Below are 144,179 nucleotides of genomic sequence, written 5' to 3'. Positions count from 1 at the left end.
CAGTGCTTTTCAAGTTTACTTAGACATCCAGAGCACTTTAGCCCTCAGTGGCAAGGTTTCCAGGAACTCAAGTTCTGGGATTGGCGATTCCCCTTTAGCTAGGGCTGATTTAAGTGCCCCCTCTGTGTGTGTATATGGGAGGGAGGGGGCATCAGCTGAGTTTGGTCTGGTTTTTCTTTCTGCTCTAACAGGAAAGCATTGAGTTCAACACCTTACAATTGCTGTGCCCTCCCTCCCCCAGCATACAAAAATGCTCTTTGCACCATGCTGCTGCTCCTGGAGGATGGGGGAGGGGTGACATCTGTGATTCAAGACTTTTTTCTACCTCTTTGGTGCATCTTTCAGTGATATAAACTTATGAGGGCTCACCTGATTTTTGTTTCTATTGAAGGTGGTTTGTGTCTGAGTGTGTGTGTGTGTGTGTGTGTGCGCGCGTGCATGTGGTAGATAGTTGTTAAATTGGTGTCCTTGCAGGGCAGGATGATTGGTGAAGCCTTCTATTCTACCATCTTGCTTCACCTTCTTCCCCAATCCTTTCTTAAAGACTCCATCGCTCAGTGCTGCCACATTGGGGATTAAGTTTCAGCATGAGTGTTAGAAGGGACAAAGATTCAAACCATAGCAATGAGTAAGGAGATTGAATCAGTAATAAAATGTGTTGCATCAAAGAAAATCCCAGGACCTGATGGCTTTACCATGGAATTCTACCAAACATTTGTTTTATTATTTAGTTATTTATTTAACTTTTATTTTAGGTTCTGGGGTACATGTGCAGATTTGTCATATAGGTAAGTTTCGTGTCATGGGAGTTTGGTGTAGAGATTGTTTCATTAACCAGGTATTGAACCTAATATCTGATAGGTAGTTTTGCAGTCTTCATCCTCCTCCCACCCTCCACCCTCAAGTAGGCTCCAGTGTCTGTTGTTCCCTTCTTTGTGTTCATAAGTACTCTATGTTTAGCTCTCACTTATAAGTGAGAACATAGGGTATTTGATTTTCTGTTCTTGCACTGGTTCGCTTAAGATAATGGCCCCCAGCTCCATCCATGTTGCTGCAAAGGAGATGATTTCATTATTCCATGGTGTACCTGTACCACGTGTTCCTTACCCAGTCTACCATTGATGGGCATTTATGTTGATTCCATGCCTGTGTTATCGTGAATAGTGCTGCAGTGAACATACATGTGCATGTGGCTTTATGGTAGAGTAATTTATATTCCTTTGGACAAATACTCAGCAATGGGATTGCTTGGTCAAATGGTAATTCTGTTTTAGGTTCTTTGAGAGATAACTACACTGCTTTCCACGATGGTTGAACTAATTTACATTCCCACCAGCAGTGCATAAGTGTTTCTTTTCTCCTCAACCTCGCTGGCATCTGTTATTTTTTGACTTTTTAATAATAGCCATTCTGACTGGTGTGAGATGGTATCTCGTTGTGGTTTTGATTTACATTCTATAACAATTAGTGGTGTTAGGCATTTTTTCATATGTTTGTTGGTTGCATATGTGCCTTCTTTTGTGAAGTATCTGTTCGTGCCTTTGCCTACTTTTTAATGGGGTTGTTTTTTGCTTGTTAATTTTTTTAAGTCTTTATAGATTCTGGATATTTGACCTTTGTCAAATGCATAGTTTGCAAATATTTTCCGCCATTCTGTAGGGTGTGTGTTTACTCTATTGATAGATTCTTTTTGCTGTGCAGAAGCTATTTAGTTTAATTGGTTCCCATTTATTACCTTTTCTTTGTGTTGCAATTGCTTTTGGTGTCTTTATCATGAAATCTTTGCCAAAGTCTATGTCCAGAATGATATTTCCTCGGTTATCTTCCAGGGTTTTTTATAGTTTTAGGTTTTATACTTAACTCTTTAATCCATCTTGAGTTGATTTTTTTTTTTTAAATATGGTGTAAGGAAAGGGCCCAGTTTCAATCTTCTGCATATGGCTAGTCAGTCATACCAGCACCATTTATTGAATAGGGAGTCTTTTCCCCATTGCTTGTTTTTGTAAACTTTGCCAAAGATCAGATGGTTGTAGGTGTGCAGCTTTATTTCTGGGCTCTATATTCTGTGCCATTGGTCTATGTGTCCTGTTTTTGTACCAGTACCCTATTGTTTTGCTTACTGTAGCCTTGTAGTACAGTTTGAATTCGGGTAATGTGATGCATCCAGCTTTGCTCTTTTTGCTTAGGATTGCCCTTGCTATTCAGGTTCTTTTTTCACATGAATTTCAAAGTAGTTTTCCACATGAATTTCAAAATAGTTTTTTTCTAATTCTATGAAGAATGTCAATGGTAGTTCGATAGGAATAACATTGAATCTGCAAATTGCTTTGGGCAGTTTGGCCGTTTTGACAATATTGATTTTTCCTGTCCATGAGCATGAAATGTTTTTCCTTTGTTTGTGTCATCTCTGATTTCTTTGAGCAGTGTTTTGTCATTCTCATTGCAGAGATCTTTGACCTCCCTGGCTAGCTGTATTCTTAGATGTTTTATTCTTTTTGTGGCTATTGTGAATGAGATTGCACTCTTGATTTGGCTCTCAGTTGGATGTTGTTGGTATATAGGAATGCTACTGATTTTTGTGCATTGATTTTATATCCTGAAACTTTGCTGAAGTTGTATATCATATCATGGAGTTTTGGGCAATGACTGGAATTTTCTAGGTATAGAATAATATTGTCTGCAAACAGGATACTTTGACCTCCTCTCTTTCTATTTAGATGCTTTTTTTTTTTTCTTTCTCTAGCTTGTTTGCTCTGGCTAGCACTTCCAGTACTATGTTGAACAGAAGTGAGAGAGGACATCCTAGCCTTGTTCTAGATTTCAAGGGGAATGCTTCCTTCCATCTTTTGCCCATTCAGTATAATGTTGGCTGTGGCATTGTCATAAATGGCTCTTATTATTTTGAAGTATGTTCCTTAAGTGCCTTGTTCATTGAGAGTTTTTAACATGAAAGGGTGTTGAACTGTATTGAAAACCTTTTTTGTATCTATTGAGACAATCATGTGGTTTTTGTTTTTGGTTCTCTTTATGTGGTGAATCACATTTATTGATTTGCATATACTGAACCAAGCTTGCATCCCAGGGATGAAGTCTACTTGTTTATGGCAGATAAGGTTTTTGATATGCTGCTGGATTCAGTTTGCCAGTATTTTTTGAGGATTTTTGCATCTATGTTTATCAAAGATATTGCCCTGAAGTTTTCTTATTTTGTTGTGTTTCTCAAAGGTTCTGGGGTCCTGCATGTGTATTGCAGTTTTGATGATGTGGTGTCAGGCAGCTTAGGGATTTTACCCTCAGGTTTGTATCATGTCAGGATCTCTTACGGGCTTTGTACTTCTAAGATCAGATTAAGAATGTGATACTTTTGGTTGGTGGAGTGGTAGAGAGGATTGGCATAGAACAATTTAGGGTAGCAATGTCAGTAAGATGAAAGATTTGGATACAGATTAGGTATGAGAAATTGAGTTCAAGTTGAACATTTATAGGATGAATCAAGGGGCTATTTGGAGATTGGGTAGTGAATTGTGATACAAAGAGGATGGGACCTTTGCGTTGGAGTAATGGTAGAAACAATAAACAATGATGAGATGGAAGTGAGAATTATATTTATAAAATTAGGCTGGGGCAGTGGTTTGGGATAGGCTGTGTTAAGAATTGTATTTGTGGGTGAATGTATCCAGCAGTGAAATTGGGTGAAACTGAGAATTGGAGTAGAGGGCATTTGTGGATGAGTTGGTTTTTGGGTTGAAGCTGGGTGTTGGTGGATGGCTTGACCAGTGTTGTGTTTGTCTTGGGATTGTGGCTTGGGTGGGCATAACATGGAGGTAGAACTGGGACTGGCATTTGGTTTTGTCAGATGTTTGGTGCAAAAAGAACGAATGTTGGGTTGTTATGAGCAGAATTTGGGTTAGTCTGGGATGAGGGCTGGCTAGAGTTTAATGAAACACCTGAATTGCACCACAGCAAGGGTCTTATGGAATGGCAACTAATTAGCCTTGAATAAAATATATCTAGTGTCCTTTCACATTCTTCAAAAACCCCCTTGAGTGTGATTTTCATTGACCATAAATAGCCCTAAATGTAGGAGAAGGCAGTGCAGGTAAATGAAATTGGGGGGCTAGAATGTTTCCAGATGCATACCTTCAAACCATGGCAGTTCCAGTAAACACACACACACACACACACACACAAAAGAAACAAGAAACACAGGAGGAACATTAACCAGACATATGGGCAACCAACCAAAGTTATTTCTCCTTTCTTGGGAATGAGTTCAGTTATGATGTCTAGCCTTTTCCCTTCTTCCTCCCCTTGCTTCTACTCCTACTGCTCTGCCATCCCTTCCTTTCACTCTCCTCTCTTTTTCTCTTATACTCCATCCTCCAAACTCCTTTTCCTTTGACCTTTTTTCTTGAGGTATCCTTGTTCTCATATTCAGTAAAACATGGGAATAGTAATCATCATATTGTAAAATGAATTTACAATAAAATGAAGACAGAACTTTATGTTTCAAGGGTTATAAAAAGTTCTCCTTCCTCAATGATTTTTAAAATGTGTCCAGCTGGAATAATTCAGGGCCAGGAACTATTTTGAACAACCTCTTCTAACAAGAAAGTCACTCATTCTTTTCTTTTACCATCTCAAGCATACACATATGAGATTTATCTACTTATATTTTCATATAAATCTCTGTATCCCTGTTGTTAAGCTGAGTGTTTTATTTACTTTATTTGTAAATGTCTATTAAATAAATTAATGTATAAACGATTTATGACTAAATAAACATAGTATGCCATAAGTGATATAATTGAGACAGAAAGACATTTGAAGTTTAGGAGAACACATTTTGGGGTTCCCAGTTGGCAGAAGATAAATGTGTCAGGTATACTTAGGTATATTTTTAAGAGCTCTGGATGGAACTATTAAAAAAGTACATACATAAGTTCTTGATGGTTCTTGATGGTGGTTGTAGGTGTTACTTGATTTATGATGTTAAGCTGTGGACGATATTGTGAGGGAAGACAGTCTGGGCAATATATAAATGTGAGAGTTAGAAGGTCATGATTGGGAATAGTTGAGGAATTAACATCAAGCGGGGGCTTATGATAGTGGTGAGGGGGAAACTCATGCAAGACACCATTCCCTGGGCCGCTATCCAGTCCTACTGAATTTCTAGAGAAGATTTAGTGTGAGAATTTAAAATAACTTCCTCAAATTATTTTATGTTCTTGCCTCTAAAACTTCCTTCTCTATACACACTTGATATCTGATGCCCATATCTGAAACGGGTCTAAGTCCATTTCTGAAATAGAAAAGCTAGTTTCAGAGAGTTGAGACACAAAATCATTGTTAAGTTGAGACACATCACATTGCTGGGATGTGAAAGCAGGTGTCCTCTGTCTTCTGGTCTGAAGAGGGAGGGATTTCAAAGGTGACATTAATTTGATGTGGGAGATAACAATGCACAGTGATTCAGGACAATATGAAGTCATGGAAGCTGTTCAAGAGAGAGGAGTAGCAAAGGTCTTTGACGAAACTTTTGGGTGCCACTATAGGAGGCTTCCTCCTGAGGCTGTCTTGGGCTACTCCACATGTGGAGAGACTGAAGAAAATGCATTATTTCTCCCTTATTCTTATATATGTTCCTACTTCTCTCTCTGGTGACTAAAAACAGGAAGTGTTCCATCTGGTGTATTTGGGAAAGAGGAAAATTCTCCAGATCTGGTGTTATCCAGAAAAACGTGGATGCCACCCTGGGGAAACCCCCTGCAGATATTCTCATCCTCCTGTTAGTAGGATGATGCCAGGAGAGACATCATGATGAAGGTTTTGAGGTAAAAAAGGATTGAGGTAAAAAAGACAGTGATACTATGATGCTGGAGCATGGATGAATCAGTGCCAGTTTCATCCCCCTTCTTCTGGTTGACCAGCAAGATGTCTGATGTAGCAACAGTTGAGTGCTTTCTCTGGAGTTCTGTGGTAGTTTGAATGTACCACAGCATGCAAATGTCATTTACTTCACTTCTTTCCTTTTCTATCTTCCTACTTCATCCATGCTTAAAGGAGAAAGGATGGACATTCCTTATAAAGAAAATCACAATCAAGAGCGTTGCAGTTTACAGGTTCTTTGGACTCATTTTTATTAGTGTGGTTGGCATTGGAGACCTCTGTGTTCCTAGCCTGGTACAGAGTATGTAATGATAAACTGGTGTGGAATGAGGGGATGGATGGAATGTAGCAGCATAAGCTGAATTACAGGCTAGAGAGTGTAGATTTTATATTGAAGGCACTGGGAACATCTTGTGCCCATTATTCAAGGAAATACCAGCCTCTCCAAGAAATTGTATTAGACAGGGAAGCAATGTGACAGGCAGGAAAGAATATGTGTTATGAGTCATGTATGTTGACTTTATATCCTGCAACTTGGTTGAATTTGTTTCTTAGTTCTAGCATTTATTTTAGTGTGGAATCTTTAGGATTTTATACAAATAAGATCATGTTGCCTGTAAGACATGGAACCAACCCAAATGCCCATCAGTGATAGACTAAAGAAAATGTGGTACATATAAACAATGGAATACTATTCAGCCATAAAAAGGAATGAGATCATGTCCTTTGCAGGGACATGGATGAAGCTAGAAGCCATCATCCTCAGCAAACTAACACAGAAACAGAAAACCAAACACTGCATGTTCTCACTTATAAGTGGGAGCTGAACAATGAGAACACACGGACACAGGGAGGGAAAAAACACACACTGGGGCCTGTTGGAGGGGGAAAAAAGGAGGAAAGCATCAGTACAAATAGCTAATGCATGCCAGGCTGAAAACCTAGGTGACTGGTTGGTAGGTGCAGCAAACTACCATGACACATGTATACATACCTATGTAAGAGACCTGCACGTTCTGTACATGTACATGTATCCCGGAACTTAAAGTAAAAAAAGAAAAATGAAAAAGATCATGTTGCCTGTGAATAGAGATAATGCTACTTCTTCCTTTCCAGTTTGGATGCCTTCTATTTATTTTTCTTGCTGAACTGCTGTGGTCAGGACTTCTATGTTGGAATAGAACATAGTAGACTAGAAGTGGTGAAAGAGAACATACTTACCTTGTTCCTCATCTTAGAGAAAAAGCTTTCATCATTGAGTATGATATTATCTGTGGAACTTTTATATATTATCTTTGTTATGTTGAGGCAAATTCCTTTCATTCCTAGCTTTTTGGATGCTTTTATCATAGAAGGGTGTTGAATTTTCAAATGGCTTATCTGCAATTCAGATAATCTCATGTTTTCCCCCCATAATTCTATTTCCCCTTAATGTGGCATATTACATTGATTGATTTTCAAATGTTGAACCATTCTTGTATTTAAGGGAAAAAAATCCCATTTGATCATGATGTGTAATCATTTTAAATTGCTCTTTAATTCTGTTTGCCAGTTTTTAAAATGGATTTTTGCATCAATATATGTCAGTGATACTGGTTTGTAGTTTTATTTTCTTGTAGCGTCTGTGTCTGTGTCTGGCTTCGGTATAAGTGCAATGCTGGCCTTGTAAAATAAGTTTGGAAGTACTTCCTCCTCTTCAGCTTCTCAGAAGAGTTTGAAGAGGATTAATATTAATTCTTTAAATGTTTGGTAGAACTCACCAGTGAAGTAATTTGATCCTAGACTTTTGTTGTTGTTGGTAGGTTTTTGATTACTGATTCAATCTCTTTACTTATTAAAGGCCCGTTCAGATTTTCTATTTCTTCCTAAATCAGTCTTGGCAGGTTAGGGGTTTCTAGGAATTTATCAATTTTATTTAGGTTATCCAATTTGTTGGCATACAATTGTTCATATAGTATTTTCTTATAATCCTTTTCACTTCTGTAAAAGTAGTCATAATGTCCCCTTATTCATTTCTAATTTCAGTTATTTGAGCATTCTTGTTTTTTTCTTTTTTAGTCTAGATATGATTTTTTTATTTTATTGAACTTCTTTATACACTTTTTAAAAACGTTCATTTTAGTTTCAGGGGTACTTGTGCAGGCTTGTTATATAGGTAAACTGTCACAGGGGTGTGTCGTACACATTATTTAGTCACCCAGGTACTAAGCCCAGTTATTTTTTCTCCTTCTTTCCCTCCTCCTGCCCTCCACCCTCAGATAGGCCCCAGTGTTTGTTGTTCCTTTCTTTGTGCCTGTGTGTTCTCATCATTTAGCTCCCACTTGTAAATGAGAACATGCAGTATTTGGTTTTCTGTTCCTGCATTAGTTTGCTAAGAATAATGGCCTCCAGCACCATGTTCGTGCAAAGGACATGATATAATTATTCTTTATGGCTGCATAATATTCACATTTTCTTTATCCAGTCTACCATTGATGGGCAGTTAGGGTGATTCCACAGCTTTGCCATTGTGAATAGTTCTGCAATAAGCATACATGTTCCTGTGTCTTTATGACAGAATGATTTATATCCCTTTGGGTATGTACCCAGTAGTGGGATTGCTGGGTTGAAAGGTAGTTACATTTTTAGCTCTTTGAGAAATAACCACACCACTTTCCACAATGGTTGAACTAGTTTACACTCCTGCCAACAGTATATAACTGTTCTATTTTCTCCACACATCTGTTATGCTTTGACTTTTTAGTAACAGCCATTCTGACTGGTGTGAGATAGTATCTCATTGTGGTTTTCATGTACATTTCTCTAATGATTAGTGATATTGAGCTTCTTTTCCATGTGCTTATTGGTGACATGTATGTCTTCTTTTGAAAAGTGCTGTTCATATCCTTTGCCCACTTTTTAATGGGGTAGTTTTTTCTTGAAAACTTGTTTACATTCCTTATAGATGTTGGATATTAGATTTGTGTCAGCTGCATAGTTTGCAAAATTTTTCTTCTATTCTGTAGGTACATTAATCTGTTCTCACATTGCTATAAATAAATAACTGAGACTGGGTACTTTAAAAGAAAAGAAGTTAAATTCGCTCATGGTTCCGTAAGCTGTACAAGAAGCATTGAGGTTTCTCTTTCTGGGGAGGCCTCAGGAAGTTTCAATCATGGTGGAAGGCAAAGTGGGAGCAAGGCATCTCACATGATGGGAGCAGGAGCAAGAGAGAGAGCAAGGGGGGAAAGGTGCCACACACTTTTAAACAACCAGAGCTCGTGAGAACAGCAAGGGGATGGTGCAAAACCATCTTGAAGGATCCACCCCCATGATCCAATCATCTCCTATCAGGCACCACCTCCAACATTAGAGATTAAAATTGAACATGAGATTTAGGTGTGGACACAGATCCAAACCATGTCAGTAAGTTGTCTGTTTACTCTGTTGATAGTTTCTTTTGCTGTGCAGAAGCTCTTTAGTTTAATTAGATCCATTTGTCAATTTTTGCTTTTGTTGCAATTGCTTTTGGCATCTTCTTCATGAAATCTTTGTCAGTTCTTATGTACAGAATGGTATTGCCTATGTTGTTTTTCAGGATTTTTATAGTTTGTGGTTTTATATTTAACTCTGTGATCCATCTTGAGTTGATTTTTGCATATGGTATAAGGAAAGGGTCCAGTTTCAATCTTCTGCATATGGCTAGCTAATTATCTTAGTACCACTTATTGAATAGGAAGTCCTTTCCCCATTGCTTGTTTTTGTCAACTTTGTTGAAGATCAGATGGTTGTAGGTGTGTGGCCTTATTTCTGGCCTCTCTGTTCTGTTCCATTGGTCTATTGGTCTGTGTATCTGTTTTTGTAGTAGTACCATGATGTTTTGGTCACTGTAGCCCTGTGGAATAATTGAATTTGAGTAGCATGATGCTTCTTGCTTTGTTCTTTTTGCTTTGGCTATTGGGGCTCTTTTTGTTCCACATGAGTTTTAAAATAGTATGTTTTTCTAATTCTGTGAAGAATGTCATTGGTAGCTTGATAGGAATAGCATTGAATCTGTAAATTGCTTTGGGCAAGAATGGCCATTTTAATGATATTGATTTTTCCTATCTATGAGCATGAAATGTTTTCCATTTATTTGTGTCCTCTCTGGTTTCTTTGAGCAGCAGTGTTTTGTAATTCTCATTGTAGAGATCTTTCACCTCCATGGTTAGCTGTATTCCCAGGTATTTTATTCTTTTTGTGGCAATTGTAAATGGAATTGTGTTCCTGATGTGGCTTTCCACCTGGCTGTTGTTAGTATATTGGAATGTTAGTGATTTTTGTATGTTGATTTTGTAGCTTGAAACTCGGCTGAGTTGTATATCAGCTTAAGGATCTTTTGGGCTGAGACTATGGGGTTTTCTAGATACAGAATCTCGTTATCTGCAAACAGGAATCGTTTGACTTCTTCTCTTCCTATTTGGATGCCCTTTATTTTTTTCTCTTGTTCGATTCTTCTGGACATGCCTTCCAGTATATGTTGAATAAGAGTGGTGACAGAGAGCATACTTGTCTTTTCGTTTTGCAAGGGAAATGCTTCCAGCTTTTGCATTCAGTGTGATGTTGGCTGTAGGTTTGTCATAGATAGCTCTTATTTTGAGGTGTGTTCCTCTGTACCTATTTTTTTGAGATTTTTAAATGAAGGGATGTTGAATTTTATTGAAAGCCTTTTCTGCTTTGATCATCATCACCTATTGAGATGATCATGTGGTTTTTGTTTTTGGTTCTGTTTATGTGATGAATCACGTTTATTAATTTGCATGTGTTGAACCAAGCTTGCGTTCCAAGGATAAAGCTTACTTGACTATGGTGGGTAAGGTTTTTGATGTGCTGCTGGATTTGGCTTACCAGTATTTTGTTGAGGATTGTTTGCATCAGTGTTCATCAAGGATATTGGCCTGAAGTTTTATTTTTTATTGTATCTCTGCCAGGTTTTAGTATCAGGATGATGCTGGCCTCATAGAATAAGTTGAAGAGGAGTCCCTTCTTCTCAATTTTTTTGGAATAGTTTCAGTTGGAATGGTACCAGCTCTTCTTTGTATACCTGGTAGAATTCTGTTGTGACTCTGTCTAATCCTGGGCTTTTTTTTTTTTTTGGTTGGAAAGCTATTTACTACTGATTCAATTTCAGAGCTCATTATTGGTCTTCTCAGGGATTCAATTTTTTCCTGGTTTAATCTTGGGAGGGTGTATGTGTTCGGGAATTTATCCATTTCTTCTAGATTTTCAAACTAGACTTTCTAGTCTGTGTGTATAAACATGTCCATAGTAGTCTCTGACAGTTATTTGTATTTCTGTGGGGTCAGTGGTAATATCTTCTTTGTTGTTTCTAATTTGTGTTTATTTGGATCTTCTCTCTTCTTTATTAGTCTAGATAATGGTCTATCTTATGAATTTTTTCAAAAAACCAACTCCTGGGTTCATTTATATTTTGGATTTTTTTTTTTTTTTTTTAATGTGTTTTCGATCATGGCCAGGCTGGGGCCCTGGGAGAGGCCAGCAGACTGAGAGGTGCTTAGGTCAAACTGGTCGCATGTCATGGGCAAGAATGCCCTACAGTGTTTAGGTCCAAAAGTTCCCCTAGGGTTAAAGTCTCATATGGGATCAAGTTGAGCCTAGGAGGGTAGGTCTCCCTTGTCATGTTCCATTACAGATACTCCTGCACCAAGCCCCCTGGGCTCCACACCAGCTGGAGTTCTGCCTCTACCACTTCTCTAAGCAGCTCTCCTTGCCAACAGAAGTGTCTGTGGTGGTTGAGGGATCTCCTGCTGGGATTCCAGAGGCCTCCTTGCCTGTTTAACTCACCCCTTCCACAGGAGTTGCTGGGGGCCAGGAACAAGTTCAGATGTTCAGTACCCGGTGCAGGGTTCTCAGCTCCCTTTCCATTCAGCCTAGCATCGGCATCTTTCCTCTGTCTGCTTTAATGCCTTCCCCTTGAAGAGCTGCTAGGAGTGCACCAGTCTTCCTGATGTCCTGGTCCCTTGGTGGGAGATATTCCTCCTGGCTGCATCCAGTTGGCCATCTTGTAGCAGGAGTCTTAAACTTTTTGAAACGCCAACTCTTTGTTTCATTGCTCTTATCTGCCATTTTTCTGCTTTCCATGCTTATCTTTATCCTAATATTTATTATTTTCTTCCTTCCATTAGCCTTGGGTTTAGTTTGTTTATTTTTAATCTTTAAGGTATAAAGTTAGGTTATTGATTTGAGATCTTTCATTTTTCTTAATGTAAAACTTTATACCACAAGTTTGCCTCTTAGTATTGCTTTCATGAATCATATAAATTTTGGTGTGCTGTGTTTTCATTTTAATTTGTCTCAAGATATTTTCCAATTTTCTTTGTAGTTTCTTCTTTGACTATTGGTTGCTTATGAATGTGTTTTTGGGACTGACATCAACAAGATGGTAAAACAGAACATTCTAGTGCTCATCCCACTGTGGAAGCATCAATTTGAACAACTATTCACATACAAAAATACCTTAAAAGGAGCCAAGGAAACCAGGTGAGAGACTACAGCACCTGAGTGCAGCCCATAAATAAGAAAATACACACTGAAGAAAGTAAGAAGAATCATTTTACATTACCCACCTCATCCCTCTCCCAATCCTAGGCAGAACACCTAGAAGAGATGTATCTTCTACTTGGGGGAAGGAGAAGAAAGTAAGCACCAGCCTTTGCCTTGAACCCCAACATCAGGCCCTGTTGGGAGAACCCGCCCCCAATATTTCAACGTCGGTTCTATTTTCCATAAGTGTCGGCCAGCTGAGAAATAAAGAGAGACAGTACAAAGGGAGGAATTTTACAGCTGGGCCACCAGGGGTGACATCACATATTGGTAGCACTGTGATGTCCACCTGAGTCTCAGACCAGTAAATTTTTATTAAGGGTTTCAGAATGGGAGGGGGTGTAAGAACAGGGAGTAGGTACAAAGATCACATGCTTCAAAGAGCAAAAAGCAGAACTACTAATAAGGGTCTAACAAAGATCACTTGCTTCTGAGGGAACAGGACAAAGGGAAAAAGCAGAACCACTGATAAGGGTCTATGTTCAGCAGTACGCATATTTTCCTGATAAACGTCTTAAACAACAGAAAACAGGGTTCAAGAACAGAGAACTGGTCTGACCACAAATTTACCAGGGCAGAGTTTTTCCCCACCCTAGTAAGCCTGAGGGTTCTGCAGGAGACCAGGGTGTATCTCAGTCCTTATCTCAACTGCACAAGACAGACATTCCACATTCCCAGAGCGGCCATTTATAGACCTCCCCCCAGGAATGCATTCCTTTCCCAGGGTATTAATATTAATATTCCTTGCTAGGAAAAGAAGTCAGCGATATCTCTCCTACTTGCACGTCTGTTTATAGGCTCTCTGCAATAAGAAAAATATGGCTCTTTTTGCCCAACCCCGCAGGCTGTCAGACCTTATGGTTGTCTTCCCTTGTTCCATAAAAATCGCTGTTATTCTGTTCTTTTTCAAGGTGCACTGATTTCATATTGTTCAAACACACATGTTTTACAATCAATTTGTACAGTTAACACAATTATCACAGTGGTCCTCAGGTGACGTACATCCTCAGCTTATGAAGATAACAGAATTAAGAGATTAAAGTAAAGACAGGCATAAGAAATTATAAAAGTATTATTTGGGAACTGATAAATGTCCATATTAAAATGAAATCTTCACAATTTATGTTCCTCTGCCATGGCTCCAGCTGGTCCCTCTGTTCGGGGTCCCTGACTTCCCGCAACAAGGCCCACCTCAATAAAACCCAGTGCAGGGCAGGCCCCTACAGACCCTGACTCCTGGCTGGTACCTACGGACTAAGCCTCCAGTTTTTTCCCAGCACCACATGGAATCCCACAGCCCCTCCAGACTTGGTCTCCAGGCCCTCCCACTACTAGGCTGACCCCAGCAGTGCAAGGTCTAGGCCAACCCCAGTGTTGGGCTAACTTAATGACCCTGAGCATCAGGCCTGCCTCAGTGACTGGCCAGCTCCCACAGACTCAAGCTCCAGGTTGGTGCTTGCAGCCCCAGACTCCAAGACTGCCCAGTGGACTTGGTCACCCCAGTACCAGGATGACCCCGGCAGACCAGACTCTGTACTTCCCATAGCACTGGGCTGGCCCCCACTACCCCAGGCTTCATAATTGCCCCAGCACCGGCTGGCCCCAGCAGCCCTACTGATCAGATCGGTCCCTGTGGATACAGGCTCTAGGCCTAGCCAGTGACTGGTCAGCTCCTGCAGCCCCCGACTCCAGGATTGTCCCAGGTTTCAGACCAACCCTGAACAAGATTGGCCCACACACTCCCAGGCTTTGGGCCCATGCTGGTGCTGGACTGGCAACCCTGGCCTCAGGCACCACGCCAGCAAACATGGACAATATCCTCAGGCCTGCCAAGTGACAGCCCTGTCTCTGTGGCCCCACACATACTCCTAACTAGCCCCTGTGGTCCACACTCCAGCAGACCCAAGGTCTAGTTCTGGTCTGTCCCAGTAGACCTCAGTAGCAGGCTGGCCTCTATGGACTGAGGATGCAAGTCCACCCCTGTAGATCTAGTAACCAGACTCTACCTTAGTTTGTGCTGCTAAGATAAAATACTACAGACTGGGTAATTTGTGTACAAAAGAAATTTATTTATCATGGTCTGGAGGCTGGGAAATTCAAGATCGAGGCATTGGCTAATTTGGGGTCTAGAGAGGGCTGCTGTCTGCTTTCAAGATGATCTCTCAGTGCTGTGTCCTCTGCAGGGGAGAAATACTGTACCTTCAAATGCCAGAAGAAACCAAAGAGCAATAGAGAATTATCTTCAGTCACAAACCCCTTTATAAGGTTGCTAATCCCATTCATGAGGGCTCCACCCTCATGACTTAATAATCTCTCAATGGTGGCACCCCTTAATCCTGTAGCATTGGGTATTAAGTTTTAACATAAATCTTGGAGGGGACAACATCATTGAAACCACAGCAGGCAAACCAACATGAACTCAGGCCCTAGGCCCATCCCAGTGGACCCATGTGACTGGCTCATCACAGAAACTGGCTGGTTCCTGCAGACCCAGGCTCAAGGCCCACCCCAGTGCTAGATCAACCCCTTAGGACCTAGGCTTCTGGCCAACCCTATGGATACAGACTCCAGTCTCAGCTTTGGGGACCCCGGTTCCAGGCCCACCTCCATGAACCCAATCAACAAGTCTATCCCAGTGGATCCAGGCTCCAGGCCCAACCCTGTGGGTCCACGTGCCAGGCCCTTTGATATGCTGACCCAAACACCAACCCACCTTGCCTGAGGACTTCAATGCAAGCCCATTCATGGACCATTCCAGACACTATGACCAGAATGTCTTGTATACAGACATTAATGTAAGGAACATCAAGAAACATGAAAAACCAAGGGGATATACATAATGCCACCAAAAAAACACAGTAATCTTCCAGTAGCTGACCCCAAATAAAGAGATATACAAAATGCCTCACAAAGACTTTATAATTATTTATAAATTATTGTTTTAGGGAAGCTCAGTGAATATCAAGAAAACATAGAGAAATATTTGGGTGGTATCAGAAAACCAATAAATGATCCAAATTAGAAATTTAACAGAGAAATTGAAATTATTTTAAAAATCAAATAGAAATTCTGGAGCTTAAAAGTATAATGTATGTAATGAACAAATGCAACAGAGAGCATCAACAGCAAAATTGATTAAAGAGAAAAAAGAATTTGTGGAGTCAAAAACAGATTATATCAAAATATATAGGCAGAGGACAAAAATGAAAAAAAGAATAAAAAAGGAACGAAGAAAGCTAATGGGATTTATGGGACAACATTAAAGGAGCAAATATTCAAGCTAAAGAATATAAATAAGGAGAAAGAGTCAAAGGGGTAATATTTTTATTTAAAGAAATAGTAGAACATTGCAGAAAAAGAAAACTACAGGTCAATATTTCTTATGAACATTGATGCAAACATCCTCAACAAAATACTAGCAATATGAATTCAGCAGCACATTAAAAGTATTATTTACCATGACCAAATGAGATTTTTTTTCCAAGAATGCAACAATGGTTTAATATGTGCGAATCAAGAAGTGTGATATGCCACATTAAAAGTGTACAGGACACAAACCATAAGATCATCTTAATAGAGGCAGAGACAGCATTTGATAAAATTAATCATCCTTTCATGATTAAAAACTGTCAACAAACTAGGTATAGAAGGAATGTACCTCAACACAATAAAGGCCTTATATGATAAACCACAGCTTACATCATACTCAATGGTGAAAAGTTGAATACTTTTCCTCTAAGATCGAGAACAAAACAAGAATGCCCATTCTTGCCACTTCTATCCACTATAGTCCTGAAAGTCCTAGCTAGAGCAATTAGGCTAGAAAAGGAAATAAGAAGTATCCAAAGCAGAAAGAAAGAAGTAAAATGGTCACTGTTTGCATATGATATGATCTTACATACAGAAAACTCTAAAAGCTATGCACAAAAATTAGAAGTAATAAACAAATTTATTAAAGTGACAGGATACAAAATCAACATACACAAATTCGTAGTGTTTCTACACCTTAACAACAAACTTTGCAGAAAAAAAAGAAAACTAGTGGGTACCAAAATAAAATTCTTAATAAGTTTAATCAAGGAAGTGAAAGATTTGTATACTGAAAACTACAAAACATTGATAAAATAAATTGAAGAAGACACAAATAAAAGATACCTGTGTTTATGAATTGGAAGATTTAATATTGTTAAAATGTTTATACTATCCAAAGTGATCTACAGATTCAATGCAATCCCTATCAAAATTCCAGTGATGTTTTTCACAGAAATAGAAAAAACAATTTAAATATTTGTATGGAGCCACAAGAGACCCTGAATAGCCAAAGCAGACTTGAGCAAAAGATCAAAGCCAGAGGCATCTACCGCCAGACTTCAAAACACATTACAAAGCTATAATAATCATAATAGCATGATACTGGCATAAAATAGACACATAGAACAATAGGACAGACTTAAGAGCCCAGAAAGAAACTTACACATTTAAGGTTAATTGTTTTTTGATAAAGATACAAAGAGCACACAATGAGTAAAGGTAGTCTGTTATTGGGAGAAGTGGACACGCACATACAGAAGAATGAAATTAGATGCTCATCTCACACCACATTCAAAATCAACTCAAAATGGATTAAAAACTTAAACGTGAGACCTGAAACTAAAACAATCAGAAGAAAACAGGGGAAAAACTTCATGACCTTGGTGAGTAAATGATTTTTTGATATGACTTCAAAGTACAAGTAACAAAAGCGAAAATAGACAAATGGGATTATGTAAAACTAAAAAGTTTCTACACTTTTTTTCCCCGCTGTCTAAAGGAGATACTATTTAATTATATAAAAGGCAGGTAATAAAATACATTTCTCTCTTTCTAATCAGGCAGTGAGGCATAAACTGTTGGGGCAATTGTTTTATTTTTTAAATTTTTTTAGATGTAAGAAAGAACTTTATTTCCATATGGCGCTTCGGGTGGGGTCTGATGGGGGCTACAGTCAGATGCTTCCCGGTCCCCACCCCTATAGCTGCCGGGATGTACAGTAAGTGGGTCTTTCAGGGGGACAGCCAGGAGTGGGAGGAGCCCTGGGTCCCCTCTTTTAGGAAGACCTCGTGAGTTCCCTCACTAAGCCCATCCTGGACGGCCTGCAGGTGGTGTGGCTTCTCACTGAGCCAGCGGCCGCCCTCCAGGACATTGTGGTGGGACCTCCGCCGTGGCAGCGTCATGATCCAGAAGGCCACCCGGGGATGGAGCTCCGTGTGGAAGCTGTCCATGGCCTTCCGGATGAACACCAGGGCCTCCTTCTCCTCCATCCTGGGTACCTTCCAGTTACTTTGGAAGCTCCCCTCCGCCGGCTGGATGGATGCCACCACCTTCTCGGAGATTAGCACCTCTCCCGTCTTGTTGTCGGTCACCTTGTCAATCTGGAGGTGGCTGGAGAGGGTGTTGTTTCCCAGCTGGTGCTCCTGGTTCTCCTCTTGGTAGTAGTTCCTAGGGAGGCCCCGGAAATCCATGGGGGCAGAGAAGAAGCTGTCTATGCCCTGAAGCAGGTCATCTTTCAGGAAAAGTCGGCTGAAGCCTTGGAGTAGGCTCTGGAGGCCTGTAAGACCCAAGGAGCTCTCTTGGGCATCAGCGTCGTGGATAGAGGCTGCAGTGGAGGGAGTCACCAGGGCAGAGAGGAGCAGCAGCAGGACCAGCGGATGCCGTATTGTGGGGGCAGGGGAGGAAGTTTCTCCCATCTCACACCCTTTCTGGGCTCCGCCCTTATGCTAGATCACAGCCCGGTCACCGCACTCCAGGACTTCCGGCCGCCCACAGACTATTTGGCCCAATCTCAGCTCACTGGAACCTCCGCCACCCAGGTTCAAGCAATTCTCCTGCCTCAGAATCCCTAGGAGCTGGGATTACAGGTGTGCACCACCACACCTAGCTAATTTTTGTATTTTTAGTAGAAACGGGTTTTCACCATGTTGGCCAGGCTGGTCTTGAACTCCTGACCTCAAGTGATCCACCTGCCTCAGCCTCCCAAAGTGCTGGGATTACAGGCATGAGCCACTCTGCCTGGTGCAATCTGCTGTTATTCTAATGAGGATTTTCTTATATGTGACTTGACACTTTTCCTATGTTTAGAATTCTCTCTTTGATTTTAACTTTTGACAGTTTGACTATAATCTGCCTCAGAGAGGACATTTATGGATTGACTGTGTTTAGGGATAGTTGAGTTTCCTGTATCTGAATGTCTGTATCTCTGGCAAGAATTGGGAAGTTTTCAGTTAATATTTCATTAAATAATTTTTCTTTGACTTTTTCATCCTTCTGGAACTCTAAAATTTTGAATTTTTTTTTTTTTTTTTTTTTTTTTTTGCTTTGGTATCTTATACATCTTCATTCTTTTTTCTTTTCTTCCTTTTTTTTCGTCTGACTGGGTTACTTCAAAAGCTCAGTTTTCAAGTTCAGAAATTTTCTTCTGCTTAATCTAGTTTATCTTAGAAGCTCTCCATTGTAGTTTTGCTTTTATTCACTGTGTTATTCAGTTCCAGGATTTCTGTTTGCTTCTTTTTTTTATGATATGCATCTCTTTGTTGAATTTCTCATTCAGATACTGAGTCGTTTTCTTGATTTGTAATGTTTATCTGTGTTCTCTTGTATCTCTGTGTTTCCTTACAATCATTATTTTGAATTACTTTCCAGGCATTTCATAGATTTCTTTTTATGGGGGGTCTGTTACTGGAGAATTATTTCATTCCTTTGGAGGTGTTGTATTTCTTTGCTTTTTCATGTTTCTTGTGTCCTTACATTGATATCTGTACATATGGTGTAACTGACATTTCTTTCAATTTTATGGAGTAGCTTTAGTAAGGAAAAACGTTTCCCCGTAGAAGTATCTATAATGTAAGTTGGGTAGGGTGCTTTGGCTTTGATTTTGGGTGGACACTGTAGTGTGGTCTCTATATGATTACTTTGGCTGTCATTAACATTAGAGATATATGTGAGCACCTTGGCATCTTAGGGAGTAGTTATTTGTGGAAGCTGTGGCGAGGCTTTGGCAGTTTCATATATTCCAAGTGGGCTGGTTCATAGGTTCCTAGGTTGAATGTGCAGGCACTGGTGGTGATGGTTATGTGCTTCATGTGGGGTGGTCTTTGGGCCCCAGGTTGGATGCACAGGCACCAGCAGTGGCAATGTAATGCCCTGAGTGGGATGGTCCTTGGTCACTCAAGCAGAGCGTAAATGCTGGCTGGGCAGTTCCTCCTTGGGCCCCCAGGTGGGCACACAAGTGCTGGCAATATCTGTAGTTGGGTGAGTGGACTGGTTTCGTTTCCTGAGTGGGGTAGCTGGGAGCTGGTGGTTTCTTCAGTGGGTTGGGCAGATCAGTCTCTGGGCCCTTGGGTGGTATGTATGGTGTTTCATGGCCCCACTGCTGGAGGGGAGTGAGGTTACTGTTGGTGGCAGCAGGTCCAGGAAGGTTGCTCTCAGGCTCTGGGAAGCTCACACTTTGGTTCTCTATGTCCTTGAGCCAGTATACCTGTCGTGTTCGACCATGTGTTCCCTGGGGTGTGGGATGTTGTGTGGTCTCAGATGCTGGCAGTGTGGTTGTGCCACTGGGCCTAGCCAGCACTATGAAGCTGCAGCCCTTTGAGTGGGTGCTGGGGGATATTGGTGGGGTCTCAGTGTTGTGGAGATGCAGTAGCTATTGGTCTCCATGGCAGGATATAGTCTGTTGTTGTATTTGCTCTCCAAATGGCACCATACTATAGCAGCCTGTGTTCCAGGGGTGGGCCCCTGCGCAAATTCTCTCCCTGGAACAAATGCAGTCATGTGGATTCCAGGCAGCTTTCCAGACTAGGCTTAGGACATGTGAGTGTCTCGGAGCTTTTCTGCAGTTAGAACTTCAGGCATTTCTGGTGGGAGGGTGGACTAATATGGATCTTTCAGTTACCTCTTTCCCCACAATGGGGAGTTCCTCCTGACTCTGAGTTGATTCACCTGGCTGCCTTGATTCTTTCTCTATGCTGCTATCTTGAGCTTTTGTGCCTCAGAGTCCCTGTTGCTTCCCTGCTGGATTCCAGCATTCTCTTCTAGACACTTTATTTGATATGCGATTATCTATTAGGTTGGTTCATAAGTAATTGCAGTTTTCCATCATTACTTTTAATGCCTCAAACCACATTTACTTTTGCACCAACCTAATACTGTTTAGTCCTTCTCTGTAAAGGTGGTAAGTTCTGGATGCTTTTAGTCAGCCAGCATTATCTATATTTACCAGTGGGTTTTGTACTTTCAAATGTTATAGTCTTACTAAGTAGCATCCTTTTATTTCATTGGAAAGAATTCCTTTTAGCCTTTCTTGTAAGGCAAGCCTTGTGCTGATAAACTCCCTCAGCTTTTCTGTGTGTAGGAAAGCTTTATTTTTCCTTCATTGGTGGAGTGCAGATTTCCTGCATAAAGTATTCTTGGCTGGCAGTTTTTTTTCTTCAATACTTTGAATATATCATTGCATTCTGGTCTGCAAGGTTTTTACTGAGAAATCTGTTGCTAGCCTTATTGGAACTCCATTACAAGTTTTTTGCGTATTTTCTCTTGCTGCTTTCAAGATGCTCCCTTTGTCTTTGATTTTTGACTGTTGAATATATGTCTTCATATGGTCTTTTTGAATTTAATCTGATTCAAAACCTTTAACCTTCTTGTATCTGTATATTTATATCTGTTTCCAGATTTGGGAAGTTTTTTACTCTTATTTCTTTAAATAATCTTTCTGCTCCTTTGGCTCTCTCTTCTTCTTCAGAAACTTATAATTTGAATATTTGTTCTTTTGGTGCTGTCCCATAAATCCTGTAATGTTTTTTCTTTCTTTTTATTTATTTTTTCTCATTTGATTGTATGTTTTCGATTTCACAGATTCTTTCTTCTGTTTGATCAATTTTGCTGTTGATGCTTTTTATTGTATTTTTTATTTTATTCATTGTGTATTTCAGCTCTATAATTTAAAACAATTTCAATTTCTATTAAATTTCTCATTTTGTCATTTATTGTTTTCCTGATTTTACTGAATTGCTTTTCTGTATTTTCTTGAAGTCTGCTGAGCTGCTTTATTTATTTATTTATTTATTTATTTATTTATTATTATTATTATTATTTTTGAGGCAGAGTCTCATTTTATCACCCAAGCTGGAGTGCAGTGGTACGATCTCAGCTCACTGTAAACTCCACCTTCCAGGTTCAAGTGATTCTCCTGCCTCAGCCTCCTGAGTAGCTGGGACTACAGGTGCCTGCCACCATGCCCAGCTGATTTTTGTATTTTTAGTACAGACAGGGCTTCACCATGTTGGCTAGGCTGGTCTTGAGCTCCTGACCTCAGGTGATACACCCACCTTGGCCTCCCAAAGTGCTGGGATTACAGGCGTGAGCTACTGTGCCCAGCCTGCTGACCTTCTTTAAAACAATTATTTTGATTTCTTTGTCACACAGTTTGTATATTTCCATTTCTTTGGGGGACCAGATACTAGGAAATTATTGTATTCTTTGTTATTGTTATGTTTCCTTGGTTTTTAAATGTTTCTTGTTTTCTTATGTTAATGTCATCATATTTGATGGAGCAATCACCTTTTTCAGACTTTACAGTTTAATTCTGGTGTGGAAAGACCTGCCCTTATGGAGGGAGGGGGGTGCAAGGGTGCTTTCTGAGTGAAGGGTAACCGTTCTGGTATCACTGAAGGTACAGTGGTATAGTTTCTGTGAAGCTCTGTCAACTGATGCTGGTGTTGATTAAAACTGCAGGAATCCTCAGTGATGAATACTGTGGATGCCAGCAGTGGCAGTGAGGATTGCTGGGGTCTCTGGTGGTGTTGGCTGCTAAGGTCTTCTGGATCTCTTTTTCTCCCACTAGGGAAATTGTGGCTGCATGAATCCCTCTTGACACTGAGTCTGTCTTGTGGCTTGCTTGTAGTGGTGGTGGCACTGGTGTTTGATGAGTGGCACCCATGGAGTGGCCATGGAGCTGAGGCCTGCAGCACAGGTATGTATGGAGAGACTATGGCTCTGGGATCTGGAGTGGTAATGACACTGGCACCCAAGACACAGGCACCCCAACTGCCTCATTAGTAACAGAATGTGAAGTATGATACTTATGAAGCAGTCAGGGGACCAAGAAGGAGAGCATAGGCAGGGTTACAGGGGCTCTGGGCTTGCAGTGGAGCTAGCTCTCTATGGCAGTTGAACTGGTGTCTGGAGAGACCTTAGCTTCAGGGCCTGGAGTACAAACTAGCTTGCTATGGTGATGGCTTCAGAGTCTGAGATGTGTGTGTGAGGTGCAGCCCCAGAGCCCAAGTTGTCATGGGGATCAGTGCACATGGGGGTTGAGAGTGATGGTGGCTCCTTTCTCAAAGCAGTTCAGCAGTAGTGCTTCTCGGAGGGAGGAGGGTTGTGCAGCTGCATCTCTCTCTCAAAGGTTCCCCAGTGGGAATGACTATTGTTAACCCTTGTGGCAAATGATGCTGTTGTCTTCTTCAGAGTAGGCCACTGGGACTATAGTGGTTTCCACTGCATAACTGATACTCTGACTTTCTTCTTTGTTCCTAACCATTTCCTATAGTCTCAGATATGCTGACCTCACTAGCAATCCTTTCTTTGTGGATGTTCTCCATTTTGTTTGTTTGTTTTTGCTCCACTGTGTTGCTACATATTTTTAAATGTTTAATGGGCCCTTGAGCTATCTCAGGGCTATTTTGATTTTGAGGATAGCTAGCTGGCTAGATAAAGAGAGAGAGAGATCTTTTTTGGTAGGGATACGAAGGCTGGTGTCTCCTATTCTTGGTCTTTTTTTTTTTTTTTTTTTTCCCATAGGCTATTGGAGTACAGGTGATATTTGGTTTCATGAGTAAGTTCTTTAGTGGAGTTTTGTGAGATTTTGGTGCACCAGTCACCTGAGCAGTATACCCTACACCCTATGTGTAGTGTTTTAACCCTTGCCCCTTCTCACCCTTCCCCTTAAGTCCCCAAATTTCATTGTATCTCCTATTCTTATTCTTATAAACACAATATTTACATATGTTACATGCAATGAACATGGTAACATAGTAAATGGTTGTGTACATTATCTTATTTTGACCTTACAATATACTGAGAAAGGTAGTATTAAATAATATCCACTTTATGGAAAAGGAATCTGAAGCTCAGAAAGTTTTGATGCCTTCCCCAAAGGAGTGGCAGAACAGGGAAGTAGAATAAAATTTTCTGGCTCCAGGGGATCATTCCAAGATGTACTAATAGCAACAGCTCGAGTCTACAGCTCCCGGCATGAGTGACGCAGAAGACAGGTGATTTCTGCATTTCCAACTAAGCTTTGAAGACAGCAGTGGTTCTCCCAGCACAGAGTTTGAGATCTGAGAATGGACAGACTGCCTCCTCAAGTGGGTCCTTGATTCCCGAGTAGCCTAACTGGGAGACACCTCCCAGTAGGGGCCGACTGACACCTCATACAGCTGGGTGCCCCTCTGAGAAGAAGCTTCCAGAGGAAGGATCAGGCAGCAACATTTGCTCTTCTGCAATATTTGCTGTTCTTCAGCCTCCACTGGTGACACCTAGGCCAATAGAGTCTGGAGAGGACCTCCAGCAAACTCCAACAGACCTGCAGCTGAGGGTCCTGACTGTTAGAAGGAAAACAAACAAACAGAAAGGAATAGCATCAACATCAACAAAAAGGACATCCACACCAAAACCCCATCTGTAGGTCACCATCATCAAAGACCAAAGGTAGATAAAACCACAAAGATGGGGAGAAACCAAAGCAGAAAAGTTGAAAATTCTGAAAACCAGAGTGCCTCTTCTCCAAAGGAATGCAGCTCCTCACCAGCAATGGAACAAAGCTGGACAGAGAATTACTTTGACGAGTTGACAGAAGTAGGCTTCAGAAGGTCGGTAATAACAAACTTCTCCAAGCTAAAGGAGGATGTTTGAACCCATCAAGAAAGCTAAAAACCTTGAAAAAAGATTAGATGAATGGCTAATTAGAATAAACAGCATAGGGAAGGCCTTAAATGACCTGACGGAGCTGAAAACCATGGCACGAGAACTACGTGATGCATGCACAAGCTTCAGGAGCCCATTCGATCAAGTGGAAGAAAGGTTATCAGTGATTGAAGATCAAATGAATGAAATGAAGCTGGAAGAGAAGTTTAGAGAAAAAAGAGTAAAAAGAAACGAACAAAGCCTCCAAGAAATATGGTACTATGTGAAAAGACCAAATCTACATTTGATTGGTGTACCTGAAAGTGACGGGAGAATGGAACCAAGTTGGAAAACACTCTTCAGGATGTTATCCAGGAGAACTACCCCAACCTAGCAAGGCAGGCCAACATTCAAATTCAGGAAATACGGAAAACACCGCAAAGATACTCCTCGAGAAGAGCAACCCCAAGACACATAATTGTCAGATTCACCAAGGCTGAAATGAGGGAAATAATGTTAAGGGCAGTCAGAGAGAAAGGCTGGGTTACCCACAAAGGGAAGCCCATCAGACTAACAGCAGATCTCTCAGCAGAAACTCTACAAGCCAGAAGAGAGTGGGAACAATATTCAACATTCTTAAAGAATTTTCAACCCAGAATTTCATATCCAGCCAAACTAAGCTTCATAAGTGGAGAAATAAAATCCATTACAAACAAGTAAATGCTGATAGATTTTGTCACCACCAGGCCTGCCTTACAAGAGCTCCTGAAGGAAGCAGTAAACATGGAAAGGAACAACTGGTACCAGCCACTGCAAAAACATGCCAAATTGTAAAAACCATCGATGCTAGGAAGAAACTGAATCAACTAATGAGCAAAATAACCAGCTAACATCATAATGACAGGATCAAATTCACACATAACAATATTACCCTTAAATGTAAATGGACTAAATTCTCCAATTAAAAGACATAGACTGGCAAATTGGATAGAGTCAAGATCCATCTGTGCTGTATTCAGGAGACCCATTACACGTGCAGACACACATAGGCTCAAAATAAAGAGATGGAGGAAGATCTACCAAGCAAATGGAAAACAAAAACAGCAAGGGTTGCAATCCTAGTCTCTGATAAAACAGCCTTTAAGCCAACAAAGATCAAAAGAGACAAAGAAGGCCGTTACATGATGGTAAAGGGGTCAATTCAACAAGAAGAGCTAACTATCCTAAATATATGTGCACCCAATACAGGAGCACCCAGATTCATAAAGCAAGTCCTTAGAGACCTACAAAGAGACTTAGACTCCCACACAATAATAATGGGAGACGTTAACATCCCACTGTCAACATTAGACAGATCAACGAGACGGAGTTAACGAGGATATCCAGGACTTGAACTCAGCTCTGCACCATGCAGACCTAGTAGACATCTACAGAACTCTCCATATTTCTCTTTGAGCAAACGCATTCAAAGGCTAGCAGAAGGCAAGAAATAACTTAGATCAGAGCAGAACTGAAGGAGATAGAGACACAAAAAAAGCCTTAAAAAAATCAATGAATCCAGGAGCTAGTTTTTTGAAAAGATCAACAAAATAGACCACTAGCAAGACTAATAAAGAAGAAAAGAGAGAAGAATCAAATGGATGCAATAAAAAATGATAAATCATATATATCACCACTGATCCCACAGAAATACAAACTACCATCAGAGAATACCATAAATATCTCTACGCAAATAAAGTAGAAAATCTAGAAGAAATGGATAAATCCCTGGACACATACACCCTCCCAAGACTAAACCAGGAAGAAGTTGAATCCCTGAATAGACCAATAACAGGCTCTGAAATTCAGGCAATAATTAATAGCCTACCAACCAAAAAAAAATCCAGGACCAGACAGATTCACAGCCAAATTCTACCAGAGGTACAAAGAGGAGCTGGTACTATTCCTTCGGAAACTATTCCAATTAATAGAAAAAGAAGAAATCCTCCCTAACTCATTTTATGAGGCTAGCATCATCCTGATACCAAAGCTTGGCAGAAACACAACAAAAAAGAGAATTTTAGACCAATATCCCTGATGAACATCGATGCAAAAATCCTCAATGAAATACTGGCAAACAGAATCCAGCAGCACATCAAAAAGCTTATCCACCACGATCAAGTTGGCTTCATCTCTGGGATGCAAGGCTGGTTCAACATATGCAAATCAATAAACGTAATCCCTAATATAAACAGAACCAAAGACAAAAACCACATGATTATCTCAATAGATGCAGAAAAAGCCTTTGACAAAATTCAACAGCCTTTCATGCTAAACACTCTCAATAAACTAGGTATTGATGGGACGTATCTCAAAATAATAAAAGCTATTTATGACAAACCCATAGCCAATATCATACCGAACGGGCAAAACTGGAAGCACTCCTTTTGAAAACTGGCACAAGACAGGGATGCCGTCTCTCACCACTCCTATTCAACATAGTGTTGGAAGTTCTGGCCAGGGCAATCAGGCAGGAGAAAGAAATATAGGGCATTCAGTTAGGAAAACAGGAAGTCAAATTGTCCCTGTTTGCTGATGACATAATTGTATATTTAGAAAACTCCATCGTCGCAGCCCCAAATCTCCTTAAGCTGATAAGCAACTTCAGCAAAGTCTCAGGATACAAAATCAATGTGCAAAAATCACAAGCATTCTTATACACCAGTAACAGACAAACAGAGAGCCAAATCATGAGTGAACTCCCATTTACAATTGCTTCAAAGAGAATAAAATACCTAGGAATCCAACTTACAAGGGATGCAAAGGACCTCTTCAAGGAGAACTACAAACCACAGCTTCAAGGAGAACTACAAACCACAATGAAATAAAAGAGGACACAAACAAATGGAAGAACATTCCATGCTCATGGATAGGAAGAATCAATATTGTGAAAGTGGCCATACTGTCCAAGGTAATTTATAGATTCAATGCCATCTCCATCAAGCTACCAATGACTTTCTTCACAGAATTGGAAAAAACTACTTTAAAGTTCATATGGAACCAAAAAAGAGCCCTCATTGCCAAGACAATCCTAAGCCAAAAGAACAAAGCTGGAGGCATCACGCTACCTGGCTTCAAACTATACTACAAGGCTACAGTAACCAAAACAGCACAGTACTGGTACCAAAACAGAGATATAGACTAATGGAACAGAACAGAGCCCTCATAAATAATACCACACATCTACAACCATCTGATCTTTGACAAACCTGACAAAAACAAGAAATGGGGAAAGGATTCCCTATTTAATAAATGGTGCTGGGAAAACTGGCTAACCGTATGTAGATAGCTGAAACTGGATCCCATCCTTACACCTTATACAAAAATTAATTCAAGATGGATTAAAGACTTAAATGTTAGACCCAAAACTATAAAAAATCCCAGAAGAAAACCTAGGCAATACCATTCAGGACATAGGCATGGGCAAGGACTTCATGACTAAAACACCAAAAGCAATGGCAGCAAAAACTAAAATAGACAAATGGGATCTAATTAAACTAAAGAGCTTCTGCACAGCAAAAGAAACTACCATCAGAGTGAACAGGAAACTTACAGAATGGGAGAATATTTTTGCAATCTACCCATCTGACAAAGGGCTAATATCCAGAATCTACAAAGAACTTAAACAAATTTACAAGAAAAAAATCAACCCCATCAAGAAGTGGGTGAAGGATATGAACAGACACTTCTCAAAAGAAGACATTTATGCAGCTAACAGACACATGAAGAAATGCTCATCATCATTGGTTATCAGAGAAATGCAAATCAAAACCACAATGAGATACCATTTCACACCCATTAGAATGGCGATCATTAAAAAGTCAGGAAACAACAGGTGCTGGAGAGGATGTGGAGAAATATGAACACTTTTACACAGTTGGTGGGAGTGTAAACTAGTTCAACCATTGTAGAAGGCAGTGTGGCGATTCCTCAAAGTTCTAAAACTCGAAATACCATTTGACCCAGCGATCCCATTATTGGGTATATACCTAAAGGATTATAAATCATGCTACTATAAAGACACATGCACACATATGTTTATTACGGCACTATTCACAATAGCAAAGACTTGGAACCAACCCAAATGTCCATCAATGATAGACTGGATTAAGAAAATGTGGCACATATATACCATGGACTGCTATGCAGCCATAAAAAGGACGGGCTCATGTCCTTTGTAGGGACATGGATGCAGCTGGAAACCATCATTCTGAGCAAACTATCGCAAGGACAGAAAACCAAACACCACATGTTCTCACTCATAGGTGGGAATTGAACAATGAGAACACTTGGACACAGGGTAGGGAACATCACACACTGGGGCCTGTCATGGGGTCAGGGAGCGGGGAGGGATAGCATTAGGAGAAATAACTAATGTAAATGACAAGTTAATGGGTGCAGCACACCAACATGGCACGTGCATACATATGTAACAAACCTGCACATTGTGCACATGTACCCTAGAAGTTAAAGTATAATAATAATAATAAAGTTTCTGGCTCCAAAGAATAGGCTCTTAAGTACAACCACATATTGCATCTAAAAACTTATTGGATAAGTATGAGTTTGATGAGATATTCAATGCGAGAGAGTTAATGCTTCCTAAATGAGTATAAGCTGGTTCTATATGTAGAAGGCATGGCTACACAGACAAAAGATCAAGAGGTAGACAATGCCTTATCCCAACTACAAGCTAACTTTGAATCAGTTTCCTTTATGATTGAATTGTAGCAACTAAATTCTACTCTATCAGCCTACCAAGGGAAAGGGTGAACCCTCTCTGGATGAAGATAATATCATTTGAAGTTCTATAATATTTTATACAATGTGTCTGGAAATCAACAAAATATTAGCTGTCCATTAACCTCTGTTCAACCTTTTATGCTATTATTGTTATGCATATTAATTCTATAAATATTATAATGCCCTAAGACATTATTATAATTGGTTTTTATGGTCAATATTCATTTAGATTTACCAGATAGTTATCACTTACAATGTTCTTTACAAATGGAGTTTTTTGACCAAAATGAAAATAATTCTAGTTAAAAGCATGAAAATAAAAAAATACTGTAGGTTTGCCTTTTTAAAAATGTAGCACAATCAGAGTTATTTGCAAAAATATTTTAGGTTCCAATCAGTTTTTCTCTGGACTTTTCCTTATGCTTTGTTAGTTAAGCAGTGTTTTAAAAAGTTACTTCTTATATCATCATTCTTGTCAATTTTCTCTTTAATTTTCGTTAATGTAATTCTTACTGATCCTCATTTATTAGTGGCTTTGCATATTAACAGTGTAATTTTATAACATGACTATCATTATCTAGAGAAAATCCTGCATATTCAAGAAGGTGTAAATGTCACTCTACAACAATTTGCCATGCATTTTTGCGTTTTCACAATTAGTCCATGGAAGACATTGACGTGCTGGGTTTGGGAGAGGCACAGGTTCTAAGAAATTGAGATGTTTGAGTGACTTATTTCACCAATGAGTTTTTAAATTAATAAATATTCTTAGGATGACTTTTCTTCCCTACTTAACCTCTTTTCAGAGGGGGATGGAATAATCTGGTTTGCAATAAGAACCTTTCAGGCAGAAGTGGCAGTCTATAAAAAGAAGGGCAAGAAATTAGATTAATTAATTTCCAGGAATAAGGTTGTTTGGGAGGTCCATGGTGGGAATTGAAAGGGAGGAGGAACTAGATATAAAACTACTGAGACACGCAGGGATTATCATAAAGGGAGTTGAGAATTGATTCCTGAAAGGGTTATGCAGCTTTTGGAAAATTTGGAAAGAAAAAAGTTCATATTTGGATTGTAGAGATGTTCTTCTGGCAACTGTATGAAAAGCCTGGAGTGAGTCGAAGTCCTAATGAGAGAAAAAGAGATGACTAGGATGCTGATGTTACAGTACGTCTGTATCAGTGTGCCAGGGCTGTCACAACAAAGTATCACAGATCAGGTGACTTAAACAATACAAATTTATTTTCTCACAATTCAGGAAGCTAAAAATCTGAGACCAAGGTGTCAGTAGGGTTGGTTTCTTCTGAGTCTTCTCTCTTTGACTTATAGATGGTCATGATCTCCCTGGAGCTTAATGTGGTCTTCTTGTTCTGGGTCATAATTATTTGCAGAATAATTTTTGTCCTAATCTCTTCTTTTAAGAACAGTAGTCCGATTGAATTTGTATCTGTCCTAACAACTTCATTTAAACTTAATCACCTTTCAAGACTCTGTCTCCAAATGCAGTCACATTTTGAGGCACTGGAGGTTCTGACACACAACACACAATTTTTAGGGAGTGGGGCACAAAATTCATTCCATAGCAATGGACAAGGAAAGATGATGGCTGAACTGGAAGACTAGAGGCAGAGATGAAGAGCAGGTGCTATGGAAGCAGACTTGGAAAGTCTCTGTGGCTAACATGATATATGTGTATGGGGAAGCAAGGAGGAACAGAAGGTTTATTTTATGGTTTGAGTGCCCAGATTGAGGTATACATTTCCTATTTCTCAGTCTTTCTCTTCAACCTCCATGCCTTTGCTCTCTAAGGTGGCGTCTTCTGCAATCATAGGTAGAGAGTGCATAATTCTCACCATAATGTAAAGAATGAGGAAGGCCTTAAAGGTTGAAAGGTATACGGAGTTTATAGTCCGGACCAATGCTTCCATTTTGAAGATGCCTCATAGTATTCTAGTCGGGGGAAATGAGAGAACTGACAGGAAGTACTTTGAGAACTGGGCTGCCATTATTGTGATGATTGCTGTACCTTGCCTTTGGACTGTATCCTCCAGATAATTGTGTCAACAGAAGGTAGGGATACTTTTCAACTTCAGATGTGATTGGCTGCAACTCTGCAAAGCCAGAGCCATTTCTCCCTCAAGTGCAACCCAGGATAACCTTTATTTGAACCTGGATGAACCTGCTAGGACTGGGTTCATTACACATTTTGGCCACAAGAGGGCACACAAAGCTCTTTCTTCACCACACCTTCCCTATTAAAGAGGTCGGTTCTGTGTGGGAAGAGTAAAGTGAAACTTTTCGTAACGCAGCAATCTCGTTCCACTTGAAGAAAGCACAGTGCCTGAACCCAGGCATTGCAGGTTCAAAGTCCTGTTACTGAACTAGCTATCTATGCCATTTAGGGCAAGTCACTTAAACTCACTGTGACTTAGTTTCCTCTTCTGGCAAAGGAGCACACTAGTTCCTGTCTCCTGGAGCTGTTGTTGGGACAAAATGAAGTAAAGTGCTTAGGACAAGACCTTGCACATAATAAGTTCTCACTGAATGTTGCGCCTTTTATTTTCCACTTCCATTTGCTTGGGGGCAGGAGTAGTTGCCTCGTGGTCAGAGGGCATGACAATCTTTGGACAGCCAAAGGTGCTTAAGAACTTGGGGTAAGGGATAAGTTCCAAGAGTAAGACCATACGGCAGAGCCTTGAGCTAAATTTTGAACTTAAGACAGAAAAGGACAATTTCTGGATTACACTGTTTTATTGCGACTCTCCAGGGTGAGACATCAGATAAGAATCTGTAGCTAAGGTCCAGTTTACGTTAACCTGGTAAACTTCTACATTCAGGGACCCGGGCAGAGGTTCGGGAATTCAAGATCTAGATCCTGTAAAATTTTCTTACCATGAAAACCACTATTATCAGTCATATCCAGCGATGGCTTAGAGCGTTGTTGGGCTACAGTAGACTAGAGAGAGATATTGATAGCAGGAATGAGTGTGTTTTTCTAGAGAGAGATATTGATAGCAGGAATGAGTGTGTTTTTCTAATGGGACCTGTGAAGACTTAACAGAGATCTAGGACAATGCAGGTGCCCCCACTAGCCATTTCACTGACTCATTATAATGACTATTAAAAATCTGAATTCAGAAGTCGCAACTAGATATATAGCTCGCTTGTCTCTTTTTGGTCATGAATGTGTGATACTTTATCCTTTTCTTTAGGGACACAGCAAATATATTTTCCCCCACATTTTTCTTTCTTCCTCTCAATTTCTTTGCATGATTTCCTGCATCTGCCAATTCCGTAACAGCACCTTCTGATCCATCCATCTATCAAAATAAGCAAATACATGAATATACAAATACATTTAAAAAGTAAATACTATTAAACTAAGGATGTTGGTAATAGTAATAATGGTTAGAATGAAACATTGATTTTGACACCTAATGACATTCATGGGAATGTTATAAATTTGTGCATGTTTAATGACTACTGCTGGTCTTGACATGCAGTAGATAGGAGTAGTTATCTTCCTTCCTCTAACCAGCTCTAATTGAATTTTATTCCTATGCTTATGATACTTTCATCTCTGTCATTTTTCACGGTCTCACTAAATCTGGTTCTACTTCCTCTCTAAATCTAGCTGCTTGCTAGGGAGTGGGACTAAGCCTTCAATTATCTGTTTTTTCTCTCTCCATTCTTTATTTATCTAACCACAATTTGTTGAGCATCTACTATGTGCCAGGCATTGTTTGTTCTAGGGGTGCTTGCCCCAGGGGTTGTTTAAAGCAAGACCCTGAACAATGGATGATCAATTTACATTCTGAGCTGTGGCTGATGTTGTGTGTGTGTGTTGGGGGAGGGGGAGGCGGGTGCAGGGAGGGTTTAACACTGTGCCCTTCTCTGATTTATTTTCTGTGACTCTAAGTCAGGGCAGACTGTAAACCCAGCTTTCCCAGCACATTGGATTCAGTTGAGAGATCATTATATCTTAGTCTAAACTACAGATTCTTTCCACTTGTCTTTTCCCCAAACTCTTCTTCTGGGAGATAATTCCTAATTCTCTCTCTTTTACCAGAAGGTTCAGACAGAAAAAAATCAGTCACATTGACTCTCACTTTTCTCTTCCAGTATTTCATAAGTCAATATGTAGATTCTTTCTCCAAAATGTCTCTTGCATCTGCAACTCCCTCTATTCTACTTGCCCTCACTGGAATATAAGGCATGCTCAAACCAACTCAGGGTTAGCCCAGAATAACCTTCTTTTGCTTCTAGAACAACTGAGTGATTGGCAAAGGCTTTCAGCTTGAATAGCTGCTCCAAGAAAGGATGTGACTTCCAACAGCAATGACCCAAAGGAAATCACAGAATTAAAAATCATCAACTTTAGAGCCCCTGGGAAGCCTACGGGGAAAACATTTCCATTAGAAAGTTATTCACCACCTGGCCAAGATGCCTGTTTATACTGTTAGAGAGCTTTGAGCATGTTCAACTTGAAAGCCAAAATCTGCTCTAACCCCAGCTCCACACTGTGAACCTATTTTTATAAACCTGTAGATATCCAACATCAACTTAACAACTTTTTCACCATATATCCCAAGACAAGAGCAAGTTGCCTCCTCTGCCTGCTTTAAAGGAGCACTCAAAGCCCAACAACAGTGGAGAAGTGAAGTAATGAGACTGATTATTACAAGAGGTAGTATCAACTGAAAGTGGGGTTGAAGTGAGAGACTCACAGGATGAGACTGTTGACATATGGGCCAGAGGCATTCAGGATACTAGAGATGTTGGGGTTGCTTCTGCATATGGAAGGGGCGTCATATAAAACACCTTGGCCTCTGCAGATATTCTCCAGGTTCCCTAATGAGAAGCACCATCATGATCAGGGCTGACAGGCTGCCCTTCTTATGGGAGAAAATTCATTATAAGCCCTTCATCAGATCTCCGCCATCCCCATGGGCTCTCCTCGCTTCCACACATGTTTTCCAATGATTCTGTGGTTAGGATCCCATCCTCACTCCCTTTTCCCTCCTCTCCATGGTTCTGTTTACCTGGGGCAGTCTGAGCCAGGACCACAAGGACATCTAAGGCCAGGACAAAGAGTTTAATGTCCACTGAGAGGGGTGAGAAATGATCTGGCAGCATTCTGAATGTGCTGGGGAAGCTGGGTGTGCACTCAGCATTTTATTGACCTAGGTAAGGCTGAATCACAGACAATAAGTTAGAGAAGAGCAGAATGTTACACCACCCAGAACATCAGCCTGCCACTCAGCAGTATAAACTGATCATCCCGTGTTCAGGGTCCTGCTCTAGATATCCTTGGGGATGGTGAAAGGCACTAGCAGAGGAGGTACAAGTCCTCCACAAGGCTCTTGCACTGGGCAGAGAACAGATCCCTTCTCCAAGAAGCCTTTCCTGTCCCTCTCCTTCATAGTTTATCCCCCTTCCCTACATTCCCACAGCTGTTGTTTTCTTTTCCTCTATTTGTTTATCATGACACACTGGAACTAAGTGTTTTTCTAGTTCCTCCTCCCTTTCAGAATGATGCCCTAAGGGAAGCTTTTAATAGACAGTGAGACCCCTGAGGTTAGGAACAGGCTGTCATTTTGTTACACCCAGAGTATGCAGTGAACGTGTGTTGAAAAGCATTGAGTGAGTGAATGTACATATGGCATATACTTGTATCCCGGTAGCTCTTAGAATTGGCATTTCCCAGCTAAGAAAATGCAGGCTGAGAGTGGAAAGGAATTGTCTAGGGTCCCACCATAAGCAAGAAAGAAACAGACTGGGGTGGAAGCCCTCATAACCCAACTCGTTGTCCAGCTCTTTGAATTTTTATCCTATTTTCCTACTCCAAATCCTTCGTATCAACCATTTCTGGGTCTTTCTTGGACTCCAGCCTCAAACAACAAAGCAAAAAATATTTCTTGCAGTTTTTCTAACAAAAAGAAGAGGCCACTGCCCAGGATCCATTGGGAGGGCTGCCTGTGGGTCCACTGGATCTTCCTTTTTGGGTTCCTGGTCCTTTTCCACCTTTGGGTGAGTCCAGTGCACATCGGTTCTACTCTCTTTTTTCTACAGGCGGGCAGCGGAGATGACCTGATGTGGTTCAGGAAATTCGTTTTGCTGTTAGGATTTGGGCAGAACTTTCTTCAGGAAAGCAATGAACATCAGTGTCATCCATTGAACTTCCACTGTCAGGCAGCAACTGTGCTAAGCACTTTATATATATGACCCCCTGGAATCCTCACAGGAGCCCTGATAGGCAGGCGTGATGTGCTCAGGGTTACACAGTGCCTATGAGTGAGGTCTGGATTCAGATCTGTGTTACCTGTCCCCAGAGAACATGTTCTTTCTGTCATCCCAGAGGATTATGCCTGAGCAATGATGGAAGGGGAGGTCTGTTTAACTTGAAAAGCAGTAAACAGCTGGAGAGAGTCATAGTTGCTGTCTTCAAGTATCTGAAAGGCATGTTCTGTGTAGGCCCACAACCCAGAACTAATAGGCCTGAGTGGAAACTGCAGGCACACAAGTTGAAACTCATCAGAAAGACCTCTGAAGATGGGCACCATCTGGAAAAATGGTTAGACTGCCTGGAGGAGCTGGTGGCTCCTGCTGTTCTAAAGTCGCAAACTGAGGCAACATGACCATTCCCCTCAGATTCTGCAGGGAGGGTGGCTGAATTGGCTGCGTGTGGGTCTGTGCACTGGCACAATTCTAGGCACTGAGCTTAAGAGAAGAAAGCAAAGTCCGGCCATTCTAATTAGGGAGAGGGACAAGAAACATATAATGTCAGTTCGTGGTAAGTGCTATAAAGAAAAACAGGGAAAGGAGAATAGAGAATAATATACTTGTGTGTGTGTGTATGAGAATATGTGTGTGTGAGTGTGTGTGTGAAAGGCATATAGGATTGAGTGTAGAGTAAGAGGAACAGAGAATAATGATACACGTGTGTGTGTGTGTGTGTAAGGCACATAGGATTGAGTGCAGTGTAAGGGGAATAGATAATGTTATATACATGTATGTGTGAGTGTGTGTGTGACACACAGGATTGAGTGTAGAGTAAGGGGAATAGAGAATAATATGATATACGTGTGTGTGTGTGTGTGTGTAAGGCACACAGGATTGAGTGCAGAGAAAGGGGAATAGAGAGTAATATAATATACATGTGTATGTGTGAGAGTGTGTGTGTGTGTGTGTATGTAAGGCACACAGGATTGAGTGCAGAGAAAGGGGAATAGAGAATAATATAATATACATGTGTATGTGTGAGAGAGTGTGTGTGTGTATGTAAGGCACACAGGATTGAGTGCACAGTAAGGGGAATAGAGGAAAATATGATATACGCGTGTGTGGCTATTTTGAGGAGGAGAGTCAAGTAAGGACTCATTGAGGAAGTGGCACAGAGCAGAACCTGAATGTACTAGGAATTGAACCACATAGATATCTAGAATCTTCCAGGCAGAAAGAACAGCAAGAGCAAAGCCCCTGAGGCAAAAAAGTGTTTGGTATGCTAGGAAGAGCAAGAGGTCAAGTGTGGTTGGAGTAGTGGGAGCAAGAGAACGGATAAAAGAAGCTGAAATCATAGAGGCAGGCATAGCTACATCCTATCAGATCCAATAGGGCCTCGTTAAGGACTTTGGAATTTATTTAAAATGTGATGAGAAATTGTGGTTTACATTTTAAGTGATCTTTCAAATCTGAAAGTTTATTTCTGTATATGAGACATCATGTTCTCTATCTAAAAAGTAAAGTATTTGGGCTAAACTAATGTTTCCTGAAATATGTGGTCCATACCATTGATAGTATGTGTGATCATTTAGGCAACACAAAAAAGTATATGTTTTTGATGGTTATTTACTTTAATGCTCATTTGAGAAAAAATTCACTAGTCCTTGATGTCGTGGTTTTATATATAACATCACTCAGGATTTGGGCTTGGTATGGATTTAAGTAAATGGACTGTGTTGATCTCTATCAGGAATATATATATATATATTATATATTCCATATATATATATATTTTTTCTTTTTTTTAATGAGACAGAGTCTTGCTCTGTCGCCCAGGTTGGAGTGCAGTGGGCAATCTGGGCTCACTGCAACCTCTGCCTCCGGGTTTAAGCAATTCTCCTGCCTCAGCCTCCCAAGTAGCTGGGATTATAGTCATGTGCCACCACACCTGGCTAATTTTTGTATTTTTAGTAGAGATGGGGTTTCACCATTTGGTTAGGCTGGTCTCGAACTCCTGACCTCATGTGATCCTCCCGTCTTGGCTTCCTAAAGTGCTGGGATTACAGGTGTGAGTCATCGTGCCTGGCCTCTATAAGAAATATTAAGTAGGCCGGGCGCGGTGGCTCAAGCCTGTAATCCCGGCACTTTGGGAGGCCGAGATGAGCGGATCACAAGGTCAGGAGATCCAGACCATCCTGGCTAACACGGTGAAACCCTGTCTCTACTAAAAAATACAAAAAACTAACCAGGCGAGGTGGCAGGCGCCTGTAGTCCCAGCTACTTGGTAGGCTGAGGCAGGAGAATGGAGTAAACCCGGGAGGCGGAGCTTGCAGTGAGCTGAGATCTGGCCACTGCACTCAGCCTGGGCAACAGAGCGAGACTCTGTCTCAAAAAAAAAAAAAAAAAAAAAAAAAAAATTAAGTATGCAGTATAACAGGCTATAGAGGATATGGCAAAAAATGTTTATTAGGCAGTATACAAATAGCTAATGTTAGTAGCTAGAAAATTGATAAGGACCATTCTATGAAATAGAAAACTGAAACTCAGAAAGGTTAACTGACTTTCTTAAGGGCACACAGCTGGTAAGCCATGGGGAGCAGAAACTGGGTCTTGGTTCATCTGACTCCAAATCCATTGCTCCTTGCATCAGGGAACACTGTCTCACCAAACACATAAGTCTCTGACTTTATGTCTTTCTTTGATTATTTATTAACTTTTTATTTTGAAATATAAATTAACAAGAAATTGCAGAGATAGTAAAGAAATCCTGTGTGCCTTTTACCTAGTTTCCCCTAAATGTTACATTTTGCATAACTGTAGTACAATATCAAAACCAGTAAACTGACATTGGCACAATGTTTTTGTATAGTTCTGTCATTTGATCACAGGTATAGATTAGCAATCAATATGCAAAACTCTTCAGTCACTGCAAAGATTTCCCTTGTGCTACTACCTTATAGTCACACTCAACCGCCTACACCCTCCATCCCTAAACTCTGGAGACTACCAATTTGTTCTCCATCTCTATACTCTTGTCTTTTTTTTTTTTTTTTTTTTTAGATGGAGTCACACTCTGTCACCCAGGCTGGAGTGCTACCTCGGCTGACTCCAACCTCCGTCACCCGGGTTCAAGCGATTCTCCTGCCTCAGCCTTCCAAGTAGCTTGGATTACAAGTGTGCACCACTATGCCTGGCTAATTTTTGTATTTTTAGTAGACATGGGGTTTCACAATGTTGCCCAGTCTGGTCTCAGACTCCTGACCTCAGACAATCTGCCTGCCTTGGCCTCCCAAAGTGCTGGGATTACAGGCATGAGCCACCATGCCTGGCCTACTTTTGTCATTTTAAGAAGGTTATATAAATGGAAATATATAGTATATAGCCTTTTGGGATTGTATCTACCAATAGTTTGTTCATTTCATTGCTGAGTAGTGTTTCATGGTGTGGCTGTACCACAGTTTATTTAACTGATAACCTATTGTAGAATATTTTGATTATTTCCAGTTTCACATTATTATAAATAAAGCTGGTATGAATATTTATGCACAGTTTTTTCTGTGAATGTGTTTTCATTTTTCTGGATGAATGTTTGGTAACCACTATTCTATTTTCTACTTCTATGAGATCAACTTTTTAGCTACCTCATATGAGTGAGATCATATGGTATTCGTTTTTAGGGTCTGGCTTATTTCACTTAACATAATATCCTCCAAGTTCATCCATGTTGCCACAAATGACAGGATTTCATTCATTTTTATGGCTGAATAGTATTTCATTATGTATATATACTAAATTTTCTCTATTCAGTCATCTGTTCATGGGCACTTTGGCTGATTCTGTATCTTGGCTACTGAGAATACTGCTGCAGTAAACATAGGAGCGCAGACATCTCCTCGACATACTGATTTCCTTTCCTTTGGATGTATGCCCAGTAATAGGGTTGCTGAATAACATGGTAGTTTTATTTTTAATTTTTTGAGAAACCTCCACACTGTTTTCCATAATGGCTGCACTAATTTAGATCTCCATCAACAGTGCGTAAATGTTTTTTCCCCCACATTTTTGCCAGCATTGTTATCTTTTGTCTCTTTAACAATAGCCATTCTAACTGGAATAAGGAGATATCTCGTTTTGGTTTTGACTTGCTTTTCCCTGTTTATTAGTGCTGTTGAGCGTTTCTTCATATAACTGTTGGCTATTTGTCTTATTTTGAGGAGTGTCTCTTCAGATCATTTGTCAATTTTTAAATCAGGTTACTTGGTGGTCTTTTTTTTTTCTCTTGAGTTGTTTCAGTTTCTTATATGTTCTGGATATTAACCACTTGTCATATATATATAGTTTGCAAATATTTCTCCCATTCTATAGGTGTCTGTTCACTCTGAATGTTTCCTTTGCTGTAGAGCTTTTAGCTTGATTTAATCCCATTTGTCTATTTTCGCTTTTGTTGCCTATGCTTGTAGAGTCATAGCCAAAAAAATCTTTCCTTCACACCCATCCTTCTGTGAACATAATTTATTTTTAAAAATAAAAAAAGTCACAAAAAATCTTTGCCCCAGTTTAATGTCATGAAGTATTTCACCAATGTTTTCTTCTACTAGTTTCATAGTTTCAAGTCTTACATTCAAGTCTTTCAATCATTTTTAGTTGATTTTTGAATATGGTGAAAGATAAGGGTCTAGTTTCATTTTTGTGCATGTGGCTATCCAGTTCCCTAGTACAATTTATTGAAGAGACTCTCCTTTTCCCAATGTGTGTCCTTGGAAACTTTTTTTGAAAATCAGTTGGCTATAGATGTGCAGATTTGTTTCTGGGTTTTCTATTCTGTTCCATTAGTCTATGTGTCTGATTTTATGCCAATATCATCCTATTTTGGTCACTAGATCTTTGTAGTATATTTTAAAGTCAGGTAGTGTGATACCTTTAGATTTGTTTTTGCTCTAGATTGCTTTGGTTATTAAAGGTCTTTTGCAGTTCAGTAGGAAAAACAATCCTTGTTTTTAATAGAAAAAACAAGGATTGGCCAGGCGCGGTGGCTCACACCTGTAATTCCAGCACTTTGGGAGGCCGAGGCGGGCGGATCACAAGGTCATGAGATCAAGACCACAGTGAAACCCCCTCTCTACTAAAAATACAAAAAACTGGCCGGGTGCAGTGGCGGGCGCCTGTAGTCCCAGCTACTTGGAAGGCTGAGGCAGGAGGATGGCGTGAACCCTGGAGGCAGAGCTTGCAGTGAGCCGAGATCGCGCCACTGCACTCCAGCCTGGGCGACAGAGCGAGACTCCGTCTCAAAAAAAAAAAAAAAGAAAAAACAAGGATTGTTTTTTCTATTTCTGTAAAGAATGTCATTAATATGTTGATGACATTCATGGTCCAGGACACATAACCCTCCTGTGTAAATAACTCATAATCTTCCTGAGCCCAGCTATCACCGGACACTTGCAAGTTAGCTCACTGCAACTTTGGGGTAATGAGTACTGCTCCCAGCACTCTGCAGCCCAAGAACCATTCTCTGAAATCTCCAGTAAGCTTTTGTTTCCTTGCAGTCAGCTCATCTCTTGCTGATTCTGTCCATTGCTTCTTTGCAACATGTTTTCATACTTTCTCTAATAAATCTGCTTTTCTTTACCTAAACCTGTTGTAGTAAATTATTTTACCCCTGTGCCACTGGCCCAGATAGTTGTCACTCACCTGCGACAGTTTCCCAAAAACTTAACTACTAATAGCCTTGTGAAAGTTGTCAAAATCAAAATGGGTTAAGAAAATCTGGACAAATAGAGCCAGGGAAGGTCATGAAGGGAGGGTTCTTATGTTTGTGTGCCTGATAACAAAAATGATCACAGACTGCAAAAGCCACAACTTTACACAAAGACCACTGCAACCTTATGTAAAAAAATACTTCTAAAAGGACATCTGCCTAGCAACTACCTGTCGAACCTCAGACTGGCATCACCCTTATTATTGATCTTTGTAATCAAGGATAATTATTTCAAAATAATTATGTCATCCTCCTCATTTTTTCATTTAAAAGCCCTTGTCATCCTTGACTTCCCTGAATATGCACATAGTTTACTGTGGCATGTGTATTTCCATTGTAATGCTTTATTCCTAAATATATATATATATATATATATTTTAGAGAGTCTCTCTCTGTTATTTAAGTTGACAGCCTATTATTGACTGGAAGCCACAGTCAATTAACACATATTTTGTATCTTAAATGTATTATATACAATATTCTCACAATGAAGTAAGCTAGACAAAATAAAATGTTATTAAGAAAATTATAAGGAAGAGAAAATATATATTTACCATTCACTAAATAGAAGTGGATCATCATAAAGGTCTTTATCCTCATTGTCTTCACATTTGCTAGGCTGAGGAGGAGAAAAAGGAGGGGTTAGTCTTCCTGTGTCAGGGTGGCAGAGGGAGAAGAAAATCCACATATAAGTGGATCTGTGCAGTTCAAACCCATGCTGTTCAAGAGTCAATGTATTTGAAAAGCAGCCGTGTCTTCTGATCAGCAAAAATACTCATGTATTTAACTTTAGAGTTCTTGTCTATCATTTGCATGCTGTAGAAATGGTTAGCAGAGAAATAACTTGAGATGATGGAGAGTTTTGTTCAATGTCTTACAGAAGTTTTATAAACAGTTCAAACATGATTCTCAAAAATAAGTAAATTAGGCATAAATGTTTACAAATAAACTCCTCATAGTTTCAAAAATGTTTTTGGTAACTTGAAATCTTAAAGTGGAATTAGGTAATATATACCAATTAAATGTCTTGGTCATTGCTAAATAAGTTAAAATACTAAAACATTAATTATTATGCATAAACTTAAAGTTTGTATACTTTGGCATTTTGTTTTTGTATGATGTAGACAAACTAAATATATTTGTATCTCTGTTAATAAATTTAAAAAAACTTGTCTGAGGAACAAAAAACTTGTTTTTTCAAGAATAACTTTTTTCACAATGTCTAAAAATTGTGAAATATATAGTCATAAAATGTTGGTATGTCACAAATAGCTCAAATAACTTACTTCCTCGCTATTCACAAAATTAAGGTTATTGAGAATTTTAAAATTCTAATTAATATATGTAATCAAAACTATCAGAAAAAGAAAAAATTCTATATGCAAAGTGTATGAGAAAAGTAAGATGTGTTTTTGGTGAGAAAAATTGTAAGAAGACACGAGGATACATTTTGCATTAACAAGAGCAATTTTATCTAATTTAAAGGTATTTAAGGTCATTTTAAAATATGGATTTAGGAAGGAAATAGAAATGAGGCAGGAAGAAACCAGGAAGTAAGAAAGATGTAAAAAAAAAAAAAAAAGTTATGAAGGTGTATTTTGGGTAAAGAAAGTTAAAAGGAAAGAGGAATTTTTTCTTTTGCATAAGAGAGAGCTTTAGTCAAAATGGTAAGGAGAAAGAAAAGTAAATGTTTGTCCTAAGATAAAATGCCAGTATAAAAAGAAGAAAGTGTAGGACAAAACTGAAGGTTTAAACAGGATGTAGAAGGTTTATAAAAGACAAATCTTGTGAAAGAAATTTTACATGTAAGCAAGTTGGCTAAAATTAGAAGGGAACTGTTTATAAGTTTTTCTAAAAATAGAGCATTAATATCAAAACTATACTGATGCAAGGCTGGAGTTTGGGTCCCCATGTTGGAGTAATAGGGTCTTATCAAAGCACTGATTTTTTTTTTTTTTTTTTGAGACGGAGTCTGGCTCTGTTGCCAAGCTGGAGCGCAGTGGCGCCGTCTTGGCTCACTGCAACCTCCATCTCCTGGATTCAAGCGATTCTCCTGCCTCAGCCTCCAAGTAGCTGGGACTACAGGCATGGGCCACCGTGCCCGGCTAATTTTTGTATTTTTAGTAGAGACGGGGTTTCACTATGTTGGGCAGGATGGTCTCGATCTCTTGACCTTGTGATCTACCTGCCTAGGCCTCCCAAAGCACTGGAATTACAGGCGTGAGCCACCGCGCCCGGCCTGATCTATTCTTAATAGAAAATTGTGAGCATATTTCTTTACCTTTTTGGTAACTGGCCTAGGAAATAGAGGTTCCATGTTTCAACAAGGTAATTGCCGGTGCTTTTGTTAGGGGTAGAAAGTATCCACGTTGTATGTGACGAATCCGTACGGGTCTACGGCAACCTCAGTTCTTGCCTCCTCAGAAGAAAGAATTCAACTGAGGGGCGGAAGGCAGAAAAAGAGAGCAAGTCAAGTTTCAGAGCAGGGGTGAAAGCTTCCTAAAAAACTTTAGAGCAGGCTGGGCGCAGTGGCTCACGCCTGTAATCCCAGCACTTTGTGAGGCCAAGGTGGGCGGATCACGAGGTCAGGAGATCGAGACCATCCTGGTTAACATGGTGAAACCCCGTCTGTACTAAAAATACAAAGAATTAGCCGGGCGTGGTGGCGGGCGCCTGAACTCCCAGCTACTCGGGAGGCTGAGGCAGGAGAATGGCGCCAACCCGGGAGGTGGAGCTTACGGTGAGCCGAGATGGCGCCACTGCACTCCAGCCTGGGTGACAGAGCGAGACTGTCTCAAACAAACAAACAAACAAAGCTTTTGAGCAGTAAAGAAAGGAAAGTACACTTGGAAGAGACCCAAGCAGGCGACCTGAAGGACTAGAATGGCATTTAACCTTGATCCTAGGACTTTATAGGCTGGCCCACACCCACTTCTAGCTTCTTGCACCCCTTTCCCCTCATTCTTCCCCAAGGGTGAGCCACCCACATGTGCAGTGCCCTCCTTACTATTGGGAAGTGGGCATGTGCAGTACGTTTAGGAAGTTGTAGGCTTGCTCATCTAAGGCTTTCTTCCCTTTTCCGGTGGAATGTCCCCGGGAGGTCATAATCCGCCACTTAGTCTTTCAATGTGCATGCCCGAGCTCACTTGCCCAATTCCTGAGATTTTATTGGAAGCCTATTACCAATCTCAAGTGTTTTCATCTGTTTGAGAAATTGCCTCTCCCTGGTGCCTTCGATCAATTAACACCTCAGTGGGACAGCTGTAGACCATAAGGTAATTGTCTCTTCCTGGTGCTGGCTGCCAAATTGTCATTTTTAGGAAGGCAGCGTGACAACTGCTGAACCATCACCTGATGGTCACCTGACACTCCTGGTTGTGGTAGGGGAGTTCTCTCCTGCCCTGCTCATGCCTGACTACCTATAACACTTTGTGCCTTTGAAATCTTTTGTCACTTGGTTTTATTTCAGATTGACCTATGATCCTATTTATTTATTATTTTACTTACTTATTTATTTTTGAGACAGAGTCTCGCTCTGTTGCCCAGGATGGAGTGCAGTGACATATCTTGGTCCATAGCAACCTCCACCTCCTGGAGTCAAGTGATCCTCCTGCCTCAGCCTCCCAAGTAGCTGGGATTGCAGGTGTGCACCCCCATACCCAGCTAATTTTTGTATTTTTAGTAGAGACAGGGTTTCGCCACGTTGGCCAGGCTGGTCTCGAACTCCTGACCTTAAGTGATCCACCTGCCTTGGCATCTCAAAATGCTGGGATTACAGGTGTGAGCCACTGCCACCGGCTTATGATCCTATTTAGATAAAATGTTTTAAACCCTTAATAATTGAAAAACTTCTCAAAAATAAAAATGAAGTATTTTTGACCTCACACTAACTTCGGGATGTTCCAGAGATCCATGGAACTTCTCAAATGATCTGAAAGGGAGAGATATTGGACTAATTAGGCTTATCTTATGTATTAAATTATATGAGAAGCATTGTCAAAATAAGATATGATGCTTAACCTTCTTTGAATTATGTGTATATGAATGTTATTAATGTGTGTTCCAAAATTATATAGGGTCCTAGAAATCTGATATGTCCTGGTATAAATGCTATCAGTCACAATTTTGGTAATTTTAAATTGTTGTGTGTGCAGAAATGATCAAAATTCCTTGCCAATTGCATACTTTTCATCAGATCTTTAACCATGGCCATTTTAAGTCTTGTTATTCACAGTTAATTGTTTCTCTCTAATACTTTTTCTGAGAGCTCATTGCAAGCAATTATAATCCTAAACTGCTATGTCTTCAGAAAGATATCTGGGAAGAATAAAAATAACTCTGACAAGTACAAGTTTCTAATAGCTTTGAGTTCATATCTTGGACTGAACTTCCAGAACTCTTTTTTTTTTTTTTTTTAATCTTTTCAACAATTAAAAAGTTTTATTTATGCTTATATAGGGTTTTATATGATTATATAGCTGTGATCATAGGACACAGGGTTTGAGGCCTTACATGACTTAAACAGGTCTTTATTTTACCTTCACACTTGGTTGATAGTTCAGCCATATAAAGAGCTTTTGGGGTGAACTTCCAGAACTCTAATGAAGAAACTGATAGGTTTGTGAACTGCTAACCAAGATAAACAGAGAAAGAATTAATTACATGAGAATGGATGAATTGATAAGGAAGAATTATGGGTTTTTAAGCCTTCTTATTTAAAATGTTGCTGGTTCTTTAATGTTTTATTTTTCAGATTTAAGGAAAGTTTTTTCTTTTAAGCTCTTTATAGTTTACAGCAATTTGGTGAAACATACTTTTGTAAACAAAAATCGAGACATTTGATTTTCCTCCACGTATAATCCCTCCAGAATTTGGAAACCATTTGTGAGTATTCTTATTCTTATGGCCTTATGGCTATTTGCATAAGTTCAATAAGACTCAGTTCTCTTTGGAATAGGATACAACTGAAAACACAAATTATATTTCCAAGGCTTCGACTGGAATGTCATATTTACAAATATGCATAGACTTCTTGGCTTCAAGGTTCCCAACCTTAGAGTGAATGAGTAAGTTTTCACTTCTGGGTAGACCCAGGAACCTCAAGATATTAGATATAGCCGGTAAAATTCAATGACTGACTTGGTTTGGCTTCCTAGCATTGAGAGGTTTTTAAAAGTCTAATCTGAGATTCCTTGTCAAAATTTCCAGCAGAACAACTTTAAAAGAAGCCTATGTAGTTATTCTTGCTTCATCATGTTAATAATCAGGCCAAGTTTGAGACTAACCTTACTTTGCAAACAAATTCGTCTAACCATGGTGATTATTTTTGGTAGAAATGGAGAAGACTGTAAAAAGAAAAATTACATTTCAAAAGAAAACTATATTACACCTATTATTAGATTATAGCCCTGTTCATTATTTTGAGTTTTGATTATTTACCTGTAGACTGACTGGATTCTGGTTTCTTCCAGTTTTCTATAATACTTGGCTACAATTCTGCAACAAAGAATGAGAACTGCTCAGTACCTGAAACCCTATAGACTAAAGCTGGACAATTCGATATAAATTTCAAGTAACACCTCTCATGCCTGATGCATGGGTCACAGATAATTCATCAGAATGCTGATGCTACAACCAGAGACATTCAAACTGCAAACCAGGATTTGAAGTTGCCAACTTCATGGTGTGGACAGCTTTTCCCAAGACCATTGGAACAAAGCTGTCTACCATAATAAAGTTCTTACCTATCTTCATTTTTTCTTACTTATGCCTAGCTCTTTCACTTGGCAGGATAATAGTGTAGTTAAAATTTTACAATCAGTAGCTTCTGTTGGTAACCTGCACTCCCTGATTTCATTTAATCCAATCATGGGATGTTAGATTACTTATTAATTCAATAGGGAGGAATCTGCAGTTGATGACATTTCTTGTTGCACATAGATAAATACATCAGGTTTTGTAGAGAAGACACCTTGGTTAAAATGGGTAGACTCCTAGTTTGTGTATTTGATGTTGGTTGGTGTAGGTCATCGGGACCCTGGCTAAGAAGCATACTCCAAACTCTTGGTGTTATGATCTTTTATTTATATTTATTATTATTATTATTACTATTTTTGAGATGGAGTCTCACCCTGTTGCCCAGGCTGGAGTGCAGTGGCGTGATCTTGGTTCACTGCAACCTCCACCTCCCGGGTTCAAGCGATTCTCCTGCCTCAGCCTCCCGAGTAGCTGGGACTACAGGTGCTCGCCACCACGCCCAGCTAATTTTTGTATTTTTAGTAGAGACAGGGTTTCACCATGTTGGCCAGGATGATTTTGATCTCCTGACCTCATGATTCGCCCACCTCAGCCTCCCAAAGTGCTGGGATTACAGGCGTGAGCCACGGTGCCCAGCCCAGTGTTATCCTCTTAATAGTCATAATATTAGTACCCCGGTGCATTTTATCCTCTTAAAGTTTTAAATTTTTCATACAGCCATCTGTCAAATCTCAAAAGATCTCTCTCTAGCTGGAACAACCAAATCTCAAAGAAATGCATAATAAGGAGGCCACTGATGGATGCAGGAGACAGGTAAGGGAGAAAGGAGAATCTCTAACCGGTAGGTGAACTGGGAGGGCGGGGTGGAGCCTCGGAAGTTCACACCATTTGCAAGGGGGAGGAGCCTGACCTCACCTGTTCCTGCGTGGTAACCTGGGATTCAATAGGTGAAGTGCAGAGCCTGTTAGCTGGATTCCATCTCACTTTGCTGAGATGTTTTCCCTTTTTCCTTTTCACCCAATAAATTCTGTTCCCCGTCACCCTTCAAAGTGTCTGTGAGCATAATCTTTCCTGGTCGTGTGACAAGAACCTGGATTTTCCTAGAACACCATAACCTATGGACACTATAATCTACAAATGCCATGCTGAGGCTGGAAACCCAAAATAATGGTAACAGAGTAATGTGGATGTCCTAGATTTTGGTCACACTCTCACTTAGGTGAGCATGACCAAAAGGGGGCAATTGTTAAATAAAAATTATAAGAGGCTATTGTTTTGGACTAAGTTTCTGTACTAGGCCCCAAGAGATCAGACTAAAAATCAAAATGGAGTCACCCATGCTAAAGTTTCATGTCACCAAACCCAAACTACTCTGTTATTTGATCTTCCAGAAGAAAGATGTAACAGCCAATTTCCCAAACAGGCCAATTTAAATCTACAATCGGCACGATAATGAAGTTCCCTCTGCTTTATTTGTTACACAACAAAAGGTAGTCTGAAGTAACCTGATGTTAATTAATCAGTTATTCTTCTATTGTTCTATCTCCCCGTCCACATCCTACAAGAAACATAGCTTTGAGGCAACTAATACATAACTTAGAAGCAACTCTGTTCTTTTCTTCTGTTTTTGGTTTGGTTTTGTTTTGTTTTGATTTTTTGAGACTGAGTCTTGCTCTTGTTGCCCAGTCTGGAGTGCAATGGCCACGATCCTGGCTCACTGCAACCTCCACCTCCCGGGTTCAAGCGATTCTTCTGCCTCAGCCTCCTGAGTAGATGGGATTACAGACGTGCGCCATCATACCCCGCCAATTTTTGTATTTTTCATAGAGACGGGGTTTGTTATGTTGGCCAGGCTGTTTTGCCTGCCTCGGCCTCCCAAAGTGCTGGGATTACAGGTTTCAGCCACTGCACCTGGACTTTGCTTCTGCTTTCTTCAGCTCTTCTCTCTCTGTAAAGCCAACCCTTTCTGCTCAGTTCATCAGCACACTTATTCTATTTTATGAAATGAAGTGTTATTTGATGCTAGAATTGCAATAAAGCCAATTTAGATCTGAAAATGTATTGAAATTTTGTCCCTTGACATTATTTTTGACCATTTTTACTTTTAATCTTCATACTAGTGTCACGTATGATTTACCCACCACCACTGCAGTATTGGAGTGTTCTAGATTTGACTATGTATTTACCTCTACCAATGAGTTTTATACTTTCGTATGTATTTATGATAGTAATTATTGTCCTTTTGTTTCCAGTTAAAGAACTCTCTTCAGCACTTATTGTAAGACAGATCTAGTGGTAATGAATTCCTTCAGCTTTTGCTTGTCTAATGAAAGACTTGATTTCTCTTTCATTTCTGAAGGCAGCTTTGCTGGGTAGTATTCTTGGAGTGAAGTGGTGCCTTACCCCCAGGGACCCAGAGCTCAAGGAGTTGGCCCTAAGGTGAGGGTGCACCAGAGACTTGGATGTGGGGGATAAGTGGCTAACTGATAGCTTGGCCCTAGGGGGTAGGTCATAGCAGCAGCTCTGCTCGAGGATGGCACACTACCAGGTGGCCATGGTACAGTGGCGACTGAACCTCAGGGATGGAGGGATGCAAATGCTACTCACTCCCAGAGTAGGAAGCACTCCAGCAGTGGTTCTAGTTTCAAGATGGCACAAGGAGGTAGCAGCACAAACCAGGAGTGGGTCGGGTGGAGCGCAGTGTGGGCTCCTTCTCTGGGGGTAGCTCAGCATATGGAGTCTAGGGACTTCCCTCTACTGGAGTCAGAGCCTTTGAGGACTGCAGAAGTGTTTGTAACAGTGATGAAGGTTGCTGGGGTCCTCTTGCTTAACTTTTCCATCACAGCTCAGAGCTGATCCCAACTGGGGAAAGGGTGTGGTGGAGGCAAGGTGTTTCCTTCCCTTTTGTTTGTGGCCCTTCTGTGTTGCTATGGTCTACGGGATTTCTGCTGCTTCTTTGCTATTCTCCTGTGCTCTACTTTCGTTAGCTAGCAGCTCCTGGTCGGCCATTTTGCTGGTATTCTGAAAATCCTTAACGAGATTCTGGACTTCTCATAAAGATATTTTGTTACTTAATATCATTGTCAGATCTCTGTTTGTGTGAGGGAATGAGAGCTGAGACTCCCTATTCCACCATCTTGCTGATATCACTATAGTGAATAAGTCACTTTCTGATTGTTAAATTTTGGAGTTCACCAATCTATCTTAATTATTTTCTAAATCAAAAATAAAATGTGTTGGGTAGGTAACTGGGACAAAAGCAGTGTTTGGGGCGTTAGGCAGCTTGCACGAAAATATTTTAACTCTGAAAACTTTCTCACCAACACTAACAGCCATATATTGTCTTAGTATGGCAGATTTTTTGAGAAGTTCCTATGTATTTCAGAGGCTCCAGATTGATATCACCTGCCAAAATTCTGCAGCTAACTTAAATCAGCCCTAATGTCATTGATCACCTGATAACAAGCTCTTCTTTTTGCCACATTTCTAAACTGTTGTTTTCAGTTTAGGATGTGGTAAGAACTTGCAGTTTCTCTCTTGACTCCCAGTGTGATGCCACACAAAGCTTGGAATCCAAGTGCAGGTATTAGCATAATCAGAGCATGATGTTCCAAGAAAGAGATAATTAATTTGGCCCTGCAGGATGTACCATGTTTCTTGGACAACTCAGTGTACAATTTGAGATTTACTGAGACATGATTGGGTTCTTGGCATTTCCATTTATTTGCTCCTTATTACATTGTATTGTGTCAGAATGACAGTTTGGGTGAAGCAATATGTCCCTGTAAACCACTTTTCCAAACCTTGCAAATCTACAGTAGTGAAATGTGATGCAGTTATGGTCAATGATATTAAGCATAATATTTTTGGTGGGGCATCTGGTAAGAACCTTAAAAGAGAGGAAAAAAGTAGTTAAGAGGCATTATCCGTTAGCCTTTGCCTTTCTGCTTTCTTCTGCATGAAGCATGGTCATAATGTTGGAGTCAATGCAGCCATCTTGCAAACAGTGAGCAAAAGCACAGTCTAGGAATGTATTAAAAGAAGACTAGAAATTGCCTCATACTTGATATCATTGTGAAGCTATTATAGCATTCCTTGATTTTCTGTTATATAAGAGGAAAAAAACCTCTAATTTATAAAAGACAACATTTTTCATGTTTTACATTACAGCCTGTTGTACTTGCTAATAGATTATGTGTTATAGATCAAATGTGATTTAGAAATATAGCCCTTTCTCCAATCTATCATTGATGGGCGTTTAGGTTGATTCTGTCTTTGCTATTGGGAATAGTGCTGCAATGAACATACGCATGCATAGAGGATCAGGAAAAATAAACAATGGGTACTAGGCTTAATACCTGGGTGATGAGATAATCTGAACAAACCCCCATGACACAAGTTTAGCTATGTAACCAACCTGTACATGTACCCCTGAACTTAAAAGTTAAAAAAAGAAATATGGTCTTTTCTTAAAGTTATGAAAGTGTTGTTTTCTTTCTTCATTTTCATTTTCTTTAGTGTCTTCAGTTAAATATGAGGGGCTAGCAATTATTTCAGGGCACCTTTATGTGAAAGGTTGCGATATATATTATTAAGTGAAGAAATGTAACTTAGTAACTTTAGAAAGAGTATCATTTCAATTTTGAAAGCAAATTAAAACCAAAAAGTAGATATCTAGAGTCTATTCTGTGCATATTTCTTGAGGTAACAGATCTGAGGTTTTATTTTCTTGTGTGTTAAGCTTCATCAACTATTTCTGTTTTTATGACTACTTTATCTCTAGCTCCTTGACCAGAATAGGTAGAAGCAAGTACTCAATAAATACTTGTTGAAAGAATAAAAACATGAGTGTATAATTATTATCTATGTGTGCGCGCACACATACACACACACATCTATAATACTCTATACTAGGGTGTAAACAATACGTTGGGGGAAGTTATTCAATTTCTTTTAGCTTGCCTGTCTTTTCAGATTTTTAAAAAATTGAATGAGGTTTATTTCTGTCAGAATAAAATTAATAAAAGAAACTTCATCATTAAAGTAACAATAAATTGGAAGAAACTGGAAAACTTAGGTGATTCTTTATTCCATGTATTATTAATCCTGTAAGAGAAGATTATAATAGTCATCCACTTTCAGTTTCAGCACTTTAATTCCTTCCTCCTTTTACCAAAATTAATTTTAGATTGATTAAGAGTTAAATGTAAATAATAAAGCAGTTGAAGATCCAAAAGATAAATGAGAAGATTTTAGAATAAAGTAATTTGGTAAGATTTCTGGGTGTAACATTAATATAAAAAGTAAACACTTTCTTTAATAAAAATCTAGAAAAGGTGGCGGGTAATAGTGGACTGTACATGCACTGAAGTCTTATCTTTCACTCAAGTATTCTAGAAATGACAATGAAACTATAAAAACAGGCTGGGCATAGTGGCTTATGCCTGTAATCCTAGCACTTTTGTTGGCCAAGGCAGGAGGGTTGCTTGAGGCCAAGAGTTCAAGATCCACCTGGCCAACATAGCGAGAACCTGTCTCTTTTTATAAAAAACAAACAGAAAAAAACATAAAAACAAGTAAATTAACATAAAGCCCTGCTTAAACACATATGATAGGAATCTCATTGAAGCAGAGAATGTTTTTGAAAACATGATATTGATGAGATCAGATTGAAAAGATATTCTGAAGCCTAGGAGGATTATGACAGAGTACAACTGTAGGAAGTAGAGAAGGTGCTCTATCCACAGAGATTACACATGTTTGGAGGAGGAGATGCTGTGGGACAGCCAACAAGGAAATGAACTGGAATACTGCAGTAGTATGCCGCAGTTTGAAATGAGCATATAAAGCCCTCTCCATGAGACACTGCAACAGAGAAAGGGAAAGTAGCATCTGTCTCCAAAAAGAAGCAGTGGTGCAGCTTGGATGGCTGACATGCCCAGAACAGGTCCCAAGTAACATCACTAAGCAGCCTTTATCTCTAACTTCCTCTTACTAAAAACAGTGCAAAATATAAGAGAACAATAGCTGCCACTCTCTCCCTCATTAATTAAGCACGTAATTAATATATTCAAAAGAATAAGAGGCTAGTACATCCATGAAATAAACCAGGTGCTCATGAAAAGGACCAATATTGAGATATTAGTGATTAAAAACATAGCTGTTAAAGTATAAACTTTAATATGTATGTTAATTTTGTAATAAAGCCAGCTAGAGAGTAACTTATTAGTTACGGAAAGCTGGATGGCAAAATGCAGATAAAAAGGAGGAAATAGGATAGAAAGTATGAAAAAATGTTAAGAAGTATGAGGAACAGATCAAGAACTTTCTAAATCAAATAGGAGAGTAAAGAGGAGAAAATGATAGAATGGAGTGGAAGAAATACTAAAGAAACAAGGAATAAAAATTTACAGAAATAAAAAAAAAATGAGTTCTCAAATTGAAGATGTCCACTAAGAGTGTGAGAGGAAAAAGAAAAACAACAACAAAGCAAATAAAATTGACTTCCAGATCCACTAAGATGAAATAGGGTATTTTTCCTAAGTCCTCTCTTTTACCTCTCAAAAATCCTGAACATAATACAATAAACAAGCACAGGAATACTTCGAAAGGTGGAAAGAATACAGTGGACTACTTATAGTCCTCAAGACTTAAGGAACTCCATGGTCTCAGTTCTCTGGGTTTCCTTATTGTCTTGCATATATGCAGGACAGGTGCTACAAATATTCCAATGCAGAACAGAAAAGAAGCATCCTTCTGTGTCTGTTGCCCCATGTAACAATATCAAAAGTGCTTATATTGAAATTATCCCAGTCCAGGGGGAGGGGGTAGAGAAGGTTGGGCATAAAAAGCATTTGAAAAGAATGTCAGCTGAAGTAGTCCCAAATGTAGCAAAAGACATAAACCTACAGATTCAAGAAGATGAGCAAATCCAAATAGGAAAATTCAAAGAAATGTATGCCAAGACACAGCCTAATAAACTACTGGAAGTAAAGACAAAGACAAAAGTTTTAAAGCAAGCAGAGGGAAACAACACATTACTTATAAGGGAATGCCAATTTACATGACAGTGGATTTTGCCTCTGAAACCATATAGACCAAAACTATTGTTGCACAACATTTATCAAGTTATTAGAGATATGACAAACCCACAGCCAACATCATACTGAATGGACAAAAGCTGAAGCATTCCCCTTGAAAACCAGCACAAGAAAAGGATGCTCTCCTTCACCACTTTTATTCAACACAGTATTGGAAGTTCTGGCCAGGGCAATCAGGCAAAAGAAAGAAATAAAACTCATCCAGATGAGAAGACAGGAAGTCAAACTATCCCTGTTTGCAGATCACATGAACCTATGTCTAGAAAACCCCATAGTCTCAGCTCAAAAGCTTCTTAAGCTGATAAACAACTTCAGCAAAGTCTCAGGATACAAAATCAATGAGTGAAAATCACTAGCATTCCTATATACCAACAGTCAAGCCAAGAGCCAAATCAGGAATTCTCATTCACAATTGCCACAAAAAGAATAAAATACCTAAGAATACACCTAACTAGGGAGGTGAAAGATCTCTACAGGGAGAACTACAAACCACTGCTCAAAAAAATCAGAGACGACAAAGACCAATGGAAAAACATTCCATGCTCATGAATTCTTCCTAGAATGGATTGATTCTTCCTAGAATCAATGTAATGAAGGCCAGACTGCCAAAAGCAATTTACAGATTCAGTGCTATTCCTATTAAACTACCATTGACATTCTTCATAGAACTAGAAAAAAAACTTTTTAAAATTCATATGGAACCAAAAAAGAGCCCGAATAGCCAAGGCAATCCTAAGCAGAAAGAACAAAACTGGAGGCACTATACTACCCAACTTCAAACTATACTATAGGGCTACAGTAACCAAAACAGTATGGTAATGGTACAGAAACAGATATATAGACCAATGGAACAGAATACAGAACCCAGAAATAAGACCACACACCTACAACTATCGAATCTTCAATGAAGGTGACAAAAAAAGAAGCAATGGAGAAAATATTCCTTATTCAATAAATGGTGCTGGGATAACTGGCCAGCTATATGCAGTATATTGAAACTGGATCCCTTTCTTACACCATATACAAATATTAACTCAAGATGGATTAAAACTTAAATGTAAAACCCAAAAATATAAAAACACTGGAAGACAACTTAGGCAATAGCATTCAGTACATAGGCATGGGCAAAGAATTCATGATGAAAACACCAAAAGCAATTGCAACAAAAGCAAAAATGGACAAATGGGATCTAATTAAACTGAAAAGCTAAATTAAACTAATTAAGCTAAAGTAAAAAGCTTCTGCACAACAAAGGAAACTATCAACAGAGTAAACTGACAACCTATAGATGGGAGTAAACTTTTGCAAACTATGCATCCAACAAAGGTCTAATATTTAGCATCTATAAGGAACTTAAACTAATATACAAGAAAAAACAAACCCCATGAAAAAGTGGGCAAAATACATGAACAGACACTTTTCAAAAGAAGACATATACGTGACCAACAATCATATGAAAAAACCTCAACATCACTGATCATTAGAGAAATGCAAATCAAAACCACAATGAGATATCACCTAATACCAGTCAGAATGGTTATTATTAGTTGGTAGGAGTGTAAATTAGTTCAACCATTGTAGAAGACAGTGTGGTGATTCCTCAAAGACCTAAATACAGAAATACCATTTGACTCAGCAATCCTATCACTGGGTATATAACCAAAGGATTATAAATCATTCTATTGTAAAGATACATGCATGCATATGTTCATTGCAGCATTATTCACAATAGCAAAGACATGGAATCAATCTAAATGCTCATCAATCATAGACTGGATAAAGAAAATGTATTACATACACACCATGGAAAGTTATGCAGCCATTAAAAAGAACAAGATCATGTCCTTTGCAGGGACATGGGTGGAGCTGGAGGCCATTATTCCTACCAAGCCAACACAGGAACAGAAAACCAAATACTGCATGTTCTCATTTATAAGTGGCAGCTAAGCGATGAGAAAACTTGGACACATAGTGGAAAACAACACACACTGGGGCCTTTTGGAGGGTGGAAGGTGGGAAGAGGGAGAGAATCAGAAAAAATAACTCATGGGTACTAGGCTTACTACATGGGTGATGAAACATTCTGTACAACAAACCCCCGTGACACAAGTTTACCTATGTAGCAAGCCTGCACTTGTACCACTGAACTTAAAATAAAAGTTAAAAAAAAAGGAAAACTTAACTGTAAATTCTATATCTGGTGACAGAATCTTTCAGGAATGAAGGAAAAATAAAGACATTCTTATAAAAAGTAAAATGAAGAATTTGTTGCCAACAAATCTATCATTAAGGAATGGGTAAATAAAGTTCTCTAATAAGACAGGTAATAATAAGGACAAAGGTGTCTACATCTTCAGACAGAAGATCACTATAGGGAAAAATAAAGTTACTACAATATACTGTACTTCCTATGTGTTTCTTACATAATATTTGATGGTTGAAGCAAAAATTATAACACCAAGTAATGAGGTGTTCAATGTGTGTACAGGAAATATTTAAAATAAATGTACTTTAAAGGTGGAGACGTAAGAGACATAATTGTAGAAAAGTTTCTACAGTTCACTTGAAGTGCTGAAATGTCTGTGTCAGTAGATGATGGTAAGTACGTTATAATACCTAGAGCTAACACTAAAAAAAACTATACAAAGTGATATACTCAAAATCAATGGAAATAAATCTAGCCTAAGTCTAGACATATAATAAATTGGCAGGTTTAAGCCCTGAAAAACAATAATTACCTCAGATGTGTATGACCAAAATTCACCAATTTTAAGAAAGATACTGAAATAAATGAAAAATAAAAGCAGGGTACAAAAACTTATTATCTACAAAAACTCATTTCAAATACAAGGACATACGTAAATTAAAAGGATAAAAAAATAAAAGTAACAGGATGAAAAAAGATACTTGCAAACTTTATACAAAAATCAGGAGTGGCTATACTAATATGAGATAAATAAATTTTGAAACAAAGAACATGACTAGAGGCACAGAAGGATTCACATAATGAGTTTAAAAAGTTAATCCATCAGGAAGACATAATAATCATAAATTAGTATTACCAGAAATTATAGCCGCAAAAAACACAGAAGAAAAATGTCCAGAATTGAGACCGGGCACGGTGGCTCATGCTTATAATCCCAGCCCTTTGGGAGGCTGAGGCAGGTGGATCACCTGAGGTCAGGAGTTCGAGACCAGCCTGGCCAACATGGTAAAACCCCATCTCTACTAAAAATACAAAAAATTAGCCAGGTGTGGTAGCACGTGCCTGTAGTCCCAGCTACTAGAGAGATGGAAGCAGGAAAATTGCTTGAACCCGGGGGGCAGAGGTTGTAGTGAGCTGAGATTGGGCCACTGCACTACAACCTGAGTGACAAAGTGAGACTCCATCTCAAAACAAAAATTATAAAACAAAAATGTCCAGAATTGAAAGTAGAAATAGAAAACATTCTCAATTATATTTAGGATTTTAACATCAAACTCTCAACAGTTGACAGAAGTAGTACACAGCAAGAATACAGAAAAACTGAACAACACTATAAACAGGAATTCTCCAAACTCTTGGGAAATCATAAAACATACTTCTACATAATCCATGGGACAAATAGGAGGTCTCAAAGAAAGTAAAAATATATTTGAACCTAATAAAAAATAAAATAGAATCTACCAAAGTATGTGGGCTACAGCTAAAGAGGTAATTAGAAGAAAATGTATATCACTAAACACTTCTAATAAAAAAAATTCCAATAATCTAATATCCTATCTCAAAACTAGAAAAAAAGAGCAAAATAACCCAAAGCAAGCAGAAGAAATAAAATAATAAAGATAAGAGCAGAAACAAAAAAAACAAGAAGAACAAGAAAACAAGAAAAATGTAAAACAAAAAGCTGGTTCTTTAGAAATCAATGATATTGAACAATTCTCAAATCACCAATATCAGCAATGAAACTGTGGCTATCGTTACAGACCCTGGAGCCATTGTAACTCTACATATTCTGTGCTCCTATCCTCAGTTTCCTGGCTTCATTACAAACACTTGCACCTCACATATCATTACCAATGCATCAGTCAGAATGCCAGCACCCCAGGCATCAGTGCTATTACTGCTCTGGAATCCAGAGCCTTATCCCTTCCATGTGTGTCCATGCTTCAAGTCTCAGCTGTGAAGTTACTCCACAAGCACCACTTATTACACAATGATGTCACTGCTACAATGAGCTAGACCAGTGCCGTGAGAGAACCCCTCAGTGACAATTTCCTGGTGGGAGAGAAAGACATCAGGAGCAGCCATTATCACTGAAGACTCAAACAGCCCTTGTTGCCACCGCAGGTATACACAGTATTGACTGCTGAGGGCACTTGCAATTACCATCAACACTGAACTTAGCTGACATTGTTGCACCATCACTGTTGTCAGAATCATAGCACCTCACCCAGCAAGTAACCTCACACCCACAAAGGAAGGACTTCCTAAAGCAAATCCAGCCTATAAAATCTGCAAGGGGTGACTATTTCATTAAATGCTCAAATATCACATAAGGAAACAAGAAACATAAAAAATCAAGGAGACATATCACCACCAAAAGATTACAATAATTTACTGTAGCTGACCACAAAGAAATGGAGATATATGAACGGCATGGCAAAGAAACTGAATGACTTCAAGAAAATACAAACAATGCAATAAAAAATCAGGAAAACAATAATCAAATAAAATTAGAAATTCAACAGAGACATTGAAGTCATAAAAAGAAGAAATATTTGAGCTGAAGAGTACAATGAATGAGATGGAAAATGCAATAAAGAGTATCAACAGCAGAGTTATTCAAACAGAAGAAAGGATCTGTGAACTTATAGTTTAATTAAAAATAGACAGGGGGAAAAATGAAAAGGAATGAAGAAAGCTTATGGAATTTGTGGGACAACATCAAAAGAGCAAATACTCAAATTATAATATACACAAAGGAGAAGAAAAATTATTTAAAAAAATAATAGCAGAAAACTTTCCAAATCTGGGGAAAGATATAAATATTCAGGTACAATAAGGTCCAAGGTCTCCACTCAGATTCAATCAAACTACACTGACATAATCAAACTGTCAAAAATCAAAGGGGGAAGAGAAATCAAAGACAAAGTTTCCTAAAACCAGCAAGAAGAAAGAAGCATATCAAATTTCAAATATAAGGGGATTTAAATAAGGTTATTACTAGATTTCTCAGCAGAAACCTTGCACACCAAGAAAAAGTAGCATTTTGTTGTTGTTGTTCAAAGTGCTGAAAGAAAAAAAAAAAAACTACCAATCAAGAATACATTGCCTGGCAAAGCTATACTTCAGAAATGAAGGAGAATAAGGATTTTCTCAGATTAAAAAAAGCAGAGGCAGTTCATCACCACTAGACCTGCCTTACAAGAAATGGTAAGCTGAAAGAACAGGATGCTAATTATTAACATGAAAACATATGAAAGTATAAAACTCATTGATAAGAGTAAGTACATAGCCAAATTCAAAATATTCTAATACTGAAATGGTGGTATGCGAATCACATACACTTAGTATGAGGGCTAAAAACTAAAACTAGTACAAATAATTACAGTTACAATAATTTGTTAAGGAATATACAATATAAACAGATGCAAATTGTGACATCAGAAACAAAAACTGGGGGTGAAATAAGATAATAGAGTCTTTAATGTGGTCAGAATTAAGTTGCTATCAGTTTAAAATAACCTGTTATAAGTGTATTTTATATAAGCCTCATAGTAACCACAAGCAAAATTTATATTAAATACAGAAAAGATGTTTTAAAAAAAGGCTTTAGGCCAGGCATGGTGGCTCATGCCTGAAATCCCAGCACTTTGGAAGGCTGAGGCAGGTGGATCACCTGAGGTCAGGAGTTCGAGACCAGTCTGGCCAACATGGTGAAACCCTGTCTCTACTAAAAAATACAAAAATTAGCTGGGCACGATGGCAGGTGCCTGTAGTCCCAGCTATTCAGGAGGCTGGGGCAGGAGAATTGCTTGAACCTGGGAGGCGGAGGTTGCAGTGAGCTGAGATCGCACCATTGCGCTCCAGCCTGGGTGACAACAGTGAAACCATGTTTCAAAAAAAAAAAAAACCCAAAAAACAAAAAAACCCAACATTTTAAATTATGCCACTATTGATATCATCAAACTACAAAGGAAGGTAGCAAAATAGCAAGAAAGGAACACATGATCTACAAAACAACTAGAAAACAATTAACAATGCAGTAGTAGTCCTTATCTATCAATAATTACATTAAATGTAAATGGATTAAATTCTCCAATAAAATCACATAGAGTGGCTAAATGAATTTTTTTTAAAGACCCAACTATATTCTCCTACAAAAGACTCACTTCACCTTGAAAGTCACACATAGGTTTAAAGTGAGGAGATGGAAAAATATTCCATGCAAATGGACATCAAAAGAGAGCATGGGTAGGTATACTTAAATCAGATAAAATAGACATTAAGCTACAAATTATATAAAGATACAAAGAAGGTTATTATATAATGACAAGGTGTCAATTTATCAAGAACACATGCCAATTGAAAATATTTATGCATACAACATCAGAACACTTAAATACAGAAAGTAAATATCAATAGATCTGAAGGGAGAAATAGATGGGAATACAATAGTAGTAGGGGACATCAATATGTCATGTTCAACAATGAACAGATCATCCAGGCAGAAAATCAGAAAGAGAACAATGGAGTTAAACTACACTTCAGACTTTAGACCAAATGGACCTAACCAGACATAGAACAGTGGACCCAAATACAGCAGAATACACATTTTTCTGAACTGCGCATGAATCATTATCCAGCATAAGTCATATGTTAGGCCACAAAACAAGTCTCAACAAATAAGAAGACTGAAATCATATCAAGTATTTTTTTCTGACCACATTGGTATGAAACTAGAAACTAATGATTGTAGAAATATTGTGAAAATTACATATTTTCACAGTAGAAATTAAACAACATTCTCCTGAACAACTAATGCATCATAGAATAAACTACAAAGAAAATTTAAAAGTATCCACTGACACATGAAAATAGAGACCCGACATACCAAAACTTATGGGGTATAGCAAAAGCGGTTTTAAGGAGACAGTTTATATCAACAAATTCCTTCATCAAAAAAAAGAAATCTCAATAACAAACCTACTTTACACATCAAGGAACTAAAAAAAGAACAAACTAAGCCCAAAGTTAGAAGGAAGGAAATAACAAAGATCGGAACAGAAATAAATGAAATAAACACTAGAAGAACAATAGAAAAGATCAACAAATTAAGTATTAAGTTTCTAAAAAGATAGGTAAAATTGACAAACCTTTAGCCAGACTAAGATAAAAGAGAGAAGACTCAAATAAAATCGGAAATGAAATGGACACGTTACAACCAGTACCATGGAAATACAAAGATCTTAAGAGGCTACAATAAACAATTGTACACCAACAAATTGGATAACCTAGAAGAAAACAATGAACTCTTAGAAACATACAACCATCAAGACAGAATCAAAAAGAAACAGAAAATTTGAACAGATTGATAACAATTAAGGAGGTTTAATCAGTAATAAAAGGTTTACCATCAAAGAAAGGCCTAAGATCACATGTCTTCATGGCTGGATTCTCCCAGACCCTTAAAAAAGAACTAATATCAATCCTTCTTAAACTCTTACAGAAAATTGAAGAGGAGGGAATTTTATAAAGCTAGCATTACCATGATACCAAAGCCAGATAAGGATACTACAAGAAAAAAAATTACTGGCCAATATCCTTGATAAATATAAATGCAAAAATACTCAAGAAAATACCAGCATACTGAATTCAGCTGCACATTAAATAGATTATTAATTATGATCAAGTGGGACTTGTCCTTGGTATGCAAGGATGGTTCAACATATGCAAGTCAATAACTATAATGCATCACATTAACAGAATGAAGGACAAAAACCATATGATTATTTCAATAGATGCAAAAAAGTCATTTAATAAAATTCAACATCTTTTCATGATAAAACTTCTCAACAAATAAATATAGAATGTACCTCAACACAATAAAGGCTTTATATGACAAGATCACAGACATCATACTCAATGGTAAAAAGTTGAAAGCTTTTCCTCCAAGATCAAGAATAATACAAGAATGCTCATTCTTACCACTTATTTTCAACATAGTTCTGAAAGTCCTAGCCAGAGCAATTAGACAAAAGAAAGAAATAAAGGTCATCCAAATCAGAAAGAAAGAAGTTAATGGTCTCTGCTTCAGAACACATGATCTTGTATAAAGAAAATACTAAAGACCCCACCAAATTAAACCTGTTAGAACTAATAAACAAATTCAGTAAGGTTGCAGGTTACAAAATCAATGTACAAAAATCAGCAGCATTTCAGCACAATAAAACAAACTATCTGAAAAAGAAATCAAGAGAAACAATTTATTTACAATCAGTACCAAAATTCTTAGAAATAATTTAACCAAGGATATAAAAGATCTGTTCACAGAAACTTAGAAAACATTGAAGAAATTGGAAACACAAATAAATGTAAAAATATTTCACATTCATGAATTAGAAGAATGAATATTGTTAAAATGTCCAAATTGGGGGACAAGACAGACAACCAGACAAGGCTGGGAGAAATGCCTCTCCTACCGAGAGAAACCAAAACATTGAATAAACTATCCCGTTTTTAACAGATTTTTTGAGAGAAAAAACTGAAAGTTAATAGAGAGGTGACTCAGATCCAGAGGTGGAAGAGGAAGGAAGCTTGGCACCCTATAGAGTTGCTGAGTGCCAGGACCAGCTCCTGGTCCTAAATAAGGAAGGAGAGAGTGAAGGAACTGCCAGGTGACACACTCCCACCATGGACCTCTGGGATCCTAGCTTTAAGAGATCCCATCACCCACATAAACGTTTGAATTGACAGGGGGAGATGCATGGGGAGTAGGCAGATGCAGAGCTCAAGCCTGTGTGGAGCCCAGATTTTGTGAGTGGGACAGTTGCATCAAAACGCAACCATAGGTGCCCATCCACCAAGGCAGGCTCTTCAACTTGCTCGGAGTGGCTCTAGCCCTTGCTGACTGCTGGGCAGGGAGAGAGCAGAGCTATCTTCCTCATGGGACCTGGGTGTGTCTGATCTGTGCACACCACTATCCTCCGACTGATCCCGAGGCTCCTCCCTGGCCACTCTCGTGTGCACACAGCACAGTCTCTACTGCTACACCTGAGTACTTTGCCAGTGGCCTGGGAGCACTTTGTCCCCCCTTGCAAAGCTAGTGCTGGACCATGAGGGGCCAGAGAACAAAGCCATGGGTACGGTCCCAACTCCCAAATGTTTGAACACACAAGTTGGAATATTGGGCTGAGATCTGTGGCCAGAGTCTGAGTAGGGGAGAAGCTCCCACTCTCAGAACACTGAGAAAAGTAAGGCATGGGTTTCTGGGCTGGTACAGGAACTCGGTGTGCTTCTCTCTACAAGACTGGTGAGGGAAAGGTGTAACCTGTTTGTCAGCCACAACATCTTCCTGAGGGAGCCTTGTGTCTGGGTAAAACTGACAGACCAGTGATCTGGGTGCAGAAGGCTTGAGACAAAACTAGCTGGTTGGGCCAGCTATGGGGCAGACGCTGGAAAGAAACCTGGTCAGGGGAGCCTGAGCTGAGTGGTCCCCACAGTCATCTGCTTGGCAAGAAACCCTAGGTCGCAGGTGCTAGACCAGCTGCACACCCACAGCAACACTGCCATGCCCAGGATCCTCTGGCCTTGATCCTGAATCAGCAGACCGCCTGCAGATACACTTCACAACCCACGCTGACTCTGCCATGCACACAGGACCAGTGGGCCCCAGGGGAGCTGCAGGTCTCCTGGTGACCTAATCTTAAGCTAAGTGTGGCTAAGAGCCTATCTGCTGGCCTTTACTATTAAGCACCGACCACTGGATTGCCCCTGAATTACACCACCAAACAAATACTGTTTCAGCACACATTACCAGTGAAACCCAATGCAGGAACATAGTAAAAAATAAAGACCTGGCATAGAGTCTTGGCCCTCTGAAAACACCCAGAAAAAAGTCAACCATAGTCAACATACATCACAGTCAAAATATCAAGGAAAACAATGAAGAATAAAACAAAAAGTCAAAACCAAATGATAGTAACTTCAAAAAGAAAGGAACACCAGCTGTCCTTCGATGAGAAAGAATCAGCACAAACGCTGGCAGTTCAAAAAGTCAGAATGTCTCCTTACCTCCAAACAATCATATTAGCTCTCATCAGATTGAAATGGCTGAAATGACAGACATAGAATTCATTATCTGGAAGGTAAGGAAGCTCAAAGACATTCCGGAGAAAGTTGAAACCCAGTCCAAGGAAGCCATTAAAGCAATCCAAGAGTACAGAGATAACATAGCCATTTTAAGAAAGAATCAAATGGAACTTCTGCAATTGACAAATTCATTATAGGAATTTTGTAATACATTCAGAAGTATCAACAACAGAATAGATCAAGTTGAGGAATCTCAGAGCTCAAAGATCAGTCCTTTGAAACAACACAGACAAAACTAAAGAAAAAAATTTAAAAATAAAAATCTCTAAAAAATGTGGAATTATGTAAAGATATCAACCTTACAACTTATTGGCATTCCTGAAAGAGGAGAAAGAATAAGTAACTTGGAAAACATATATGAGGATAGTCCATGAAAATTTCTCCAATCTCCCTAGAGAGGCAGACATGCAAATTCAAGAAATGCAAATAACCCCCGTGAGATAACTACAAGATGACTATCCCCAAGACACATAGTCATAAGATTCTCCAAGGTCAACGTGAAAGAAAAAAATCTTAAGGGCAGCTGGAGAAAAACCTGAGGTCACTTACGAAGGGAACCTCATCAGACTAACAGCAGACTTCTCAGCAGAAACCTTACAAACCAGGCAAGATTAGGGGCCTATTTTTAGCATCCTTAAAGAGAAGAAATTTCAATGAAGAATTCGATATCTTGCAAAACTAAGCTTCATATAAGAAGGAGAAATAGGCTGGGCATGGTTGCTCACACCTGTAATACCAGCATTTTGGGAGGCTCAGGCAGGAGGATTGCTTGAGATCAAGAGTTTGAGACCAGCCTAGGCAACAGGGCAAAACCCTGTCTCTTCTAAAAATACAGAAGTTACCTGGGCAAGACTCCATCACAAACAAACAAACAAAAGCTATCAGGTACTATGCTCACTACCTGGGTGACAAAATCATTTTTACACCAAACCCAGTGACAAGCAATTTACCCATGTAACAAACCTGCATGTGTATCCCCTGAACCTAAAATAAAAGTTAAAAAAAAAGAACTTTCATCAACATTTCTCGCAGTGAAGGTATGTTAGTGATGAACATTCTCTGCTTTTATTGTCTGAAAATATCTTTATTTTGTATTCATATTTGACATATATTCTCACTGGGCATAAAAATTCTAAATTACAAGTTTTTCCCCTTTTTTATATTAACAATTTCATTCCAATGTCTTTCATATTGCCTTATTTGTGATGATGCCTTCTGTCCTTCTTATCTTTGTTCCATGTATAAGAAGTGTTCCACAACCCCAGACTGATTAAAAACATTTTTTTTAATTAAAAAAGCAAAAGAAAGAAACATTTTTATCTGAGGCTGTCTCAGATTCAGACACCACCCAATCTTCAGATTTTGAATAGCTTATACTCAAACATTTGGTAATATCAGCTCCTTAATGGTCTTCCTGGAGGGCAGATGCATTCTAGAGATGAGAACAAGATCATGATTACGAATGCTACCACCACTATGCACGCACAAAAGTCACTGGTGTGATCCTTTCTCAGAACATTGTGGTAACTTCTGGACATTCTCTGCTGTTATAATTGCTTCTTCTTTCTGGTTTTTTTTTCCCCCCCTTATCTGGGCAGATAATTTTCTCCACTGGAATGAAAAAGTCTTGCTTCATGCTCTTTAACTGTGTGACTTTGGGCATATTACTTTACTTTGGGGCAAACCATTTTCCTTCTTGAGGACCAAATGTGCTCTTTTATAAAATGAGCAGTTAAGATTAGATTGTCTCTCTGGACATGGCTCATGTTGACAACCTGGATCACATTAGAGGATCACACTGAGATCTTTATGTCGGCCTCAATTTCTCCATCTGTAAAGTAGAGGTTGGGCTTAGATTGTAGATGATAAAGACACCAACTTTCCTGGAAAGGATTCTGAACTTAGGCTCAGCCTCAGTTAAGAAGGAGTTCTGTGATTAAATGCCCACCTCAGCAACAGAAATGGGCAGGTCAACCATGTATGCTGTGCCTTGGTGAAGATTTTATGCTATGCTCTGCATTTGATATCCATTCTCTATATTTGAAATCCAATCTAAGATTATCTAGAAGGTCCTTTCCAAGACACTGGTGAGATATATCTATATAAATATACAACTCAGGATAAAAGCAACTTTTAACATTTAGTGTGTGCCTCTGATCTGATTACAGCCCACAGGGAAATATAGACAATACAGGCTAATGAAGAAAGGTGATAAGATTTTTTTTTTTTTTTTGAGATGGAGTTTCGCTCTTGTCACCCAGGCTGGAGTGCAATGTTGCAATCTTGGCTCACTGCAACCTTTGCTTCCCGGGTTCAAGCGATTCTCCTGCCTCAGCCTCCTGACTAGCTGGGATTGGAGGCACCCACCACCATGCCCGGCTAATTTTTGTATTTTTCAGTAGAGATGGGATTTCCCCGTGTTGTCCAGACTGTTTTTGAACTCCTGACCTCAGGTGATCCGCCCGCCTCAGCCTCCCAAAGTGCTAGGATTACAGGTGTGAGCCACTGCGACCGGCCAAGGGTGGTAAGATTTTTAAAATTCATTTAAAATACAGAAATTTCAAAAAGGGAGAAGTGCAGTGATAGCAAAATTGATGCAAACTGTGCAAGCATGAAATCTATTTTGTAGCTGAATCTAATTTTCTTGGTCCTGAGATTCTATTTCCATTGGTTTTCAAATAGTTAATTCTATTGATTTTTCAGGGAGATTACTAAAATCACTGATAATTATTTTTTTAGTGACACAGAATCTAAAAAGCACTATATAGACCTTCTCCCTCTATCTCCCCTTATCCTCACGTCACCTTACCCTACCCCAAATACTCCAATGGCAGAGTATCTACCCATGGCAGAGTAGAGAATATGTGCACTAACAAAACCAGATGCACAGAGGTGGGGTATCCACCTCTGACTTGGCTGAGCTAGTCTGAGGAAGGAAGGCTCTGCGGCCATTGTCCTTGGAAGTCATTCTCACAGGTTGGTGGTGTTCTCCACTAGATGGTGCTTGAGTGGCCCAAGAGCACCCACATGCTGCTATGCATTTTTCTGACAACCTCTTTATGATCTCTGACTTTGGCAGATCATCCTGTATCTCTCAATTGGAGAGTCACCTTTCTTATCTCCACAGAAAATTCTTAATCAAGCTCCTGGTTTTCCCTTATAGCTTCTACTTTTTAAACTAACTTCTCCAACTTCACCACTACATCTCTGACAGATGAGAACATTAGAGATTCCTTGCTTTTCAAAAACAAAACAAAACTCAGCAAAACTATAAATATACTAAGGGGAAGTCTGTATTATCTCCTGCCAAAATATATCACCCTGCATTTTTTAAAATTTTTAACTTTTGTGGGTACATAGTAGGTGTATATATTTGTGGGATACATGAGATGGTTTTTGTTTTGTTTTGTTTTGTTTTGTTTTGTTTTTTGAGACGGAGTCTTGCTCTGTCACCCAGGCTGGAGTGCAGTGGCCGGATCTCAGCTCACTGCAAGCTCTGCCTCCCGGGTTCACGCCATTCTCCTGCCTCAGCCTCCCGAGTAGCTGGGACTACAGGCGCCTGCCACCTCGCCCGGCTAAGTTTTTGTATTTTTAGTAGAGACGGGGTTTCACTGTGTTAGCCAGGATGGTCTCGATCTCCTGACCTCGTGATCCGCCCGTCTCGGCCTCCCAAAGTGCTGGGATTACAGGCTTGAGCCACCGCGCCCGGCCGAGATGTTTTGATACAAGCATGCAATACATAATAACCACATCATGCAAAATGGGGTATCCATCCCCTCAAGCATTTATCCTTTGTGTTACAAATAATCTAATTATACTTTTTTATTACTTTAAAATGTACAATTAAATTATTTTTGACTATAGTCATCTCGTTATGCTATTAAATACCAGGTCTTATTCATTCTTTCTAACTATTCTTTTGTACCCAATAACCATCCTCACCTCCCCACACATGCCCACTACCCTTCCCAGCCTCTGATAACCATCTTTCTACTCTCTATCTCCATTGAGTTCAATAGTTTTGATTTTTAGATTTCACAAATAAGTGAGAACATGCAATGTTTGTCTTTCTGTGCCTGGCTTATTTCACTTAGCATAATGGCCTCCAGTTCCATCCATGTTATTGTAAATGACAGCATCTCATTCTTTTTTATGGCTGAATAGTACTCCATTGAGTGTAAGTTCCACATTTTCTCTATCCACTCATCTGTTGATGGACACTTAGGTTGCTTCTAAATCTTGGCTATCGTGAATAGTGCTACAACAAGCACTGGTGTGCAGATATCTATTCAATATACTTATTTCCTTTGGGGGGGGTATATACCCACCAGTGGGATTGCTGGATTGTATGGTAACTCTATTTTTAGTTTTTTGAGGAACCTCCAAACTGTTCTCCATAGTGGTTGTACTAACTTACATTCCCACAAGTTGTGTACGAGGGTTTCCTTTTCTTCACATCCTTGCCAGCATTTATTATTGCCTATTCTTTTGGATAAAAGCCATTTTAACTGTAGTGAGATGATATTTCACTGTAGTTTGATTTGCATTTCTCTGATGATCAGTGATTTTGAGCACCTTTTCATCTGCCTGTTTGCCATTTGTATGTCTTCTTTTGAGAATATCTATTCAGATATTTTGCCTTTTTGTTTGTTTGTCTGTTTGTTTTGTTTGTTTTGAGACAGAGTCTCCCTCAGTCGCCCAGGCTGGAGTGCAGTGGTGCCATCTCGGCTCACTGCAAGCTCCGCCTCCCGGGTTCACGCCATTCTCCTGCCTCAGCCTCCCTAGTATTTGGAACTACAGGCGCCCACCACTACACTCGGCTAATTTTTTTGCATTTTTAGTACAGACGGAGTTTCACCGTGTTAGCCAGGATGGTCTTGATCTCCTGATCTCGTGATCCACCCGCCTTGGCCTCCTAAAGTGCTGGGATTACAGGCTTGAGCCACAATGCCCTGCCGTTATTTTGCCCACTTTTAAATTGGATCATTAGATTTTTTTTCCTATAGAATTGTTTGAGCTCTTTATATTTCCTGTTATTAATCCCTTGTCAGACAGGTCATTTACAAATATTTCCTCCCATTCTGTGGGTTGTCTTTTCACTTTGTTGATTGTGTGCTTTGCTGTGCAGAAGCTTTTTAACTCGATGTGATCCCATTTGTCCATTTTGCTTTGATTGCCTGTGTTTGTGGGTTATTACTCAATATTTGCCCAGAGAAACGTCCTGGAGAGTTTCCCCAGTTTTCTTATAGTAGTTTCATAGTTTGAGGTCTTAGATTCAATTCTGTAATCCATTTGATTTTTGATTGATGTTTTGTATATGGTAAGAGACAGAGGTCTAGTTTCATTATTCTGCATATGGATATCCAGTTTTCCCAGCACCATTTATTAAAAAGACTGTTGCTTTTAATAAACAACAGTTTATGTTCTTGCCAGTCATGCCAGTGTATATTCTTGGCACCTTTTTCAAAAATGAGTTTACTGTAGATGTGTGGGCTTGTTTCTGGATTCTCTATTCTTTTCCATTGCTCTACGTGTCTGTTTTTATGCTAATTTTACAACCATGCTGTTTTGGTTACTATAGCTCTGTGGTATAATTTAAAGTCAGGTAATGTGATTTCTCCAGAGTTGTTCTTGTTGCTTAGGATGGCTTTGGCCATCCTGCATTTTTAACCCTTTTCCCATTTTCACCCAGAGTACTCGCTGGTGGCACTTGCAGTGCCAGGGTTTACCCTGAGATAACTTTGCCATGAAATATGTCACCTTTATTATTATTTTCACATCGTTCTAATATATTGACTTTGAAAACACAAGTTATCATTCTATTTGTAGCATCTTGTTTTTAGCAATGTAAATTTCCATTTACAAAATATAGAAATTCTTGATCGCTGAAAATGTCAAATTCTAGAAAGCATAGCATTCCTATGTTAATACTGTTCTCAGTTTTTGGCCAAAGAGTCATTTAATGAATCCAGTTTTTTCCAAAATAGACGATTCTGATGATTCAGATGATACTGATGTTAGTTCTGTTCAAAAATAATTCCAAGAACAGTTTGTATATTTTATTTTCACACTGAAAATCCGTCAGCCTCAAGAGGGTGTTAATGTAAAATTAAATGAACACAGGCAGTGAGCTGCACTTTTTTTTCTAAACAGTAAAAAATTTTCCTGATTTTCTTGGCATCCGGTGGTATTAAACATATGTGGGAGAAATATAGCTCAGCAAACTCTTCCAGGAGATAAAGTGCTGATCACCCCTACTGGGCAATTTCACAAATATCTCCTATATTTTTCTCCTTTGGTAGTGGGGATGGGGAGGCACAATGTTACACTGGGCCTCTCTCCTCTCTCTCTTTCTTTCTCCCTCTCCTTTAAAAATGTTTCCTCTCTCTCAATATTTCATTTCTTATTTGTATTTCTGAATGAGGGAAAAGAGTTGATGGGACAGTGGAGTGGGAAAAAGAAGAGCACCAATAAAACCTCTTTTCCTGTTTCACTATTTTCATTCCAAATTCCTTCTATCTCATAATTGATGGAATCTTATGAACTTATTAGTTTAAAAGTGTCTTTCTTGTTTCACAGGAATTCATACTGGGGTGATCACTCAGAAGAAAAGGTGAATACCAGATGTTGTAAGCTATTGGACTGCCACAAGTGATATCTTTACACACCATTCTGCTGTCACTGGGTATGTATGAAGTGCTGCATACAGAGGAGAAAGGCAATTGACCTCATCTAAAGTTAACCAAAACTTTCTCTTGGGGCTGTTTCTTTCCATCAGACCTTACAGTTGTATGGGATAATAGCGTATCTCATAAGGCCTGAGCTTTCTTTAATAATTTCTAGAAGCAGACATTATTGTGTCATGCACATTCAGTGTTGCAAATTAATGGTCTGGTGATCTGGGTGGCATGGCATTTTCCCCTTCTCTGGTTCATCACCCATGATAGAACAGTAAAGGTGATCACTTAAATTCCTTGCTGTGCAGTGTTCTGTATTCCTCAGGACACAGAGCTTCCTCTCTCCCAGGAGCCATGAATCTCCTGATACTGACCTTCATTATCTGTGGGTTGCTAACTCAGGTGACCAAAGGTAATGGAACCCTATAAAGCAGAGATGATGGAACTAGGATGAGTTGTTGCCCTTGGGCTCCCCTGGTATCATGATGGGAAGAGAGGGAATCTACAGGAAAAATCTGGGCCAATAAAGAGCAGCAGAAATGCTCTTATTTTGGCAGCTCCATGCCCCTAGTCTCTGAGAATCTTTCTGTTAGGGACATCTAGCAAGCTGGGATGTCCTCTGAGGCATTTCTCCAAAGACAAGAATTTCCTTAATGCTCTGAGCCACCCTATCTGTCTCTCTACATAACTATCCAATGTTAGCTCAGCCTCACTTCACTTCTATTTTGATTATTCTGTTGTATCTATTTCATTGTTGTGTCCTATTAGATCTCCTACCATCTTGAATTCTTCTTTGCCCAGAGAGTACCTTCAGAGGGAGGCCCTCATTTTCGTGTTCTTAGATATGGTGAACAAGTCCATTGACAGTTTGTAGATTCTGTAGCACTATCATATGGAAGAGACAATATATATGTTTGGGGTAGAAGTGGAAATAAGTGGAGTGAAGACAGGATAGAAAGACTAATGACCAATGGGGAGCTTCTAATTTTAGATGAATAGGAACAGTCTGTTTCCACTATTTAATAATGCTACTTTTGAAAATTGTTAACTTTTTATTAAAAAATAATACTTGCAATTGACTTATGTATCAAGAAATTGATAGATTTATAGGGTTTAAGGAAAAGAAAAGGGTTTGCCTGTCCAAGAATACCAGTTCTTCAGTCTTCCCCTTCAGAATCAATCAATGTTACCAATGTCTTATATATCCTAGCAAATACAAATATACTTATTTGCCTGTGTATACTTTTTAGATTTTTTAAAAATGCAATTGCAAATGCACCATGTGAATTGTTCTGCAATGTACTAGCAATATATTAGAGACATCTTATCCATACATAAACCTAGTTCATTATTTTTAATCAATAAGTAAAACTTTGAGGAGGAGCAGATGAATCTCCTCACATTAATTACTCTGCTACTGATGAAAAATAGGTCTTTAATTATCAAAAACAATTCAGCAAGAAAAATTTGTAAGCAAATGTATGTCTTTCCATTTATGACTGGACACATGGACACACACACACACATACACACACAAATCACCTACCAGAAAAGCTGAACTACTCTTCTCTCCTATCACCAGCTGCAAGAGTGTCAGCTTCCCATACGCTCATCAGTCCTTTTTGTTTTTTCTACTACATTCTTCCAGGTTTTACAGTCTAATATATGAAAATGATGTCCTGATGTTTGAATTCATGACACTTCAGTTATAAATGAGTTTGAACATCCAGTCCATTAGATTTCTAAACTTTCTTATCTTTATATACTAAGAAATTTGGCTTTTGTTAAATTTGGAGGTGTTACATGTTGCCTAGAAAGATGCTATTCATGTCTATTAAATGGTTAAAACTGTGCCTATGATCTGTTATGTCTTGATTTACATGTTGATGTAATATGAGTTACAGAATTAATATCTACTTTCACTTCTGATTATAAACTGCTGTATTTGTTGAAAATTTGGAAATTTTGAAATTGTAAAGAGGTAAAAAAAATTGTAAAGAAGTTAAAAGAGACAAAATATTTTTGATCAGTTTTTCTTCCTCAGTTTTCTTGTTTGAATAAAAATGTATAGCATACTTATAAATTTTCTATTAAACTATTAGTATTTTCCCGCTTACTAAATATTTTTCAAAAACTATTTCCAATGACTGCATAAAATTTTATAGAATGGATACTGTTTAAATTACTTAGCCAAATTTTTTTTGCATAAATAAGTACATTTACATTTTATAGACAAGGATGGCTAGCATAACATTTTTTATACATCATTCAGCATAAAATTCCTGGAGATGTAGTTTTTTCTGTCTGCTTCATGTATTATCAATTTTTGAATACTTGCCAAGTCCTAAAAATGAAAGATTATATTTAGTTAATTTTTATTTATGTCTGTGAGTAATGGGGAAGTCAAACTCCAAATACATGCTTAATGTATATTTAACTTTTCTACAAATTGTCTATGCTTCTTTTTCTCTTTTATTTTGGAGAGTTCGTTTTCATTTCTTTTGATTTAGAGATTTTCATTTTTGTGTTCTCTTACAGGTTTGGTTTTGAAATTTAACTATTTAGTCTCTCTGGGCTTTATATTATGTGTTTTCAAGTGAGATAGCCCCTGATGGCTTGTGAAGCAACTTTTTACCAAGCCAAGCTATCAGTGGACTGCTATCAGTAGATATATTTTAAGTTGTTGCTAGCTGATTTTATATCTGGTATGTGTGGTAAGAATTCCACACATGGGATAATGTTTTGGCTAGATGGCTCCCCTGCTTAGAAACATGCAATTGCTAGTCATATTTCTAATTTTAGAATTTTGAGATACAGCTTGATGAAGATCACATGCCCTAACAACATAATAGTTCCAGACTGAAGTTCTTTGAATAAAATGACTATTGTCACTCTAGAAAAAAAATTATGAATTATTCTCAATTGCCATCATTCTACTGCTTAAACCAAATTCTTGGAATTATCTTTGATTTTTCTATATCCTATGACATTCATATCTATTAGGAAGTCTATTACATCTGCCTGCAAATTATATCCAGAATGCAATTATTCTCGTCACCTCCATTGCTGCCACTCTGATTCTAGTCACCATCATCTCTCACCTGTGTTACTGCCATAGCTTCCTCAGGATCTCTGTCCTTCTGCTCTTGCCTTCCACCCTCTTGTGAAGTACACATAATGCATAATCCGCTTACACTGGAAGTCAGATCATGTACTTTTGCTCAAAACTCTGCTATGGCCCCCTCTATACTCAGAGCAGTAACCAGAGTCCATACAATGGCTCACCTGGCCCTGCAGGATCTGGCCCTTATGACCTCTCTCACCTCATCTCCTACTATTATAGTCCTTGTTCACTCCACTACAGCCACACAGGCCCCAGTGCTCTTCCCCAAACATAGCAGACTTACACAACCCATAGAGCTCTGTTTGTTTCCTCTGCCTAGAATGCACTTGCTGGTGTGACTAATTCCTTTACCTCCTTCAAGCTGTTTAATCATCACCTTGTTACACAGGCCTGTGCAACTCCTGTTTATGAATCTTCTATTACCCTTACATCTATTCTCCCTTCTTTCTGCAAACCATTTATCACCTTTTCATCTACAAAATAATGTACTTTGTTTTTTATTGAGGTAAAATATACATATATAAATTACCATCCTTACCATGTTTTTACCATATTTTCATGTATACCTGTTGGCCATTTGTATATCTTCTGTTGAGAAATGTCTACTCAAATATTTTACTCATTTTAAAGTCAGATTATTTGTTTTTGTTTTTGTTTGCTATGGAGTTGTTTGAGTTCCTTATATTAATATATTTTTGGTTGTTAATTCCTCGTCAGACGATAGTTTGCAAATATTTTCTCCCACTCTGTGGGCTATATCTTCACTTTGTTGATTATTTCCTTTGCTGTGCCCAAGCTTTTTAGTTTGATGTAATCCTAATTGTCTATTTTTGCTTTGGTTGCCTGTGCTTTTGCGGTCTTACCCAAGAAACCTTTGCCAAGACCAATGTCCTGAAGTGTTTCCCTAATGTTTTCTTCAGGTAGTTTCATAGTTTCAGGTCTTAGATTTAAGTCTGTAAACCATACGGTCTAGCAGGGAGTGCACTTGCTTTTTATTGTCTATCTCCCTCTGCTAGAAAGTCAGCTCCATGTGATTTTTGTCTGTTTAGTTCACAGATGTACCTCAAGGGCCCAGGATGGTGCCTGCACCATAGAAGGGGCCCAAAATTTTGATGACTGTGTGATTATAGCCTAATTTAATAATGGAGGGGATAACATAAAAGCAGTAGGAAGGAATATAAGTGAGAAACAATTTTGAAGAATAATTGACAGAACAAGGCGATTCAAAGACAAAGGGGAAGAAGATAGCCAAGATGACATATTTCAAGTACGGATAATGCTGGAGAAAAAAAATTAAGATATAAATCTTTGTAGATGTGAGGAATGAAGAAGCAAGGTTAGAGTTTGTCTGGCACAAAATAAGTGGAAGGTCTAGACTTGAAACTTACAGAAAATTCCACGAAGTACAAAGTAAAATGGAGCCAGTAAAATAACAAAGATAGAATAAATGACTCTAGAAGAGCGAAGGTAAAATAAATAATCAGTGAAGTTGGACTAGAGCCAATATTTCCCAGAGGATAAAATATGAACCAAGTTATTGTGAGCCTAACACATATATACATACATACATCTATATATGCTTTATATATATTATCACATTAAATTCAAGCAAAGTTGTTTAGAAAATTACTTGCTCTTCTGTACATATACCAGGCTTCCTCCTCCATAGAGCCTTATCTCTAGCTGCTTCCTCTGCCTAGAATATACTTATCTAGGTACTCCTTGGGCAATTGTCTTGAGAAAGATGATCAGGCAGTTTACTGCTTGATAAATGAACATACAATGCAGCACACTAGTTTCCCTTTAGATTTATATCTTCACCCCTCAAATGAGTAGTCACACTGCTTGGAAATCCTACTGCATTTCTCTTATAAATGAACCTTCCCTCTTTTTCTTTCTTTTTTTGAGACAGAGTCTTGCTCTGTCACCAGGTTGGATCGCAGTGGCCCGATCTTGGCTCACTGCAACCTCCGACTCCCTGGTTCAAGTGATTCTCCTGCCTCAGCCTCCAGAGTATCTGGGATCACAGGCACGTGACACCACATCCAGCTAATTTTGTATTTTTAGTAGAAACAGGGTTTCACCATGGCCAGTCTGGTCTCGAACTCCTGAACTCAGGTGATCTGCCCGCCTCGGTCTCCTGAAGTGCTGGGTTTACATGTGTGAACCACCACACCCAGCCTGCTTGTTTCTTTCCTCATTGCTTGCAAACACCATTTCATTCTTCAAAACAAACCTGAAAGGCCTCCCTTAACCTTACATTGCCCTCTAACAAGTTATTTATTTCTCTGTTTTTCTTTGGAGCTAAACTTCTTCTTTTTTTTTTTTTTTTTTGAGATGGAGTCTCGCTCTGTCACCCAGGCTGGAGTGCAGTGGCCGGATCTCAGCTCACTGCAAGCTCTGCCTCCCGGGTTTACGCCATTCTCCTGCCTCAGCCTCCCGAGTAGCTGGGACTACAGGCACCCACAACCTCGCCTGGCTAGTTTTTTGTATTTTTTAGTAGAGACGGGGTTTCACCGTGTTAGCCAGGATGGTCTCGATCTCCTGACCTCATGATCCGCCCGTCTCAGCCTCCCAAAGTGCTGGGATTACAGGCTTGAGCCACTGCGCCCGGCCTGGAGCTAAACTTCTTAAGAGTTTCATTTACAGATCCTGCATTCACTTCTCTCTCATTCACATTTTGACCAACTGCAATTTAGTTTCTTTTCTCACACCACTCGGAAGCTGCTCTCCTCAGTATGAAGTGACCTTCATACTACTAAAAGCATGGACACTTTCCTGCCTTCATCTTTTTTTTTAACCTCTCAGCAGTATTTGACCAGAAAATGACCACTCTGTTCTTTAAGAAACAGTCTCCTCTCCTGCTTAATGTAGTCGCATCAGATACAACTTTCCCTATAACCTTTATGCATTTTCTGTTTTCATGCATATCAGCCCAACCTGCAACTGTCAGTATCTCCCAGTCTTTCAACAACTGCTTGTGAAATACCCCTGTATATGGCAATCCAGAAATGCCAGAAAATTATCAGCTGTCTCCAGGATCATCTATTAACTATGGGGGAAGCTGGATAAATAGTCCAGGTCCTTTGAGCCTCATGTAGAATAACTTTGGGGCTTGGTAATATTTTTTTTTCCTGTGGTAATTCCCTTATTTGCAGTTCAAGGCTATTATGGGAAGAAAACAAATGATTTTAGTTCTTCAAGGTTTTTCTGTAACACTGCACCATTGGGACCTGATGCCCAATTAAACATTTTTTTAAGTTGTTTGGTCTTTTTTTTAAAAATAAAAACTAAATGCTATTTTTGCTTTTACTTTTAGTTGACATGTAATAATTGTTCATACTTAGAAGATGCAGAGTGATATTTTGATATATGTGTACCATGTGTAATGATCAAATCAAGGTAATTAGCATATCTATCACCTCAAACATTTGTCATTTTTTTATGTTGGGAATATTCAGAATCCTCTCTTCTAGTTATTTGAAAATATACAATAAATATTGTTACCTACCGTCACCCTACAGTGCTATAGAACAGCAGACCCCTTTTGGCACCAGGGACCAGTTTCATGGAAGACAGTTTTTCCAACGGGGTGAAGATGGTGGTGGGGATGGTTTCAGGATAAAACTGTTCCACCTCAGGTCATCAGGCATTAGTTAGAGTCTCACAAGGAACACACATCCTAGATCCCTCACATGCACACAGTTCACAATAGGGTTCATGCTGTTATGAGAATCTAATGCCTTGGCTGATCTGACAAGAGGTGGAGCTCAGGCGGTGATGCTCACATATCTGCTGTTCACCTTTTGCTGTGCGGCCTGGTTCCTAACAGGCCATGGACCAGTACCCATTGGCTGCCTGGGGTTTGGGGACCCCTGCTATAGGACACTGGAACCTTTTCCTCCTATCTAGGTGTAATTTTCTATCTGTTAACCAACCTCTCTCTATCCTCAATTCCCTTCCCAGCCTCTAGTAATCACTATTCTACAGTCTACTTCTATGAACTCAACTTTTTTAGCTCCTACTTATGAATGAGAACACGTGGCATTTATTTTTTTGTGTCTATTTCACTTAACGGAATGTAACATGTCCCCCAGGCTCATCCATGAGTCTGAGGCTTATTTGTAGCCTGGCTGCTGGGCTTCCCTGTGGGATTGTCCTCTGAGCAAACAGAACACAGCCATGTTGCTGGCCAGCAGTTGATAGATGATCTCATGATAATAACAGGTTATAACTCACCTTTTATTGGATTTCTTGCTTTCCTGATTTCTACATTTCTCCACTGATTTTTTTGAGGGAGGAATTTTCTCTCAACTAAACTATTATATTCAAATCTTTGCTGGAGCTCTGCTTTGCTGGGGGTCTGCTTTAAGACTCTAGTGTCTTATTCTCCCGTTCTGATCTGACTTATCTTATTGGTCCTTTTAAGTCGTTTCCTCTTATCTGATCTCTTATCTTATCTGATCTCTTAATATTGAAACTCACTAGAATTTAATTCTATTCCTCTTTTTTTCTCATATTATTTCAACCCACCATGGTTTATCAATTTCTGTACTTTAAATGCTATCCGTAAGCATCACATTTATTGATTTGCATATGTCAAACCAACCTTGCTTCCCAAGGATAAAGGCTACTTGATCGTAGTGGGTAAGCTTTTTGATGTGCTGCTGGATTCAGTTTGCTACTATTTTGTTCAGGATTTTTGCACTGACGTTCATCAAGGATACTGGCCTGAAATTTTTTTCTTGTGTCTCTGCTAAATTTTGGTCTCAGGATGATGCTGGCCTCATAGAATAAGTTAAGGTGGAGTCCTGCCTTCTCAATTTTGGGGGAATAGTTTCAGTAGGAATGATACCAGTTCTTCTTTGTATATCTAGTAGAATTCAGCTGTGAATCCGTTTGGTCCTGGGCTTTCATTTTCATCCTTTCTATCCAGGTTTCGTATCAGTCTAAGTATGCTCTCTCTCTCTCTGTCCCTGTCTCTCTTTTTCTACCTTCCTCCTTTTCTCCACATAACTTCTTTAATGGCACATGGCACAATTTTAATATACACTTTTTGTTGTCCTGTTTGTCTCTTTCAATGGCTTTTTGTATTTGACATAATATTAGTCTAGATGTCAGTCAGTATAAACTTTTGAATGAATGAAAAGTTGTGTTGATGCCAGAGTTAAAAATTTGACCTATATTTTATTCTCTACAGGTAGCTTTGAACCCCAAAAATGTTGGAAGAATAATATAGGATATTGCAGAAGACGATGTTTAGATACTGAAAGGTACATACTTCTTTGTAGGAACAAGCTATCATGCTGCATTTCTATAATAATATCATATGAATACACTCGACGACCACCATTTCGTGTGATTCACCTAGAGGATATAACATTTGATTATAGTGATATAGGCTCTTTTACTGGTTCCCCAGTATCTAAGTTGAGTGATCTGGTAACATTTGACATACGTAGAGAAACCATGACCCCCAAGACCAATACTCCTGAGACTACTATGCCACCATCCGAGACCACTACTTCCAAGACTACTATGCCATCATCCAAGACCACTACTTCCAAGACTACTATGCCACCACCTTCTCAGATGGCTCTTACTCATAATTAATTAACATTTACTTCTGGTATGGAACAACTAGAAATACTGCTGGAAATACTATCCAAAGAGCTGATTCTACCAATCCAATTTCACCTGGAAAATTCCATCAGGGATTGGATGAGCATGGGGATGGACATAATTTCTACTACTAAGACAACAGCCAAGACAGTTGCCTTGCAATTAGAAACATGTAGACAGAAATGTATAGAAGATACAAGGATTCTCTTAATTGGACTTAAAGTCTTTATCTGTCTTCCTCTGATGTACTAAAATATGTGAGCTAATTTTTGTCTTAAGTGAACATTTGTATGTCTATGTATTTTTCCATGCCAAAAACAAAAACGAAGACCATTGTTTGGAGCTGCCTATTATGTCTAAGACAAGAAGTTTTACTTTAACAGTGCCTGGCCCACTGCTATCATATATAGGAGAACATATAAAAGCATATAGAAAGACGGTTCCAGACAAATGTTCCCTTCTCTACCCTCCACCTTTTATTGTAAGAACTTACAATACTTCTGTGTGTCATGACGTCAAATTTTGTTTAAGGTTCTAGCTGGTAACTAACAGTTAGTTAGTTAGAAGCTAATTCTTTCATTCAGCACAAGCACTGATCTCACTGGATAGAGATAAAAGTGGGACTTGCCTTGAGAGTACATCATATTAAATTAAAAGCTGCATCTCAAATTCTACTTATCTTTCCAATCTTCTTTCCGCTTAGAAGTCCAACTTCCAACTATGGCAGCCTCATAACATGCCTCCTCAGGTCTCTGTTTTGTCCATGTTAGTTGTGTGCAGTGTTTCTATGCTTCGTATGGCTGTACGCATGTGACTGCTGTTTGTATGGCAACAGATGGGTCAGTAAGTGTTTTCTATGATACTACAGAGAAGCGGTTATTAACTATAAAGTTGATTAGGGTTTTTTTTTTTTTTTTTTTTTTTTTTTTTTTTTTTTTTGAGACACAGTCTTGCTCTGTCGCCCAAGCTGGAGTGCAGTGGCACGATCTCGGTTCACTGCAAGCTCTGCCTCCTGGGTTCACGCCATTCTCCTGCCTTAGTCTCCTGAGTAACTGGGACTACAGGCACCCACCACCACGCCTGGCTAATTTTTTGTTATTTTTAGTAGACATGGGTTTTCATCATGTTAGCCAGGATGGTCTCGATCTCCTGACCTCGTGATCCACCCGCCTTGGCCTCCCAAAATGCTGGGATTACAGGCATGAGATACTGTGCCCAGCGGACTATTATTATTATTTTTTAACTTTAAGTTCCGGGATAGAAGTGCAGAACATGTAGGTTTGTTACATAGGTATACATGTGCCATGGTGGTTTGCTGCACCCATCAGCCCATCATCTAGGTTTTAAGTCCCACATGCATTAGCTATTTGTCTTAATGTTCTGCCTACCCTTCCCCACACACCCTGACTGGCCCCCATGTGTCATATTCCCCTCCATGTGTTCTCATTCTTCAGTTCCCACTTATGAGCAAGAACACGTGGTGTTTGGTTTTCTGTTCCTGTGTTAGTTTGCTGAAGATGATGGCTTCGCGCTTCATCCATGTCCCTGCAAAGAGCATGATCTCATTCCTTTTTATGACTGCATAGTATTCCATGGTGTATATGTACCACATTTTTTTAATCCAGTCTATCATTGATGGGCATTTGGGTTGGTTCCATATCTTTGCTATTGTAAATAGTGCCGCAGTAAACATGCGTGTGCATGTGTCTTTGTAATAGAATGATTTGTATTCCTTTGGATATATGCCCAGTAAGGGGATAGATGGGTCAAATGGTATTTCTGGTTCTAGATCCTTGAGGAACTGCCACACTGTCTTCCACAATGGTTGAACTAATTTACATTCCTATCAACAGTGTAAAAGCATTCTTATTTCTCCACAGCCTTGCCAGCATCTATTGTTTCTTGACTTTTTAATAATCGCCATTCTGACTGGCATGAGATAGTATCTCATTGTGGTTTTGATTTGCATTTCTCTAATGAACAGTGATGTTGAGCTTTCTTTCATATGTTTGTTGACTGCATAAATATCTTCTTTTGAGAAGTGTCTGTTCATATCCTTCACCCACTTTTTGATTTTTTTTTCTTGTAAATTTGTTTAAGCTCCTTGTAGATTCTGGATATCAGACCTTTGGTAGCTGGGTAGATTGCAAAACATTCCTCCCATTCTGCAGGCTGCATGTTCACTCATGATAGTTTCTTTTGCTGTGCAGAAGCTCTTTCATTTAATTAGATTCCATTTGACAATTTTGGCTTTTGTTGCAATTGCTTTTGGCATTTTCGTCATAAAGTCTTTGCCCATGCCTATGTCCTCAATGGTATTGTCTAGGTTTTCTTCTAGGGTTTTTATGGTTTTGGGTATTACATTTAAGTCTTTAATCCATCTTGAGTTAATTTTTGTATAAGGTGTAAAGAAGGGGTCCAGTTTCAGTTTTCTGCATATGGCTAGCCAGTTTTCTCAGCACCATTTATTAAATATGAGTAAATTCACACATGACACTGTTAACCTTAAATGTAAATGGGCTAAATGCCCCAATTAAAAGACACCGACTGCAAATTGGATAGAGTCAAGACCCATCAGTGTGCTGTATTCAGGAGACTCACTGCACGTGCAAAGACACACATAGGCTCAAAATAAAGGAATGGAGGAAAATTTACCAAGCAGATAGAAAGCACAAAATAGCAGGGGTTGCAATCCCAGTCTCTGTCAAAACAGACTTTAAACCACCAAAGATCAAAAAAGACAAAGAAGGGCATTACATAATGGTAAAGTGATCAATTCAACAAGAAGAGCTAACTATCCTAATATATGTGCACCCAATACAGGAGGACTCAGATTCATAAAACAAGTTCTTAGAGGCCTACAAAGAGACTTAGACTCCCACACAATAATAGTGGGAGATTTTAACACTCACTGCCAATATTAGACAGATCAATGAGGCAAAATTAACAAGGATATCCAGGAATTGAACTCAGCTCTAGATCAAGTGGACCTAATAGACATCTACAGAACTCTCCACTCCAAATCAACAGAATATACATTCTTCTCAGTGCCACATTACACTTATTCTAAAATCGACCACATAATTGGAAGTAAAACACTCCTCAGGAAATGTAAAAGAACCGATTAGTTATTAATAAATTGGGCTGATGCTTGGGTGCTACTGAAAGCCACAATATCAGACGCCAGAATGTCTCAAAATCAAAAAGATTTATTCCACTAATTATTTTTTATGTGATCCAAGCCAAGCTGCCAGTGACTATGGCTGTAGTTTGGATGTTGACCATCAGACCACTGACCTTTCAGTAGACCTCATATTCTAATAGGTCTTAGACCACCAGTTAGGGTGTCCATCATTCAGATTTGATTGGGACAGAGGGGCTTCCCAGAACATGGGAATTAGAGAGCTAAAATGAAGGAAATCCAGAGTAAATTAGGACAAGTTGATCCACCCTCACTTCAGTGTACTTCTGTCTAACAAGCGCTTTTTCCATTTTTCATGGCTATACCTCATCACATAGGTCATACACTGGCTTTTCACAGAAACAGTCTAGGGTGCTCTTTTTCCATATTTCTGCCTCAACTGTCATTTCTTGAAACATACTCTTTGACCATGCAGAGCACCTCCCATTCTACTTTGTATTATTTTCTTCCCATCATTTGAACTCTGAAATCATTTTGAGTATTTACTTTCTTTCTGATTTTTTTTTTTACTAACTTATGGCCTAACACCCCTGCTATAATGTACATATACTCCTCATCTCTTGGTCTTGTTGACATCTGTGATCCAAACTGCAAGAACAGTGCGTCACACATGGGAAATCCTCAATAAAAGTTTGCGAACAAATTATTCAGGCAGTTATCTTAATATATATGAGAAGGTTATAGAATATAAAACAGTAGTCTTCAAACTGCAATACTGGTTACAAAAAGATTTTTCAAGCTATACATATTGATAGTTTAAAGGAATAAAATTTCAGACCCTCAACTTCCAAATTTCTTACGATGTTTTGGAGCATTCTTAACAGGCTCTTCTTTTATAACTCCAAGTTCTCAATTTTCCTTCTCCCACTCTGAAAAGAAAACTTACCTCTCACTCACCCTTTATCGGACAATCATGGATTGCCCTGAGTGAACACACCTCCAGTGGACAATTGAAATACTGGTGCTGATATTCAGAAAGTGAATAATCATAGACTTTGCATAACAAATCCTTTGGAAATAAAAGTGTTTTAAATTTTTTTTATTTACAAAAGCAATGATGGGGGTGTCAATCAAGTTGATGGTTAATATTAAATAGATCCTTAAAGATAAACTTTAATAATAGCCTACTATGAAATTGTTAGCATATAACTTGGAAGAGGTTAAAAGAACTGTGTAAACATTAGAGTCTTATATTCAAAGAGATTTCACAATAATAAGCTACAATGTATGTCTATGTTTTGTCATAGAGAAATGTGATAGAAAGATTAATAAAAGACTTGCAAACACAGAAATATAGTACATTAGGATCAAATTTTGTAGAGAAGGTTGAATAAAAACTAAAGGTTTAAAAAGAAAAAAAGATATAATATTCCCAATTGCTAAAAAAGAGCTTCTTTGTGTATTTATTAAATGAATTATTGTGATTAGCAAATTGTCATGCATTCATATTCCATTGGATGTATTTGGTATTTAGTTGTTACATGTCAATATTTGTAATATGCTATTAATTGTCTTTTTATGATTAAAATTTAAGATGAAATAGTTTATTTCCTAATTTTAAATTGTATTGGGAAAATACACACTTTATTTTTATGCCGAGCATAGACTTTTTGTTCCTTCTAATTGGAAGAGAGCTTTGCAATTTGCAATTAGTATATGTGTGACTTTTAGGAATGCTTTTTTTTTTTTTTTGAGACGGAGTCTCACTCTGTCTCCCAGGCGGCAGTGCAGTGGCACGATCTCGGCTCACTGCAAGCTCCGCCTCCCGGGTTCACGCCATTCTCTTGCCTCAGCCTCACCAGCAGCTGGGACTACAGGCGCACACCGCCACGCTGATATTTTTGTATTTTTTAAAGTAGAGACGGGATTTCACCGTGTTAGCCAGGATGGTCTCGATCTCCTGACCTCGTGATCCGCCCGCCTCGGCCTCCCAAAATTCTGGGATTACAGGCGTGAGCCACCGCGCCCGGCCCAGGAATGCTCTTAACCACTTCATCAAGCATCAGCGTTGGTGCTGTCTAGATGTTGGTTTTGATTGCCAACCTACAAAAGAAAAGGGAAATTATAAAAGAGAAAATAAATAAGTGAGTACAGTTTCAAAATCTGTCCTGCAAATGTGTTTTAAATCAAAGAAATCATCTTTGACATGAGCTATTCGCTTTATAGTCATTCAGAATTGCTTGGTCTCTGTCTCCTGAAGACTGTGGTTAGGATTATTCCTGATGAATGAGAAAGTTACCATAAATCAAAGATAAAATGAATAGAATAACTTAACAGTTGACTCTCAGAAGAGGGTATCTACTCTCACTTTGCACTGGTTTTATATATACATATATATATACACACACACACATATACATACACACACATAATTGTATAATATGTATACTTTTATAGATTGATTTAGAAGGTACAGGTGTTGTTTTCTTACATGCATATGTTACATAGTGGTGAAGTCTGGGCTTTTAGTTTAGCCATCACCCAAATAGTGTACATTGTACCCATTAAGTAATTTCTCATTTCTTAGCCCCCTTCTACCCTTCCAAGTTTCCAGTGTCTATTACCCACTCCTTATGTCCATGTGTATACTTAGTTTCCACTTGTGAGAACATGTAGTATTTGACTTTCTGAGTTATTTCACTTCAGATAATGAAAACATTCACTTCAGATAACGAAAACACATTTTCCAAAATTCAAAGAGGTTTGAAAAACTCATGGCCTAATAGTCCCACTATAAATTTTATTTTTAAACTGTTCATACTCCTAGAATGAACAGAAGCTTCAAACACTATCTGGTATAAACTAATGATGATTCTTCTACTGCTGTGATCATACTGTTTTTCTATGATTCCTGGATTTTCCTTTTCCATGAATGTGGGCTTTGTGGCATAACTTCTACTTCATTTATATCATTGCCCTTTAGGATCTCCTGTAGGCTCAGTAATCTATCACTTCCCTATATGGGACTGACCTCCAAATTACTGACTTTATATGTTGTGTGTATGTGTGTGTTGTGTGTGTGTTTAGTATTTGCATTTTGCTACGTTCTTATATAGTTTCCAGCTCAAGTCTGAAATTCTCTACCTCTTTATCTATGCTGCCTGTATTAGGCATATGATTTGATAAGTTAGACATGTAACATATATTTCCCCCTTTCTCTGGGTTGTTTTTTTTATTTTATCAATGGTGTCTTTTGAAGTAGAGCAGTTTTTAATTTGATGAAGTTCTCTTTTTAAAAAACACTTTTCTTTTTGGTGTCATATCTAAGAAATCTTTCCCTAATTTAAGGTCATAAAGATTTATTCTTGTATTTTCTTCTAAGGGTTTTAGCTTTCACAGTTAGCTATATGGTTCTTTTTAATTTAGTTTTTTGTATGATGTAAGGTAGGGGTCCAAATTCTTTTGCAGGTGGTTCTCCAGTTTCTCCAACACTATTTGATAAAAAGACTATTATGTACCCACTGAATTGTCTAGGCACCCTTACAGAAAATCAATTAATAATACATGTGATAATTTGGGCAGATCTTTGGAGAGAAAACACCAAGAGTGGATGGAGAGGCAACACTGACACCAAAGCTGAAGAGAGAGGAAACTGGAAACTCTGCATGAGCTGCCTGAACATTAGAGCTAGTTCCTGGCCCTGAGTGGCTCCTGGGGAAGGGGTAAGTAAGGGGACTAAGGAACATCCTGCTTTTGCCATGGACCTCTGGGATCATAGCTACAGGGGACCCCATGTCCCTCATAGATTTGTAGGCTAGCAGGGGGATCTACCCAGGGAGCAGGCAAGGCTTCAGCCAGTGTGAAGCCCAGGAGCTTTTGTGAGTGGGGTAGCTCTTGCAGAGCATGACCACAGGTGCCCATCCCCAAGCGCTCCCCATCTCCTTCTGAGAGGCTGTAGCCCCAGCTGACTGCTGGACCCGGAGAGAGTGGGCCCAGCTTTGCCATGGGACTGGGGTGCATCTGTTCTGCAGGCTCTCCTGACTGCCAGCCCCTCCCATGGCCCCTGCTTAGCCACCCTGCAGGAGCATGTGCACAGTGCAGCCTCCACTGCTAAGCCTGAGTGCTTTGCTCCACCTGAATACATTCCCAGTGACCTGGGAGCACTTCAGATCCCCCTGAAGTGCAGCTAGAGCTTGACCCCAAGCCACAGATCATCCCAGTGCCCCAGGGCTGCAGCGCACAGCTTAGGAGCATGCAGCTGAGATCTGTGGCTAACAGGCAAGTAAAGGAGAAGCCCCCAATCTCAGAGCATTGAGGGGGCAAGATGTGTGGGTTCATAGGCCAGCTTGGGAGCAAGGTGTGCCTCCCTCTGAAGGGTTGGTCTGGAAAGGGTGTGGCCCATCTCCCTGCCATGGCCTCTGCCCAAGGAAGCCCCACAGCCTGGAACACCTAACAAAAGAAACATAGAAATGATGCCAGTGATCAGAGTGGGGTCCCTAAAGGCCCAAGAGCAGACCTGGTGAGGAGTTATCTCTCCTGCTCCACTTACCATAGAACATGCCTGCGAATGGAAGGACATGCAGAAGAGCTGAATAAAAGCCTATGTACCAGTCGCTACTTAAGCATCAATGACTAGATCTCAGACCCAACTACAACACCAAAGATGATTCTGCTAATATACACCCCTGTGAAACCAAGTGCAAGAATTTGCCCATAAAGATTCTGTACAGAGCCATGGCCCTCTGAAAACATCCAGAAATGAACTCAACTGACTATACTCAACTTACACCACAGTTAAAAGAAAACCAGCCCCCTCCCACCAGAAGAGAAAGAATCAATGCAAGAACCCCAGCAGTTCAAAAAGCCAGAGTGTCCCCTTACCCCAAAATGAGCCCACATATCTCCCCAGCAGTGATCCTTAACCAGACTGAAATGACAGACATAGAATTCAGAATCCAAATGGCAAGAAGCTCATTGAGATTCAGTAGAAAGTTAAAATCCAATCCAAGGAATCCAGTAAAATGATTCAATCACTGAAAGATGAAATAGCCACTTTAGGAAAGAACCGAACTAAACTTCCAGAACTGAAAATTTTACTACAATAGTTTCATAATATGACAGCATAACAGTATTAACAGAATAGACCAAGCTGAGGAAAGAATCTCAAAACTCAAAGGCTACTCCTTCAAATGAACAAAGTCAGAAAGGAAATATCTTTAAAATTGAACAAAACCACGAAGAAATATGAGATTATGTACAGAAACAAAACTTCTGACACACTGGCATTCCTGAGAGGAGGGAAAGAGAGTGAACAACTTGGAAAATATATTTGAGGATATACTCCATGAAAATTTCCCTAATCTCACTAGAGAGGTTGACATGCAAATTCAAGAAATACAGAGAACCCCAGCTAGATAAAATACAACATGACCATCCCAAGAAACATAGTCATCAGATTTGCCAAGGTCAGCATGAAGGAAAAAAATCTTAAAGGCAGCTAGAAAGAAGGGTCACTTCATATATAAAGAGAATCCCATCAGGCTAACACCAGACCTCTCAGCAGAAACCTGACAAACCAGAAGAGATTAGGGGCCTTTTTCAGAATCCTCAAAGAAAAGAATTTCTAACCAAGAATTTCAAATCCCATCAAACTAAGCTTAATAAACAAAGAGGAAATAAAATATTTCCCAGACAAGCAAATGCTGAGGAAATTCATCACAACGAGACATGCCTTACAAGAGATTCTTAAGGAAGCTCTAAACTTACAATCAAAAGAACATCTGCTACAAAAAAAAAAAAAAATACGCATACAACTCAAAGACACTATAAAGCAACTACACTATCAAGTCTACATAATAACCAGCTAACAACACAATAACAGGATAAAAATCTCACATATCAATACTAACCATGAATGTAAATGGACTAAACACCCCACTTAAGGGATATAGTGTAGCAAGATTGTTAAAAAGACAAGACCCAATTGCCTGCTGTCTTTAAGAGACTCACCTCACATGTAACCACACCCACAGGCTCAGAGTAAAGGAATAAAGAAAGATCTATCACACAAATGGAAAACAAAAAAGAGCATGAGTTGTTATTCTTACATCATATAAAACAGACTTTAAATCAACAACTATGAAGAGGGACAAAGAAAGGCATTACATAATAATAAAGGATACAATTCAGTGAGAAGACTTAACTGCTGGGCCTGGAGAGACTGGGGCCACCTTTGCCATGGGACTGGGGTGCGTCTGTTCTACAGGTCCTCCTACTCTCAAGCCCCTCCAAGGGCCCCTGCCTAGCGACCCTGCAGAAGCATGTGCACAGTGCAGCCTCCACTGCCAAGCCTGAGTGCTTTGCTCCACCCGAATATGTTTATACTAAACATATATGTCCCTAACATTGGGACACCCAGATTCATAAAACAAGTTCTTCTTAACCTATAAAAAGATGTAGATAGCCATGCAATAATAGTGGGAGACTTCAACACCTCACTGAGAGTGTTAGACAAATCACTGAGGCAGAAAATTAACCAAAAAATCCTGAACTTCAACTCAATATTTGACCAACTAGACCTAATAGACACCTACGAAATATTCCACCCAACAACAACAGAATATAACCTCATTCTTCTCTTTGGCACACGGAACATATTCTGAGATTGACTCCATGCTCAGTCATAAAGCAAGTTTCAATAAATTAGAAAAAGTCATACTAAGCACATTCTCAGGCCACAGTTCAATAAAAATAGAAATGAATATCAAGATCTCTTAAAATTACACAAATACATGGAAATGCTCCTGATACCTGGGTAAACATCAAATTAAGGCAGAAATTTAAAAATTGTCTGAAATTTATAAAAATAGGGACACAATTTACCAAAATATCTGTGATACAGCCAAAGCAGTGTTAAGAGGGAAATTTATAGTGCTAAACGTCATCATCAAGAAATTAGAAAGATCTCAGATTAACTATCAAAGTTTGCACTTAGAAGAACTAGAAAGAAAAGAACAAACCAACCCAAAGCTAGCAGGAGAAAAAAAAATTACTAAAATTAGAAAAGAACTGAACAAAATTGAGATGCAAAATTCCATAGAAAGGACCAATAAAACCAAAAGGTGGTTTTTTGAAAGAATAAAAATGTTGATAGACTGCTAGCTACATAACCATGAAGAAAAAAGAAGATCCAAATAAATACAATAAAAAATGAAGAAGATGACATTACAATGAATCCCACAGAAATACAAAAGATACTCAGAGATTATTTTGAACAACTCTATGCACACAAATTAGAAAATCTAGAGGAAATGGATAAATTCCTGGAAACACAAAACCTCCCAATATTAAAGCTAAAGGAACATGAAAACCTGAACACATCAATAACAAGTTTCTAAACTGAATCAATAATAAAAACTTACCAACCCAAAAAAGCCCTGGAACAGATGGATTCACAGCCTAATTCTACTAGACATAAAAAAAAAGAACTGGTATCGATTCTACTGAAACTATTCCAAAAAAATCTAGGAAGAGAGGTTCTTCCCTAACTTAGTCTCTGAAGTCAGCATCAGCCAGATACCAAAATCTGTCAGAGACACAAAAAAAGAAAACTTGAGACCAATATCCCTGATTAACATAGATGCAAAAATTTTCAACAAAATACTAGGAAACCAATCCCAGCAACACATCAAAATTAATACATCACAATCAAGCTTTATTCCTGGGATGGAAGGCTAGCTCAATATATGCAAATCAATAAATGTGATTCACCACACAATCAGAATTAAAAGCAAAAAAAATATGATCATCTTAATAGATGCAGAAAAGGATTTGAAAACAACCCAACATACCTTAATGATAAAAACCCACAACAGACTAGGCACTGAAGGAACATACCATAAAATAATGAGCATCTATGAAAAACCCATAGCCACGATCATTCTGAACTGGTAAAAGCCAGAACCATTGCCTTTCAGAACTGCAACAAGACAAGGATGCCCACTCTCACCATGCCTATTCAACATAGTACTGGAAGTGCTACTAGAGCAATCAGGCAAGAGAAAGAAATAAAAGGCATCCAAATAGGAAAAGAAGAAGTCAAACTATCCCTCATTGCTCATGATATGATTCTACACCTGGAAAGCCCTAAATACTCTGGCAACAGGCTGATAATACTGATAAACAACTTCTGTAAAGTCTCAGGATACAATATCAATGTACATTTCTATGCACCAATAACCTTCAACCTGAGAGTCCAATCAAGAACACAGTCCCATTTATCATAGCCATTAAAAAATGAAAATCCCTAGGAATACAGCTAACCAAGGAAGTGAAAGGTCTCCACAAGGAGAACTACAAAATAATTCTGAAAGAAATCAGAGATGATACAAATAAATATAAACAATTCCATACTCATGTATCAAAAAGATCAATGCCATTTAAACGCCTTTACCGTCCAAAGCAATCTACAGATTCAATACTATTTCTATCAAAGTACAAAAACTATTTTTCACAGAATTATAAAAAAACTATTCTACCATTCACATAGAATCCAAAAAGTACCCAAATCACCAAAGCAATCTTAAACAAAGGGAACAAAGCCAGAGGCATCACATTACCCGACTTCAAACTATATTATAAACCCACAGTAACCAAAACAGCTGATACTGGTACAAAAATAGATATATCACTAATGGAACAGAATAGACAACCCAGAAATGAAGCCACACACCTACAGACACCTGATCTTTGACAAAGACAACAAAAATAAGCACAGGGAAAAGACCCCCTATTCAATAAATAATGCTTGGGTAACTGGCTAACCATATGTAGAAGAATGAAAGTGGACCCCTGCCCTTCACCAAATATAAAAATTAACTCCACAAGGATTAAATATTTAAATGTAAGATCTTAAACTATAAGAATCCTGGAAGAAAACCTGGAAATACCCTTCTCAACATCCACATTGGTAAAGAATTCTTGGCTAAGTCTCCAAAAGCAATTGCAACAAAAACAAAAATTGGCAAGTGGGACCTAATTAAACTAAAGAGCTTCTGCACAGCAAAAGAAACTCTCAACAAAGTAAACAGACAACCTACAGAATGGGAGAAATTATTCACAAACTACACATCCACTAAAGGTCTAATATCCAGAATCTATAAGGAAATTAATTCGATAAGCAAAAAACAATATCCCATTAAAAATGGGCAAAAGTTATAAACAGACACTTCTCAAAAGACATACAAGTGGCCAAAAAACATGAAGAATTCTCATCATCACTAATCATCAAAGAAAGGCAAATCAAAACAATTAGATACCATCTCATACCAGTCAGAATGGCCATTATTCAAAAGTCAAATAATAACAGATGCTAGTGAATCTGTAGAGAAAATGAAACACATACACTCTTGGTGGGAACAAAAATTAGTTCTGCCAGTTTGGAAAGCAGTTTGGAGATTTCTCAAGGAACTTAAAATTAGAGCTACCATTTGATCCAGCAATCTCATTAGCGGGTATCTATGCAAAAGAAAACAAATCATTCTACCAAAAAGACACGTGCACCTATATGTTCATTGCAACACTATTCCCAATAGTAAAGCATAAAATCAACATATGTTCTCGTCAATCATCAACGGTGGATTGGATAAAGACAATGTGTTATACATACAGCATGAAGTACTATGCATCTATAAAAAAGAATGAAATCATGTTTTCTGTAGCTGGAGACCATAATTCTAAGGAAATTAATGCCGGAACAGAAAACCAAATACTGTATGCTCTCACTTAAAAGTAGGAGCAAAACATTGTGTAGGCATGGACATAAAGATGGAAACAATAGACAATGTGGATTACTAGAGGGAGGAGGGAGGAAGGGGGCATGGGTTGATAAACTATTGGGTACTATGCTTACTACCCGAGTGACAGGAAACATAACCCAAATGACAGCATCACACAATATACCCATGTAACAAACCTGTACCTGTATCCCATGTATCTAAAATAAAAGTTGAAGTTATAAAGAAAAATAAGTGTTAGAGTTTATTTCTTGGCTCACAATTCTACTCCATTGTTATATACGTTTAGCTGTATTGAGGGGTCTCCAAGATCACCCTCAGGTTTGATGACTCACTAGAAAAACTCACCAGACCTATAAAAACAATTATACTCATGGTTACAGCTTAATACAGTTAGGAGATACAGATTAAAGTCAGCAAAGGTAGAAAGTGCACAGGGTGATGTCTAGGAAAAAACAGGTATGAGCTTTCAGTTGTACTCTCCCTCCAGAATCACATGAATAGAACTCAATTCTTCCAACCATAAGGTATGACAATAAGTGCAAAATGGTGCCAGTCATTTTCAGTGGGAGTCAATCACATAAGCATGTAGCATCCCCAAGAATGAATTTAGCTACTCAATCTTCAGTCCCTGACCTTAGTAGTCAAGCTAATACAGCTTGGCCTGAAGCCCCAGTCATAGAAAAACATGTGATTTATTCACCATAAATCACATTGTTAGCATAAACTATTTGGCTTGGGCCAACTCTCAGGTATACAAAGACATTTTATCAGGCAGGATACTTAAAGGGCTCAGAGATTATCTGCCAGGACCTTTGAAATATGCAGGGTTAGGACAACCCCAAATCTTCTGAGTTAACCCTCTATTACACAGTCCACCCCATGCCCCTTGGCCTAGGCTGTCTTTCAGCAAAACAGTTCTATATTTCTGAGCATCTACATTTAGTATAGCATTTATATAACAGAACTAGAAATAGTATCAGTATGAAGAAAGATCTCTAGATAAAATATAGCAGTGGAAGGCCCAATATACTATGGTTGTGCTATGCTCAAACACATTTGGAGAAGCCAGTGTGGGGTAGGGATAAAGACTGAAAAAACAACTAATCTATTTCATAAAGCCATTACATGAATTTTCATGTTTTTGTACTGATTTGTTATTTGTTTCTCCCCTTGATCTACCACTTTAATCTTACAGCTACAGAATTATTTAGCCTAGAAATTAGTTTATGGTTAACTAAATCCAATTCTTCCTTAGGCTAGTCATTTTCCATTGGTAATACATCCTGAGGAGGCTTAACGCAATCTCTCAACACATTTGATCATCAGTATCAGTACAATCCTATGACTTATTTAATAAGGTGGTTGAATCTTACCAACAATAATAGTGTCACACTGTATAGCAATATGGTCATGGAACAATTTAGTTTCATTCATAGAACAAATTAGTTAAACTTACATAAGTTTTGCTATGCCTCTCCAACAGAAACAGTCCCTGCTTATATACAAGATATTCTTATGGACAAGCATTGTTATAATTGTTAGAATGATTTGATTATTTCTGGCTTCCATGTCAGTGGAGGACAAAGACAGCCACCCAGTTTTAGTTTTCAAGCTTGGACAGAGAATGGTTTCCATTGTGTGATTTTATATAGTAAGACCTCCCCACCCTCCTGTGGGAGGTCACAGGTGATATTCAGATAGCTTCAGTCCCTGCTAACTGTACTGCAGAATATGTCTTATTCTAAGCTCTAATGGGGCAAGAATAATTCATAGTGCATCAGTGCACATTTACAAATGCCCTGAGAGATCTTTCATAAGTTTGAAGGCCCATGAGATTCCCATAAGTGTGCCCCTTTTTCCTCAGCAACTAGAGTGTAGTGCTATTTCCCCATGGTTGCTTTGACCTTCATCTGTAATTAAAATAGTCAAAAGGCACTGTTGGATCAGGGTACAAGCCTTTTCCCAACGTTGGATCTTAGCATTATCTAGCATTATTTTTGAGTCTACTTGTTTCATTTTAATAAAGCCTCATCGCTTTCTCAGGATGACCCTCATCTTTTGCCTTCCTCCTAGAAAAGAATTCTCTCCAATCTGCTCATTTTAGTCCACTAATATTTCCTCTAGAGGCTTCACTAAGAGGGAATTCAGCTTGTTCCATGATGCCTGAACTGACACCTAATGCCCCTAAAAAGTCTGTCTTATGCACCTATGTAGTTTAATTCACCATGCATGTTGTTGGCATTGTATACTTATGGCCTGAGTGCAGTTAGGATATGTGGGTTTTACCCCAAATGTGGGTTCTTCATATGTAGGTTAGATGAATTGTGGTCAAACTAGATCTAATTTAGTTTTTAGTATGTTTTAATGCCTTTCATAATCTTTTTTGTCTCAGGGTGGGGCCTTTACCCCAGAGGAATTCAAGTCACCATGTAATGGCTACTGCTTTAATCCCATCATGTATTAATTGCCTTTCTCTCTTTTTTCAACTTTCATTTTAGATTCAGAGGATACATGTGCAGGTTTGTTACCTGGGTATATTGCATGATGCTGAGGTTTGGGACATGAATGATTCTGTCACACAGGTCTGAGCATAGTACCCAGTAGTAAGTTTATCAAACCTTGTCCACTGCCCACCCAGTAGTACCCAGTGTCTGTTGTTTTCATCTTTATGTCCATCAGTACTCAATGTTTAGCCTCCACTTATAAGAGAATATATAGTGTTTGGTTTCTGTTCCTGTGTTAATTCACTTAGTATTATGACATCCAGCTGCATCCATGTTGCTGCAAAGGGCATAATTTCATTCTTTATCATGGCTGCATAGTATTTGATGGTGTATATATGACACATTTTCTTTATCCAGTCCACCATAGATGGGCATATAGGTTGATTTCATGTCTTTGCTATTGTGAATAGTGCTGTGATGAGCATATAACTGCATCTGTCTTCTTGGTGGAATTATTTGTTTTCTTTTGCATAGATACCCAGTAATGAGATTGCTGGGCTGAATGGTAGCTCTATTGTTAAGTTCCTTAAGAAATCTCCAAACTGCTTTCAAACTGGCTGAGCTAATTTACATTCCCACCAAGAGTGTATAAATGTTCACTTTTCTCTGCAACCTCACCAGCATCTGCTTTTTGTTTGTTTGTTTTTCACGTTTGAATAATTGTCATTCTGACTGTTGCGAAACGGTATCAAGTCATGGTTTTGATTTGCATTGCTCTGATGATTAGTAATGACGAGCATTTTTTCATATGTTTGTTGAGAGCTTATATGTCTTCCTTTGAGAAGTGTCTGTGTATGTCCTTTGCCCATTTTTTTATGAGTTTTTTTATTGAATTGTTTAATTGCCTTATAGATTCTGGATATTAGATCTTTGTTGGATGTATAGTTTGCTAATATTTTCTCCCATTCTATAGGTTATCTGTTCACTCTGTTGAGAGTTTTGCTGTGTAGAAGTTTAATTAAGTCCCACTTTCCAATTTTTGGTTTTTGTTTTTTCCAATTGCCTTTGAGAACTTAGTCATAAATTATTTTCCAAGGTGATGTTGAGAGTGGTGTTTTCTAGGTTTTCTTCTATGGTTCTTTTTTTCTTTTTCTTTTTTTTTTTTTTTGAGATGGAGTCTCACTCTGTCGCCCAGGCTGGAGTGAAGTGGCGCGATCTCAGATCACTGCAACCTACGCCCTCTGGGTTCAAGCTGTCCTCCTGCCTCAGCCTCCTGAGTAGCTGGGATTACAGGCGCATGCCACCACGCTCGGCTAATTTTTGTATTTTTACTAGAGATGGGGTTTCACCATGTTGGTCAGGCTGGTCTCAAACTCCTGACCTCATGATCTGCCAGCCTCGGCCTCCAAAAGTGCTGGGATTACAGGTTTGAGTCACCATGCCCAGCTCCTCTAGGATTCTTAAAGTTTTGGATCTTACACTTAAATCTCTAATCCAACTTGAGTCAATTTTTATATATGGTGAAGGGCAGGAGTCCCTTTCATTCTTCTGCATATGTCTAGCCAGCTATCCAAGCACCATTATTGAATTATTATTTTTTTCTTATTTATTTATTTATTTTTATTTATTTTTTATTATTATTATACTTTAAGTTCTAGGGTACATGTGCATAACGTGCAGGTTTGTTACATATGTATACTTGTGCCATGTTGGTGTGCTGCACCCATCAACTTGTCAGCACCCATTTTTAGATTTCAAAGATTTTCTCACTTTATCTTCAAATATGCCTGTTAATCATTTTTCTAATTTCCAAGAGTTTACTACTTTTCCTTACATAGCATGATATTATTGCTTTATGGATGGAATACACTCTTGAAACTCTCTCCAGCCCCTAAATAATAGTTATTCTAATGTGCCTTTCTTCATTTATTTTCAGTCATATTAAAGATTTTCTCAAATAGATAGCCAGCCAAGATTGTTTATTCATATTTTACATGTATACTGAGCCATTTTATGTGTGCAAACTTGTCCAAAACTTTTGTTTTAAAATACTTGAACTGTGAAGATACAAAAAACATGTTTGCTGGAATGCATAATACTGAAGTTTACTTCTCGTAGTCTTTCTTTAGAAGTCATCACCTAGGCAGAAAAAGAAAGTAACTGAAAAAAATGAAAACATAATTTCCAGGAATATCTGTGCCAACTCAGGTGATTAGTAAAACAAAATTCTAAGATGACAGCTCTTATAGCCTACATAGGAAGCAACCAGTTCACATTATAGAAGGAAGAATGAATGTTCCAGAGACAAAATATAGTTATGATACACCCTCATCTATTGTAGTATAAAAAAGCTGAAGTCTAAAGTACACAAATATAGCAGCATAATACTATTAAATAATAAATAATTTAATATTCTATTTTATGGCGTTATTTTAGAGGAGCATTATTTGATCATCTTCTGTTTATCACATATATATCTACCATTTATCTTATATTATCCTTACATAAACACTAAAATAGTTATACTCAGATTGTACACTTTTGAAGGGAGTTAGCCTATTTGTGTCAATTATTTACTAAAACAAAGCTAAATAACAACAACAAAAAAGCCTTGTTGGAACAGGGACCAGGGGAATGATCAGAGCAATAGGTAGCTTGCATGAAAATGTTATTAACTCTGAATACTTTCTCATTAACATTAACAGTGTGTCCTGCCTGTATATTTAATCCATTTAGGATTAAACTATTAATATATTGTGTCCTAGGATGGCAGAGTTATTAAGCAGCCCCTATATGCTCCAGGAGATATAGGTTGATATTCTTCAGCTGTCAAAATCCTTCACTTAAATCAGAAGTAGTGGCATTTATCACCAGTCAACAAAGTTCTTCTATCCTCCACTTCTTTAGCCTACTCATCTAATGGATGGTGGCACGAACATGAAGTTTCTCTCCTAAATATCTATGATATTCCACAAATCATGGGATATGCCTGCAGGCTGCCAGCACAATCAGATCTTCATGTTCCAAGAAAGGGATCATTAATTTGGCCCTGCAAGATGTGCCACCTTTCTTGGAGAACTGAGTGTTCCACATGCAATCTGCTGAGGCATGAATGTGCTCTTGGCATTTCTGTTTATTTGCTCCTTATTACACTGTATTGTGTCAGAATGATGGTTTGGGTTCAACAGTATGCTCGCGTAAGCAACTGTTCCAAACTTCCTAAACGCACAGTTGTGGAATGTGACACAATTATTGGCAATGATATTTAAACAGGATATGTGTTTTTGGTGGGGTCTCTGGGAAAAATTACTCAAGGGAGGGGTGGAGTGATCCAAATATTCAAGTGGTAGACACCCACTTGACTTTGGCCTTCCACTTCCTCCTGTTTGGAACATAGTCATAATGCTGGAGGTAATGCTGCCATCTATAACAATGAAGGAAAAACACTGGATAACAGTATGTGAACAGAAGAGTAGAGGCTGACTAGCATAGTGAAGCTGTTATATAATTTCTGGACTTTATGTTGTATAAGAAAATGAAACCTGAATTTGTAATAAACGAACAAAACACCTTTTTCATGTTTTTCTGTTTCACATTGCAGTCTATTATACTTTCTACCTGGCACATCGTGGATTATAGATAGAATGTGATATAGGATTAAACTCTCTTAAGTTTAAAATGTGTAGTTTTATTCTCTCTTGTTCCTTCTCTTACTGCCTCCAGTTCATTTCAGAGGATATGAAAAGAGACAATAAGAGACTTTTAGCTGGGAGTTTACATTGTCTTATTGAGTAGGCGGAAAGTAGCTTAATAGTTCTATAAAGAGTATCATTACAATTTTAAAAACAAACAAAAGCATAAAGTATATACCTGTAGTCTATCCTGAAAATATTTCCTGAAATCACAGATTTGGAGTATTGTCGACTTGTGCATAAACTTCCTGAGACCATGGACGATTGTTTTTCTCACTGCTTTATCCCTAGCTCCTTGATCAGAACAGGCAGAGAGAAGATGCACAATTAGTAATTGTGAAATGAATAAATATAATAAATGAATATATCCTTTATTACTTACACAAACACACAAACACATGCGCACCAACACATCTGTGAAGTTTTACATGATAGTATAAACATTGCTTTGGTGGAGGAAGTTACTGATTTTCTTTTAGCTTGTTTTCCTGCTTTATTTTTCTTTACCAAACAAGTTTCACTTTTGCTATTAGACTATAATAAATAACAGAAACCTCATGAACAAAGTAGCAGCTGAAAAAAAGAAATGGAAAATTCTTAATTCATATATGATTGCCTCTGTGAAACAGTTAAAAGTGGTCATCCAATTTCAGTTTGAACACTTTTTTCCTCATAAAGTCATCCTATACCTTTGCTCAAATTTAGTTTTAGGTGGATTAGGAGTTAAAAATAAAACATAAACCCATTTAAGAACCAAGAGAATTAGTAAGGTAAATTACTTTGGTAAAATGCCCAGGTTCCGGGCTCTGCTGAAGAGATATTTTTGATTCAACCTTAAAATATTTGAAGTCTCTGGTAAGGTGACTTTAGCTAAAGCTGCAACCAGCTCAGAAACAAATCAGAGTGACTCACTATTCTAGCAATTTGACAGAAGAACAATACTAGACAGAATATTAATTACCTTTTGGAGGTAATTATTATTTATTGAAAACTCTACTGAACTTTTATATGTCTGGCATACAATAAAGGTTATGACATATTTTTAAAAAGAAAGAAAATATAACTTATTGTCCAGAAAGGAAATTATCAACACCCGGTCAATGGAATTGAATTATCAATGGAATTATCAACCAGTCAATGGAATTATCAACCAGAAACTCAGGATAACTCTGATGGAAATATGCTAAAGAATATGGTGGGAAAGTAAATAGTACTGGTGTTTACTGATAAGATAGAGAATTTTACCCATGAGTCAAAACAAAGCAATACAAATTAAAAACTCAATATCAGAAATGGATAATTCATTCAATGGACTGAACAGCAGACTGGGAGAAGCAAAGAAAACAATCACTTTACTTGAAACTCTAATGAACATTTGAATAGAAATTTCCCAAATGAACACAAAGAGAAAAAAAGTAAAAGAAAAATTGAATACAACATCAGAGATATGTGAGATATTATCGAATAATTCAACATGGGTTTAATTGGGTCCCCAGAAGAAGGGAAGGAGAGAATGAAGCAGAAGAAATAAGAGCTAATAGCCTCCTACATAGCAAAATTGATCCAAGAACTTCAGCAAGGTCTAATTAGGACAAATTCAAAGAAAATTTCTAGACACAGTGGATTTCAAACTGCTGAAAACCAAAGACAGAGAACAAATCTTAAAAGTAGCCAGAGGAAAAGGACATGTTATCTAAGGAGGAACAATGACACAAATGATGCTGAGCTATTTCCAGAAAAATAAAAACAGTGGGTGACATCAGCAAGATGGCAGAATAGGAAGTCCCAGATCTCATTTCCACATGGAAACACCAGTTTAACAATAGATGAACCAAAATACCTTTATTAGAATTCCAGAAGAGAAGAAAAGCAATTCAAAGATTTCTCATAAGAAACTTCGAAGGGCAGGAGGAAGTGGCACAATATTTTTAAAGTGCGTCAAGAATAGTAAGTCTCAATCCAGATATCTATGTCCAAGAAAATATCCTTCAAGAATGAGGACCAAATAAACACATTCTCAAATGAAGGAAAACTGGAAAAAAAAAAAAGCGGGGGGTGATCACTAGTAGATATACCTAAAAGAATAGCTAAAGGAAGTCCTCCACAGTGAAAGAAAGTTTTTTGTTTATTTTTTTTTTTTAAAAAGGAATCTTGGAACATAAGGAAAAAAGAAGAGAAAAAACAAAAACATCAGAAATGCAATAAACTTTTTACCTACTTTTTAGTTTTCTAAATTATTTTTGACAGTAACAGCAAAAATTATCCCTCTATTGTGATTCTCAGCATAGGCAGAAAAAATATTTAAGTCAATTATATTAGAAATGGGGGTTATCGTAGAGACATAAAGGGAGATAAAATCTCTAAATTTTATCTGATGTGGTTAAATGATACACCAGTATACTGTAATAAGTTATGGATATATAATGTAGCACACACAACAATCACTACAAAAGCTATACAAAGAGGTACACTTGAAAACATTGTAGATAAATGAAAATGGAATTCTAAATCATGGAAAAATATCTCACAAAATGGCAGGAAAAACAAGACAAAGAAGCAAAAAGAAAACAAAAAAATGAAAGATTTAAGCATTAATATATCAATAATTTAATTAAATTTAAATGATCTAAACGTGAAAATTTAAAGATAAATATTGGCAAAGTACGTTTTTAGATGACCCAACAATTAAGAAACTCACATCAAATATAATGACATAAATAGGTTATAAGTAAAAGAATGGAAAAAGATATACCATACAAACATTAATAAAAGGTTTGCAGGAGTGACCATATTCATGCCAGATAAAGTAGACTTCCGAACATCAAAAAAAATTACGATGAAAAAAGTGACAAAAGGTCCAATCCACCAAAAAGATACGGCAAACCTAAATTTGTATGCTGCAAAATACAAAGCTGCAAAATATGTGAAGCAATAACTGAGAGAGTTAAAGAGAGAAATAAGCAAAACACAATCGGGATATCACCACCCACTTCTTCTCAGCATTGATAGAACAAGAAAGAACATCAGTAACAGCAATAGAAGAACTCAACAACATTAACCACAGGATCCACGTGGCATTTAAGGAGCATTTCCACTCAACTACAGCAGAATAAATATTCCTTTCGAGCTCAGAGACTATATACTAAGATAGACTATATCCTAGGCAAAAAAAAGAAAAAAGAAAAAAAAGTAAAAAAAGGATACTCAACCAACTAAAAATAATTTAAATCACACAAAGTTTATTTTCTATATGATTGACACAGTGAAATCAAACTACAAATCAATACCAGAAATAAAACAGAAAAATCTCCAAACACCTGGAAATTACACAACATACTTCCAAGTCAAAGAGAAGTCTCAATAAGAATAAAATATACATAGAATTAAATAAAAATGAACCTATAACATATTCATAATTTGTGCTAAAGCAGTGCCAAGAGAGAAATTTAGAGCAATAAATACTTATATTACAAAAGAAGAAAAATGTCAAATCAATAATCTTAGCTCTCACCTGAATTAGAAAAAGAGCAAATTAAATGCAAAGTAAGCAGAAGAAAGAATATAATAAAGATAACAGCACAAATCAATGAAATTGGAAACAGAAAAACAATAGAGAAAATCAGTGAAATAAAAAGCTGCTTCTTTGAAAAGATCAATAACATTGACAAACCTTCAGCAAGACTGACAAAGGAAGACACAAATTATCAGCATGCGGAATAAAACAAAGAATATCACTGAAGACCCTATGGAAATAAAAATGATAACAAGGGAATACAATAACTCTTTTTTTTTTTTTTCCAAGACGGAGTCTCCCTCTATTGCCCAGGCTGGAGTGCAGTGGTGCAATCTCAGCTCACTGCAACCTCTGCCTACTGGGTTCAAGAGATTCTCCTGCCTCAGCCTCCCAAGTAGCTGGAACTACAGGCGTGGGCCACCATGCCCAGCTAGTTTTTGTATTTTTAGTAGAGACGGGGTTTCACCACATTGGCCAGGGTGGTCTCAAACTCCTGACCTCATGATCTGCTCGCCCCGGCCTCCAAAGTGCTGGGATTACAGGCATGAGCCACTGCGCCCGGCCAACTAACTCTATACATTGATTTACTTTTTTATTTTAAAATATCCTTGCATTCCCAGTAGAAACCCTAGTAGGTAAAGAAAAAAATTCTTGTTTGTAAACCCTTCTTCTTTGATGATATGCATCTACAGCTAAGGATTTTCCATTAAGCGAGGCAGGAGCTGTATTTCACACATTATAAAATGTTGTATTTTACTATCTTTCAGTTCAAAATACATATTAATTATTCCTATAATTTTATCTTTAACACATGGCTTTTAAATAATTTTAAATAATACTTTTTAAATTTTTAATTACATTTTAAATACTTTTAAATAATAAAAGTATGCTAGTTAATTTCAAAATATTTGGTATGTTTCTTAACATCTTATTTTTATTGGTTTCCAGCTTAATACTGATGTTTTTCTAGATATCACATTTTTAATTGTTTGCTATTTTTCAATTATTTCTGCAATATTTTAGTGTTTTGACATTTATAGGGACTTCTTTAAAGAATCAACACTGTCCATCTCAGTAAGCACTCCATGTGCATGCGAAAAAAAATGGGTATTCTGTAGTTATTGGATGTAGTGTTCTATACATGTTAATTAGATAGAGGTGGTTATTCAGATTTGCTACATTCTTTTTTTTTTTTTTTTTTGAGACAGAGTCTTGCTCTATCACCAGGCTGGAGTGCAGTAGCACGATCTTGGGTCACTGCAACCTCTGCCTCCCGGGTTCAAGCAAGTCCCCTGCCTCAGCCTCCCGAGTAGCTTGGACTACAGGTGTGCGCCACCATGCCTGGCTAATTTTTTTGTATTTTAGTAGAGATGGGATTTCACCACGTTGGCCAGGCTGGTCTCGAACTCCTGACCTCATGATCTGCCCGCCTCGGCCTCCCAAAGTGCTGGGATTACAGGCGTGAGCCACCATGTCCGGCCATTTGCTACATTCTTACTAAATGTTTGGTCTAGTTATGCTACCGATAACCAACAGTGAATGATAAAATTCCAACTGATTGCAGATTTGTCTATTTTCAAGTTACTTTTGTCCATCTTTACTTCATGTATTTTTAAGTTCTATTATTAGATACATCAAGTCTTTCTAATGAATTGACCCTTTCATCATTATGAAATGGCCTTCATTATCTCTAGTAAATACTGCTTGTCTTGGAGTCAAATACATCAGATATTAATATAATCACTCCACAATTAGCAAAGCCATCAAAAGTGGCTTCTATATCCAACTTATTCTCTGTATTGATTTCTTTCACTTTTGGCCTGAAAAATCTTTACTCGCTGAAAAGCAAATAATATAAAGACAAAAAAAGGTAAAGAATATCCAGGGACTGTGGGACAACTGCAAAAGCTGTAACCTACATGTAATGGGAATACCAGAAGGAGAAGAAAGAGAAAGGAACAGAAAAAATATTTAAAACAACAATTGAAAATTTTCAGTGGGAGTATAATTAGTTCAACCATTGTGGAAGACAGTGTGGTGATTCCTCAAGGATCTAGAACCAGAAATACCTTTGACCCAGCAATCTTATTACTGAGTATGTACCCAAAGAATTATAAATAATTCTACTATAAAGACACATGCACACATATGTTTATTTCAGCACTATTTATAATAGCAAAGAATTGGAACCAACCCAAATGCCCATCAATGATAGATTGGATAAAGAAAATGTGGCACATATACACCATGGAATACTATGCAGCCATAAAAAAGAATGAGTTCATGTCCTTTGCAGGGACATAGATGAAGCTGGAAACCATCATTCTTAGCAAACTAACACAGGAACAGAAAACCAAACACTGCATGTTCTCACTCATAAGTGGGAGTTGAACAATGAGAACACATGGACACAGGGAAGGGAATGTAACACACCGTGGCCTGTTGGAGGGTAGGGGGAAATGAGAGGGAGAGCATTAGGACAAATACTTAATGCATATGGGGTTTAAAACCTAGATAACAGGCTGATAGGTGCAGCAAACCACCATGGCACATGTATACCTATGTAACAAACCTGCACGTTCTGCACATGTATCCCAGAACTTAAAGTAAAATAAAAAGAAAGAAAAAAAGCTTAAAAGACTAAAATGAAAAAAAGAGAACATTTTCCCCAAATTAATATCAAACATCAAACCACAGATCCAAGAAGCTCAGAGAATACTAAGTAGGATAAATGAAAAAAACAAACAAACAAACAAACAAAAACAAAAACAAAAACAAAAACCCCTAATCACGTCATATTCAAGCTCCATGAAACAAAATATAAAGAAAAAATCCTGAAAGAAGATGGAGGAAAAAATATTACCTTATTATAATAATAAAGTGGTCATTTCTCCAAGAAGACATAACAATCCTTAATGTGTATGTGTCTAAAAACAGAGAGTCAAACAATGTTTTGATTTGCATTTCCCTGATGACTAGTGATACTGAGCATTTTTCCATGTATATGTTGACCATTTGTATGTCTTTTGAGAATGTCTATTTTTGTTCTTTGCTCATTTTTCAAGGATATCATTTGTTTTTATTTCTGTTTTTTTGCTTTCAGTTGAGTCCCTTGTTTATTCTAGTTTGATACAGTCCCATTTGTCTGTTCTTGGTTTTGTTGCCTGTGCTTTTAAGGTCTTAAAATATTTGCCTAGACCAAAGTCCTGGAGTGTTTCCTCTATGTCTTCGTCTAGTAATTTTATGATTTTGGGTCTTAGGTTTAAGTCTCTAATCCATTTTGAGTTGACTTTTGTACATAATGATAGATAGCAGTCTAGTTTCGTTTTTCTCCATATAAATATCCAGTTCCCAGCACCATTTATTGAAGAGTGTGTCCTTTCCCCACTGGATGTTCTTGGTGCCTTTGTTGAAAATTGCTTGGCTGTAAATATATGAATTTATTTCCGGATTCTCTATTCCGTTCCATTGATCTATATGTTCATTTTTATACCAACACCATGTTGTTTTGCTATAAGAACTATAGCCTTGTAATGTATTATGAAGGCAGGTAGTGTGATGCCACAGCTTTGTTCTTTTGTCTCAGAATTGCTTTGGCTGTTTTGGCTCTTTTTTGGTTTCATACACATTTTAGGATTAATTTTTCTACTTATGTGGAAAATGTCATTGGTATTTTGATAAGAATTGAATTGAATTTGTAGATTCTTTTGGGGAATATGGTCATTTTAACCAAATTGATTCTTCCTTTTCATGAGCATGGGAGGCATTTCCATTTGTTCATGTCCTCTTCCATTTCTTTCATCAATGTCTTGGAGTATTCCTTGTTGACGTCTTTCTCCTCCTTGGTTAAATTTATTCTTAGGTATTTTTTGTAGCTATTGTAAATGGAATTGCCTTCTTGATTTCTTTTTTAGTTAGTTCATTATTGGCATATAAACATGCTACTGATTTTTTAGTGTTGATTTTTCATTCTGCAACTTTACTGAATTTGTTTATCAGTTCTAAGAGTTTTTTGGCAGAGTCTTCAGGTTTCTTTAAATAAAATTATGTAATCTGCAAAGAGGGATAAGTTAGCTTCCTGTTTCCCATTTAGATACTGTTTATTTCTTTTTTTGTCTAATTGCTCTATCTAGCACTTCCAGTATTATGTTGAATGGGAATTATGAAAGCAGGCATCTTGTCTTATTCCAGTTCTTAAAGGAAAGGCTTTCAGCATTTCCCCATTCAATATGATGTTAGCTGTGTGTTTGCTGTATATGACCTTTATTTATTTTATTTTTTTGAGATGGAGTTTTACTCTTGTTGCCCAGGGTGTGGTGCGGTGGCATGACCTCAGCTCACTGCAACCTCCGCCTTCTGGTTTCAAGTGAGTCTCCTGCCTCAGCTTCTCAAGTAGCTGGGATTACAGGTGCCCACCACCACACCCAACTAATTTTTTTTTTTTTTTTGTATTTTTAATAGAGACGGGGTTTCACCATGTTAGTCAGGCTGGTCTCGAACTCCCGACCTCGTGATCCGCCTGCCTCAGCCTCCCAAAGTGCTGGGATTTCAGGTGTGAGCCACCGCACCCGGCCATATGACCTTTATTATGTTGAGGTATGTTCCTTCTGTGCCTAATTGTTTGAGTTTTTATCATGAAGTGATGTTGAATTTTATCAAATGCCTTTTCCTGCAACTATTGAGATGGTCATATTGTTTATGTCCTTCATTTTGTTAATGTATCATGTTTATCAACTGGCATATGTTGAATAATTTTTGCTTCTCTGGGATAAATGCCACTTGATTACGACATAATACCTTTTTGATGTGCTGTTGTATTTGACTTACTGGTATTTTGTTCAGGAGTTCTGCATCTACGTTTCATCAGGGATACTGGCCTGTAGCTTCTTTCGTTTTGTTGTGTTCTTGTCAGGTTTTGGTATCTGAGTAATGCTGGCCTTTAGAATGCTATAGGGAGAATTCCTTTTTCAATTTTTTGGAATAGTTTGAGGAGGATTCGTGTTAGTTATTTATACATTTGTTAGAACTTGGTAAACCAGTGAATGCATCTGATCCTGGGCTTTTCTTCAGGGATTTTTAATTACAAATTCAATCTTATTGCACATTATTGGTCTGTTCAGGATTTCTGTTTCTTCCTGATTTAATCTTGGTGGCTGGTATATGTGTGGGAATTTGCCTTTTCCCCTAGATTTTCCTGTCCATTAGTGTATAGTTGTTCATTATAGTCTCTGATGATCTTTTGTATTCCGTGATATCATTTGTGATGTCTCCTTTTTTCTTTTCTGATTTTGTTTCTTTAACACACAAAAGTATAACTCACTGGTAGAGCAAATGCATAAATGAGGAAAAGACCCAAATATTACCACTGCAGAAAACCACTAAACCATAATTATAAATAATAAGAGAGGAAAAAAAAGAAAAAAAGCTATACAAAACAACCAAAAACTAATTACCAAAACGACAAGAAAAAGTCCTCATACATAAATACTAAGTTTGACTGTAAGTGGACTAAATATTCCATTTAAAACGTACAGATTGTCTGAATGAATTTTTTTAAAAAGTGACCCAATAATATAATGCCTACAAGAAACTCACCTCACCTGTTAAGACACATAGACTGGTAATAAAGGGATAGAAAAAGACATCTCATGCACACAGAAACCAAAAGCAAGCAAGAGACAATGGCAGTACGTTCAGGTAGGAGATGAGCTTCCATGACCTCAGCTGCCACCATTCCCCACAATGCCCCAGCTACCCAAGAGACCCTGAGCCCACTCAACTAGTACATTACTAGTATAAGTAGTACGTTACTACTATAGCAGGCATTTGAGAGAGCCACTACAGTAAAGCTATTAGCAACCAAGGAAATCATAAAAAGTCTACATAACTCCTTGACACTCCTGTCAGGGCTAATGATTGCGGTTGCCATTGGGAAATCTGAGGGCAAAGCTGTGCCCAATTTTGCCCCCACTTTGGAGCTGAGAATGGAGCCCATGCCAGTGTGCATTCCACAGACAGACCATTTCCTGAGACAATAGTATTTCTCCCAGTAAACAAAGATCAAATATAAACTCCCTGCTATCACCACATCTGGCTCTTAACTGCAAGAGCCACCTACTGGCCTGGAGGTCAAACTGCACAACCCAATAGAAGTGTTGACACAAGCGCAAAGTGCTTGAGAAAAAGATAAGCGTCTCAAGACTTTTGCCACTCAAGATCTGCAGGAAACTGTTAGCCTCATCACATGCCTAGTGCATCACTACTACAACTGGCATTTGAGAAAGTCACCGCATGAAGGCTATTTATAACCAAGGAATTCATACAGAGTATATGCTATTCTCCCCGTCATTACCGCAAGTGCTGGTGTTTGTGCCTGCCAATCAGCTATTTGAAGGAAGGTTTGACAGCTTAGCTCCACCCAGCTTTATCCTCCCCTTTAGGGGCTGAGCAGGGAGCTCAGGCTAGTGTATATTCCATAGACCTGCCCCTGGCCTGAGGCAACAGAGAGCTTCTCCCAGTAAACAAAGATCAAGCATATACCCACCTGCTTCTGCCCAGATTTTATTCATAAGCACCACATAGTAGCCTGGAGGTCTAACTGCAAAACCCAATAAAAAACTGGCTGACACAAGTGCTCAGCACAGGGAAACAAGTTAAACTTCCTGAGACTTCTGTACTCTGGCCCTGCAGGAGGTGGTGGCCTAGCCCAGCATATCACTACTACAACCAGCATTTGAGAAAGCCACCACACAAAGACTATTTATAATCAAGAAACTCATACAGAGTCTTTGCCACTGAAAGCACCCAGAACCAAAGCCAAATAACCCTACACAATGTATATTATAATCACATCCTCAAGGGGGAAAAAGTCCTGACCAAATGAAAGTAAATTTAAAAATAAGAACAGATAGTTGATCCAAATGAGAAGAAACCCAAGAAACAATTCTGGAAGTATGAAAAAACAGAGTGTTACAACACCCCAAAGGATTGTACTAACTCGTCCACAATGAACCCTAACCAAAATGAAATATTTGAAATACCAAACGAAGAATTCAAAATATTGATTTTAAAGAATCTCAGTGAGGTCCAAGAGAAAGTAAAAAATCAGTACAAATCAGAAACACAATTCAGGTTATGAATGAAAAATCTACTAGAGATAGATTTTTTAAAATAGTTTTTTTGTTGTTGTTTGTTTATTTTTGTTGTTGTTGTTGTTGTTGAGATGGAGTCTTGTTCTGTTGCCCAGGCCAGAGTGCAGTGGTGCGATCTTGGCTCACTGCAAACTCTGCCTCCAGGGTTCAAGTGATTCTCCTGCCTCAGCCTACTGAGTAACTGGAACTACAGATGTGTGCCACTACACCCAGATAATTTTTTTAATTTTTAGTAAAGACAAAGTTTCACCTTGTTAGCCAGGATGGTTTCAAACTCCTGACCTCAAGTGATCTGCCCACCTTGGCCTCCCAAAATGCTGGGATTACAGGTGTGAGACCACTGTGCCCAGCCTAAATAGTTTTTTAAAAATGAACTTCTGTAAATGAAAAATTCATCCAACCTGGGCAACAGAGCAAGACTCCGTCTCCAAAAAAAAAAAGAAAAAGAAAAAAAGAAATTACAGAATATAGTTGAAGGCTCTAACAATAGACTAAACCAAGCAGAAGAAAGAGGTTCAGAACTTGAAGACAAGTCTCTTTTGAATTAACCCAGTCAGACAAAAATAAAGAAAAAAGAATTTTAAAAAATGAACAGAACTTTCAAGAAGTTTGAGATTATGTAAAGTAACTACTGAACCTATGAGTCGCAGGTATTCCTGGGGAAAAAGAAAAAGTGAGAAGTTTGGAAAAACTATTTGAGGAAGTAACTGGGGAAAACCTCTTTAGTCTTGCCTAGGGATTTAGACATCTAAATAAAAGAGGCTCAAAGAACGCCAGGAAGATACATTACAAGACAGACTTCATCAAGATATGTAGTCATGAGACCGTCTAAAGTCAACATGAAGGAAAAAAATTCTAAAATCAGCAAGAGAAAAGTATATAGTCATCTATAAAGGAAATCCCATCAGAATAACAGTGGACTTCTCAGCAGAAACCTTATGAGCCAGAAGAGATTGGGTCTAATTTTTGGACTTCTTAAAGAAAAATAACCTGTCAAACATGAATGTTATATCCTGTTAAACTAAGCATCATAAATGAAGGAGAAATAAAGTCTTTCCCGACAAGCAAATGCTAAAATAACTCATCATCACTAGACCAGTCCTATAAGAAATGCTCAAAGGAATTCTAAAAGTCAAAATTAAAGTTCAGTACTCACCATCATAAATACACACAAAAGTATAAAACTCACAGGTTTTATAAAACAATTAATTGAGACTACAGAACAACTAGGTAAAAAAAAATAACATTACAACAGGAACAAATCCTCATATATCAATATTAACTTTGAATAAAAAGGGATTAAATGCCCCCACTGAAGAGATATAGACTGGCAAAATAGATTTTAAAACATGAACTAACTATATGCTGTTTACAAGAAACTCACCTTATTAATAAAGACATGAATTCAGGTAAAGGGATGGAAAAAGGTGTTCTGCACAAACAGAAACCAAATGAGAGGAGGAGTAGTTATACTTAGATAAAGCACACTTTAAATCAACAACAGTAAAATAAAACAAAGGAGGTCATTATATAATGATAAAAAGATCAATTCAACAAGAAGATATAACCATCCTACTAAATACATATGCACCTAACACAGGAGCACCCAGATTCATAAAACAAATACTACTAAATCTAAGAGGGATGAGAAATTACCTAATTGGTACAATGTACACTATTGTGATGATGGTTACACTAAAAGCCCAGACTTTACTGCTACTCAATATATCAATGTAACAAATCTGCCCTTGTATTCCTAAATCTATAAAAAAAAAATTAAAATTTAACAAAAATAAATAAAACACATAGCTAAAACTAAAAAAGCAAAAACAGAAAACTATGGTAAATATTGGTAAAGATGTGGGGGAAAAAGTGAACTCTCAAATATTGCTAGTGGGAATATAAAACGGTACCACTTTGGAAAACAATTTGGTAGTTTTTTTTTTTTTTTTTTTTTCTTTTCTCTTTTTTTTTTTTTTTTTTGCATGCCAGAAAAAAATATTTACAGGAACTATGGAACACAGAGGTTTATTACATCCATAATTAACATGGAACGTTTACTATCAGTTTGATAAGGACAACACTGAGACATCTTAGGACAGAGAGAAAGGGCAATTTTCAAAGGGAAAAAGCATAGTATATGCATATTTAATAAGTAAAACATACACATACCCTGTGAGTCCGTCATTCTAATTCTAGCTGTTTATCCAAGAGAAATGAAAGCATATGGCTACACAAAGAGTTGCACACAAATTTTCAATGGCAGTTTTATTTGTAATAGCTAATATCTGAAAACAATCATAATGTTCATTAGGGGGTAAATGGATAAATAAATGATCATATATGCATAAAAAGGAATACAAGCAATAAAAAGGAATTAACTATTAGTACATGAAACATATATGATTCAAAATAATTGCCTTGGATGGAAAAAGCCAAGCAGAAAAGTATTCATGCTATATTACTTCATTTACATAATATTCAAGAGAATGCCAAGAAAGCTACAAGAACAAATAGCAGGTCAGCTGTTGTCTGGGTATCATGGAGGTAGAGGGAGGGAAGGGAAGAGGAAAGAGTGGATATCAAAGAGGAATGAGAAACATTATGTTGATTATGGTAATGGTTTCACCAGTGCATCTTTTGCCAAGTTAATCAAATTATACACTCTAAATAATGCAGTTTAATCAATTATATCTCAAAAATTTGAAATGAAAAAAAACTAAAAACTCCTCTCAAAGAACAAAACCTCTAGGACCTTATAGCTTTCAGTCACAATATAGTCAGGCACTCAAAAAAAAACTTTAACACAAATAAAATTCTCTTTGATTGCCACCTTAAACTCAATCCTATCCAGAGAACACAACTTTTATTAGAATGACATGTGATTTGCATTTTTAGTTCATGCATTTACTTATATTCACATACATATAACTTTTTCACATAAATTGGAATCATTACTATGCATGTTGTTCTAAAATGTTGCTTTTTACTCAAAACATGTTTAATAAGATAAAATCTGCTGCACTCCTTTTAACAGAAGCACAGAATTAAACATATGGATGCACTTCATTTTATGCTACTCTACAGAGTGACAAGACTTCTTTGTGCGTATATCTTTGAGCAGTTATTTATTTCTTTATAAAAGCCTTTTTAAATTTGCAGATCATCAACAAAGCATTAATTTGATCAGTTAAAAAACAATTGCTTCTATCCTTCTCTGAAAAGAATAATATACAGAAACGAATTACATATATATATATATGAATAATATGTCATAAGTGATCAGAAAGACATTGTATTTTAGGTGGAGAGACAGAGAGGTGACCAGACTGCTACATGCAGTAAGATGAACCCTGATAGAACTAACACTGGAGGCTGTGAAAAAACAGCTAGGAGTACCCAGCCTTGGTAGAGCAGCATGATTTCTTCCTGTAATTCTTTCTCTCCAAATTGCCATACACTTCAGCAGAGTTTGCAACTTCTCTTCTAAGTCTTTATCCTTCCCCCAAGGCATGCCTAGCACAGGACTCTTGAACAGTGATGCCTCAATTAGAGTTGCTGGCCAATAGATCGAAGCTGTGTTGGCACAATATCCTACATCCTCCCAATCTACTGGCTGAGCCCAACCCCACCTAAGAAAGACAATAAAGATCTGTGTTCAGAGTCATACTGAATAGAGACTTCTGGACTCTATAGAACCCACTGCCTCCTGATGAAGTCCCTACTGTTCACCCTTGCAGTTTTTATGCTCCTGGCCCAATTGGTCTCAGGTAAACAGAATCTTGGGGAAGAAGAAACACTGGCCTAGAACAGGGTCCTGCACATGGAGTCCCTATTTCTAAGTGGTCTGTGGAAATGGGGTCTGGCTTCTCACTGGGAGCAGGGCTGAGATTTGTCCTACTTCTTCAGACCACCACTGTTCTAAGAAACTTGAAGGCTCTCAGGGTAGAGCAGGATCTATGATCGGAGCTGGGGAGTAGGGTAAGGCAAATCCCATAAAGTTGCCTCCAAAGGTAGAAATCATCTTGAAATCCCAAACTTCTATCCTGTCACTTCAGGTCAGTTCAGTCAAGCTCTGCCTCATTTCACCCTTTTTTTTTTTTTTTTTTTTTTTTTTTTTGTGGTCGATATTCCCTCCTGAGGTAACAATTACATAATATTACTTCCCCCAGTGTTCTTGGTCTTACAGAGAAGGTCTCTGATTTTTTGTTTGTTTGTTTGTTCTTGCACGTTGTTAACAGAACAGGGAAGGCTGTTTCTATATATGTATAGGACTGTAAAATGGAAAAGGAAAAAAAAAACTCTGTGTGGAAACTATTTCAAATCTGTATCAGATTTCAGCTCTGTTTGTGTAAGCATTTATTTTTAATTGATTCTATAGCTTATATTTACAAAACCAAGACAAGAACACTGAAAGTTATTTAGAAATAAATTGGCCACATTTCATCACTGCTTGCATTTTTTTTCACTTGTAACCAACTGATATATGAGTTTACAACCTGCTTTATTTTTTTACCTAAGATTCTATCAGGAAAATTTTCACAGGTTTTGAATATTCCTTGAAAATACAATTTGCAGTAGATGCTTATAATTCTGTCATATTTTTGTACCAATATTAACTTGGAGAGTCCTTAATTGTGTGCCATTTGGATGATTTTTTCTAATGTGTGAGTATTGTAAATAACATTATACAACCTTATTAATATATCATTGTGAGATTCTCTGTTTGTATAGGTAAATTTTAGAAGTTCCATTGCTTGGTCCAAGGATATTATTTCTTCTAAGTTAACTGGCACATATTACCAATGGTTACTATTGGAGTATTTGTATTTTTAACATTTGTATTTCATATTTCTTGCAAATATTTTCAAATATATTGGTTGCTTCTAAAATGCATTATTTATTTGAGACACCTAATTTTCATTTTCATGATGTCAAATCTATTGGTGTTTTCTTTGCATTCTTCCATTAACTTAGAAAGTCCTTCTCCATCTTGAGAACAGTTTTTCATGTACGATTTTGTTTTTTACACTGGACTCAGTCCCACCTTTTACATAAGACACAATGAAATAATCTAATATTCTTTAGTATAATTTCCTAATGGGTGGAGGGTTATATAATAACTCCATAGCCCGCCTCTAGAGATTGTAGTTTATATTCCCTATAATTTGCAGAAATGTTCAAATTGATAGTGGATAAGAGGAAATTATAATGCTCTCATGGTTGTCTCAAAAAATGTTTTAGACCTATTGCATCCTTGAAATTCTATGAGTTTAAATTGCCTGATTTCTCCCTCTGTCTCTGGAACATAAGTGACATACATCGACACACATCACATACTTGTATGTCTTCCTGTTTCTACACTTTGTGTGTGTGTGTGTGTGTATTCTAACATACACATATCTAAAGAATTCTATGTGTGTTTATATTTATAAAATTTCACTTAAACCTCAAAGTAGGTATTTATGATTAGGAAAAACATGCTAAAGCAACTAGAAAGGCACTTGAATAAACAGTGCTCAAAAACTATTGCTATTTTTTATCCTCCTGTGATAAATACTTAGGCTTAATAATCTATATAATTCCTTTATTCAGGTAATTTGTATGTGAAAAGGTGTCTAAACGACATTGGAATTTGTAAGAAGACGTGCAAACCTGAAGAGGTGCGTTCAGAACATGGTTGGGTAATGTGCGGCAAACGTAAGGCATGCTGTGTTCCAGCTGACAAACGTTCTGCTTATCCTTCTTTCTGTGTCCACTCAAAGACTACGAAAACTTCAACAGTAACAGCAAGAGCAACAGCAACAACAGCAACAACAGCAACAGCAGCAACACCTTTGATGATATCTAATGGTTTGATATCTTTGATGACTACGATGGCCGCTACCCCTGTTTCTCCCACTACTTGAACATTCCAGCCTCTGTCTCCTGCTCTAGGATCCCTGACTCATTAAAGCAAAGAGGCTTATTCTGGTGTCCATTTTCTCTCTACAGTCCCCTTCCCACTTTCCCTCCATTCAACAGTATCTGGAAGGGCACCACAATTTCATTGCACTAGCATGTCTATGGTAGAAATGCAAATAAAATAGGGCCCAGGAACAAGTGAGGGTTAGTCCAAAACACCCACTCAGGAATGATAGATAGCAGCAATGTCATCCTTGAAGACAGTTCTAGGCCCACAGCTTGCCATACCAATTATTATCAAACTTCATGTATATCAGAAACACCTGGAGATATGGCTAAAGCAGAGATTTCTAGGGCTCACTTTTAGTTTCCAGTTCTGCAGGGGAGCTTGAGAATTTGCATTGCTCACAAGTTCCCAGGTGATGCTAGTGCTGCTGGTCCAGGGACCACACTGTGAGAACAATTGGCTTATAATATGAAAGGATTGAAAGCCAACTGTGGATGTGATTTCATACAGATTGAAGGCTGCATTTCCTATGTAGTTTTGGAGTAGATAGTAACACAAAATCATCCTACAGAATCCTCCTACAACAACCTGAGAATGTAGGTGTTATAACCTCACTTTAGAGAATAGGAAACTTGATTTCTAAGCATTGGAAGACTGGGACAGACTAAATTAACTACTAAGAGCATTCTGTCACTGCACCATGAGGTTGCCCAATTTTCTTCTCACCCTGGAAATCCTCATTCATAGTTTCCGACTTAAGTATGATGAAAGGGAGATCAAGAGCTCTATAAAGTGTCCTGAATGTTAGGACAGGCACTCATCCCAAGCAATAGAATGTTTCCCTTACATTACATTACATTAGTGCTCTGCCTGCACCAATAAGAGAATATGACTGGGTGTATCATAGTCGTCCATCCATGCCTCAGGCCCACTTCCCTGATAGTTGGACAGGGAGAATAGGCAATGCCGATGCCTTCACTTTCTGGACACTTACAGTAGCTGTGTTTGTCTTTGTCATCTCAGTCTGCTCACTTATGAAATGATAGTGTTTTACTCAGTATCTTTCTCCCCACCCCTGTCATAGTACATCTTTCTGATTCTGAAAATATAAGATTGGCTTATGTTTTGTGGGGTCAACTTCACCTTTGACCCCATAAGATCCTAGAGATTTAGTGTAGAGATATAAAAGTTGGAGTAAACATTGGTGGAAGGGTTTTCTCCACTATAGACACAAATCCATGAGTGCCATCACAGACTCCTTTTCCTTCTTCACTTGACTCCACAATGAGAGCCAGAATCACTTTTCTGAAACACAAATCTAACCTTTAGACTCCCCTCTGGCATCTTTGCCCATAGCATCCTAAGACAACTTTTCGGTGCCGCCTTCATCACTCTTGGTGTTCAGAACCTGCCTTGCATTTCCAGTTTTACCTCCAAAGCACTCTCACAGGGCATCTTGCTATCCCGCCACACGTACCCCTTTGTGATTGGTTTGAACTCACTGGATTGCTTCTGGTTTAGTTTTTGTACATACTTTTCTGTCTCCATTTATAACTGCCTGGAAAAAAATCTTTATTTTCTTCTGGAGGACTTTGATAACCACACTGTTCTACCCACAATGGCACTACTGCCACCATTTGTGCTCCACGGTTATGACTTATCCAGAATTTTAAGTCATCATGTCACATGCCTCACTCTGAATATCTGCTTATGTCTTCTCCCCTTCTAGACTTTGAAATTTTATTTAGGAACAGGAACCATTTTATCTTCTGTTTCTTCTACCGTCCCCTAACAAGATTCTATATTAATTCTTGTTGAATAAGTAAGAGGGATTCTCGAAGACCTGAAAGATCTTTGGATGTTACTGAAATCTCATTTTTATTTATTTTAGATCTTTTCCAAGAAACAGGATTCTGTCTCCTTGAGAAGATCTATGATCTATGTCATTACATAGTAGAGGAGTTTTGAGGAGTGGCTTGTCCCAAGTGGTAGGACATCATTGCCTCTTACACCTATGCTTATCTTTGTAAGCAGAGCTCATGAACTTACACAAGAAGGTCGGAAGATAGAAGCAAGTTACTTCAGCAGAGGAGAATAGTAGGAAAAAAACATAACTTTAGAGTTGGATGTATCTGAGGTCATTCATGATCCCACCATGTATCCACTCTTGGACCGTAGACAAATGATTTCCCATTTTTGAGCCTATGTTGCTGAATTTGAAGAACAGAGAAAATACTTACTCCCACTCAAGGTACTTTGAGGGTTGCGAGAGTAATATATTAAAATGTCAATCATATCATAGGGATTTAGCTGTAACAGGTTGTTCCCTGGATAAGAAACAGTACATCACATTTCCCCAGGGCCCTGCCCACTGGACCTTTGCTGCCTTGCATGAGTATGGGTGATTATAGCCTATGTTTCACCTGAGGGAAGACTCATTATTCGGCTGAGAATAGTGTAACAAAGTTGAGGGTCATGGGATTTATTTGAACAACCAGATGAGATTTGAAAGGCTTCTAGTAGAACTTGCTGTGCTTTCTTTTCAATGATCACCTTGATCACTACCTTGAAGACATCTTAGAGCTATTATCACGTTGATTCTAGACGATGAATATAATCTCAGTGCTGCAGCCTGAAACAGTGTCCTGCTTTCCTCTTGCCTTGTATCTCACCCCTCCTTCATGCCATGCTGGAACTTAGGTGGCAAATATTCTTTTCCTGCTTTGGAGTTGACTAACGGCATTAGGAGGACAAGGGAAAGGGAATCTTTATCGTGTGAGAAACTGCGATGTGCCAAACACATTAATACACAATTTCTTAAGCAAAAGCATTGTGTGATAATTATGACAACATGATTAAAGCTGAGGAACCTGGAGTAAAATGTATCTAGGGTTACATCTAGGTTTGTTCCTTACTAATTTTACTCATCATGTGGTCTCTATATCAATTTCCTCATTTGCAAGGCAGGTATAACCATGCATCTACCTCTTAGAATTACTCTAAAAATTAAAATAGATATTGCATATAGGGCACCATGATCCCTAGCACTGATGAAGTTCTAAGAAATGTAGATTTTAAAAGGCATATAAGATACAGGTTATTCCAGTTTAAAATATGAAATGTTTAAAAAATAAAATACGGAAATTCTGAGTTTCAGGGAGAAAGAGGATCTTGCACAAGAGCAACCATATTTAGAAGGCAATTTTACTTGTTCTCAAGGCCACATCTCTACCCCATCTCATGCTAATCCTGACTATATCCTCAAAGCTGACTTCTACTCATATTACATAGCTATGTAAACTATGCACGTGCATGTCTGTGTGCATTCAGACTCTAGTGTTTGTTTGTTTGTTTGTTTGTTTGTTTTGAGACTGAGTCTCGCTCTGTCTCCCAGGCTGGAGTGCAGTGGTGCAATCTCTGCTCACTGCAAGCTCTGCCGCGTCCCAGGTTCACGCCATTCTCCTGCTTCAGCCTCCCTAGAAGCTGGGACTGCAGGCGCCCACCACCACTCCTGGCTAATTTTTTTGTATTTTTAATAGAGACGGGGTTTCACCGTGTTCGCCAGGATGGTCTCGATCTCCTGACCTCGTGATCCGCCCACCTTGGCCTCCCAAAGTGCTAGGATTACAAGTGTGAGCCACCACACCTGGCCCAGACTCTAGTGTTTTGAATATATTTTTGCCTTATAAATTAAATAAGATTTAGATTTCACCAGTCACTGATACTCGATCCCAATTGGATATTCTTTCAAAAGTCTGACTTCTCTCCTGAGGTGAGAGTAAGATTCCTGGGCACTTTTCGTAATACTTACCTTAACCTAGCTAAACACAATGAACACTCTTTTCTTTGAGGTGTCAGTGGAAATTAAGAGGAGAGTCTGAACTCTTACCTCCCACATAGGGCTTGCGGAGAGGTGAAGATGGCAGTCCTCCCCTCTGTTGGTAATGGAGACCTAGAAGAAAGGCTGGGCATCCAACTCCCACGCAGTCATGTGAAGCAGCCCAGAGCAACATTCCCCTTCACTGCCTATGCAGTGACAGTAGAGACCTAGCTGGGATTCAGATTTTCCATCCCTCAACCAGTGGTAGCAATTGGCCTGGGGAGGAACCCCTTCCCTGCTGGTGCCATGTCGGTGAAAACTGAGGGGAGTGAACTTGCCCTTCCTTGCCATAGTATAAAAGGCCTGAGGCGGACTTCCCTTCCCAACCAGTTCATTATCATTGAAGACCAAGGGGTGGTCTTAACTTCAATCCCCAGGGGGCCGTGGCTGGCATCAGCCCTCCTTCCAGTTAGTGAGGATAGAGGATAGGAGGGTGCAGGAAAACAGGTGTCTTTAAAACTGAATAATGTTGTTTTTACCACAATTTAAAAAACTGAATAAGAAGACACGGCAGACCCCTGAAACTGGATAACTACACACAGAACTAGCCAGAACTAACATGCAAAAGGTTTAAGAATAGAACTGCAGTGGGGAATACCACCTAGATTTTTAAAATAAAAACTTGTATATATTTAAGGTATATATGCAACATGATGCTTTGATATACATAGACATAGTAAAATGATCGCTATAATCAAATTAACATATCCATCTCTTCACATAGTTATCTTTTTTTAAGGAGACAGCACCTGAAACCCATCCTCTTAGCAAATTTCCAGTATGCAACACCATGTTATTAACTAGAGTCCCCATACTCCCCTTTAGCTCTCTAGACTTTATCCTATTCAATTTCAACTTTGTACCCTTTGAACAGCATCTTCCCATTTCCTCTATGCCCCCCTACCCCTGATAATCACTGGTCTACACTCCTCTATGTATTTGAGTTTAAAAATTCCACATATAAGTGAGATCATGCGGTACTTTTTTTCTGTGTCTGTCTTATTTCACTTAGCATAATATCCTCTGGGTTCATCCATGTTGTTCTGAACGGCAAGATCTCCTTTTTCAAGGCTGAATAACGTGCCATTGTGTATATATACAATTTATTTAATGTATTCATCTATCGATGTTGATAGATGATAACGTCTTCATCTATCAACTTAGGTTGGTTTCATATCTTGGCTATTGTGAATAATGCTGAGCACAGATATCTCTACATGGTGCTGATTTCATTTCTTTTTGGTATATACCGAGTTGAGGGATTGATGGGTCATATACCAGTTCTGTTTTTATTTTTTTGAGAAGCCTCCATACTGTTTTACATAATTGCTGTGCTAATTTACATTTCCACCAACAGTGTGCAAAAGTTCCCTTTTCTTTACATTCTCACCAATACTTGTGATCTCTTGTCTTTGTGATAATAGTCATCCTAACAAGTGTGAAGTGATTTCTCATTGTGGTTTTGATTTGCATTTCCCTGATGATTAGTGATGTTGAGCACCTTTCCATACAATTGTTAGCCACTTTTACGTCTTCTTTAGAAAGATTTCTGTTCAGGTCTTTGTCCGATTTTCAAGTGGGCTATCAGTTTTTCGCTACTGAGTTGTGTACATTTCTTATATATTTTTAATATTAACCTTATGTGATATATGGTGGGCAAGTATTTTCCTCTCATCCCATAAACTGCCTTCTCACTCTGTTGACTGTTTCCTTTGCTGTGCGACAAACGATCTTCAATGATAATACCAAGAATATGTAATACAGAAATGATAGTCACTTCAACAGATGGTGTTGGGAAAACTGGATTTCCACAGGCAAAACAAATGAAATGGATCCTTATCTTACACCACACGCACACACACAAACTCAAAATGGATTTAAAGATTTAAATGTGAGCCTGGCAAAAGTAAACCTCCTAAAATGAAACAGAAGGGAATATATTCATGACTTTGATCTAGGCAACAGTTACTTGAATATGACCTCAAAACCACAAGCAACAAAAGCAAAAATAATATATTAGTGGGACTGTGGATACATTTGAAACAAACTACAAACTAGGAAAATCTCAGCAAAGGAATAGAAGATACAGGCTGGGCGCGGTGGCTCACGCCTGTATTCCCAGCACTTTGGGAGGCTGAAGCGGGCGGATCACGAGGTCAGGAGATCGGGACCATCCTGGCTAACATGGTGAAATCCCGTCTCTACTGAAAAAAATACAAAAGATTAGCTGGGCATGGTGACAGGCGCCTGTAGTCCCAACTACTTGGGAGGCTGAGGCAGGAGGATGGCGTGAACCTGGGAGGCAGAGGTTGCAGTGAGCTGAGATCGTGCCACTGCACTCCAGCCTGGGCAACAGAGCGAGACTTCATCTCAAAAAAAAAAGAAAGAAAAAGAAAAAGAAAAAAGAATCAAATGGAAATTATAACTTTATAAAATGTAATCAAAGTAAAAAAGAAAAAGTCACTGTATAGGCTCAATAGTAGATGGAACATGACAGAGGAAAGATAAGACAGATCTATAGAATTACCCAACCTAAAAACAGAAAAATAGATTGAAAATTGTTGTGGGAAGTCAGGGACCCCGAAAGGAGGGACCAGCTGAAGCCGCGGCAGGAGAACATAAATTGTGAAGGTTTTACGGACACTTATCACTTCCTCAATCAATACCTTTGTGATTTCCTATGCCTGTCTTTACTTCAATCTCTTAATCTTGTCATCTTCTTCGTAAGCTGAGGAGGATAAATGTCGCCTCAGGACCCTGTGATGATTGTGTCAGCTGCACAAACTGTTTGTAGAGCATGAGTGTTCGAACAATATGAAATCTGGGCATCTTGAAAAAAGAACAGAATAATAGCAATGTTCAGGGAACACCAGAGATAAGACTTCTCACCGCCAGTGAGCTGGATGGAACAGAGCCGTATTTCTCCTCTTTCAAAAGCAAATAGACATGTCGCTGAATTCTTTTTCTCAGCAAGGAACATCCCTGAGAAAGAGAATGCGCCCTGAGGGTGGGTTTATAGACGGCCCCCTCAAGGCGTGCCGTCTTTTATGGTCGAAGCCGAAGGGATGAAATAAGCCCGGGTCTCCTGTAGTGCTCCCAGGCTTATTAGGACAAGAAAAATTCCCGCCTAATAAATGTTGGTCAGACAGGTTGTCTGCTCTCAAATCCTGTTTCCTGATAAGATGTTATCAATAACAATGCGTGCTGAAACTTCATTAGCAATTTTAATTTCGCCCCATCCGGTGGTCCTGTGATCTCACCCTGCTTCCACTTGCTTTGTGATATTTTATTACCTTGTCATCTAATCAGTGAGTTTAAGCTATGTAAATGTATTATAACTACTGATCTATTATAAGGACTTTTTTCTGCCCTCCAGTTGTGACTTATCTATTCCTCATTTTTTTAGTTTCTGTTGGATAGATCATGTTTTCTTCTGCTAATATGAATATTATAATTTTATTTTTATTTGTTTGTTTTATTAGAAATTTGTCCTTGCTCTCAGGACCCATTCCTATCCTTATATTTATTATTACTAATTTAACATCCAGCTTCAGAAATACAACTTTAATATGAAGGCTTTTTGTATTTCTCCTGACTGCTCAGACTTAGGGTCTTTATTTTATGCTCCACCACGAAGTCACCTATAAGGGAAGTTTGCATTCACAGGAAGACTGTAAATAATAAAACCAATTCCTTAACTAGGACTTAAGCCATATAAAAGCTGGTGGCAAAAGTAAAGAGAGGTGATCCTTGAGACCTCTGAGGTAACTGCTCTTAAATTTACATTTGCCTCTGAAAATGATTTCTTCTATGTCACTATCTCTCAGTGTAAACATATTCTTGTGTAAAACCACTATGTGACCTGAATAATGGCCATAGGGCTCATCTAAGCCAACTGGCTTCTTTATTTAATGCATCTCAGTGGTTAACAGGGTTGAAATTTTTTGAAAACTGCAATCAATGATCAAAGAATGATCTAGGTAAACATCGATTCCTTGTGGCAGCGTTTTAATATTTTCAAAGACAAGGTACAACTGGTAGAAAAAAAATACCCTCATGCATCTTTTTTTTCTAACTGTGGTTAAATATATGACATAATGTTGGCCATTTTAGCCATTTTTCCTTTTATTTTTAGTTGACACATAATTGTACATATTTATAGGATACAAAGTGATATATATATATTTCAATACATGTATACAATGTGTAATGATCAAACCAGGGTAATTAGCATATCCGTCACCTCATTTATCTTTTGTATTGGGAACATTCAAAATCTTCTCTTCTAGCCTTTAAAAGTATACAATAAATTGTGGTTAACCATATTCACCTTACAGTGCTGCAACACCAGAAGTCATTCCTCCTATCTAGCTATAATTTTGCATCCATTAGCCAATCTCACTCCATCCTCCCCTCTCCCTAATCATTACCAGCCTCTAATATTGATATCTGCAACCCTACTCTCTACTTCCGTGTGCTCAACTTTTTTAGCTCCCATATATAAATAGAAACATGTGGTGATCTTTCTGTTCCTGACATTTCATGTAACATAATGTCCTCCAGGCTATATCCATGTTTTTGCAAAGGACAGAATTTCATTATTTTTATGGGTGAATAGTATTCCATCGTATATGTATATTCCACTGTGTGTATATATATGTATAGTATTCCATTGTGTGCATATATATGTATATATGTATGTGTGTGTGTGTATATATACACCTGATATATATTCTTCTGCATAGGGAAATCCAGTTTCTTCAGCATGATTTATTGAAGAGGGTATACTTTCCCCAGTGTATGTTCTTGGTGTTTTTATAAAAAGTCAGGTGACCTCAGATCAGACCCAACTACATCATACCTCCTTTCCAAATGTGCAAGAAACCTACTAGAAATTCTTATTGTTGGAGTTTCAGATTTATGTCATGGTTTATATTGCCATATTCACTTTTGGAGGTGAGTACATTTCGATCTTGGTCCAGCTGCGCAGAGAGTCAAAGTAGGAAAAGCACAGATTCTTCCCACCAGTCTACAGCCTACAGAGTGGCATTCAGTGCAATGGGATGGAACATGCTATGTCTCTATTCCATGTGGGGGTAAAGTGGGTGACCTCAAATTTCCTGTGTCTGCCTACATGATGCAAAGTTCACAGTTCAGAAGTTTAGGGACACACTTCATATCATCCCATCTGTTCTGGTTCAGTGCATAAGAATCCAAGTCTCTAAGGAAGGTAGCATAGTGTGCAGTTCACTGGACCAAAAGCTTTGGCTGCACCTCTTCTGGAAAGCCTGGCCGTGGGGCTCTTCATGATCATTGTAATTCTGCTGTTCCAGAAACCCACAGGTAAACCAAACCAGAGGCTCACTCGAATCAACAGTGGGATGGAGTATTTTCAAGAGCCAAAGGGAACTTCATAATCCACATTAAAGGGAAATAGAGCCCTCAAAGATGGCTAAAGTTTATCCAACATCATCAGAAATTTCCTCTTTCTGGAGCCTTATTCCACGGTACTAGCCTTAAAAAGGAATACTCACAGAGCTAGAAAGAGGTCATAATTGCTTCTGGGAAAGATGTGTTGTTATAGAAAGGAATGATCCCAATATCTAGGGATACCTTTATGTCTTTGGATATGGTTTTTACTCTGATGCTCAGCTATATTTCCTTTTACTCAAATATATATGTGTGTGTGTGTGTGTGTGTGTGCATTCTCTATTATACTGCAGTGTGTGAATAGAGGAAGAAGCAAATTTTGGAATTAGGTTTAAGAAACATGTCTTCAATATCTACTAGTTTGTCAACTTTGAGTAAGTAGTGAAGACTGTAGGAGCCTCAGTTTCCTCATTTATGGAGATAATGACACCTGGTTAACAGGGGTTTTATTAAATGATATAACCCATGTGAAACTTGGCACATATTAAGAACTTAAAAATTAGAGTTTCCTTTCCTCTTTCAAAACCAGATCTCTTACATGTGTCCCTTATTATAAGAACAGCAATGGCCTATTCCTGGCCCTCTACATTCCTAAGACCCAATAGTTCACTACCTTACTGGATAACATGAAAGTCATTCTTGACCCTGATAGTGGGTTTGAACTCAGGAGAATAGTTTGACTCAGACATAAACACATAGTAACAATATGTTGTTCTCTGGGCATCAGAGGAGATACAGTAGTAAGTAGTGCCCTGGGAGCATTCAGGATGGAGGCAGATTTGCTGAGGTTCCTATGTAGAGCATAGTTCTATAGCCTAGAATCAAGGGTTCAGCTCCTTTATTTTCTCAGACAAGATCTTATGTACTTGGCGGAGTCTATCAGATGTTAAAGGGAGGCCTAAAACCTCACAGGATCTAAATACAAGTGATCCAGTTAAATACAAACACTGAGGTTGACCTTGTTGGAAAATCCTCTTTGGAATATATGAGGGTCTGCCTTGTGGATACCCCATACCCCTAATTCCTACAAACCTTCTCTATCTTCCCCAAAATCAACGTGCCTTCAGTCTCAAACACTGATATTGTCCTATTGCTCCTTTCTGTGTATAGTAACTGAACAACTTAAGACGTGCTGGGATAACTATGTACAAGGACATTGCAGGAAAATCTGCAGAGTAAATGCACTATGTGAAAATGGGAGATATTGTTGCCTCAATATCAAGGAACTGGAAGCATGTAAAAAAATTACAAACTCACCTCATCCAAAGCCAGCAACACTAGCACTGACTCTTCCTCAAGACTATGTTACAATAACAGAAAAATTCCCAATCTTGAAGACATAAATCAAATACAATTTCCTGTTCACTTGCTTCTCAACCTAGCCTAATAAACTAAGGTGATGAGATCTACATCTTCTTCCTTCTGCTTTCTTTATCCTTAAAATGACCTTCGAGCATATTCTAATAAAGTGCATTGCCAGTTTTCTGTCTCATTTTGTTCTTTAACCAGGGATTGAACACTCATTATATACTAGGTAAAGAATTGGTAAGAACTCAGAACCTCTCCTTGAAAAGGGGATATGACAAGTGCACTAAAAAAAATCCTATAGTCTGCAAGTCTGGAATAAGAAACTCAGAAACACTGACATGTAATTTAGGAGAGGGAAAGGTGAAGCAAATATTCAGGGGAAATACATGAGTACGTTTAGGAATAAAGCAGTGTCTTGTAATAATAAGTAGGATTTCAATGGATTAGGTTTGGTAGGAAAGGCAATTTGAGTGAACAGAATGGCATCAACTAATGGAAGGAAACTGGAAAAGACAGAACATTTCAGGAAACTATACATGCACTTTGTTTGGATGAAGAACAGAGCACTCAAATTTGAGCTATGGGGGAAGCCTGATTTCCTAAGCTACTGTGTACCAGCAGTGAATTGGGAAGATAGAGATAAATAAAATTCCACTGTTATGTAGCTCAGCAGTGGAGCTCACCACTTCCTGATAAAGTGGAGGAAGACCTAAGTAAATAACTCCAACACAAACGTTTTTCGGTTTTTCCTTTGTTGTTGTTGTTAATGTGTTCATCTTTTTTGTTATTGGGGCTGTTTGGAGTTTAGGGGAAATGTAAAAGATCTAGGAATTGGTCCAAATTGTAGTACTTTTGTTGTCTTGATATGCAAGAAGAATAATCCATGTACATACTCTGCTGAATTCTTAAAGATGTACCTTCTGAATACCATTAACATGGAAAGCTTCTTCTTCAACTACATTTCACAGTCATTTTCTAGTTTTGTTTCTTATATCGTTTCACCATAACAATTACAAGCATTTTAAAGATTTAGTTCATCCACTGTAACATTTACCACTAATGTGTGGCATGTGGTCTCTTAATATCTCTCTTTCTGGTGTTCTAGGGCTGGGATAGGGAGTATGTAAGACAAGCCTAGAATATCTCGTGGTGCCAGAAAGTAAGCAATTGCTTAAAAATCAAAGGATGGGGTCATATTAAAGGGACACAGGAGTCAGTCTAAAAGAGCTTCAAATGACCAAAGCTGCAACAATTTGAGCAATAAAATAAATAAGATAGCATTAGATTATAATACAACATATAATAAATATCTATGAGTCTATGATGATATGAACAAATAATTGAATAAATTAGCAAATTGGTGAGAACAGATGTGCCATACAGAATAATTCCCAATAATTCATACAGATATTCCCTGCTTAAGGAGGTGGAGCTTGACCTCCCTCTCCCTTGAGCATAGGCTGTGTTTAGTGACTTGTTTCCAAAGAGAAGTGTGCGGAAAGGAGTTAAAAAATAATTTCACATGGATAAACCTGATAAGGTCATGTTTCAGATTTTATGGAGAAATCATGTTTATAGCACAAACCTGTGATATGATATGATGAGAATGGCACTTCACTTCTGTTTTCTTCCTCCCAAAACCCTGCAACCCAAGACAAACAATGAAAAACATCAGAGAAACTCAAATTCAGTGGCATTCTAAACAATATTTGACGAGTATTTCTCAAAACTGTCAAATTTATCAAAAAGGAAGAAATTCTGAGCCACAGTCCAAGATCAGAGGAGGCTAAAGAGACAGGACAACTGAAGGTAATGTGGTATCCTGGATGGACTCTTGGAACAGGAAAAGAACATTAAGGAAAAACTAGTGGTGATAATAGTAATAATAATAAGTGTAGAGTCATTTAGTAGCAATGTATTTAGCTGTGATGGATGCATTGTGGTAATATAAGATGTTAACAATAGCAGAAACTGGGTGAATATTTAGGAGCTCTCTGTATTATCTTTGCAACATTTCTATAAATCTAAAACTATTCTAAAACTGAAAATGTATTTAAATTTTGGAAAACTAACCACAAAATCAATTTGGCACATTCCTTTTCTTCTTATTTACGAAAGAGCTTCTCAGTTCTACATTGAATGTTTGGTAGAATCTAATGGTAAAGTCAACTGGAACAGAACTCTTTACAGGAAGTATTGTTAGAGATTAAGTTTATTGCAGGTTAAAAGGCAATTCAGTTTTCTATGTCTTCTAGTCAACTGTTGTATTTTGGCATGTATACTTTTCCCATTTTCTAAGATTTTTATGCTTGCTATCCTAAAATACTTTGTAATGTCTTCTTTTTCTTATTAATGCCTGTAAGATATGTAATGACATCTTTTTCATTTCTGACATCTATTATTTGTGTATTTTCTCTTTTTTCTTGATAAGTCTCACATTCACTTATTAATCTGATTTATCTTTACAGAAAACAAATTTTCTTCATTAATTTTAGTTTAGTTTCCATTTCTTAGACTGCAACTTGCATTGCCCAATTAGAAGTGATTGAAAGTGACAGGTTCACTTCCAAGTGGAAACTTAAGAGCCAGTGTGTCCATGTGCAGTGGCTCACACCTGTAATCTCAGCACTTTGCGATGCCGAGGCAGGCAGATCACCTGACGTCAGGAGTTTGAGACCAGCCTGGCCATGGTGGTGAAACCCTGTCTCTACTAAAAACACAAAAATGAGCCAGGCATGGTGGCGGGCGCCTATAATCCCAGCTACTTGGGAGGCTGAGGCAGGAAAATCACTTGAGCCCAGAAGGCGGAGGTTGCAATGAGCCGAGATTGTGCCTCTGCACTCCAGCCTAGGTGACAGAGTGAGACTCTGTCTCAAAAAAAAAAAAAAGCCAGTGTGTGGTTTAACCATCTCTTATCTCTCTGCCAAGGTGACTGTGGAAGCACTGTTGACATACAGCCTCTGTCAGCCTGAAGCCCTGAGTGACCATGAGAACAGGGTCATTCTTTTGACCTAAAATAGACATCTAGCACTGCCAGAAATAACCTTTTGGGAAGTTAATCTATGAGAATTGAGGTTTGTGTTTTATTTTGTTTTATATATATATATTTTTAAATCAGGAATAACTTAGACCAGGGTGAACAAACTACTGCTGTCAGGTCAAATCCAGCTCATAGCCTGCTTTTTTAAATAAATTTGTAAAACCACACACACACACACACACACACACACACACACACACACAAAGATATCTTCACTAATGTTCTTTTTTTCTTGTTTTTCAAAAACTTTTGCATACCATAAAATTCACCTGTTTTAAGTGCACAATTTAGTGTCATATTTCTATTTTTTATTTTGGTATACTTTTCTTTTTTGTAACTTTGTTAGGCACATGTTTATCTTTATAAAAGAAAAGCCTTCCTTCTTTTATGTTCCTCTCTATATACAGACTGAGCACCACCCCACAAATTTTCATTATAGAGTATGTTCATTGTTATATTATAAACCTTCTCATTTCTCTTAAACATGAGCATATAAATAACATAGAGATTATATAAAGACTATGGATATAAATGTTAATGCAATTTTCTCAACTAATTATAGTTACATATACAGTAACATTACTTTGGTGGTATGTAAACCAAAATGTAAACAACAAAACTTGAAAGCAAACAGAAAACATCATATGCAAAAACTTGTACACACTTGTTTTTCATACAGTTTGCTTTCAAATATGATCTTCTGTCTTGCCATAGGCTTTTTTATGGCTTTAAACAGACATTTATTTTTCATTTATATTGTCCTCTGTTATGATTCTTCCAGTCCTGAACTTCCTGCATCAGTAATTTTTAAAGATATTTTTGGTTTACAGAAGTTTACCAATTATTACCATAATTTATCATCAATTTATTATCAACTCTCACCATCATTTCAAAAGTGAATGAAATTTCACCACCTAAAAATATGTATGTATGCCATATTAGAAGAAAACAGACTTTTAACTAAATGCATTCCTGTCTCTTAAAATTTTGTTCTACCATTCTAATTTTTTTCATTTTGTTACAGACCAGTGTAAACTTTGTCAGAACCCCATTAGGGCCCATGTATCCATTTAACAACAAAATTCTGTAATTTTTAAATTCTCAAACTCATAATTTATATGACCACTGCTACCCAATTGGTAGTAGTCTTCTGAGGAATGTTTCCATTCCGTTATTTCTTGTCTTTTCTAATCACTCTCTGAATCTAAATTTCTCCTTAGTTTTTTTCCCTATAATTAGATGTTGAAGGTGTTTGCTTACTTGTCTTCTTTATTATAATAAATAATGTGTATCCCATCCCTAATGATTAGCACTTTGTCAATTTTTATATATTTATGACAGGTGGACTCACTCTTATTCTAAACTCTGATATTAGTGATATCCAATGCCCCATTTGGAGACCATTACATTAAAAATGCACTTATTAGTTCTGGGACTTCCTAGACAATTTCCTTCATCTTTAAAAATCTGGGACCAACACCACAAGCTTTGTCCCATATGAAAGTTCTCTGCCCAAGTAATGAAGCATCTAAAAATGCTAGGAAAGATATTAGGTTTTAATATAACACACCAATAATTACATTTAATATGAATGATCTAAATCAGGGGTCCCCACGCCCCAGGCCATGGACTGGTATAGGTTTGTGGCTTGTTAGGAACTGGGCCACACAGCAGGAGGTGAGCGGCAGTGGGAGCAAGCATTACCACCTGAGCTCTGCCTCCTGTCAGATCAGCTGCAGCATTAGATCCTCATAGGAGCCTGAACCTTATTGTGAACTGCGCATGCAAGGGATCTAGGTTGTGTGCTCCTTATGAGAATCCAATGCCTGATGATCCAAAGTGGAACAGTTTCATCCCGAAACCATCTTCCCATCCCTGCCAGTTTATGGAAAAATTGACTGCATTAAACTGGTCCCTGCTGCCAAAAAGGCTAGGACCACTGATCTAAATACACCAATTAAAAGAGATTGTAAGATTGGATTTTAAAAGACCTGACTATATACTGACCACAAAAAAAAAAAAAAAAAAAAAACACCCTCACTTTATTTTTTATTGCACATATTTGTGGTGTACAACATGACATTTTGATGTACATTGTGAAATGGTCACTCTAGTCAGGCAAATTAACACATTCATCATCTAACATAGTTTCCCTTTGTGTGTGTGTGTGTGTGTGTGTGTGTGTGTGTGGCAAGAGCACCTAAAATCTACTTTCTAAACAAAAATTCCAAATAAAATAAAATATTATCATAGACCTCATGTTGTACATTAGATCTCCAGACTTTTTGAATCTTACATATCTGAGATGTTTTATCCTTTGACCTACATATCTCCATTTCCTTCCCCTCCAACCACACCCCTGGTAACAACACTTTATTCTCTGTCTCCGTGTATTCAACTTTCCTTTTCTTTTTTTTTTTAAGATTCCATGTATAAGTGAAATAGTGCAGTATTTTTCTTTCTGTGTCAGTTTATTTTATTTAGCATAATGTCCTCCATGTTCATTCATGCCTTGGCAAATGGCAGGATCTCCTTTTCTAAGAGTAAATAATATTCCATTGTGTATGTATGTCATAGTTTATCCATTCATCCATCAACAGACATTTCAGTTGTTTCAAAATCTTGACTATTGTGAATAATGCTTCAATAAATATGAAAGTGCAGATACCTCTATGAAGTTAAGTGGTGATTTCATTTCATTTCTTTTCTTTCTTTCTTTCTTTTTTTTTTAAAGACAGATGTCACAGTGTCACTCTGTAGCCCAGGCTGGAATGCAGTGGTGCCACCATAGCTCACTGTAAACCTCAAACTCCTAGGCTCAAGGAATCCTGCCTCAGTCTCTTGAGTAACTGGGACTACAGACACATACCACGCTCAGCCAATGCTTTTTAGGCACAGGGTATGGCTGTGTAGCCCAGGCTGGGCTCAAAGTCCTGGTCTCAAGCAATCCTCCTGCCTTGACTTCCCAAATTACTGGGATTCCAAGCATGAACCACCTCACTCAGCCTGGTAGTTCTATTTCTAATTCCTTTAGAAACCTTCATACTGCTTTCCACAATGGCTACATCTGTCTACATTCCCACTAAAAATGTACAAAGGTTCTCTTTTCTCCACACCCTCATTAACAATTGTTATATCTTGTCTTTTTGGTAATAGTCATACTAGCAGGCAGGAGGTGATATCTCACTGCGGTTTTTATTTACATTCCCTAAAGATTAGTGATTTTGAGCACCTTTTCACATACTTCTTGGCCATTGTTACGTCTTCTTTGGAGAAATGTCTTTTGAAGTCTTTGTCCATTTTTTTAATTGGGTTTTTTTTTTTGTTTTTTTTTTTTTACTGCTATTGAGCTGTATGAGTTCTTTATATATTCTGTATGTTAATCCCTTATCAGATATATTTAATATAAAGACAAAGATAAGCTATAAGACTTTATGTCTTAAAAAGCTGGAGTGGCTATTTAATATTGTACAAAGTAGATTTCAAAACAAGGAATACTACCAGGGATAAAGAGGCACAGAAAGAAGTCAATTTGCCACGAAAATATAACAATGCTAAATGTTCATGCCACTAACAACAGAACTTCAAGTTAAAAACTTGTAGAACTAAAAAAGAGAAATAGAGAAATCTTTACCTACAATTGGAGATTTTTAGACTGACATTAGCAAGATGGCAGAATAGGAGATTCCAGGCGTCCCTCCTCTCAACAGAAAGTTCAACTGGCAGATATCCATGACAAGAGCACTTTGGTAAAAATCCCAAAACTTGGAAATAAGACAAAGACACCCATGTTGACCACAGAACTGAATAAAAACGACATTAGAAGGGGGAAGAGAAAGGGTCTGACTTTGACCATGCCATCCCTCCTCCTCTCCCTTGCCCAAGGTTGGCACAGCACTACGCAGACAGGATTGCCCTAGGCCCACGGTTTCTCCAGAGGGAAAAGAAAACTAAAGATGAACATTTAGCTTCCTTAGCCATTCCTGGAATATTCTCAGAAAGCCCACTTCAGTCTCACTTTACAGGGAAGGCAGGGGATAACGGTGTGGCTAGACCACCCGGGTTCAGATAGGAAAAAAGAAAAGGGGGCATTGCTCACAGTGACAGTATGAAGATACGGATGGTAGCTCTGTGTCACTGCCAGCAGAGGTACCAGCCAACAGCATAATCCACCTGCAAAGCCAAGCTGGTCACTCCCAGAAGCACAGTGGAAATTTCCATCTGGCTTGAGTCCCTAGAGGGCCAGCCTCCACAGTCAGTCTCAAATCTCTTCCCAAGGCCCCTCACAGAAAGGGAGATACCTGCAACAAAGCATTTCAAACAAAAGAAACAATCTAGACTTGTGCCCCAGGGCATTTAAACAGTGGCTCAGACTCAAAGCCCACCCAAGGAGGGCGATGCCCGCCACAGCACCTTTCAGCAAAACACAGAGGCTGGACTAGCCACACCCAGACGTATAAATGGTGGCTCACCTCAGCCTCAAAGCCCACCCCAAGACTCTGCCTAGGCAAGGGGGCAAGCCTCAACCATGCAACTACCCTGAACAAAACCCATCTAACCTCAGGCCCAACCTGCAGCCCTGCCCAATTTCAGTGGTTCTGCCCAATTTCAGAACCCAAATAGTGGTACTGCCCAGCCAGGGAAAATACCATGTCTCAGGGTTCTTACCATGACTTTAAAAAAGAAAGAGCACCTATACACAGACATTCACAACAGCTTTATTCATAATTGCCAGAAATTGAATACAATCTGAATATCCTTCACTGTGTGGCTTTTAAAAAATCACATTTATAGTACAGCCATAGCATGGAATATTACTCAGCAATAAAAAGAAACAAAGTATTCATACAATTTGGATGGATCTCCAAGGAACACTATGAGAAAAAAAAAGCCAATCTAAAAATATTATATATCTATGATTCCATTTATATGGCATTCTTGAAATGACAAAATTATAGAGACAGAGAACAGATTCCTGTTTACCAGGGGTTAGGGAAGGAGGGAGAAGGCTCTCACTGTAAAAGGGTAGCACAAGGGGTCTATGTAATAAACTGTTTTGTATCTTGACTGTAATGGTGGTCACAAAAATCAAAGCATGTCATAAAATTGCATAAAACTAAATACATGCATGCACACACATGAACAAATGACCACATACATGTAAAATTGATGACATCTGATTAAGGTCAATGGAGTATATCAATGTCAATTTCCTGATTATAGTTAAACAAGATGTAACCAGTGGAGTGAAAAGGTATATGAGATTTCTCTGCATGTAGGTAAGTCTAAACATATCTCAAAATTGTTTTAAATGTCAACTTTCAGGAACAGCTGATATTTTCTCTGTATTTATCCTAAATCACTAAGGCTTTCATACGATCTCTGCTCCAAAGACCACCATATTTCTTTTTAAATGACATATTGTATCTATTGTGAAATGCATTTATGATAGTATTCTCATGCTGTGGAAATATACTTTAAAAATAATATAGTCTTTATCCTATACTGAATCTCTTGTGCCATCCTGTCCTTCTCAAACACTCAGCAGCTCAATGGAGCTTTACAACTTCCATGCACTTCACAAAAAGAAATAAAATAGTGGAGGCTACGCTGATCTCAGCTGGTTTTCATGTATTTGGGGATCAGATGGCTGTAGACTGATATAAGCTAACCTCTGCTGGGACAACTGGATTCTTCTCCAAAATGTCTCTCTTGTCCTTCCCGCAGACTAGACTGGGCTTGTTCGCCTGAATGAGGCAGGGTTCCAATGGAGAAGGCAAAGGCACACAAGGCCTTTTGAGGCATAGACTTGGAAATGGCACAATTTCATGCGCGCTATATTCTCTCTTTTTATGACTTTTTGTATTATTTGAATTTGTACATTGCACAAGACTTCCTATTGTTCAGATTTCATCTGCTTTCTTCTCTTGTATTTTAACATCCTTCACAATTCTCACATCATTACTAAAAGTCGCACTTAACTAGTAACAGATAAGCATTAGCTGAAATCAGTAATTGCTTAACTTCTATCCTACACTACTTTATCACATATTAGTGTCTCATGTTTCATAGTAGAGGAACAAAGTAATCTTGCACAATATCTCTGACGCATACCACTATATTTTTGCTCATGGAATGACAGCAAAATTAATTCCTCTGCTGCCAAACTAATATTCAGCCAATCTTTTATTCATGGAATCTAACTACTTAGACCAGGGGCAATTTCCTTTACAGTTAGACTGTAATTCGTGTACTAATTTTTTTTTTTTGCTTAGAGAGAAATTTATTTTATTTTCCTGATATATTTATTATTTTTTAGCTTTTATTTTAATTTTAGGAATACATGTGCAAGTTTGTTATGTAGGTAAATTGCATGTCATGGGGGTTTGGTGCGCACATTCCTTTGTCACTCAGGTAATCATATTCTGTCTTTTAATGCCTATTTAAAATTATATATATTTAAGCTATACAATGTGATGTTTTGATATACATATGCATATTTAAGCTATACAATGTCATGTTTAGATATACAGATGCATTTTGAAATGAATACTATAGTCAGGCTAATTAACGTATCAATCTCTTCCCATAGTTACCATTGTGTGTGTGTGATAAGAATGCTTAAGATCTACTCTGATAGTAAATTTCAACTACATAATATAGTATTCTCTCTCTCTCTCTTTGTTTTTTTTTTTATTTATTTGTTTATTTTTCTGAGACAGAGTCTATCTCTGTCGCCCAGGCTGGAGTGCAGTAGTGCGATCTCAGCTCACTGCAAGCTCCGCCTCCTGGGTTCACGCCATTCTCCTGCCTCAGCCTCCCGAGTAGCTGGGACTACAGGCGCCCGCCACCACACCTGGCTAATTTTTCTGTATTTTTAGTACAGACAGGGTTTCACTGTGTTAGCCAGAATGGTCTGGATCCCCTGACCTTGTGATCCACCCACCTCGGCCTCCCAAAGTGCTGGGATTACAGGCATGAACCACTGCACCCAGCTTTTATTTATTTATTTATTTATTTATTTATTTATTTATTTTGAGATAGAGTCTCACTCTGTGGCCCAGGCTGGAGTGCAGTGGCAGTATCTCAGCTCACTGAAGCCTCCGCCTCCTGGGTTCAAGCAATTCTCCTGCCTCATCCTCCCAAGTAGTTGGGACTACAGGCACCCTCCACCACACCTGGCTAATTGTTGTATTTTTCTTGCTTTTTTTTTTTTTTTTTTGAGATAGTCTTGCACTTTCTCCCAGGCTGGAGTGCAGTGGCACGATCTGGGCTCACTGCAACCTCCACCTCCTGGGTTGACGCCATTCTCCTGCCTCAGCCTCCCGAGTAGCTGGGACTACAGGCGCCCCCCACCATGCCCGGCTAATTTTTTGTATTTTCAGTAGAGATGGGGTTTCACCGTGTTAGCCAGGCTAGTCTCGATCTCCTGACCTCATGATCCACCCGCCTCAGGCTCCCAAAGTGCTGCAATTACAGGTGTGAGTCACCACGCCTGGCCTAATTTTTGTATTTTTCATAGAGACAGGGTTTTGCCACGTTGGCTAGGCTGGTCTTGAACTCCTGACCTCAAGTGATCCGCCTGCCTCGGCCTCCCAAAGTGCTTGGATTACAAGCATGTGCCACCATGCCTGGCTAATTTTTGTATTTTTAGTAGAGACGGGGTTTCACCATGTTTGACAGGCTGGTCTCAAACTCCTGACCTCAAGTGATCTGCCTGCCTCAGCCTCCCAAAGTGCTGGGATTACAGGCGTGAGCCACCGCTTCCGGCCACAGTATTATCAACTAAGGTCCCCATGCTGTGCATTAGATCTCAAAAACTTAATCATCCTACAATACTGAAACTTACTCTTTGACCAACATCATTTGATTCTACCACCCTTGCCTCTGGTAATCACCATTCTCTCTGCTTCTGTGAATTTGACTTTTCAAGGTTCTACATATAAGTGATATCATGCAGTATTTTTCTTCCTGTGCCTGGCTTATTTTACTTAGCATAATGTCCTCCAGGTTCATGCACGTTGCACAAATGACAGGATTTCTTTCTGTTTTAAGACTGAATAATATTTCATATTGGATACAACCTAAATGTTCAACAGATGAATGGATAAACTGTGGTATATACCACCTGTTCGTACTTGTAAGTGGAAGCTAAACATTGGGTACACATAGACATAAAGATGGGAACAATAGACAGCGAAGACTTTCAAGGGGATGAGGAAGGGAGAGGAGCAAATGTTGAAAAACTATGTATCCAGCACTATGTTTGCTACTTGGGTGACAGGGTCATTAGAAGCCCAAACCTCAGCATCACACAATACGCCCATGTAACAAATCTGCGCATTTATCACCTGAATCTAAATTTTAAAATAAGACTGGGCGTGGTGGCTCACACCTGTAATCCAAACACTTTGGGAGACTGAGGCAGGAGGATTGCTTGAGCCCAGGAGTTCAAGACCAGCCTGGGCAACATAGACCTTGTCTCTACAAAAAATAAACAAAATCAGCCAAATGTGGTGGTGTGCCTGTAGTCCCAGTTACTCAGGAGACTGAGGCAGGAAGATTACTTGAGCCCAGGAGCTCAAGGTTGCAGTGAGCTGAGATGGTGCCACTGTACTCCAGCCTGGGCTACCAAGCAAGATTTTGCCTCAAAGAAAAGAAAAGAAAATTTTTTCTTACATTGTGATATATATACACAATGGAATTTTCAAAATATATAATATATTGTCACTAACTGTAGTCACTGTGATGTCAATAGAGCTCTTGAACTTTTTTTTTTCTTTTTTTGAAAACAGAGTTTCACTCTTGTCACCCAGGCCGGAGTCCAGTGGTTCAATCTTGGCTCATTGCAAACTCTGCCTCCCTGGTTCAAGTGATTCTCCTGCCTCAGCCTCCCAAGTAGCTGGGATTACAGGCACATGCCACCACACCTGGCTAATTTTTATATTTTTGGTCAAGACAAGATTTCGCCATGTTGGCCAGGCTGTTCCCGAACTCCTGACCTCAGATGATGTGCCTGCCTCAGCCTCCCAAAGTGCTAGGATTATAGGCGTGAGCCACCACGCCTGACCTCTCTTGAGCTTACTCTTCCGGTCTAAGTGATTTCCCTAGCCCCTAGCCTCTGATAACTACCATTTTACTCTTTGTTTCTATGAATTCAACTTTTTTATACTCCACATATAAGTGAGATCATGTCTTTCTGTGCCTGGTTTATTTCACTTAGCATACCGTCCTCCAGGTTCATCCATGTTGTTGCAAATGACAGAATTTACTTCTTTTTTAAAACTGAAAAGTATTCCATTGTGCTTATGTACCACTCTTTTCTTTATTAATTCATCCATTGATGGGCACTTAGTTGATTCCATACCTTGGTTATTGTGAATAATGCTGAAATTAACATGAAAGTGCAGATATCTTTTCAACATACTGATTTTATTTCCGTTAGCTATATGCCTAGTAATGGGATTGCTGGATCATATGGTAGTTTTCATTTTAATTTTTAAGGCACTTCCATACAGGTTTTCATAATAGCTATGCTAATTTTTATTCCCACCAACAGTGTGCAAGGGTTACCATTTCTCCACATCCTCTCCAACCCTTATTTTCTTTCACAGTATATTTTGAAGTCAGGTAGTGTGATGCCTTCAGCTTTGTTCTTTTTGCTCAAGATTGTTTGGACTATTCAAAATCTTTTGTCATTCAATCCAAATTTTAGAATTTTTTTCTATTACAGTAAAAAGTGTCTTGGGAATTTTGATAGGGATTGCATTAAATCTACAGACCACTTTGGGTACTACAGATATTTTAACTATTAATTTTTTACTTTCATGAACATGGGATATCTTTCCATTTGTGTCTTCAGTTTCTTCCATCAAAGTTTTATACATTTTAGTGTATAGGCCTTTTACCTCCTTGTTAAATTTATTCCTAAGTATCTTTGTAGCTATTGTGAAAGGATCATTTACTTGATTCACTTCTCAGGTGTTCTTGTTAGTCTTCAGAAAAGCTGCTGATTTTTTATGTTGAAATTATAACCTGCCACTTTACTGAATTCATTTATTACTTCTAATAGTTATTTGGCAAAGTCTTCAGGATGTTCTATATATAAGACTATATCATCGGCAAACAGAAACAATTTCACTGCTTCCTTCCTATTTGAATGGTTTTTATTCCATTTTCTTGCCTAATTACTCTGGCTAGAACTTCCAGTACTATGTTGATAGCAGTGGCAAGAGTGGGCATTATTTTGTTCTTGATCTTAGAGAAAAAGCTTTTGACTGTTCATCATTGAGTATGATTTTAAATGGGGCTTGTCATATATGACCTTTATTGTGTTGAGATCATTCTTTCTATATGTAATTTGTTGAGTTTTATCACAAAAGGATGCTGAATGTTGTCAAGTACTTTTTTTTGCATCTGTTGAGATCATCATACGATTTTTACCCTTCACTCTGTTAATGTAGATAAGTCTCACTTGACCATGGTGAATAATCCATTTAAAGTATTGTTGAATTCAATTTGCTAGTATTTTCTTGAGGTTTTTGTAACTATGTTCTAGGGACATTGGCCTATAACTTTTTTTCTTGTATGCCCTTGCTCTGGTTTTATTATAAGGGTACTGCTACCCCAGCATGATTTCCAAATGGCTATGAACCAGTGACTGCTGTGTGCAACAAATTCTTCCTCCTTTCAGATGGGAATGTTGTGGTTATAACATTATAAAACAAGTACTGCAAAGTTAGATAGAAGGTATAAGTTTTAGTGTTTGATAGCACAGCAGAGTGGCTATTGTTAACAACAATTTATTGTATATTTCAAAATAGCTAAAAGAGAAGTTTTGAAATGTTCCCAACACAAAGAAGGGATAAATGTTCAAGGTGCTGGATATCCTAAATAATCTGACTTGATTATTACACATTATATGCATGTATCAAAATATCACATGTGCCCATAAATACATACAAATACTATATATCAATAAAAACATTGTTTAAAATAAGTATTACATATAATATATTAATTATATAATAACACTAGAATATAATATAAAAAGGAAAAATATATGTAAAATAAATCTTCATAATAAAATAAAATAAAATAATTTGAAAGACTCCATGAATAAGATTTTGGAGACTAAGACAGCTGCAAGAGCAGGTACCAATAATACTGTCTGTACCAAAAGAGTGAATAATAAAAATATAGAATTTCAACTTAATTTTGCATAAAAAATAAGGTGAACAAATAAACATGCATCTAACAATACTGACCACACCCACGTCTTCTATGAGCATGGAGGGGATAAAAGAATAAAAGAAAAAAAGTCAAAGCAAAGATTAGATCCCCCCAGTCAGAGTAGAATTCAAGGCTTAATTTATCTGTTCAATTAAATATATCCCTCATCCCCAACTCAGGAGACACTTCTCCGATTTATCTGACACTAAGCCAAAATGGATTCTCCTATCTAATTTATCAGTAGAATCATATAGAGTAGAAGACACATGTAGATTAAGGACAGTGAGCCAGACCCATCTTCACTGTCACAGTGACAGAATGGACTCTCCTTTAAAATACCCCTGGTGACATTGTAACGAAAGACTAAAAAAGAAAGGGGCTTATAAAGTGCTGCAATGAAAAAAAAGGGCTTCTTATGTGAGCCTTACTTTTAAAGTTCTCTAAGAATTAGGTTGAAAAAGGTCATACATTGACTTTCATAGTCTGAAATCATCAACAAAAGTGTTTAAAATTCTGCAAAGTCCAGTCACTGTTAACTGTTAACTTCTCCAGAATTTTCAAAAGCCACACTACTAAAAGGAAGGATCTTGTAAGCTCTTGAAACTTTAGTATATCCAGCTAAATATTTTTCTCCTTCCTCCCACTGAAACAAGATGATGAGCTGCTCATGGAGTAATAAGGTACATTGATTTCTTTATCCCACATGAGTAAATATTAACTCTACAAGTTATTTATGACCAGTGCCTTAAATTAAGCAGCATCAATAGATGTCACCACAAAAGTTTCTCTTCTGTTTGTCTGGAGAGCATTTTCTACCATCATGACCTACTGCAATTGCATCTATCTCATGAGGACCTTCTTAAGTACGTCCTCCTCATTTATAAGACTTTAAATTTCATATTGAAACAAATGATATGCAATGCTTTTAGAGATCTTAAGAGTAATATTTGTCTAAAAATTCTGTCAACTAGATATTCAAATTGCTACTAAAAATGGAGATGGAACACACGTATTAAATGAATTTCAAATGATATATTGGAATTACCACTAGCTGTCATGTTTGCCCATCAGATCTGCCCTCAAAAAAGTGTATGAAAATATTCAAACATTTTTTTCTCCCTCTAACTAATTCTTTGCTTTTAGCAGAACCCTCTGTACACACACACACACACACACACACACACACGCACACACACACGGCATTCAGATCTAATTAGACATAAGAAATTTTATTTGTAAAGCAGGAGAAATACCTGAACTTCTGTGAAATATTGTCTTGCATAGAAAATGGAGGTTTTACAAGCCAGGAGAGATTGGATGCCTATTTTCAACATTCTTAAAGACAAGAAATTCCAGTCAAGAATTTCATACCCGGCCAAACTAAGCTTAATAAATGAAAGAGAAATAAAATCTTTTCCAGACACCACAGTACTAAGAGAATTCCTTATTATTAAAGGCAGTCTTACAATAGACCCTTCAGGGAGTTCTAAACATGGAAATGAAGGAACTATATCTGCATCTACAAAAACACAGTTAAGTACGTGGCCCACAGACCCTAATAAGCAACCACACAATAGAAACTAGAAAACAACCAGCTAACAACTTCATGATAGAGTCAAAACCTCACATATTAACATTAACCTTGAATGTAAACACTCTAAATGTCCCACTTAAAAGGCACAGAGTAGCAAGTTGGAAAAGAAAAAAAACAAAACTCATCTGTCTGCAGTCTTTAAGAGACCAATATCACATATATGACACCCACAGGCTCAAAGTAAATGGTTGGAGAAAGATCTACCACACAAATGAAAAACAGAAAAAGAGGAGGGGGTCACTATTCTTAGATAAACTTTAAACCAACAACTACTAAGAAAGATAAAGAAGGGCATTACGTGACAATAAAGGGTTAAATTCAATAAGAAGACTTAACTATCCTAAATATAAATACACCCAATATTAGAACATCTAGATTCATAAAAAACTACTTCTAGACCTATGAAAAGACTTAGCCACATGATTATGTTGGGGGACTTCAACACCCCACTGACAGCATTAGATAGAAAATTGAGGCAGAAAACTAACAAAGAAATCCTGGACTTAAACTTGACAGTTGACCAATTCAACTTAATAGACATCTACAGAATACTCCATCCATCAACCACAGAATATATATTCTTCTCATCTGCACATGGAACAGACTCCAAGATTGACCACATGCTAGGCCACAGAATAACTATCAACAAATCCAAAATATCAAAATAATGCAAACCAAACTCTCAGACTACAGTGGAAAAAAAACAGAAATCAATACCAAGAAGAACCTTCAAAACCACACAATTACATGAAAATTAAACAACTTGCTCCTAAACCACTTTTGGATAAACAATAAAATTAAGACAGAAATTTAAAAATTCATTGAAATAAATGAAAACAGAGACATAGCATACCAAAATCTCTGGGATGCAGTGAAAACAGGGTTAGAAAGAAAGTTTATAGCACTAAACACTGACCTTGAAAGGCTAGAAAGATCTCAAATTAATGCTATTGCATCACACCTACAGGAACTAGAAAAACAGAAACAAATTAACACCCAAGCTAGCAGAAGAAAAGAAATAACTAAAATCAGGGTGGAATTGAATGAAATTGAGGCTCAAAAAGCCATACAAAGACTCAGTGAAATTACAAGTTTGTTTTTGTTTTTTTAAGGAATAAACAAGATAAATAGACTACTATTTTTTGTTAGTAGATTAACAAAAGAAGTGAGACGATCCAAATAAGCACAATTAGAAACAACAAAAGTGACATTACAACAGATCCCACAGACATATGAGAGATCCCCAGAGACTATTATGAGCACCTCTATGTACACGAACTAGAAAATCTAGAGTAAATGGATAAATTCCTGGAAACATACAACCTCCCAAGATTAAACCAGAAACTGAAACCCTGAACAGACCAATAACAAGTTCCAAAATTGACTCATCAATTAAAAACCTACTAACCAAAAAAGGCTCTGAACCAGATGGGTTCACAGCCTAATTTTACCAGACATCCAAAATCAGCTGGTACCAATTCTACTAAAACTATTCCCAAAAAGCAAGAAGAAAGATACCTCCCTAACTCATTCTACAAAGTGAGCATCACCTTGGTACCAAAACCTGGCAAAGACACAACCAAAAAAAAAAAAAAAAAAAAAAAACTTCAGGCCAATATCCCTGCTGAACATAATGCAAAAATCCTTTAAAAATATTAGAAAACTGAATCCAAGAATACTAAAAACTAAAAGTTAATTCACCATGAGCAAACAGACCTCCCTCTTGGGATGCAAGGTTGACTCAACATGTGCAAATGAACTAGTGTGATTCACCACATAAACAGAATTAAAAACGAAAACCATATGGTCATCTCAATAGATGCAACAAGCCTTTTGATAAACCCAACATCCCTTCATTAAAAAACCCCTCAACAAACTAGGCATCATAGGAAAATACTTAAAAATAATGAGAGCCATCTATGACAAACCCACAGCCAGCATCATGCTGAATGGGCAAAAACTGAAAGTATTTCCCTTGAGAACTGGGAATGCTTTCTGGAACATTCCAGTTTTCTGGAACATTCCCAGGAATGCCCACTCTCACCACTCAGATTCAACCTATTACTGGAAGTCCTAGCCAGAGCAATCAGGCAAGAGGAAGAAATAAAAGTCATCCAAACAGGAAAAGAAGAAGTCAAGATATCTTTCTTCATTGACAACAGATTATATGCCTAGAAAACCTTAAAGACTCCACCAAAAGACTCCTGGAACTGATAAACGACTTCAGTAATGTGTCAGGATACAAAAAT

General features: G+C 38.2%; 5 protein-coding genes and 1 long non-coding RNA gene across 7 annotated transcripts; 3 read left to right on the top strand and 3 right to left on the bottom strand.

The window, feature by feature from the left end:
• Positions 1-17,496: 17,496 nt before the first annotated feature.
• LOC102144634 (dickkopf-like protein 1) lies at positions 17,497-18,197 on the bottom strand. 2 transcript variants are annotated; one of them, XM_015430077.3, is made up of 2 exons: positions 17,874-18,197; positions 17,497-17,780 (listed from the first exon to the last, which is right to left on the bottom strand). In XM_015430077.3, exons 1-2 carry the CDS (start codon positions 18,195-18,197, stop codon positions 17,514-17,516), a joined length of 591 nt encoding a protein of 196 aa, XP_015285563.2. In that variant the 3' UTR covers positions 17,497-17,513. The 2 variants fall into 2 exon arrangements, with proteins under 2 accessions (XP_015285563.2, XP_015285562.2); XM_015430076.3 differs by having other exon boundaries at positions 17,497-18,197.
• A 14,134-nt stretch (positions 18,198-32,331) lies between these two features.
• DEFB115 (defensin beta 115) lies at positions 32,332-34,320 on the bottom strand. Its single transcript, XM_045364466.2, has 2 exons — positions 34,227-34,320; positions 32,332-32,504 (listed from the first exon to the last, which is right to left on the bottom strand). The coding sequence occupies exons 1-2, from the start codon at positions 34,318-34,320 to the stop codon at positions 32,332-32,334; spliced, it is 267 nt and encodes an 88-aa protein (XP_045220401.2).
• A 37,045-nt stretch (positions 34,321-71,365) lies between these two features.
• Positions 71,366-80,469, top strand: DEFB125 (defensin beta 125). The gene is made up of 2 exons (XM_005568610.4): positions 71,366-71,461; positions 79,374-80,469. Exons 1-2 carry the CDS (start codon positions 71,404-71,406, stop codon positions 79,784-79,786), a joined length of 471 nt encoding a protein of 156 aa, XP_005568667.3. The 5' UTR covers positions 71,366-71,403; the 3' UTR covers positions 79,787-80,469.
• Positions 80,470-84,101: 3,632 nt separating this feature from the next.
• LOC135965371 (uncharacterized) lies at positions 84,102-127,709 on the bottom strand. Its single transcript, XR_010578245.1, has 3 exons — positions 127,650-127,709; positions 99,049-99,164; positions 84,102-85,040 (listed from the first exon to the last, which is right to left on the bottom strand). It is a non-coding gene; the product is annotated as an uncharacterized lncRNA (long non-coding RNA).
• On the top strand, positions 113,152-115,503 carry DEFB126 (defensin beta 126). The gene is made up of 2 exons (XM_045364465.2): positions 113,152-113,305; positions 115,131-115,503. The coding sequence occupies exons 1-2, from the start codon at positions 113,248-113,250 to the stop codon at positions 115,442-115,444; spliced, it is 372 nt and encodes a 123-aa protein (XP_045220400.1). The 5' UTR covers positions 113,152-113,247; the 3' UTR covers positions 115,445-115,503.
• DEFB127 (defensin beta 127) lies at positions 119,573-126,099 on the top strand. The gene is made up of 3 exons (XM_005569667.3): positions 119,573-119,738; positions 124,589-124,669; positions 125,867-126,099. Exons 1-3 carry the CDS (start codon positions 119,573-119,575, stop codon positions 126,097-126,099), a joined length of 480 nt encoding a protein of 159 aa, XP_005569724.3.
• Positions 127,710-144,179: the final 16,470 nt, after the last annotated feature.

This window comes from Macaca fascicularis, chromosome 10 (assembly GCF_037993035.2).
Source record: "Macaca fascicularis isolate 582-1 chromosome 10, T2T-MFA8v1.1".
Lineage (NCBI taxonomy): Eukaryota > Metazoa > Chordata > Mammalia > Primates > Cercopithecidae > Macaca > Macaca fascicularis.
This window is presented reverse-complemented; position numbering and strand designations above follow the sequence as displayed.

Excerpts from the sequence above, each read along its gene's own strand:
- DEFB127 (XM_005569667.3), top strand. The coding sequence starts at position 119,573 with ATGTCGGTGAAAACTGAGGGGAGTGAACTTGCCCTTCCTTGCCATAGT. Across the intron at positions 119,739-124,588 it reads ATCAGCCCTCCTTCCAGTTA|CTTTGGCTGCACCTCTTCTG; the intron begins GTGAGGATAGAG and ends CTGGACCAAAAG. Across the intron at positions 124,670-125,866 it reads GCTGTTCCAGAAACCCACAG|TAACTGAACAACTTAAGACG; the intron begins GTAAACCAAACC and ends TTCTGTGTATAG.
- LOC102144634 (XM_015430076.3), bottom strand. The coding sequence starts at position 18,197 with ATGGGAGAAACTTCCTCCCCTGCCCCCACAATACGGCATCCGCTGGTC.
- DEFB126 (XM_045364465.2), top strand. The coding sequence starts at position 113,248 with ATGAAGTCCCTACTGTTCACCCTTGCAGTTTTTATGCTCCTGGCCCAA. Across the intron at positions 113,306-115,130 it reads CCTGGCCCAATTGGTCTCAG|GTAATTTGTATGTGAAAAGG; the intron begins GTAAACAGAATC and ends TCCTTTATTCAG.
- DEFB125 (XM_005568610.4), top strand. The coding sequence starts at position 71,404 with ATGAATCTCCTGATACTGACCTTCATTATCTGTGGGTTGCTAACTCAG. Across the intron at positions 71,462-79,373 it reads GCTAACTCAGGTGACCAAAG|GTAGCTTTGAACCCCAAAAA; the intron begins GTAATGGAACCC and ends TATTCTCTACAG.
- DEFB115 (XM_045364466.2), bottom strand. The coding sequence starts at position 34,320 with ATGCTGCCAGATCATTTCTCACCCCTCTCAGTGGACATTAAACTCTTT. Across the intron at positions 32,505-34,226 it reads CCTGGCTCAGACTGCCCCAG|ATGGATGGATCAGAAGGTGC; the intron begins GTAAACAGAACC and ends TTATTTTGATAG.